The sequence below is a fragment of the Oenanthe melanoleuca genome, chromosome 14 (genome assembly GCF_029582105.1).
Source record: "Oenanthe melanoleuca isolate GR-GAL-2019-014 chromosome 14, OMel1.0, whole genome shotgun sequence".
NCBI lineage: Eukaryota > Metazoa > Chordata > Aves > Passeriformes > Muscicapidae > Oenanthe > Oenanthe melanoleuca.
Genome location: NC_079348.1, coordinates 6,258,298 through 6,397,601, shown reverse-complemented (window position 1 = coordinate 6,397,601; position 139,304 = coordinate 6,258,298). Strand labels below are relative to the sequence as shown.

General features: G+C 47.7%; 7 protein-coding genes across 11 annotated transcripts; 3 read left to right on the top strand and 4 right to left on the bottom strand.

Moving 5' to 3' along the window:
- The first annotated feature begins 48,406 nt into the window (after positions 1–48,406).
- ATP5MF (ATP synthase membrane subunit f) lies at positions 48,407–50,057 on the top strand. The gene is made up of 4 exons (XM_056502879.1): positions 48,407–48,476; positions 48,566–48,673; positions 49,475–49,591; positions 49,913–50,057. Exons 1-4 carry the CDS (start codon positions 48,461–48,463, stop codon positions 49,939–49,941), a joined length of 270 nt encoding a protein of 89 aa, XP_056358854.1. The 5' UTR covers positions 48,407–48,460; the 3' UTR covers positions 49,942–50,057.
- A 921-nt stretch (positions 50,058–50,978) lies between these two features.
- On the bottom strand, positions 50,979–57,738 carry CPSF4 (cleavage and polyadenylation specific factor 4). 3 transcript variants are annotated; one of them, XM_056502873.1, is made up of 8 exons: positions 57,413–57,724; positions 56,451–56,501; positions 55,825–55,977; positions 54,996–55,091; positions 54,775–54,868; positions 54,003–54,075; positions 53,354–53,446; positions 50,979–52,185 (listed from the first exon to the last, which is right to left on the bottom strand). In XM_056502873.1, the coding sequence occupies exons 1-8, from the start codon at positions 57,513–57,515 to the stop codon at positions 52,117–52,119; spliced, it is 732 nt and encodes a 243-aa protein (XP_056358848.1). In that variant the 5' UTR covers positions 57,516–57,724; the 3' UTR covers positions 50,979–52,116. The 3 variants fall into 3 exon arrangements, with proteins under 3 accessions (XP_056358848.1, XP_056358850.1, XP_056358849.1); XM_056502875.1 differs by lacking the exon at positions 54,775–54,868 and having other exon boundaries at positions 51,939–52,185; positions 57,413–57,738; XM_056502874.1 differs by lacking the exon at positions 54,003–54,075 and having other exon boundaries at positions 51,939–52,185; positions 57,413–57,736.
- A 79-nt stretch (positions 57,739–57,817) lies between these two features.
- PTCD1 (pentatricopeptide repeat domain 1) lies at positions 57,818–62,410 on the top strand. The gene is made up of 8 exons (XM_056502872.1): positions 57,818–58,439; positions 58,943–59,083; positions 59,271–59,489; positions 59,830–59,931; positions 60,244–60,996; positions 61,235–61,351; positions 61,673–61,855; positions 62,081–62,410. Exons 1-8 carry the CDS (start codon positions 57,972–57,974, stop codon positions 62,258–62,260), a joined length of 2,163 nt encoding a protein of 720 aa, XP_056358847.1. The 5' UTR covers positions 57,818–57,971; the 3' UTR covers positions 62,261–62,410.
- A 434-nt stretch (positions 62,411–62,844) lies between these two features.
- On the bottom strand, positions 62,845–64,993 carry BUD31 (BUD31 homolog). 2 transcript variants are annotated; one of them, XM_056502877.1, is made up of 5 exons: positions 64,910–64,993; positions 64,351–64,503; positions 63,778–63,900; positions 63,421–63,587; positions 62,845–63,116 (listed from the first exon to the last, which is right to left on the bottom strand). In XM_056502877.1, the coding sequence occupies exons 2-5, from the start codon at positions 64,442–64,444 to the stop codon at positions 63,066–63,068; spliced, it is 435 nt and encodes a 144-aa protein (XP_056358852.1). In that variant the 5' UTR covers positions 64,445–64,503; positions 64,910–64,993; the 3' UTR covers positions 62,845–63,065. The 2 variants fall into 2 exon arrangements, with proteins under 2 accessions (XP_056358852.1, XP_056358853.1); XM_056502878.1 differs by having other exon boundaries at positions 64,835–64,939.
- A 145-nt stretch (positions 64,994–65,138) lies between these two features.
- On the top strand, positions 65,139–73,217 carry PDAP1 (PDGFA associated protein 1). The gene is made up of 6 exons (XM_056502876.1): positions 65,139–65,231; positions 68,179–68,270; positions 70,122–70,229; positions 70,606–70,727; positions 71,580–71,731; positions 72,362–73,217. Exons 1-6 carry the CDS (start codon positions 65,222–65,224, stop codon positions 72,418–72,420), a joined length of 543 nt encoding a protein of 180 aa, XP_056358851.1. The 5' UTR covers positions 65,139–65,221; the 3' UTR covers positions 72,421–73,217.
- A 1,240-nt stretch (positions 73,218–74,457) lies between these two features.
- Positions 74,458–82,419, bottom strand: ARPC1B (actin related protein 2/3 complex subunit 1B). Its single transcript, XM_056503025.1, has 10 exons — positions 81,880–82,419; positions 79,427–79,500; positions 77,692–77,796; positions 77,168–77,390; positions 76,779–76,886; positions 76,295–76,501; positions 75,722–75,797; positions 75,443–75,639; positions 74,891–74,981; positions 74,458–74,757 (listed from the first exon to the last, which is right to left on the bottom strand). The coding sequence occupies exons 2-10, from the start codon at positions 79,488–79,490 to the stop codon at positions 74,719–74,721; spliced, it is 1,110 nt and encodes a 369-aa protein (XP_056359000.1). The 5' UTR covers positions 79,491–79,500; positions 81,880–82,419; the 3' UTR covers positions 74,458–74,718.
- Positions 82,420–84,659: 2,240 nt separating this feature from the next.
- Positions 84,660–101,033, bottom strand: ARPC1A (actin related protein 2/3 complex subunit 1A). 2 transcript variants are annotated; one of them, XM_056503024.1, is made up of 10 exons: positions 100,886–101,033; positions 97,593–97,697; positions 96,713–96,817; positions 94,068–94,290; positions 92,330–92,437; positions 89,291–89,503; positions 88,080–88,155; positions 87,706–87,899; positions 86,150–86,240; positions 84,660–85,065 (listed from the first exon to the last, which is right to left on the bottom strand). In XM_056503024.1, the coding sequence occupies exons 2-10, from the start codon at positions 97,654–97,656 to the stop codon at positions 85,027–85,029; spliced, it is 1,113 nt and encodes a 370-aa protein (XP_056358999.1). In that variant the 5' UTR covers positions 97,657–97,697; positions 100,886–101,033; the 3' UTR covers positions 84,660–85,026. The 2 variants fall into 2 exon arrangements, with proteins under 2 accessions (XP_056358999.1, XP_056358998.1); XM_056503023.1 differs by having other exon boundaries at positions 97,593–97,674.
- Positions 101,034–139,304: the final 38,271 nt, after the last annotated feature.

Below are 139,304 nucleotides of genomic sequence, written 5' to 3'. Positions count from 1 at the left end.
GGGAGCCCGGAGATGGGAAAATGTGTCTGGAACTCAGGCAGAACGAGCCCAGTCATCCAAAACCGACCCAACAAATCTTCCCAGAGCAACCTTGATCCCCTTGGGCCCTGCCAGGATCTATTTCCTACGGGCATTGCCTCCTGTGGGGACCTCAGGGGACATCACGCCGTGTCCAAGAGACACTTTAAATGTCATTAATGGTACTTCACGGCTGAAGGAGAGCTGAGACAGTGTGTGAGATGCTATTTACGGAGAGGTTAATGGCCTGGTGGACACTGAGCCCCTGGATTTGCCATCCTGGATTTTCCTCCTGGCTTTCACACCTGGCTGCCACAGGGAACGGGGCTCATGTACTGACACAACCTGGGGAAATTATCCCTCATCATTCCTCAGGCTGGGCACGGGGCTGAATCCAGTTCAGGTGACTGATTGCTTATAATTTCCACCCACCACTAATGATCTGTTGGGTCCCATCAGCCCCGTCCCTTTCACTGTAAGGAAGTTTTTTACTCATTAAAAAAAAATTCCTGCCAGCCACTCACTCTAATCATCACAGAGAGGGCTGGGGCTAAGCAAGATTTAAGAGGAAAGCCTGTTTAATTTAGCAAAGGGGGAGAGAGACTGAGAGGTGACTTGATTACAGCATTTGTCAAGGGGAGGATACACTGGTACAAAGAGGTAACTTAATCTAGCAGGGAGAGGCATAATAACCACCTCTTCCTGGAAGCTGAAGCCAGACAAATCTATCTTGGAAATAAGGAGCGATCTTTTAATAATGATTAGCTATTAGAACAAGCCACCAATCTCTGTCTCTTAATGCCTTTAAATCTGGACCAGATGCTTTTCTGGAAGCTTTTTTTTTTATGCTGAGGAGAGGAGCAGGGGGTTCTTGGGGACTGTAATGGCCTGTTACAGGCAGGCAGGAGAGGAGATGGGAAACACTCTGCTCCACAAAGCACGGGCTGATCTGGGGAAGGAGAATGCCAGGGAGGAGGCGGGGGATGCTGTGGCAGGCCCTGGCAGCATCTCTGCGGGGACACCAGGGCCCGTGCAGCAGCTTCCCACGGCTCCCGTGCCGCCGCCCGCGGGTTCGCTCTGCACAGCCTTGGCACTGCAAACCCCAGCGCAGCTTCTGTGGAAGCCTTTAGTGATTCAGGAGCCGGCAGCTCCCTGGGGACGGCTCCCACTGCCTCCAGAATCCCTCCCTCAGTGGCTGCTTGTACAGAAATCCCCAGGGAGCCGAGCTGATGCTGGCACCACGGGAAATGTGCTGCCGGGGTGTTTGCTCCTTGCTTTATTTCCCACCGTCCTCATCTTCCAGAGCTGAACTAAGGGGTGGGAGCAGCAGGGATGGGAAGGCAGCGGGTGGCTCTGAGGGAAATGAACTTGCTTACACCCCACAGGCCTGGCTGGGAACTTTTCAGCAGGGATGGGCAGCAGTGTAATGAGTCTGGGGCTGTTTCTTAGCTGGCAATCTCCACTTCCAATATTCAAGATACCTTTAATGGCTAACACCCTCTCTGAACTCACATTGCATCAGCCCTCACTGGATGCCCTCCTGCCTCTTTCTCTCTGGATTCAAGGGATCAGAGCATCTCTCTATGCCCTTGCAAAGGTTTTTGGCCTCCCCAAGAGCAGGAGCTTTTCATCAGCTTGGATGAGTTTTGCTCAAACTGGCTTAGCCAGTCTGTCAAAAAGAGGCAGAGAGTGGGCAGAGGGACTGGGAACACTGAATTCCCACCAGGACCTCATCTCAGAGGGATGAAGGCAAGGAACTCTGCCCTGGCCTCACTGGAGATGCTGCTTCTCCATCCAGCCTGGATTCACCCTCTCTCCAGGCTGCTCCAAGAGCCCCAGACCCAACAGAACCCCCCTAAATTTGCTCCTGTGCCCAACTGAGTTGCCCCAGTGCCATTCCAGGTGTCCAGGAGGAGCTCAGGGCGATACCCAGGGATGCTGGGTTGTCTCTGGGGGTAACCATAGTAACAGAGCAGCATCTCTGCTCTCCTGCTGGCAATTTGCTTCTTCATCCTACATTAAGGTGGACCCTCTCCAGCTCCTTTCTCCCCCTCCATAAGGACAATACCAAAAGCTCTCCCAGAGGGACCAGCTCTTCCACTCCATCCCACACCAGGTTTCATCCCACTGAAAAACAGGATCCTGCCAGGGAACCAGCCTCCAGCATGCTGCAGGGAGTCCAGGAAGGTGGCAGCTGGAATTACTCCTTAACACAGATTTATAATTGTGAGTGGGACAAAATTAGGGGTTTCCTTACACTTGTTGTTAACAGGTCACTGTCAAGGTTAAAAACCTCAAATACTTTAATTTTTTTTAATTGTAAAATGCCTCTACTAGCAATAACACTCTGGCTTATTAATATGGATTGATTTTTTTCAGTGCAGAATGTAATTATCACCCGTTAAGTACTTTGTTCACCTTTCACATTTCTCCTCACTCGGGAAGGCAAACACATGAGTCAGCGTCCCTTTTTCTGCCACTTTTAGGCAGTTTTTTTGTGACAAGCCATTGTGAATCAGCACAACACTGCAAAGTTCAGGTCACAAACGCTCCAGAGATGCTGCTCACAGGGAAAAACAGTGATTTTTCAGAAGGAGGTGAAGGACATATCCTGTCTTGACCCTGGGCTTTGGGAAGAAACCCCAAATGAATAAATCTGGAATCAAGCTGGGCTTGGTGGTGCCGATTCGAGGGGAGAAGTGAGAAGGGTGAGAAGGATGGAGAGGATGCGTGCAAGCTGACAGATCAGCACCCCTTCCCCACCCAGACACTCCCTCTCCTCTTCCCCTGCAGCTGGCACATTTATTTTGGAAACACCTCATTAGTATATAATTAAACCTTCCCCTCTTTGCCTGACGACGCCGAGCATCACTCCCATCCCCCGGGCCGGGGCGTTCTTGTCCCTTTGCGGGCTCCCCGCTCCAGGCTGGCGGTGCCGGACACTCGGGGGTGGCACTAGCGGGGGGGATGGCCCCAAAATCCCATTCCCCGTGGGTCGGCATCCCCGCCTCGGGGGTTTGCTGTCCGTTTGGGTTCGCGGCTGACTCAGCCCCAGATGGTTCCGTGAGCGCTTATATAACGCGTGTTTTGGCGGGGGCCGGGACGCGGAGCGCGGCGAGGAGGTGGGCGCGGGGGCGAGGGAGGGAACAGAGCTAAAGATAAGCCTGGCAGCTCTGCCGGAGCTCTGCCAGGCCCCGCGGGAGCCGCCAGGGGAAAGGCTGCTGGGGATCTGGGGATCGGGCTCCGAGCTCGCAGCCATCCCCGTGTCACCTCCCCGGGAACCGCAGCCCGCCCTTCCCAGGTTCACCTCTCACAGACAGACCTAAAATCACCCCTAGTGTTTCAGAACAGGTTTTTTTTTTTTCCCCTGGTGTTTTATAGGTGCAACAGGGAAGTGTTTTGGTTGAACCAAGCTGTGTAAAGGTTTCCAGACCCTTCATCCCCATCCCTCCTTCCCTCCCTCGTCTCTGCTTCACTGATGACTGCTGACCAGCACTGGAGCTCACAGCAGGAGCAGAAAACTGATGAGATTTTTCTTGAAGGGATATTTTGGGTGACCTTTGACCTCTGTAGAAGTCTTCCGCTTTTTCAGTTTCCAATTTCAATGTACACACAAAGATGACCCTTGTTTTATGGGAGTTTTATTTTAATGCTCTGGAGGTTTGCTAAATAAAAACCATTCTAACACACAGGATGTTCTGGATGTGGTGGCTCTTCTCAGGTGGGGCAGCTGCAGGGTTTGGGGCAGGTAATTCATTACCTGAGACATTGCTGTATGTCCCTCAGCAAAGGGTTAACCATGAGCCCCCAGACATGGCTTCTATTTGTCTGGAGCTGCCTTCAGAGGAGCCTTCCCCAGCAGAGCACAACACGGATTTCATTCCCAAATCCCTTCTTTCCCAGACCCATGGCTACAGGGCAACCCCAGAGGCTGCTTAAGAATCCTGGGGTGAGGCAGATCCCATAGCCCTGGAGGGATTCCTGGCTGGCAGGAGGGATGGAGAAGGGCCCTGGCCGTGTCCTGGTGAGCAGGATGTCATCTCTGAGAGCCCCACGCTGACACTGGGTGTGGGGGTGACAGCAGGAACAGGCTCTGTCAGAGGGAGCACTGAGGGCTGGGACCAGCCCTCAGATGGTGGCAGGAAGTCCACAGCTCCTGATAATTAGGAGAAAAACTAAATAAATCCCTCTGCAAAAGACAATGTTACAGGGAGAATCTCAGGCCTGGGCTCCTGCCAGGGGTGGATTTGCAGAGCCGCCCACGCGGGACGGGAGCAGAGGGGGAATTGTCCCCCCAAGGTCAGGGGACACGGCTGCGGTGGCAGCTGGTGGCTGCCAGCCCAGGTGGGGGGGTCTGGGTGCCCCCTCACATGCAGGTGTCTGAGGGCCCCTCTCAGGGCAGGTCTCCATCCCACAGCCCCCAGTGCAGAGCAGACTGGATTTACAGGAGCAGGAATCTGGGGATTACGCCGCCAGAGTCTGACCAGCCAAAAATTGTTAAAAATCAGAATATCCGTAGCTCAAATCCAGCTTAAAAGTCAAACCAATCATCCAAACCATCTGCCTCACCATTGAAGATAATACTACTTTTATTGTTTCCATAAGCTGCTAAGCAGCTTTTCAGCAAGAAAAACCCTCTCTGCTGGGACATTTGTGGCCGTGGGACAGCACGGTGGCCTGCCCAGTGGCAGCCAGGTCCTGCTAGGATGGGGAAGCAGGGGAGGATGTGGTGACCTGGGGGATGCAGAGCAGGGACTGGTGCTGGGGGTTAAATTCCACCACTGGCAGCCACCTGCTGCCATCTCCCTGGAAATCCACCAGTGGAGGAGGGGTGGCACTGCCAGCTCTCCTCTAAGACATCCCAAAATTTTCTGGAGGCTCTGGCAGCTGAGGGTGATGTGTGACAGCCTGTAATGGGAGCTGCCTGTGCTGCTGCCCACCTGACCTTCTCCCAGGGGTATTATTAGCCTGTCCAGAGCAGCCAGCCCCAGCCATGAGCTTTCCATCTGCAAGTCCCTCCCTGGCTGTGGGCCAGGGAGGGGAGATGGGCATGATCCTCCCTGTTTCCCTAGAGAGATTTGGGTTGGAAGGGACCTTAAAGATCATCTTATTCCAACCCCCTGCCATGGGCAGGGACACCTTCCACTTGACCAAGCTTCTCCAAGCTCCATCCAACCTGCACTTTTCCTACTTATAGGAAAAGGTGTCTGTGAGTCTGTACTGATGCAGAGAGAGCACAAGAACTCATTAATGAAATCACCCTGGAGTCACTGACCTTGTACATTCATGCTGCTCCTTCTGCCTTCACTCAGGGTGAGTTTGCTTGGAGAGATTATTATCCCATGGGAAGACACCTGAAACAAAACTTGTTTCCTCATGTGGAAATAAGGAAGGAGAAAGAGCTGATAGATCAGCAACCAACAAGCCAAGAGGAAACTGCACTTCTATAGATCACTCAGTTTTTATTTTGTCTGATTTTAAGAGCCTGGCAGCGAGTTGGCCCTTCCTGTCCCCTGGGAGAGGCAGAGTGTTGCCAGCTCACCAGAGTGTGCCGGGATTTGCTACCTCTGTGGCAAAGCCCCAGCTCCCAGTGCCATGTGGAGCCACCACTGCCACCTGGAAAAGGAGTCTGCAGCTGGCACAGGGCATTTCACTCCTGCTCAACAATAATTCAGGGCCCAGGACACCCTCGACTGCCCCACAGCTCTGGCAAGGTGGGCTCCGATTTTGTTCTTCCTCGGGAGGACTCTCCTGGATGTTTGGCTCCTCTGCAGCACCTGAGCACAGCAGGGAATGTACCAGGCTCCAGGGATGGCTCCATCCTTCTCCACCTCCCAACCTCAGCCCCAGGCTCGCCTGGGGGACCTGATTTGCAGCTGCCAAAGCCACATCACTGATTTTTAATTAGGGAGAGCTGCAATTAGTGAAACACAGCAGAGTGAGAGAAAAAGCCCTGGCCTGTCAGTCTTGGCTGTGAGGTCCCTGACACTTTCCCTAATCAGCCCAGAAGGACACGTTGCCTTGACCGTGACATTCCAGAGAGAGAGGGATGCATCAGACCTCACTACAAACCCCAGCTGGATTTAGCTCCTGTTGGCTAGTCAGCAGAATATCACCCAGCAGAGCAGTCTGGAAGTCTTCCCCCTCAGGAAAATAGAGGGGTGATATCCACAGCTTTACTCCTCTGCGTGTGTGTACTTTGTCCACACAGCAAGGTAAGGGTTGTGCTGAGAGTGAAGGAGAAGGAGGTGCTTTGTGCCTGCAGCCCTTCCATGGTGTGTTCCCAGTCCTGTGGACAAACACAGGCTCTTTGATCTCAACATCAGAGATGTCCAGACACAGGGATCCAAGGAGATGCACAGAAGGCACAGAAGGGCAGACCCTTGGAAGCTGAGTTAGGCTCAATGCATCCATTGCCAGATTTCCACATGGTCCCACATCACCCATCCCTATCCTCCTGCTGCAAGGGGGATTTGCTGCTCTGAGCTGCAGAGAGCAGCTCCTTGTCTGACAGTGCTGTGCTGGGGCTGCAGATCCCACCAGTGCCATTTCCGAGATGCTGGCAAACATCCCTCGAGAGGAAAGAAGCTCAGCCAAGCCTGAAATGACCTGCTGGACAGGGTAGGCTCCTTCCACTCTCACACCATGTGCTGGGATTTATATAAAAGGGGATTCTTTGCAGGACAGCCTGACCCATGGAGGGGAATGTTCACAGTGTGTGGCTCCCAGAGCACAGCTGGAACACCTCTGGGATCAGGGAGAGCCCCAGCCTCTGCCACAGAGCACTTAGCTCCTGTTAAGGTCAGGCTGGACTTGTGTGTTGAGTGGGCTGTGTGATGCTGCTCAGGCCTCTGAACAGTGATCCACACATCCCTGAACCCCAGCTGGGGCACAGCACCCTGGTCCCTCTTCCTCATCACATTCCTGAGAAATTAATGTTCTGCTCCTGTGTTCCCACAGGGCCACTCTCTGAACAGACCCCATCCCTCTGCACTCTGTGTCCCCAGGCCCCAGTGCAGCTCTGCTCCCTCTCCTGCACAGAGCTGGAGCTTTCTCCAGTCACGGCTGCTCCCAGACACTTCCCAGACTTTGATTCACTCTTGGCTCCTCTCTTTTCTCAGCCCCTTGGGAAATAAAACTCTCCAGTGCTGCAGATTGTTTTCAAGTGATGGAGAAAACAGGGGCTGAACCCTCTGGTAATGCCACACTCACCTCTGCTGAGGCTGGGGATGGATCCTCGATGGATTCTTGTAGGGAAGGTGCTCCTGGGTGGCCAAGGATGTTGGCAGATTTGACTAGCTTGCCAAATTAGGTCAACTCAAAGTTTATCACAGCCAAATCTGCCGGGCTGACTGTTCTTCTGGGACAGCACGGGGGCACCAGGAATGGACTGGGGTCTGTGGTATTGCTCAAACACAACCCAGTTTAGAAACCTTACTGAAAAAGAGAAAAGCTCAGAAATTGAAAGATTGCAGTGGTTCTTGGGAAGCTGGGCTTCCCTGGCTCCACCATGGTGCTTTCTGTGTCTCCTTGGTCACCTCCTGTATGCCCACAACCCAATTCTATCAGGAACTGGTTTCCAGCTCCTAATCCCAGTACCAAAACACAGTCACTGTTTCAATCCCCTAGACTGGACTGCAAAGCTCTAAGCCGGGTCAGGTGGGAGCATCATTGGTTTCCACACTGAGAGAGCATCCCCTCTCCCAGGTCTCCAGGGCATCCAAGAGAAGGGATCCCGTGCGGAGGAGCAGCCGCCCTGCCGCCCAGCCCCGCTCCCTGCTCCCTGCCTGCTCCCTGCTCCCGCCGACATGTGCACACGGTGGCAGGACAGGCGATGCCAAGCGCCCCTCGGGCACTGTCACCTGATCTCCGCCACCCCCGCTCCGAGCCCGGACAAAAATAAACCCGGGAGCGCTGCAGCGGAGCCGCCCTGGCACGGGGGCCGGGCTGAGCCCATTGTTCCAGTGATAATGCTGGTTCCAGTGAGTGATCCCAGAGAAATGCAGATATTCCCCTCGTGCCTCTCCAGCCTCCTGCTGCAGAGAAACCACGGCTCAGGAGCAGGTGGAAGAGCAAAGGACATGGGGTTTTTTGCCCATCATGTGAATTTTCTTGTTGATAGAAGATTCTATCTTAAAGCTTCCTCAGGCATTATTTTTTTCCTTAGACGTTTTAATTTGTTTAAGAAGAAGGGCAAAAAAACCCCCCTCACTTTATATCCTGAAAATATAAATCCTGAAGCTCCAGCTCCCCTGGTCTTGGCAGGGCCCAATGCTCCTGCTGGTCAGCAGCCTTTTGCTATGCAAAATTGGCATCTCTGTGCAGCTTCCATGGAGCTTCCAAGCTTGTGCAGAAATACCTGTGGAAGGGTTTGCTGAGGCCAGCCAAACTCATTTCAGTCGTGACCTAAGCAGGTGCTTGGTTGGAAAGGTCCAGAGCTGGGGCAGTGGCTTTGGAGCTGTGGTGACAGAGGGGACACCACAGTCAGCGATTTGGGGTCTTCTTCAGCACTCAGCCAAGACACAGCTGAGACAAACCAGGCCAACGGAGGGATTCAGCATTTCTCTGCTATGTCCTGGGCTTTCACATCCATTTGTGTGGCTGAAAAGTTGCCCTCACATCCCTGATTTGTCCTGTGGTGCAGAAATACCAGACACTCTGCCCCAGAGGATCTTCACTTGCAGCCACTTCAGCCCTGAGCCTGACCAAGATCAGGATGTGCCCCAGCTCTGCCTAAGCAGCCCCAGGAAGGTTTTGCCACAGGACAACCCACCAGCAGAACCAAAATTTGAGCACCAGCTGCATCTCCTTGTGCTCCAGGTGTCCAAGTGGCTTCCAGGGCCTCTGCCCTGAGCAGGAGACATCAAAGTCTCTCCCAGGCACGCTACTTCCAAGGAGCCAAGCGTGCTCTCAGCCTGGCAAGGCGAGCAAAAGGGAGGGAAAGACAGATCTGAGCAGAAAACTAAGAGAGAAGGCAGCAGCAATATGGTCCTGGAGAAAGCAGGAGCACAACCCCTTGGCTTCCACTGCCTGCTGCTTCCCCTTGCTCCCCACAGTGCCTCCAGCTCTGAATGCCTCAGCTTTGCACAGAGCTGATCTCCTGGTGTTCTCTGGGCTGCAGCCCCATCCACAGCAGCTTGAACTCTGGAGCATCCACCAAACAGGCTCCTGCTCCTTCCAGCAACATGCCAGGGAAATCACAAGACTCTGGGGTAACCAGCAGCTCTCTGGGGACAGACTCTGCCTGCCTGCATCATGCTGGATTTTGTCCCTGTCCCCAAAGCCTGTCTCCTCTCACCCCCTCTTCCCAGGCCATACCTGGTTCTTCCAAAGGCATCATGATTTCACTGTCTATTTATATCCAGCCCACTGCTAAGTAAAAGCAGAATTGACACTGGCTTTTGGGGAAAAAAAAAAAGAAAAAAGGAAAAAAAAAAAGAAAACAAGGCATTTTTCTTATTGTGTGGGAAAAGATCCATGGGCTGGGTTTTCTTTTTCTTCCCCCTTAACTTGGAGATCTCCCAAAGCAAACAAGTGCTGTTAACTGGAAAATAGGATGATTCACCAGTCCCCTGGGCAGATGGTACCCGGGCCCTCTATTCTCCAACTCCTGGCAAGGGAAAATGCCCCCTGTAAAACTTAAAATAAACAGATGATCCTGTATCCATCACGGGATCTGCCCTGCACAGCCGACACATCTTCAGCGACCTCCTGCATGTGCCCAGACCACTCGGGTCATCCCCTGTGGGTGTCCTGCCCCAGAGGGGCAGTTTGGGGCTTGCAGGATCAGATCAGGGGCACGGGAGGTTTCCAGAAATTGCAGCCTGCCTGTGGATGCTGGAAGCTGAGTGATGTGCTGGGTTACAGCCCCAAATGAAGGGATGGAGCAGCCCTGAGCCGCCCCAGGAGCTGCTGCTCTGTGACAAGGTGTCTGTCCCTCTCCGGAGCATCTGCCACACGATGCCCTTGCCTGGGGTCCTGAGGAGATGCTGACACATGGAAAAGCTGGCCAGGAGATCCCTGTGGGTGAACAAACAGTGGGGCCAGAGCAATGAAGCAACATTTTCTTCCCTGCAGCCTCTGACATGTGTCACGGGAGGGACCGTTCTCTTCATGAGGTGACTCAAATCCCATATGGATAATGCAGGAATCTGCTGTCCTTTCCAGGGACAGGGACATGCCTGTTTTTAAATGTCCCCAGATCCTTCCTTCTGTAGGCAATGGAACCTCTCATCCCTATTATATTCCTCTTCCAGACTCCCAAAATCCTGGCCACACCAGCAAGGAGTCCTCATTTCAGGGGTACAGCAAAGTGAGGGGCTCTTGAGGGATTTTGGGGCATCATGACCTCTGAGCACATCCCACATGGAAAGTGCCCATCACCAGTGTCCTTTCAAGGCAGGAGCTGTGATGGAGGTGCTGGAAAAGACTGGGGTGAAAGGAAGACCTTGAGAGGGGTGACCAGGAGTGAAGTGTTCCCTGATCCTGTTGAGATGAGGGTTCCTGGACCTCAGGAGCAGGGCTGTGTTCAGGGTCTGCCTTTCCCTGCCTGGGACATTGTAACAACACAAGGCTGAGAGGCCAAATTCCCAGCACTTTAAAATTCCCCCTTGGAAGCTTTTTGGCTGCTGGAGGCCTGGGTTATTTCTGGATGCACTCGGCAGGAGTGTTTTTCTCTTGCTTCGTAGCAGGGATGAACAAAGAGCTCAGCTCTCTGCCTGCTCACAGGCAGCCCCACTGCCCTGGCAGCTGTGTGCCCTCTCCTCTCCCTGCTCCCCAGGCCAGGGATGAGCTCCCAAGAGTGGGGATGAACTCATGAACTGCTCCCTGTATGAGCTAGAGACACAGGAAAGTCTCTTCCTTCCTCTCACCTCTAAATCAGACCCTTTTAGCCCAAATGGCCAGCAGCCCCCACTCCTCACAAGGGGTCTGTCCTGCTCCCTGGGCTTCCTCCTGCATCCCTTCTGGAAGCAGCTCAGAGACTTTTGGGCTGCACAAATGCCTCAGCTCCTCAGAGGGCTCTTGGGACAGAAAAACAAGGTTTCTTAAACAAGCCAGAGATGCTAAGCCTCAAAATAAGCGACAGCCAATTGTGGTGCCACCGCATTGCCCACATTGCCACAGCTGCTCTGGGCATTTTTATCAGCTTTGCCCTCCTCTGATGCTTTGGTGTTTTATTCTGAGGCACCCACTCACCCCTCACGCCTTGGGGTGGGCAGCAGCCTCTGCCTGGAACCCACTCCTCCACCTCTGCCTGAGTACAAGGCTGTGACAGCCCCCAGGTCCCCTCCAGGAGTGTCTGTAGAGGGATTAACAGGAGGAATCCCACTTTTTAAATGCCAAATATATCGAATAAATTGTGCTGTTACAGATTTAGAAAGGAAATACAGCCAGCACCCAGGAGTTCTGGTTTGGCAGCAATGTGGGCATCCTGCAGGCAGGAGGTGTTTGGGTTTGGAGGGTGAGGAATGGTTTTAGGGCTATGATTGCTGCTCTGAATTACCCTCTGCTCCCAGGGAGGGGGCTGGGAAAGGCTGGCTCTGATTTTGCACAGAGCTATTCAAGAGAGCCAGGCTTAACCTGGAAGGGTTAAATTCACCCAGTTCATGCAGCAGACTGGTCCCATTCCCCTCCCCATCACCCAGCCCTGTGGTGTCCAGCTGCAGCAGCAGGAAGAAGGGGTTGTAGCCCCTGCTCTGACCACCCACCAGCTGCCCTGCCTGCTCCTCCAGCCAGCTGAACAAGCACTCAGCTCTGGGGGATCGTGGGCTTAGTGGTCCTGAGGGGCAGGAGGGGTGAGGGAGGTGGGAAAGGCACTGGGTGAGGAGATGGGGATGAGAGATGAAGAAATGACCTTAACCCTGGCACCTGGAGTGGGGCAGGTGGCTGGGATGAGGTGGGTGGTCTCTGGTCCTCATCAGAGAGGTCCCTTCTAAGCCTCCATGTGTGGGGAGCTGGCAGAAGTACAAATATCCCAGAGCTGCGATTTGGGACTGCCAGGATTCATTTTGGCCACAGATTTTCCTGGCCTGGCTGCAGCTCAGAGAAAAGTGATCTGGCACCTGGGATCCCAAACTTCCCCAACACACCTCACACTCAGCCCTGGGGACTCTTCTCTTGGATCAGTCCCAGCTGAGCCACTGGGAGACACCTGTTTAGATCTTTCCAGAAGGCTCAGGGCAGCTGGAGGGTCCTTCTGGTCCCATCCCAGTCAGTGCACAGTGGCAGTTCCTGGGGACAGTGGGACAGGGAGCTGCTGTGATGTGGCTGCCGGGGTGGGAAGGCTGTGCCTCCTATGCAGAGGGGTCAGCATGGCACTGAGCAGCCCCAGGCACCCTCATGCCACTGCAAACACCCCATGGGCATTGCTCTTTCAGCCTTTCCTCTCCCAGACCTTGCTGAGGGAGAAGGAGAATGGGGAGTAGAAAGAACAGCCCATTTTAGACCATAATCCTGGTGCAGACACACCTGGAGGAGACCATTCCTGCCACAGGCTTCTCACAGACAAGGACCTTTTTCCTGTAACAGCCCTGAGAGTCTAAACTGGGAACCAGCACCAAGCCCCACGAGGTGAGGGAGACACCAGCACTGTCCCTGTGCCCCCACTCCCCCACACCTCCTGCCCCTGCCATCAGCTGCTGCTCTCCATGGAAATTTGCCCTTTTTCCCTCTGACAACAAGCCCTGCCCAGTGCTGGGTCTGACTCTGCTCCCCTCCAGGCTCCCAGCATCAATCCATCTGCCAGGCTGAGTGTCACAAGCACATCATGGAAAATGCTATCGATCCACCAAGGTGGGGACTTAATTTGAGGGCTCTAATGCTAATGAGGCAGTGATTTAACCTCATTACACAAAGGTAAGTGGAGCTGCTGGGTGTCCTGTGCTGGAGAGGACCTGGTGGTGCTGTTGCCCAGCTCCTCCTGTGGGAAGGTGCCTCCAAGGATGTGTTGGTGTTAGTGAAGGGCTGGGCTTGTGTCCAGAACTGAGTCAACACCTCGTGCTGAGGTGTACAGGCTCCTGGTCCTGCCCAAAGTCACAGGGGAGTTCAGATCCCAGATGAGCTCTGAGCTGCTTCTCTCAGCATCACTGTCTCTAGTGCTTCCCTCCATCTCCTGGCTCCTTCCCTCCATCTCCTGGCTCTTCCCCTCCATCTCCTGGCTCCTTCCTTCCCATCTCCTGGCTCCTTCCTTCCCATCTCCTGGCTCCTTCCCTCCATCTCCTGGCTCCTTCCTCTCCTACCTCTTGGAAGCTTCTTAGGGACTTGAGTTAATGTACTATTTCAAAACAGCTTGTCCTGGCTTCACAAAAGGGTAGAAAACTCAGGGGAGAACACTCATTAGCAGACTTCCAGCCTGCCACCAATTCACTTTACATCTCTGATGAAGTCCTTTATTCCAATTTCCTCATTAATGCACCACATTAACATGATCACTCCTTAACTCGGATGTATTTGCTCTCTCTTCCATTAGGCCATGCAGCTTAGCTGCCTGGACATCTTTGGCTCTCCAGGGCCTTTGGGACACAGCCAGGACAGAACTGTGTGTCTCCAGGACAAAATCACTGCTGGGGGATGGAGCAGAGAGCCCCAGCCATGCCCAAAGGCAGCCAGGAGGGTGATGGGGCAGCTGAGCACTGGCCAGGTGCTCCTCACCTGTGAGCAGGCAGGCACAGAGAGAGGAGGAGGGAAGCTACAGCCCACACTGATCCATGGGCTGGGGAACGTGTCCTCTGTAGCCTGGGGCAGCTCTCACTCACACCAGCAGCTCAGTTTTACAAACCATCAGGGTGATGGTTTAATGATGATTTTAATTCCGAGTCCTCTCCTGCGCACAGCAATGATTTTTCCAACCACCCTGACCACAAGCTCACAGTATCAACCTCTACTGTGCTGAGCCCAACAGAGCCCTGATCCTTCCTGGATTCCTGAGATACCACCACCATCCTCTGCTCCCTCCAGAAGTGTTTCCTCTCCTCTGCTGGAAGCAGGTGCAGGCTCCTGATAACTCTTCTTTCTGTCCACAAAGGAAATGGGGCGTGAGAACAGCTCTGTACAGGAGCAGGATGACAGCCCTGCTCCCACTGATCTCAGCCTGGGCTGCAGATGACTCTTCCCTGTTCTCTGCCAGGCCTGGGAAAGTGAGACACTGTGAATAGAAAACAAAGGCTTAAATGTCCCTAAGCCAGTGATCCCAGTGATGTCTCAGCACACCCTAACAACGAGGATCTCCTCCTCCTCACAGCTGGTGGAGGCAGGACACAAGCACATGATGGGGTGACTGTCCCTGCATGCAGGACTGCTGTTTTCAGCTAAAAGAGGGTCTAAGCACACAGAGAGGAGGGTATTAGATGGGGCTTGCAGCAACTGGTCTGGTGGAAAGTGTCCCTGCCCATGGCAGGGGGTTGGAATGAGAAGAGCTTTAGGGTCTTTCCAACCCAAACCACTCTATGATTCTGTTCCTCTGGCAGGCACAGGTATCTCTGCAGAGCTGAATTGTTCTGTGACCTCTTGGTCACAGGTAAAGGTATTGTCCTGATGGTCTCAGGAGCAGGTGGCTGGAAGTAACATCCTGAGGTATGAGCATCCAGCTGTGTATGAGCATCTTCCTCGTTCTCCCACTCCAGAAGGTCCAGGCAATTAGTGTGGATCCCCATAGAGAAGTGTGGAATGACCCACATGTGAAAAAAGCCATCAAAGCACAAAACAAGCCCAACAACAAACCAGAAAAGCTTTTGGTAAGTGGGAAAGAATCCCAGAGTGATGGGAAGGAGAGGAAAAAGCTCTTTGCCTTGTAGTTCTTCAGGCAGGCCTCAAGGCCAACAGATCCAGATCTCCTATAAAGCCATGGCAACTTCACCCCTTCCAACACAGGAAAAGCAGCACCATCCACCCCAAGGGGAGGGTCAGGGAAGGATTTCCCCCTGCACTCCTTCCTCCCACCCATCACCAGCTGGTGAGGACGAGGAGCAGGGTCAGTGGGCTTCCCCTGAGAGTGGGGACACGCTGTGCTCTCACCTGGTTCCCCGCCAAGCCCAGCTGTCTGTGCACATTCAGCAAACAGTGACTGTTCAGAGACACGTTCTCCCAAACACCCTCCCTCCCTCAACGCCTCCTGCACAGCCTCGTACGTCAGAGCCTGTGGGGGAGAACCTGGGGGCTGGGACCGAACTTTGGTCTGCGTGGGAGCTCCCGCACGCAGCAGCAAGGGCGAAGTTTAACGAGGATGTTCTACGGGATGCAGCAGCTCAAGAAGCCCCAGGATCTCTCCCATGGTGACTGGGTGCGTTAATGCAGTGATCACGCACTAGGAATGCCAAAAGGAAGGCTGGGGAGGGGGTGTGGGGAGAGGCAGAGGGACTAGGGGAGGATAAGGAATTGAGGACCTCTGTCCTTTCTCACTCTTTGACATGCAAATCAAATTTGCCTTTCTAAGAGCAATGAAAAACCTCTATGTCTTGGCAAGACAAGGCTGAGTAGATCCATGGAATAACTCCTGCAGCCAGCCTGAAATTGTACCCTACAGCATGTCACATACTCCTGCCCGTGCCCCCAGCAACCCCCATTTCAAACCCAGTCAGCACTGGGATTCCTCTGCAACCATGAGTCGCAAATAGGTTGCTGGGAGAGACAGATGCCAAGGGAGAAAGGTTAAACAGACATTGTGCTCCAAGAGGGGAAAAAGAAGGATCCAATTCAGCTTTGCAGTTTCTAAAACAGTCTCATGAGATCCTGAGTGAAGTGTGCGCAAGCAGTTTAGGCAAAGAGAAACAAAAGACCTGAGAGGAGCGAGAGGAAGGATGAATGAACAAAAGACAGGAAAGCTGCACAGGTTTTCAGTCCCTGAAGTTCACTCATCTCTCTTTTCATGCCCAAGCCCTCTTCTTCTTGAGGCACCTTTGGGAAAGGTAGGAAATGGGTGGTGGGAGATTTAGTACTACTGGGTTTAAAAGAACTAAAAAGAATGGGAGCAAGAAGAAATTCCCAAGGCGAGAAAAAACCCCATCATTAATTGACAAGTCCCTGGGGGGCTGAAGCGGAGATGTTGAGCTGAATTCAATTACAGACCTGGTCAGAATCAGGCAGGAAGATGTGGCTTCTTTCAGTGTGTCAATTAAAGAAGCGACTGGGAACGATAGACTTCTCTGACCCATGAGTCAAAACAAGCTTCCATCCGGCACTGCCTGATGGCCCCGTGGCTCCCACTGGGAACAGATGGGCTCATGGGCAGTGCAGGGATGCCAGAAGGCCTCCTTGCAGGCTGGGCACTTGACAAAACCAAGCCTTGTGCCCACTGCAGAAATTGCTGTTCTCTGCAGGAAGGTGGCATCGTTAACAGTAATTAATTTGCAGCCACTGTGCTACCTGAGCAGAACTGAGCATGGCATCACTGAGCCAGCAGCTCCCTCACCAGATTTCAGGTCTCTCTTTAGCATTTCTCTTAGGGAATGAGGAAATAACTGGCCATGTGAAGAGGGAAAGGACAGAAAAGCTTTCAAAAGGTATCTAGGCACTAAAAGCTCTGCATCAAATCACACTCCTTTCCCAGGTGATGGAAGCAGCTCCTTTCAGACCACCTGGTGCTGATCCCCCAGTTTTCAATCCCTGGTACACACAGCAAAAAGTAGATGTCAGTAGAATATCACATCCTTTTCCTTTCACTGTCCTTCTGTTAGGCTAGGTTTGGGTATCCCTAATTTTCAATTTTCCATCATTTCCCCTTCAGTGAGGCTCAGCTGGGCAGGACTCTGAGAATATGGCCCAGATAAGAGATGGGGCAGAGCATGGTCACATTCCCTGCAACCTGGTCTAATGGAAGGTGTCCCTGCTCATGGCAGGAGTTTGAAACGGATGAGCTTTAAGGTCACTTCCAACCTAAGCCATTCTAGGATTCCGTGCTTTGATTCCTGCTGGGTTCAGGTGGGCAGGAGTGTGTCCTTCCTTTGTAGGATCAGAAAACTTCAAAGGAATCTCCCTCAGCTCCAACACCACTTTCTGCTCTACTGGGGATAACCTGCACATCCTCCCATTTTCAGCTAACTGTTTTCTTCAAAGGAGTAACAGTACTGTGTTCCTACTGACACCATTTTACACCTTAAAAAGGATCTCTCTTTCTCCAGATTCCCCTTCAAGGGTTGAAAACATCCTTTCTTCTACTCGTTCCTGCTACTTTCCTTCTCCTTTGAAGATATTTATTTTATTGAACAGTCTCCTTTGCAACACATGCAGCCTATTTCTTACCATCCTGGATCCATCACGCCTGGCCTGATCACAGGATACCATGAGTGGCTTCAAAGTCTTCTGGGCATCCTCACACAACCCCTCAAAAAAAAAAAAAAAAAAAAAAAAAAAAAGGTAAGAAAACGGATGCCAGAAAGGTCTGATTCCACTCTGGGAGTACAGCCCATAATGCAGGACTCCAAGGAATAAACTGGATAAGGGCTGAGCCTGAGCTCTCTGTGGACCAGCTGAAACCAGGAGTACCACAAAGTTATGAAGAACAAAGAGGGCCTATACAAACATCTCTATATATTTATAGCTCTTGAATGTTTCTTTCCTGTTGGTGCTTAAGTGGCATTGCCAGCACTTGGGGAAAGAGATCTTCAGGAGATGGGCTAATTGATGGAATTATTCCTGGTCGGTTAATGGATAGCAGCTAATTGGTGGAAGAGGCTGAGCAGGGGGGCTGTGCTGTTGGAAGAACTTCTCTGAGGCCTTGGCAGGGAGAAAGAAGCCAAGAACAAAGGATCTGTGCAGTGTCAGGCAGGGCCTGGAACGGGAGGAATTTCTCTTTCTCGTGTTCTTGGCTTATTTACAAAGATTCCCAAAACTCCTGTAGGGAACGGATGAGCAGGATGAGCAATACTTCATTCCCGGCCCCAGAGCACAGTCCCAGCAGCAAAGGGAGAGGTTTATTACAGTCAACAAACCCAGCAGTGTGTAGGGAAAGCAGCTTTTCTGCTGCAGCTCCTCAGCAGACCCTCAGCTCGGGGGACCCTGAGGGTGTGGGGACCACAGGCTGTGGTCTGTGAATCCCCCTGACCCCCAGCACTGGTGGTGTGGAAGGAACAGGCTGTAAGTCAGAGCTCCAGGAAAGAGCAGGGAGGGAAAGTGTCGTGTCCTTCAGCCTTTGGGCTCATGCCTGAGCCACTTCTCCATCCAACAGAACATCTTCATGCTCCAAGACACTTCCAGCACCCCTCCCAGCCTTTCCCTGCCTTTCTTTGCTTCCTCAGAAGGTATTGAGAAGTCCTGGAGATGAAAGAAAAAGCAGCCTCCACTCAGGGTGGTAAGAAATGCTCTAGTGCCCCAGTGCTGAGGCTCATTCCTGAGGAGAGGCTCTCGAGCCCAGCAGACGCCACATGAGTTCGGGAGAGCTGTCAGCAGGAAAGGAAGGAGGGCAGAGAAGGAAAAGGCACGTGCTGTACCCGCCAGCGCTGACTAAACCCTGAGGCTTTGTTTGCTTGGTCTCTCCAGCCCTATAAAAGTCAGATGAGCCTTTTATCCAGGAGCCTGGGGAGGAACAGAGAGGCCTGGGATAAGTGCAGCAGCGTGGGCCATTCCCTCCTGCACTTCCCCATCTGGGGGGCCCATAGGAGCCATTTCAGGTCCTTTGGTCTTACAGGAATTCTTTGGTCTGGAGCTCCTTCTCCTGCAAATTTCTCCTTTTAGGAGCAGTTCTGTAAGGCCATAAAAAGTGCTGGACTTGTGAAGGGCTCAGCCTGAAGCTGAGCAGGGACTGAGGACAGAGAGAGGTTCAGCGACTCCTTCATCTCAGCCTGCCCTCCCCACAGAGACATAAGCCAGCACTAAAGGGCTCCCAAAGATGAGGGGAATTTGGGAGAAATGAGGCAAAGAGCACAAACACTCATAAACCCATTCCCCCAGCCTGAGAACTACCACGGCAGCAGCTGAAGCAGCAATTTTCCCTGTGAGGAGGAAGGGAAGGAGTGAGGAGCGCTTAGCAGGGAGGTGTAAAGGGAAATCCTACTTTACAAGGGCCCAGTCAGTCCTGCTTGTACCAAGTGACAGACCTGACAGGAACATGTGACAAAATACAAACAGTGTCTGGTGGGTACAAAACAGCAGCAGGGACTCATTGCTCTCTGCCCCAGCAGGTATCTGAGTGCTGAGAGACAGTTCCCAGGTAACACGTGGGGCTTCTTATTTGAAAACTGCTCCTTTTATTATTATATTTCCTCCCACTGCAAAAGGCAAAGAGAAAAGAGACAGGGAGAGGGAGAGTCGTTTGACAAGCTGAAAACTTCTCTGAGGTTGGGAAATGAATAAGTGGGGAAAAAATGAATAAGGGGAAGAAGAATAAAAGCGCAGGTGAAGAAGGAAATACAAAGTCAAAAGGCTCAGGGCTGACTCAGTGTGGTGCAGGGTTTGTGAGGGAGACTCTGCCTTTTGGAAATCAGTAATCCAAAGGGCTCTGCATGTGTGCATAAAGTTATTGACTGACTGCATTACATCCACTTATCCCCCATTAAGCAGCAGGCTTCAGCTTGATCCCCAACAGCAAGGAATTAGAGTAACTCTACCCTGCGTTTTTAGAAGGGTTTCCATCTCCCAGGAATCCAAAGTGCTTCAGCAGCCCTCCAGGGAATGCAGGACTGACATCCAGATCCTTCTGGGGTGGAGACTGGCAGTGGGACAGGCTGCTGTGTGCAGCGGAGATGGGAGGGAGCCCTGGTGCTTCTGTACAGAGCTATAGGATCTCTATTATGCAAGCAGAGGAGGAAAAGGTTGGCTTCCAAGGACACAGAATATAATTAGCCTATCTCAGAACAAGTAGCAATTCCTCCCCTGCTAAGCTGCTCTCAGTTCAGCTTCAAACAAATCATCTCTGCTCCCTGGCTGTGTCTCCACACATGAGCACCAGACAGCTCTTCACGTCTGGAGGGGACGAGAGGCCGTAGGTCTCCATATAGTTACTGAACATTTTCAAAGCTGACTTAGAAAGTTTTTGTTCTTTTCTGCCCCCACTTCAGTTTTCCACCCCCTCAGCTGTACTGATGCAACTGCTTGTGGATCCATGGGGAAATGAGACCACAGAAATTATCTATTTTTTTAATTATTCTTTTTTTGTTTTTTTTTTTTGTTTTTTTTTTAAGACATATTCACTTGCATCACTTCAGCAGAGCAGCCCCCAGACTCAGAGCAACACAAAGTTTGGTGAAGAGGTGGAAAGAAGCTCCCAGGGGGGAGGAGGAAAGTGAAGGAGCCTCAGGTGCCTCCATCAGCTCCTGCTATCCCGAGGGGCTCTGCTCTGGAGCCACCACGGCCATGCACAGCCCTGGTGACCCTGCAGCTCTGCCAAGCCAGCTCCATCCAGATGTCCCTGCAGCTGGCACGGGGGGACACTTACAACTCTCTTGTTTCAAAGATGCTTCTTTGCTTTGTGTCTCTGGCTTCACTGCCATGCCCCAGCTGACTTCCCATGTGGCAAAGCCGCTTTGTCACTGGACCTGCTGCTTCTCGTGGAGCTAAAGAAGAACTGGGAAGCTCTAAAGGAGGAGGAAACTGCAGCTCCCTCCAGGGGAAACAGAGACAAGTGAAAGTGCAGGGCTTCCAGATCATCCCAGGATGATCCCCATGCCCATCCCAGGGCAGAACAGGGGAAAGACCTTGAGGAAAGAGATGAAATCAGTGTTTCATCTGCCTGCCATGCCAGCAGCCATGGAGGGCCCAGAACCTCTGAGGCTGGGAGATGAGAAGATTCACTTCTGCTACAATAGAGAGCAGTGGTCCTCAACCACTCTGCCTCTGCACCACTTCCAAAAGTCCTCCAGATGGGAACTGGGCATGATTATGTTTGTTGCCTTGCAAATAGTGATGTCCCCGTGCAAAGTGGTCAAACAAGGAGCTGTCAAACTTCCCTTTGCCCCCTTTGCACCCTCTAGATAGTGCATGAGAGGCACCTTGTTTATGGGCTTGACACTGGGTATGACTTAACCAGCTTTGACAGGGGTGATCCTATTTATAGGAGGAGCTCCTAATGCCTCTCATTCAATGTCATGTTTGGGAAAAAGTGAGAAATGAAACAGAAATGACCCCTGAGTTTCTACTTTCAGTAATGGAAATTTCAGCTGCTGACCTGGGCAGGATGAGCAGCACTGAGCCAGTTTACTCAAGGTCACTGAGAAGTTCACATCACATTCCAATTTCCCCTCTTTGAATGTCCTTCCTGGCTTAGCTTGGCATTCCTGATCCATTTTCAAGTCTGGATCCCTTGCATTTTGGAACCTTCCAGAAATTCAACTGCAACTCAGCCCATTCTATAAGGATGGGAATGTGACAAGCTGAAGGAGAGGTTATTTCATAGATTGCCACTCAGAAGATGCACAAATGCTTTGCTAAACACCCCTGAACACAGGTCAAGCAAAGGAACATCCAACCAACCATCTTGATTGCTCCTTACACACAAAGGCTTCAGCAGAGGTCAGATTTCATCGGGGGTGCAGCTCCTCCCAAGGGGCAGCACAAGGGCAGCTCCAATCTCTGCTCTCTGGGAGCAGGGACAGGACCCAGGGAATGGATGGAGCTGTGTCAGGGAGGGTTAGGTTGGATATTAGGAAAAGGTTCCTCCCCCAGAGGGTGGTCAGGCACTGCCCAGGCTCCCCAGAGAATGGTCACAGCCCCAAGGCTGCCAGAGTTCCAGGAGTGTTTGGACATGCTCTCAGGGACAGGGTGGGATTGTTGGGGTGTCCATGCAGGCCCAGGAGTTGGACTGATGATACTTGTGAGTCCCTTCCAACTCGGTATATTCTATGATTCTACAAAAAAGTCTTTTTTTAAATCCTTGAGTTTTCCTCAAAGATGGCTGGTCAAGCAGTTGGCCACCAGTCCTGTCGTTTCTCAAGTCCTCTGGTCAACCCCTCCTCAGAGGGGAGCATCCAGAGGTGCATGGCTGTGTGAGCCGTGCCAGGAGACGGCACGTGTGCGAGGCATCCTGAGCTCCAGGCGGCTACGATGACTCAGAGCCAGTCGCCTTTTTCCCTGCAGTGCAATTGTACCAGGCCCTGACAGCATCAGCTGGCTTTTATCACTGCTCCACATCAGAGCTGTCAGTCCTGAAGACAATGGAAGGTGTGTGGAGGGGGAGGAATTGAGCATCTCTGCGCTCTGTTGGCTTCCCAGAATGATGCCAAAGTGGCGAGCAAAGAGGTTTTGATTAGCAGCAACAGCAGAGGTTTTGATTAGCAGCCTGCTGCCGCAAGAGGCTCAGCGAGGACGTCAGTGAGTGTGGCAGCACTGAAATAAAGAAATGATACTTCTGGAGCTTCCTCCACTGCTGTTTTGTCAGGAAGAGCTTGACTGATGGTGATGAGAGCTCTAGAGGGCACGTAGCCACTGGATGGTTCATCCCCACTCACAGCTCTGTGGATAGAGGGCACCTGTCCTCAGATCTACTGGCTCCAGTGGAGTCTGCGAAGGATTTGAGTCATTTATTTCCTCAGTGCAACTCATCTCCCCCACGTGTAACTTCTCAAACTCACCTGTTGCTGTGGCAGTGACAACAGAGAAGGAAGAGACTCGAAAAGCAAAGTCCAGGGGCATTTAGTGAACAAACAAAAGCCTCAAGCGAACAAAAAGATGGGATCTTGCCAGCTGAGTCCTTTACCAGGGAGGAGAGGGGTGTTTGTGCCTCCTTCAGACATATCCCGGAGTCTCCTGCCGCCCAGGTTTGCTGGGAAGATCACCCACGTGGATTCCAAAGCCGCCCCTGTCCCGTGCCTCTCCCTCGCGCTCGGGGGCCGCTTCCTGTGAACGCCCACGCAGCGATTCCTTCTCTCCCTGCACGTCCCTGATGAGATGCCAATGGAAAAGCTGACAGCAGCAATGCCCAGGGTCTATTTGCCTGTCAGCTCTGCCTTATTTCATTCCTTCTCAGCAGACTTGCACCTGCCTGTTGTCCTCATCTTGCACTTATGCACCAAAGTCCCCCAGCATGGAAATCAGCTTTTTATTCTGCTTCTACAGCACAGAACACAAGGGCTTTGATGCCATCTAAATACTGTGTTTATCCTAAAACCAGAGCTAAGGAAAGTGTTATATTGATTATTTTCCAGACTCAAAGGTTAGGTTCAAAGCAGGGTAAGTGATTTGAAAAAGCTTTAGGAAAATCCATGAATACTGTCAGAACAGGGTCTGTTTCTCTCAAAACTCAATCCAAAATCTGAAGCAGAAGTCCATCCTTCCCTCCAGGATGGACTTAAAACAAGATTGTTTCCTGAAGTGCTGAGGCATTATGTAAAATAAATTAGCTTGGTCTGTGCAGGCCCACATACAATGGGTTTCTAAATTAAGCCCTTGTAAATGGAAATGGTACGACAGGTGTGAGAGAAGATACCTACAGGCTGGAAAGCTTAATCAGAAATGAAAGTTGCTGAATGGACCAGCCAGTGATTTCAGCAACTATTATGTGGTCTTGCTGCAAAACAGCAACAAAATGGCTGTTGTTTTATTGATCCCACACAACCTGCTCTGCCCATGCTACTGATGTACTCAGGCACTGTGTCACTGTTTTCCTGAGAGCTGCTGCAGTGACAGAAGTCACCACTTGTCCCTGGGCCTTCTACGGCCCCAGCCTGTGAGTTTCCATCCAGCCCCCACAGGTGAAATGCCCTGCAATGACCAACTGGCATTTCATCTCCACAGTATTCCTCTGGAAGTGACACATGGGGAAAAGAACACATTCAGCACCAGGACAAAAGCTACCAAATAAGCAGAAAGGGAGGAAGTTTAAAAATTAATCAGAGCTTAAAGTGCTGTCAATTTTTTCCTCCTTTTGTCCTTTCTGGACACACAGCCATCACCAAAGATTAAAACTGATTGACTGACCAGGTCAGGGCAGAGCAGATGTGATAATAGGAAAAAAGAGAATGACTTCAAACTATCAGAGGGCAGGGTTAGATGGGATATTGTGAAGAAATTATTCCCTGTGAGGCTGGTGAGGCCCTGGCACAGGTTGGCCAGAGAAGCTGCAGCTTCCCTATCCCTGGAAGTGTCCCAGGCCAGGTTGGACACGGCTTGGAGCAACCTGGGATAGTGGGTGGTGTACCTGCCCATGGAAGGGAGATTGGAACAGAATGATCTTTAAGGTTCCTTCAATAAAAGCCATTTTAGGATTCAGAACATTGTGTTAGACTCTCCTGGAAAACAATTTACAGATCTCTTCCTCCACCCCCTTTCCTCTGTAGCTCGTTCCTGTTCCTTTGCTGTGAAAAGTTTGGTTGTCTTCTCCTTTTTCTGGCTGAGTCTTTCTACGGCAGTTAGCTGCCATGGTGATAGAAGTTAGAGAAATTAGTAAGAAGAAGAGTCATAATTAACAATTGACTGACAGTCCCATCTGACCTGAGACAGTAGCTGAAAGCTGCCTCCCACTTCAATCTGCTTGCCATGAAGCAGCCGGGAACAGGCAGATCCACTAGCCAAGGTGGTCTGGCTATTGGCTCCATTCCTGCAGTGGCTGCCCTCAGTGGATTTGGTGCTCAGAGCCTCGGGGAGGATGTGTCACCATTGCCCTCTTCTGGATCCACAGCCAAGCCTGCTCCAAAGTGTGGGAGATGTCACTGTTTAGTGATGGCAACATGTGGTGACTCCAAGGGAACTGTTCCAGAGGTGACCACTGGTACCTCATGCAGGTGCTTTGCACTATTTCACTTCAAGAGCTTCAAGTTCTTTTGTGTTTCTCCTTCCAGAATGGTGTCTACGTTGCAGGGCAGATTTAGAGCAGATGGTGGATTCAAAGGGAAGGAGATATTAGAAAACGAATTAACACTAAATATATGACTAATTCAGGATCTTTGGGAATGTGTACCACTGTGAAAGGTGGGTGGTTCAAAACCTCCCAGGAATGGGGGGATAGCAGGTTCAAAACAAAGGAGATGTGGTTAAGCTGAAGAACTCCTTGCCACAGGATGCTGAAAAGGCTAAAAATATATATGAACTTATAACCTGGAAAAGTTTGTGGAAGAGAAATCCAGTGAGAGTTACTAATCACACAGAACTTCTAACCATTTATATAAGTTATATTTCTACATTAAATACATATTTATGGAAGAAAAGGCTTCCTAGTCTATGCTAGGTACCTTCTTTTGGTGTCATAGGACATGATCCTGAATCAGCCCTTTGCTGACCCAGTGTAATTCACTCCTGTTTGTATGAATATGGAAAAGCAGGGGTCAGGTCCTCAGCTGCTCCCTCAAGGTTTTATTCAGCTTGAGACAGGTGAAGACTCAGTAATTGCTAAGTAACACACTTGGGGCCTGGCCTACCATGGAGCCCTTGAGATCTGGTGTTTTCGTAATGCACAAAATTATGCAGAAACCTCACTGTTTTGTACAGGGAGGGAAAATTAGCCCAGCTCAACAAGGCACATTACTTATGGACTGAGCAAGGCAATTTTTCACACTCAGCTGGAAAGAATTTCTGCACTTGTCTGCCTGCTGGAGTTCATGCAATATGGTAACACAGAGAACCAAACCTGACACTGGAAATTATGGGGCTGTTGTCAGCATCCAAGGACTGAAAATAGGCAGCAAATAGGAATCTGGTGAGGAGTTTCAACAGCTTGACCCGGCTCTGTAATGGACTTTAGAGTCAAGAGCAGGTTGATGACAGCTGTTAATCCCTTCTAGCACAACCCTCCCTCACAGCTCTGCCTGTGTTCCCTGCTGTTAAAAAATGTTATCTCCCAAACAGGGAAAAAATAGGACCGGGCATCTCCTGTTTCACCCAGCATGGGGGAAAGGAAAGATGGGGGAATGATGTGTCACTGACAGCAGAGAGAGTGATGGATGAGGGAGACAGGGATGTGTGGAGTGCCTGGCACATGGAGGGAGAATGGTGGGTCTAGGGTGAATTACAGAATACAGAGGACAAATATCCCTGAGACAAGGATTTAGTGGGGAAATTGCCACACACATGTCTTGAGTCCAGGGGTGGATCAGTGAGGTAGAGTGGGATGCAGGCTGGGATTACCCAGGAAAGTAAGAATGGAAAGCAAAGTGCTCCTAGTCCAGTGCAGTCAGTCCCAGCACAGGCTCTGAGTGTGAACAGTGTGACAGAAGGGACAAACCCACAGCTGAGGTGTCTCAGCATTGTCTCCAGTGGGTCTCTGCCAAATGAAGATCCTGACACTGAACTGCAGAGGTCTGGAGAGGAACCTGTGAGACAGAGGTGTCCAAGGGTGATAAATGGGACATAATGCAAGCAAACACACAACATGCATAAAAGAAGCTCCTCAGGGTCTGGGTGATAGAGTGCCTGGATGATAGATCAGGGACTAAAATTCAGGATTCCTGACCCATGATTAAACTCTGGCACATGTTAACTTACGCTGGACAAAAGAAACACTCTGCCCCAGTTCCCTGCTTTCCAGCAAGTGTAAGAATCATTGCCTGCCCTAGAAAGTGAGCATTCTCCATTCATGTTTGGGAAGCTCCTGGAGAGCAGGAGCTGTGCAAGTGCAGAGCACTATTTCCTCAGCATCCTGCAAGAACATGCCAGCAACATTCAACCTCCCCTCAAATCCAGTGGCAGGTCACAGCGATTGGCGGGTCTCGCATGTGTGTGACTGTGAGTCACCCAGGATTACTGATCTTCATATTAATCTATTGTTGTAAATGACTTGGAGCTGCCTACAGACAATCCTTCAGAGTATGGAACAATGGAGAACCTGCACATCTGAATAAAGCCTCCTCTGCATGGCAACTTATTGCCATCGTAACCAGCATAAACAAGAGCAATTAAGACAATTTCAGAGCATCACCTCCTCCCTCTGGGGTCTTAATGAGAGCACGCTCAGAAGGGGGTTGGAGCAGAAGCAGCAAGGGCTGGGAGTTAATTTGTGCAGGAAAAGAAGGGATGGGAGAGTGTTGGATCCAGAGGACTGCTCCTCTCCAGTCCATGCTGTAACACAGAGGGCAAGCAGGGGGAGAGATTCAATCAGCTCTGGGGTAGATAGAAAAGGCTCTGAGAAGCAGAGCTTTCCTGCTGCCTAACCCTCACAGCACCTGCAGATTTTGCTGACATATCCAGGTGATCAGAAGTAGCCAGAAGGGGTGAGAAAGGATAACAGGGTTCCAAGCCATAGTTCTTGGTAGAATCAGGGTTGGATTGGACTGATGGCCTTCTAGGAGCAAGGTGCTCAGGAAGAAGCTCTTCAAAAGATTATGATTATCCATCCCATAAAATAAATATGAGCCTCCACATGGTGCTGTTGAATTAGTGCATAGGTTGCACATGCTCCATAAATCTTTGTTGTATGGTACTGACCTATGAGCACTCAGATGACTGAGAAGCTGTTTCTGGGTGGCTGTGCAGTGAGGAGAGATGGAAAATTGGGAAGCTCTCCTTTGAGGAATCTGTCAGGAGATGAGAGGGACTGACCTGTACAAATACTCCAGGGAAAGAAGGGAGATAGCTTCTCTCAGCTTGATGATGGCATCTCTTTCTTTGGAAACCTGGCCCCTTGCAATGGAGAAGAAATGGATGGGGCTCTAGAGCAGAGCTTTTGTGAAGGTTTTCATAGGATTGAAGGAATTATGATTTTCGACTGAGTCTTTTCAAATTTAAGGCAGAAGTCAAAAACGAGGTTCCTGCACTGTCATAGTGTATAAATAGCCTGATGGAAGCATAGCAGCAGCTCAGTTTGGTATGTATCGTGCACTCAAATAATTTTATAAAAAACCCACAGAATTCTATCTAGCTACTCCTGCAAGAAGCTCACCAGTTTCTGTTTAATGTGTATGCAATAACAGCTACACGTACTTCAGGTGGATCACAAAACTCACCCTAGAACCAAAATGGTTCTTTCCACTCTCTGCAGAGACAATTTTTTCCTTTTAACTTGAAATTTGCTATCATAGACTTAATTGTCTACTAAAAAAAAAAAAAAAAAGAAGAAGAAGAAGAAGAAGAAAAGTGGCACATTAACTTGCAAAGAGAAGAAAGGAGCTAAATCTGAGACCTCTTATCTGAATCTTCCCAATGCCTAAGTGCTGGATAATTGGAATTGCTGTCTGAGCCATAAAAGGCAGTTTTGCTCAGATGTTCCTAACCCCAGATAGTCTTGTCTTTTCTGCTTCTCCTTCAGAAGCACCCTGGTTCTAAGATCTCAGGAGATATGTGAAATCTGACCTTCAATGGAGAAATATCCTAGTTACGCTTCCTAGAAGCCAGCAGGAGATAAGTGCTTTGCAAAATGAGCAACCCACTTTCTTTGGAGTCAGGAGTTTTTTGGAAGCACAGGGTCACTCAGCCAACCACATGGATGAGTTTTCCCTTAGCTAAAAGTTTTGACAACCAGAGTGCAAACCCTCCCAACCAAAGTACTTCTTATCATCAGGCAGGTTTTTAGGAGGGAAACAGCTGTGAAATAGTCACCTTTAGGAAATTGAGTCTATCTGCTGTGCTCACTGCCTTGTGTTTATTCTGTATGCATCACCTTGGATGAGTGTGTAGAGCTGAGGCCCCCTGAAAAACACAGATGACTCTTAAAGAGAAGTAACAATTAGTAGTTGCTGATATTCAAGACAAGACAGGTTTCCCCATGGATATCTTGTTTGGGTACTGCCTGGAGGGCAACTAGTGAGGACTCAGCAATTCTGAATACCAGACGACATATTTAGGAACCTCATGTCAAATCCTAAAATACAGCAAAAAAAAAAAAAAGAAAAAGAAAAAAAAAATAAAAAGGCCATTTGACAGAGAAAAATGAGGAGATGTGAACAGCTGAATCTGTTCTCTGCCACTGACTCACCAAGGGACATAGAGCAAATTACTTTCTTTTTCCATGATTCAAATACCCCCTTGCAAAATGAGGCCAACAGCAAAGCAGGTCCAGCACTTCCCATAACACTCAGGTTTGTATCTGGTGGGGTATGTGTGTCAACTGGGGAGCACCAGAGTTTTTAGTTCACAAGGAAGGTCTGTAGAGAGACATCAGTGTTTGTTAATCCATGCTTTATAATGTTCTGACATCTGGAAGGGCAGAGCAGAATCGTTATTGTTCGGATGATGACCACTGTGTCCCTTATTAAGAGGAAATTAAAAATAGGAAGTGGTTATAATTATCATTTTGGACACCATTCCAGTGGCATCGTTCTCAACACAGTGCCAGGATTATAAAGTAATAGCCAAGGGAATGTCAATTTACAATTCCTTTTTTCAGTGTGAGGCAGTACGATCCCTGCTATCTCCTTCTCTGACATCCAGCCGTGCATTTCCCCGTAGGGCTCATTCGGCTTTCTGAGGTCCATTGTAACATTAACAAAGGCAGCCCAGTGATATTGTTACATCCAAATGATGGACAGAGACAGAGAAAAAGCTCCCAGTACCTCTAGAGATGAAAACAATAATCTTGTACCATTCCATATGAGAAGAGAATTTCCCAGATACAGATTTACCTGTCTCCTGCTCTAAGGCACAGTGCTGTTGCTCGTTCCAAGCTCACTGGCTTTGCTCTCCACTCCACAGAAGGAAGCGAGAACCTGCCTTTGGAAACTGCTAACCTTTTCCTGCATGGAAAACCAAACGAGAGCACTTTGTTTGGGAAAGGCTTGCGCTGGGATTCATAATAAGCCATCATTGACGTGACAGACCTTGTTGTTGACTCGGAGCCAAATCTTGAGGTCCTTGCCTGAAGGATCAGAAGGATTTGACCCCAGGACTGTTATTAGCCTTGACATCACCAGCTCCTGACATGGGATAGTTTTCCAGTGAACTTGCTTGAGAATGTTTAGAAATGTCAAGTGGCCGAGCCACGAGGACACAAGAACGAGAAGGTATCAAATTCGCCCAATTGAACGGGAGAATTTCAGTCCTCCCCCTGCTCTCGCTGGCGATGGCAGCGCTGCTGACAACGTATGTCAGGGTCACACTGCCTCACCAGGCCCCCTCAGCCCAGCACCCTTCGTCAGCACAATCCATGTGCACGATCCCAGCTAAGCGAGAGCAACGGGATCCCGACATAGACCCATGAGAGAACTTTTCCAGCACTGATTGAGTTGTGCTGGACAGAGTGTGTACCAAACCATTTACACAGAGGATGGACACTGTGTGAGCTGGACAGGAGACTAGGAGTTCTGGCTGTGGTGAAGATAGCATCTTGCCAAAGGAATCCTGGTGTCACGTCATGCTGAGAGCTTTGACGGTGGGGAAGGAGAAGGGCAGAGGAGACTGAAGAAGCCACAGAGCTGTAGGCACTGATGAGCTTGAGAGCTGCAGCAACCTCATACATTTACTTTTACTCCATGTAGGCCAGAACTCCATGCTGAAGTCCAGCAGAGGAAAGGCCATGTGTTAGGTAAAACCTCTATCCAAACTTTTTCCATGAAGGGAATGGCTAAAGCACTCATTTCAGTACTTGCAGAGCAACTCATCTCACCATGACTTAAACCAAACTTCTCAATAACCTTTGTCATTCCCCATTGTATTCCCTGTGTTCAGTGCTGCCAGCTTTCCCTGCACACCTCCACAGCACAGTAAATCTTCCTCCTGTGCTCCTCGACTCAAGCCACCGTTCTGGTTGCCGACATTAGTCAAGGTCTAACAGGATCTATCATTCCATTCACGCCTCCAGAAGATTTGTGCAATCCATATGCCCTTACTGAGTGAAACTCCCATTGTTTCACACAGCTTATATCAGTTCCACTAACAAAAATGATAAGGTGTCAGAATCCTTATCGATCATATATCCACCCATCTCTCTTGCCATCTCTCCGCAATTTCCGCAATCCTTGAGAGCACCACTTGTTAGTGCACAGCAGGAACTCATCCAAAATGCTTTAAGATCCCTAAATTAATCATGGACGATTCACCTTCCCTTCCATCAGGGAAAACAAAAGCTTGAAATTCAAGGGGAGGGCTGGAATCTCCCAGGCTGATTGGCTGGAGGATGCCTTCTCACCCACACATCCCACTCAGCAACATTTCCAAATATTTTTGAGCAAGCTGAAAACAATTGTGTTGGAGGGGCAGGGGGGCTGCTAATACCCTATCGGTTTCACATTCCTAGGAGAGTTCCCAGCCCACCAATCTGCCATCCTATATCAGGCAATGAGCCCTCAGCTGGAAACTTTACCCTGGCTCTACCTATTGTCCAATGTTTTCCTTCCTGCCAGATGATTGGAATTGCACCAGTTGTTAATTTTACACCTGCTGTTTGTGAATATCCCTGAGTGACCTTTCCGACAACAGGCACCCCGGGGGATTTCTCGGTGGAGAGATGCACACACATGCATGCAGGAGCAGATAGAAAGGGAACAGGAAGGGGCCTCCTGATGAATGACGAGAGACTAAAATAGCTCTTGCTGGGGCCATAGTGGGATGTTGGACAGCAGGAATGATGAAGCAGATGTTTGAAACACAGCGAAGTGTCGATCTAAGCACAGAGGGCAAAACAGTGTTAGCAGATCCCTTCCTCTTTCCAGCTCTCTCCTTGTGCCCAGCTGGCTGAGCAATGCAACTCCCAGAGCCTCTTATGAAAGAAGAATGGCTCCCTGACACGCTGAAGCCAAGGTCTGGAGAGTCTGAAAACCCTTTTATTTGGGAATCTGAAAGGAATATTGGCCCTGTGGCCCCATTCATCACTTCTTAGCTTGGTGTAACTGACCCTAATGCCATCTCTGGAAGGTATCAATCACCCCAGAAGGAATGTGCCAGTACAGCATGGACAGGAAAAGCCATTGGCTTCTGAGTCCTGAATTCTAGCTGGTCTGAGGAAGTCACAGGTGCTCAGACATCACTGTGACCAGTTTTAATACTCAGATTAGGTTAAACAGATCTAGCCCACTTTAAAAGTGGATTAAGAGTACTCTGGTTATTAAAAATTATTTGTGGGGCCAGAGATGGATCAGAGGAGAAACTGTCTATGGGCTGTAGGCACAAAACCTCAACATTTCCTACAGCAAGCTGGTACTTGGCTGTAGAAACTGGAGTAGTATACAAATAGGAGCAGGAGATGGCAAATTTTCCTCTGAAAAAAGACTGAATATTGGATAAATAACACAGTGGTGAATGTCTGCTGAGTGGTAGCAGATGTTCAGGGACAGGCAAGCCTGACCCTTGTGGAGGAGAAATCACTGATGTGGATACCAACAGAATTCTGTGTGTACAGTGCTCAGTCACAGGCATCCATCCCCCTGGTACAGCAGGAATCCATGTGCCAAGCAATCCCTCTAGAGAGATCTCAGCTCAGGACAATTCACCCTTTAACTGGAGAATGGCTCTAGCTCAGCTGAATCCATTCAGAGATGATGGGGCAGATCTTGCCTCCATCCTTTAACCTGGCCAAGCAAGACCCAAATGGGAAAAGCCACCTCAGATCTGAACCCCAGGTCCAAACTGCCTCCAACTCCTATAACTTCTCACTACAGGATGAGGGGACCTCACGCTGTTCTAGAGGACCCCTTGCAAGTGAGACTCTCCCCACATTTCACCTAATGAGCATCCCACTGTGCAAAATGGGAGCTCCAAGGGTTGGCCACTTCCCAGTTTTGAAGAATTTGAACATTCTGACAATCTAAACTCCTGCTTTAACTCCAAAAGACATTCCTCCCATCTTCTCTGTTCAAGCGAAGAAGACAGAACCATTTCCGTAGAGAACCTGTATAAAAATGCCTAAAAATCCCATCTAAAAAAAGATTAATAATCTCAACACACAATTCTGTCTAAAAGCATCTAATGCATCATTTTGCTACAGTATTCTTGTGAGTCTTTCTTCTGAGACTTTCAAGACACCAAGCCACCACTTTCTAAATACTCTTGGCCCAAAACTCACTCAAATGGATGGACAGCTGCAGTCACTACAACGTGACTTGGGCATCATTGGAAAAGGTCTGTGTGTCAGGTATCTTCAAACTCCTGGGAATCAGGGGAACAATACTTGTAATCTCCAAAAAAAGAATTCCTTAGCTGAGTGAAACCCATGGTGGAAGAATGGGGATGGCAGATGAGCTTCCCTCTGCAGCCTCATCAACATGCTAATGGCCATCTGCATCTCTGGATTCAGCTCCATCCTTGGCCAACTCAGTTTAGAAAAGATTTTGTTTTTCTTGGGCTGGTTTTGTTTACAGCTGCTTGACCGAGGCAGAGAGTTCACCAGCAGCTGAGTGCAACCCAGGCTCTCCCAAGTGAACGTTCTCCAGTGAAACATCTGGTTACAAGGCAAGGTCAAACAGGCCTGAAATGGGAGAGGGCCACAGATTCTGCCCGCTGAGATGCAGCCAGCTGGGAAAAGAACAGGCTTTTCTGGGTATGTTGGAGGATTTGGCTGGGAAAAGGAAGGAGAAAAAGAAATATACTGCAGAAAAACTGAGGATCAAGAGGCTGGTTCTTTTATTGGTTAAAAATCAATACCACCCTAGCTGTCACAGAAATTGCTGAGTCTTATTTAGCAGGAATTTTAGTTGCTCCCAAACAGACAGAAGGTCTCTTCAAATCCCTCATTTATACATATTTCCAGTGTGTGTACATGAATTCCTCCATTCCCCACTATCCTGGGATTACCTCCGACACACATCTCAGACATTCTCACTCTGTTCTTTCTAATTTTTACCTCTTACAAGGCATTGGAGTCAGAAGGATGAAGACAGGTCTGACTTGCAAGCACACTGCAAACCTTGATTTCCTAAGTTCCTTGGGACAAGGACCACCCAGCTGCTTGGTGTTTATCCAGCACCTGCACCACTGGTGCCCAAGCCAATATCTGGATGCAATAATGACACAAATAACAACATTGTTCAGGACTGGTGTGCTTCTGCAAACCAAAGAAACCATACAGGAAGCCTAAAGAACAAATCCTTCCAATCCAGCCCCAGGGAATGCTAGCAGCAAACGTTCAGGGTTTCTTTGTTTTTAAAACAAGGCTTGTTCCTCTGAACAGGAATCAGGAAAAAAAAAAAAAATCCATGTGAATTGGATGAACCAAGTGCACAGAACACCAAGAGAGGAAGCTCATCATGCAGACACAGCAGGAGCTGCTTGGTGAACCGGGACTGGTTCATGGACAACCAAAAAACAGCGGAAAACACTAAATTCACATTATGGCGTTTATGCAGCATAAGCTGACCAGCCTTAATAACACTAATGCTTAGTACATGACTTTCAGAGAGAAACAAGTGAAGAATAATTGTCTGAGCATGGCACCAAGCACTATTTCTGAGCTGTGATACTTCCTTCTTTGGGACTTTCACTAAATATCCCGACCTGTTTGTGCTTGAGCATCCTTCTCTAAAAGGATAAGGACAACAGCAGTCACTCACCTACTCTGGTGGGTAATAAATGACTCAGATAGCTTGCACCGACCTCTTCAAGTCCTACACACAATACCCGATGTGTCATGCAGCACCTCACAGCAGCCAGAAAGCTGTCACCTCTTAATGGGCCTGCCTTGCCAGCGTGATGGGCAGGGCAAAGCCTGTGCAAGATCCTTTGGCACCTCTATCCAAGCTGGGAACGGTTTGCAGAAGGATCCACTGTCCCATGGAAGGAGTAGAGAGGGAAGTGGAACAGCTTGAGGGGTGTGTGTTGCCATTTCATCGGGTCCTGCTGGAATCCAGACACTGTGGGCAGAGGCATCTCTTGAGGCTCAGCACATCAGCTGCTGCCTTCGTGCACCAGAAATAAAGGACTCCAAATCCCAACCTGGAAGCCAACCAAAATACCAGAAGATCGTTGTGCTTCTCATGTGCATAATCTGATGCCTAATTTGCATGCACCACTTGTGTATCCTAATCCCAGCTTTCCAGAGGATGCTGTCCCATCCCTGATCCCATCAACAGATGGACTCCATCTGCCCAAACTAAAGCTACAGTTTCACCCTGCTCAGAGTTTTCCCACCAAAGTGCTGGATGCAGCTGTTGCCCAGGCCCCTGCCTTATGCAGCCCTTGGTCTGAATGCAGAGGTTTTCCTACACAAGATCGTTACCATTGGCATCACTCTTCAAGCTGCCTGGACATGAGCAAGCTCTGGTCTGCAGTCACTGTGCTCCAATAAACTCCATCAGCACTTCCAGCTCACAGCACTGGCTGGAAAAGCAGACACTGCTTGCTTGAATACAAACATCACCTTTAAAAACTTCCTTAAAATCCTTTTAAAAGCCAATCATGTGATTTTGGCAACTTCACGCACCCCTCATGCTGTAGGTAATATTCAGTGAAAAGACATGTTTGTTCTGACCCCTTTGTATCTGTAAATAGTGTTGGAGGGATAAAATGGAACCTGGCCCCATGCTTTTCCCAGAAAAGGGAAAACCCAAGACATATATGAGGCCATGGCACAGGCTGCCAAGAGAAGCTGTGGCTGCTCCATACCTGGAAGTGTCCAAGATCAGGCTGGAGAAGTCTGGGATAGTGGAAGGTATCCAATCCCAGGGATTGGAACTTCATTGGAAGATGAGCTTAAAGGAGCCTTCCAGTCCACACCACTCCACAATTCTATCATTCTGTATTTCCTTCCCCAAATAATAAGCTACAACAAGAACACAAAGTCACATCCTTATTCCTGTCTCCTAAAACTGAGGCAGGGGCATTAGGAAAAGGTGCATTTGCAAACCCACAGAATTAGATTTGCTAGGACACCTTGAAGAGTCAAAAGGGTAAAAAAGCCAACTGAGAGCACTAAGGATGTACATGTGGGAAAACACTATAAAAACTTGAGAAGCCACACAGTTAAATGTTGATTCATCTCATCCTTTTCCTTCTTTTCTGTCTTTTCTCTCATAATGGGAGCAGTCTCTCTAGAAAAACCTCACCATATCTTTCTGTTGTGATAAAAGAACCTTGCTGCCCACCCTAAACCTATGTCTGAGAGCTTTAAGAGCAAAGTTTTGTCATAATGTAAAGGGTCAGATAGTTCCCCTCTCCCTTTACTCATTTACCCCATGGTAAATTTGGGTCATTCCCAACCTCTGACAGGCACGAGGGCTTCTTTGCCTATTGAGGCTGTACCAAAACAGCCAGTAAAATTTGTCAAGGCCTCCCCTCTCTCTGCTGGGAGGGAGGGAACCACACTGACTGAGAATCTGTCTGGGATTTGGGCACTTCCCTTCCTCTTCCTTTCAGAAGTGTTTTGATTAAACTAGTAAAACCATTCATTCTCTCTATCACTCTTTAACTTTATTTTTGTTACTTCTAGACAGCTTGGAACACCCTTTCCTAGGTAACATTCACTAAATCTGTCTCAGAAGCCAAACCTGCTGCTTCCCTGCACCCAAGTGACAGAGACACTCCTGTGCAGTCAGATTTGGCATCCCCGGGGGAGCACCAAAGAACTCACCCACCTCCTTCCTCTGCCCCTGGTTGTGAAAGGTGCAATGCTCCAGCTGGGAATGATCCCTGCCTTGCTCCCCGCGGCTCTCAGTCAGGAAGAGCCATCCTGAGCCCCTGAGCTGGGGGCAGGGAATGCTGTGGGGACTCTGTGGCCTCCCCATAGCAGTGGTTTAAGGGTGCTGACTGAAAGCATCCGCTGTGGCCGGGCAGCTGTCCAAGCACGTTGGATGCAAGCTCAGTTGCACTTCCACAGGGATCACCAGCTCCTGGATCGCCAGCCCTGATTGCAGCGGGCAAAATCCTAAAGCAGAGAAACTGCCCTTAAAGCTTGTTCCCTCTCTAGTTGTTCACAGCAGGGATAAGCAAGGCTTCATCTATAATCACCTAAAACCATCACATGATTCCTGCTCTGGCAGTACAACAGCTGAGCACGCTGCAGGATACACAGCAACACACATTGGTGATGCACCATTACACACTTCCCCAGTGCAAGCCCTGTTGAAATGCTGCCATCAAATTATTTCAACTGATCAAAGTCGGGAAAAAAATAGAATATTAAAGCCCCAGATAACAAATTAATAAGAATAAAAGCATGTAGGTGAGAATTAAGAAGGCATTAACATTCTGATGGCATCTGCTGCCTAAATTAAACTACAGGGAGAAAAAAAAAAAAAGAGTTCAGCTGACGCTCAGGATCAGGACAAATAGTTCTCAAATGGAAATTACAGTTTTGAAAATTATGTACCAAAAAAGGATCCAAATTAGGACATTTCTGATTTGTGAAGTTCTTTCTCCAGGTGGGGATCTCAGGCTTGACTGGAGGGCTGGCAACATGATTGGCAAGACGCTGGAGTCGCTCAGTTCCTGTATCCCACAGCAGGACCAAACTGGCCCAGAGCCCAGCTGGGACAGTGTCTTATCACTTCTCTGATCCCTCTGGGGCTCTGTCCCTTTTCGACTTGGACCATATGGATATGGGGCGTAAAGTGTGTTTCATTTGTGCAGACACCATCTTGGAAAAAGAGGAGGAATTAGGCCTGGATTTCCAAAGAAGCTCAGTGCTAAATTATGTGAATAACTGCACCAGTAATTTACATGAGCAGTTACTGTGACAACTAATAGTGAACAACTTAAGTAGCCAGTTGAGCATGTAATGACCTGAGTTATATGCACCATCATGTCTCTTTGGCACACCAAATTAGGTGTGCATACACATTTTGCATGCCCTGAAGGACTTCTACCTCAGCAACAAGCCTTAATTTCACAGCACAAGCCTGATCTCAGCAGCCTAGCACAGCACAGCCAGTTTATGCAATGCAAAGAACTGGCACAAACTCCACCACCCAGGTCAGAACGGATCCTCAGACAGCTAATTAATTTTTACTGCTCCTTTGTGAACTGTAAATTACCCTTCATTTCCTAGATTTCTGTCCCATTTTTTGCCTGCCTTTCTCTAGTGAAGCAGTAAAAAGGGAAAAGTGCCAATAATGGGCTCTCGTTGTGATAAAAGCAGCCACGATTCACTCACACTTTGAACAATGCTCTGCTTATGACCAGAATATAAAGGCAATTTGGTTTCAAGAAACTGTCCAGAGATAATGACTTTTCCTGTAGATGGGAGGATAGGAGGAATATTTTATAAAAAGAGGGGCGGGAGAAGTGTCTGGTTTCGCAGGACAAACACAGCCAAGTTCCTCTCCTGCAGAGGGTTAAAAACAAGATAAATATTCTTCACTTAGAGACCAATTTCATCAGTATTTTCTGCACAAAAGAGAAGGGAAACTGCTTACAAGGCTGAACTGCCAACAGCCTCCCCTTCTCATTCAGACAGGAAAGAAGAGCCTCTTCCCAAGAAAGAGTGACCTTCAGACCACACACACACACCCTCGGTGTCTTCCGAGAGCAGCCCCTGAGCGAATGGTGCTGAAGCAAGGACGGGCGGGGTTTTTTCAGTACTGCTGTGACCCTGTGCAAAGAGTAAAGCTGCTGATTCCACTGAATGCAGAAAGCAAAACCCTGCCAAGAAGAGATCTACCAGTGTATACAATCCTGCAAGCCGTGATTCTAGTCTATGTTCTCTGCTGATGTCACTGGTCACAGAATCATAGAATGGTTTGGGTTGGGAGGGACCTTAAGCTCACCTCATTCCAGCCCCTGCCATGGGTGAGGACACCTTCCCCTATCCCAGGCTGCTCCAAGCCTCATTCAACCTGGCGTTGAACACTTCAAGCACTGGGCAGCCACAGCTTCTCTGGGCAACAAAATTAATCTAAACCTTTTACTGCAGCCACACACTGATCAGAGGCAGAAGCAGCTGTAGGGAAGAGATCACAACGCACCTGAGATGAACTTTGCACTGCTGAAATTCAGGACAGATTCAGCATTGTGAGACTCACTTCACCCTTGTGTCAGGACACCAGCATTTGCATTAAACCCATAAATAACAAAAAGGTATTACTGGAATTTTCATGTGGTTGCATCTACCAAATGCCCCTTGAAAGGCCACGGCCACAAGAACATACGGAAGATCTCCGGGTCCCAGCTGTTGGGATGCTGCAGGGATGAGAACACAGCACTGCTGGGATGCATTTATGGGGCCTTCAGCATATGAGATACTTTTATTGCAAAACACGGCATTCCTCAGCTCTGACAGAGCCTCTTTTATCTCCGTGGCAGATTCCTGAGTCGCAGTTGCTGCCAGAGGAGGGTGCACAGTGAGTTAACGGCCCCGGACCCTGAGCTCCTCTTGCCTCAAGTCATTTACCCGGAGCACCAGTGACGTTATCATGTTCAGCCCATATTTACTACAGCTACAAACTGATTCAGAGAAACCTGGAGTACAGGATTAATCATTACTCTTGGGATGTTGAAAATGGATACCAGAACGGACTTCCAAATTAGGTATCTAAAAGTCCTGCATCTCCCAGGAGAGCCCCATTACATCTCCCTACTCCTTCTAATGGAATCTATAGTATGTGAGCACGGCTTTGCCTCCCACAAGCCCTCCCTGCATAATTATCCCCAGCTCAGATTGCTGCTTTCTGTAATGGCTGGAGAACCACTTTCTTCAGGCTGCTGAGATGTAAAGAGGAAATGTTTATTGCGAAATGCAAGTCAACCACAGCCAGTGGGTCTGGGCCATGGTGGAGGGATACAGAAATGGCTTCTTCTTCTTTTTTTGGCCTCAGAAATAGAACTCACTAAAAATAGCAGTTCCACAGGAACAAGACTGCCTGAAAATAGCTGTTTCTCAGGAGCAGGGCTGGCTGCTTCTGAAAGAAGTAGCTATTAATGTATAATTGTCCCTGAGGCTGGTTTCTGAGAAAATGCTGTACATACAGAGGGCTGTAAAGAGATATGTTCACAGCAGGGAACACAGGCACCCCTCTCTTGTCAGAGGTCCAGCGAACTCCAGTAGCTCATATCAGTGTATTTGGTTCACTAATCATAGGCACAGTTAGATCCATCACAGCACTGGGAAGTATTTCCATCTGTTCTGATTAAAGCAGCAGTCTAGGATGCTCTTATTAGCTAGACCAGTAAATAAGAAAGCCTCCATCAGCTTTAATCAAACATGTACTGGTTCCTCTCCCAGGACTGAACAAGCCCTATGAGCTAGAGCCAGCTCTGAAATCCCAGCACTTTCTTTCCACAGAAGATCCAAGAACTTTGTTGAATTGCAAGTTGTGCAATCTACTTCCAATTTCCTGCTCTACTCAGCACTTAGAGTTTTCTTGCGCAGATGCTACAGGGCAATAAATCTTCTGAAGAATGGCTCTACATTTCTCCCACTATGGTGTTGCCTTTTAATGAGGAAAGACAAATTGCTTGTTAGATTGGCTGATTGGTTGGTTATTCCCTAAAATGTCTCACTCATCCCTCTCATAACACCATGGGTTCAACAGCTCATTTCTTCTGTCTTCGTTTTCCTTCCCAGCACAGCCAGACAATATCTATATCAAGGCCATTCTCCTCCTGTTCTTTTCCCCTTAAGGAAAAATCCATCTGGTCAAAAGCAGCAGAGATTATAAAAGGTCCAGAAAAGGCAAATTTCAGAAAGCAGCAGCTTTAAGGAAACTGCAGTGAGGATGAAGTACAGAGGGCCTAGCTGCTGCCATGACTTCAGTCCCACAACACCAGTGCCAGAAGCCATAATAACCTCTGCTGGGAGCATCCCTGGATCCCAAAGGCTGTGGGACTGGACTGGTCATCACAGGATGGAAATCTTAGATTGCTCCTTCCAGGCTGCGCTCTAAGTGCTGCTTCAAGTCATATCTCCTCTGTTCACTGGTGATCTGACACTTCAGGATTCTAGTAAAGGAGAAGGCCCTTTCCTCAAGAAGTTCTGGCTGAAGTTCTACCCACTGAGTGGCCCAAGGCTGTTTTTTTTTAGCTTGAGAAATTATTCTTTCTTTTCCTGACTGAATTCCAGAAAAAGAAATGGCACCCTTCTTGTCCTTACACCAGGCTGCAGTTTCCAGCATGGGAACTACTGGCTCCCTGGGAAGGTTTACACTGCGTGTGCAGTGAAGACCAACATTGCCAGGCTTCATTTTATCCTGGTTTGCTTAGGACAGAGAACCAGAGATGCTGCAGCCTGGATGATCTCACACGACTACAACTGGAAAACATCTAAAACACAAAATATACAGTGCCAGAAGTGTGGAGCCTGATGTGGTCCAGCAATACTGGAGCAGGTACACACACCCTGTCACACAGCCATGACATCCAACCACACCATTCTGATCTTTCCCTTCCCTGTTGCCAAGTGCTTTGTTATGTAATCTAAACTGCACACATAGAGGGAAGGATCTATAAAATGTAGAGACACAAATACGCTCCTTGCCTTTTTTATTTTGCTAAAGTTTTGAAAAACGCCTTGGGATCCTCAAAACCAATAGCCCATGAAAGACAGAGTACTTGATTCCTGTTTGATAGCAGCAGGGTGAGGATTTTTTTTGCAGCTCAGATCAGTTTGATTAAACAAGCATTTTGTTGCAGCCGTCATACAGTGCTCATTAAAAAATACTCTACATTTGTGCAGCATTTATCATCCAAGAATCTCATCATGTTTTACAAAATGTAATTAATTAAACTTTACAACTCCCCCCAGAGAGGGATAAGAAAATGGAGAGTTGCTTTAATCCATCACTGAAATGCAGCAGGCGCTGGGTTAGAGGAAAGCAGCTTTTCAACAGCACACAGCAGCACTGGATCAAGAAGAGAACATCTCCAGGCAAAGTCACCTAGGGAATATATCACACACCTTGTGTTTGCCTGAGCTGTGCACTTCCACTAAAGGTTAAATGCCAATTCTTGCAGAGAAGAGGGGATTTTTCACTCCCACCCCTCTCTCCAGCTTTGTATCTGAGGCACCTGGCAGCGTAATGCCTTCCACTGAATCCCCAGCAGTTCTAAAGCCCAGGGGCAGCCACGACCCTGCCCGGAACCCAGGAGGCAGAAGATATAAAGCCACACAGCCACAAATTGCATCTCATAGTCCTGGAATGTTGTGCAAGCTGGGGCTTAAAGTGGAGGGAGGGTAAAGTCCCTTTAATCCCTTGCTTACTTCCCTCTCCCCTCCCCATCCGCAAATCCACACCTGTTAAAGGTCACCCTGAAATGAAATACATTTAAATGCTTCCTGCTGCTGCTTGGCTCCCCTGTCCTGGTCCCCTGTGATCCCTCCCAGTCCACACTGCAGAACAGAGGGAAGGGGGGTGCCCACATGCCCTGCTTGAATGTCAGAGTCTCATGGCTGAAATCCCACCCGACTCCTAGGTGATCTTTAGAGAGGAATCTCCCTCTCACCCAAGCTATAGGAGCATATAGGAAACATGGCCATGGGGCAAGCTTGATTCGACAAATCTGTTATGCCACTTTCATTACCTAATAAACTAGAATTTTACCTGGTGCAGGTTGGGGAGGGAATGCAAAGGATTGCTTTTGTGAGAAAGTGTGACAACAAAACCACAGGGAGATGTGCCAGGAGAGAATGATGCAAACAAACACATGGGGGGAATAGATGGAGCAGCACCAGCTCATTCACCTGTGACCAACACAGCCATGAATCCAATGGAAACTTCATTTATGGATTAGAGAAAGAGCCTTCATCTAACCCTCCAGATGTGCAAGTACCACACTGGAAGGCCTGGGCTACATGTGGTGAGACACAACTGGCCAGTGCGGGCTGAGCTCTGGCTCTCCCACTGCAGCCCTACAAACCTTCTGATTCCTTTGTGTCTTCCAAGAAGATGCTCAGCTCACCCACTGGTACAAGCCTGAGGTCTCACTGGCACAGCTGCTCTTGGCTCCTTGGCACTTCCTCAGCCTCATGTCTCCTTGCTGTCCCAAGGGAAGCGACTGCAGCTTTCAGGAAGAGAAAGCCCAGGATACAAACCCTTCTAGTTCTCAATGGGAAGATGTGCTGGGTTGAAACAGGCTGTGGTCAGGGATCTGCAGGAAACAACATCAACAGGTTGTTTCAACAGGAGGTGACAATGTCCCAAAGCCACCAGTGTCTTGGGTCTGAGTAAGGCTCAATGTCAGCAGCTGAGCTTCTTCCAAGAAACAAGGTAGGAGGGAAAGAACAGCCATCAGCTGCTTCAGTTGGGAAGGTCAGAGATTCAATTTCCACATTTATTTTCATCAGACATAAATGTGAGAAGAGAGAAGTACAAAGATTGTGCTGGAGGACCTGACAGTGGATTTAGAGATGGTAACAAGGTGATTCATTTTAAGCCTCTGTCACATCATTTAATTAGTCTCCAAATCCTCCCCTGATAATATGAGGCCCATTTGTACATCCCTCCTGCTGGGCCACTCACACTTAGCCAAACAGACACATGGATAAGATGGAAATTATCACACCAATCTTCCCCCACTAATGAAGGCAGATCACCCTGCCCTTCTGGAGTGATACCATCATGTCATTCCCAGTGGGTACATGTCTTTCCTCTTTTTAGCATGAGGAAACTGGGTCTCACTGGTCCCTGGTTTTATTTTCATGTTTGTCTCTGGGAAGCAGCCTCAAATACAGCTGTTGCTGCAGCAGATTTATCTCTGTGAAAATTCCTGCTTTGGTTTTGCAAGTGTTTTAATTAACGTACATTATTTTAGTACACTTTACTACTGATAGCATGTAATTATCTCCCCACAGGTATATATTTAGCTAACCACCAGGCTGATCAAAGACTTATAAAATAAGGTACTTTTGCAACTGACACCAGATACAAGCAAAGGCCAGCAAAATGAGACAAAAGGAGGAGGGAGGAATCTCCCCTCCCCACTCCTAAACCCAGTGCTCAAATTTCACCACTTAAAAAGACAATCACAACATTAACGTATACATTTTATCAGAGGAGCATGAAGATGCATCAACACTCAAGTGCTGCAAAGGAGAAAAGAACTATGTACATGCTAAACTATTAATCATTGGTAAGTGATCTCCTCTGCAAAGTGTTTTGAGGTTGATGAAGGAAAATGGCTCTGTAATAACACAGAGCAAGCAATCTGCTTGTAATCACAGGTTCATTCTCTCAACTGCTTTTGCCATGTCAGTCCCTAGGTATTACTATCTCTGCAAGGCAATTCACCATTTTCCTGAGGAAGTCTGGCCATGGAAGAGATTTCAAACTCCACACCCTTTTCTTATCCTATTCAACGCTGGAGTCTGGTTTCCACTGCAGGCACAATTTTAGATGAACGATGCTGAGACTTCAGCAGCTGCTCTGCTCTCACCACACCAGACTGTTCATACAATTAAAAAATAACTGACTTGATGAAGCAACCTGGTGCCATAACTTTTCTCTAAATTACTGGCTGATAGAATGTGCATTTCTCTGTTGAGCTTCTGCAAGAGCTGGTAGCCTGTGATTTCTCTTTCTCCTTGATGGCTGCAGCTCCTTAACCTGTGCTGGTGGGAATTCATCAGATTGAAATGAGTGTTTTGGAGCCAAGAGGCATCTTGTGCCAAGCCACATGTTTCAGAACCATATCTGGTCCACAAACCACTGAAGGTTTGATCCTTTATTAAAAGCACTGGGTGCTTTGTCATCAGTTTCAGTGGGCACGGGATCATTTAGGTAAATCCTCATTTCTTGACCTTCTTGAAGGCCACTCTGTGCTACCTCACACACCTGCAGACACTGTGTTTGTATATTCCTACAGGACCCCTGACCACCCAGGTGAGACCCTGAGTCTTCAAAGGGTGGCACACAGAACGGGAAAAATGATCCCAACTTCTGAGGGAGGCTGTTCTGCTTTTTACTTCTCCTTTTCAGCAGCTCAGATGAAGTGTGAGCTTAACTTTTTGGGCCACAACTGAATCTTTGGACTAAAAGCTATAATATTATGTGTTACCCTTGTTAGTGGAGAAAGGAAATCTCTTTTGTATCCACTGACGTATTTTGCAAAATACTCTGTGTTTTTTGAATTTATTTCTATTTCTACTTCTATTATTTCTATGCCATTATTTACAAACTTCACAGCATTTTCTAGAGAGGTCTTCACTAAGATGAAAACCTCAGGGCAACACTCCATTAGGATTTTATTTTTAGAGGCTGAGCTAAACCTTCTTGAAATTGGTAGGTTTAACTGCATTCCTTTATTTAGGGTAGCTGAAGGAGACATTAAGTCTATTGCCACCCACAATACAAGATTGCTCAAGAACCTGAAGGCTCTGGGAGGACAGCTTGGAGTAGGATATTAAAAGGAAAAAAGGTTATGTGTGGATACTATGGTTCAGGTGAAGGAAGAGACAGAAAGGCAGAGTATGGAAAAAATCAGAGAACAGAAACTTCAAAGAGCCTGAACAATCACTGATATAAGACCTGGACTGAATACAAGGATTTGGGGTCACATTGCTGCCTGGAGCAGGTCTGAAGCTTTAAGCAAGGCAACTGGCTCTCAGTGTGTGAGTTCTTCTGTGGTCAGGAAAGAAGGGCTGCAAGAATTCTTGTAAGCTAACAGAAACACATCAGAAACATCTTTGTCACAGATATCATCTGGATCAACCAACAAGACCCTGAGTTTTGGCCAGCAGCACAGGCCAAAAGCAGGAAATGTGCAGCAAAACCTCCTGCACATCTGTACCATTCCACTCTTCCTGCTGGGTCAGGTTAAGGTGGCATAAAGAGAACAGCCCTGTTCCTCTCACCCTGCCAGCATAGGCAGCTCAGGCCAAGGCTTGAGTCACTGCTGCCTCTAATTGCATTGGAGATGGATCCTCATTAAGGATTTCCATCCCTACCCTAACAATCCAAATTTCCCCAGATCTTGCTATAAGCAGTTGGAGCAGCTTTATGTACTCTTCTACTCTGCAGGGAACTCCTTAAAACGAGGCCCCCGCCACTGGCTTTCTTCCTGTAGGTGAATTAATCTGCCTTGCATGAGTAATCCTATTTAAAACAATAGGTTGCCGTGCAAGAATGAGGGAAGCAAGTTTGGAGCATGATTTTCTGCAAGTACAGTAAAAAGGGCACATAGTAGTTCATCAGGGGACACTTCAGCCATAAAATGACAGTTACCGGTAAAGTCCAATAATAAAATAAAGGATAATTTAATAAGAGGATTTTAAACTCATTTAGCAGGGTCTAAATTTGGAACCCTTTCTTCAGGTGATCAGACACACTATACTTTCCTAATTTTGCTTTCTTTTAATAAGGAAAAAAAATTAAAAATCAGGCAGCAATGTATTCCTTCTGCTTTTTTTTTTTAATATTATATACTATTATGTTATGATATGTTATGTTATGTTGTTATGTTATGTTATGTTATGTTATGTTATGTTATGTTATGTTATGTTATGTTATGTTATGTTATGTTGATGTTATGTTATGTTGATGTTATGTTAACGTTATGTTTGTTATATTATGTTGATGTTATGTTAGCGTTATGTTAATGTTATGTTAATGTTATGTTAGTGTTATTATCTTACACTATGCTATAGAAGTACTCAGTGTAAATAAATTAATTTTAATACATAAATTTATGTAAAATAGAAGGTGAAGCTAGACATGAAGACCAGCCTCTGATGTGTGACACAGTTCCATCTTCAGACAGCACCAGTCCCTCGCCTCATTTAATACAGGTAACACAACCCTGCAGACTCCAAGAATCCTGCAGTGGCAGGAGGGAGGAGTATGGAATAAGACTCTGCGAGCTAAGAGAAGTAAAAGCTGCAGAGATTAGTGTTTCTGTAGGAGCCCTGTGGGCTCCTTTCAGCATCCTTAATTTAGTTTTCATCTCTGATCCGCTCTACCAGTCCTCTGTGGGATGGAGATCTCATATCCAGGAATCCCGGGGTGCTGTTTGACCTGTCAGGAGCAGCGGGGGATCGGCTGCTCCCTGTTTAGCGCTGCAGCACTTTGCTTTTCAGCTTCAGCACAATAAACAACAACAAACCCTGACACTGCTATGAACCTGCACGAGAGGATTTGAAGCCTCTAGAGGTCACTACACCGGGACCATCAGCCGCAGCCGCTGCCTGCGAGTGACACCTGCTGGAGTCACACCTGGTGCCACCACCCAGCGCTGCAGGGGTGCTCAGCATGGGCCAAAGCCCCCAGAAAGGCTCTGGGGAAAAGGAAATAAATCTGGGTGGCTCTTTCCTATTTTACTCGGAGCTGGTGCAGTCTCACCTCAAGTTCTGGATGCAGTTTTGGGCACCACAGTACAAGATATAAAGCAATTAAAAGGAGGGCTACAAAGATGGGGAAAGATTTAGGGGAGAAGCAAAGCAAGGAGTGGTTGAGGTCACTTGGTTTGTTCTGCTGGAGGAGACTGAGGAGAGATTCACTGGGGGCTGCAGCTCCCACCTCTGCACTCTGTAACCAGAGGCAGGACTCAAGGGAATGGCTGGAATGTCAGAGGGAATATTAGTAAAAGGTTCTTCCCCCAGAGGGTGGTGGGGCACTGACCAGGCTCCCCAGGAACAGGATCTCAGCCCCAAGGCTGCCAGAGCTCCAGGAGAGTTTGGACAGGGATACACAGGCTGCTCCGTGCAGGGCCAGGAGTTCAACTCTGATCCCTTCCAGCTTGGAATGTTCTGCAATTCCTGTTTCAGGAAGATAAAATTTATCTTTATCTGCACATGAACTGCTCCACCACTCTGGTTTTGCGGGTTTATTTACACCGTATACCCCAACCCAGCCTCTTCTTCTGCATTTGACACCGTTCCAGAGAAACTGGAATAGAACACAGAGTATTCCCACAGGGAAAAGTCCTCGGTGGGCATTGAAAAGGGACTTCTTACAGTACAATAAGTGACAATTTCAATGTATGTTGCAGCATATATTGTCTGTGAGCACATATTTACCTTGTTAGAGCTGCAACTTAGGAACACACTGGAAAAGGTTCATTTGTGGGACATCAGCAAGATTGCTGATGGAGATGTGTGAAGATGCTGATGACAAGTTGTGAATTTTTCTATATTTTCTCACCATCTGAAGCACAGCAAGGAGGGCACCTGACACCCCGTAACGTGGGACGGTGCGAGGCACTGCCCTGGGGGATTGCAGGACATGCTCAGGAGTTGTTTACCATCCCCTGAGGAAAGGCACAGCTGATGAAGGGACCTGCTGGACTGGAAATGAAGGGAAAATCCCTCAGGTGGCCCAGCCCTCTGCCAGGCTGGCAGTGCCTGTGGCACCTGGGGCAGCATGTGCAGCCCCCACTGGGGAATTGGCCCCTAGAGAGGAGAGCACAGAACCATGGAATGTTAAGGGATTGGGAAGAACTTAAAGATTATCTCTGCCATGGGTAAGGCCACTTTCCACTAGATTATGTTGCTCCAATCGCTGTCCAACCTCGCCTTGGACAGTCCCTGGGATAGAGCAGCTACAGCTTCTTTGCACAGTCTGTGCCAGGGCCTCATCACCCTCACAGGGAGGAATTATTTTTGTATATCTAATCAAAATTTCCTCCACTTCCAATTAGTACCCATTACTCCTTGTTCTGTCCCTAGGACAGGCTGGACGGGCTCAAGGCGACATCGGGACCGCTCTGGTCCCGCCTTATGGGGCCGTGACACACCCAACATGGCGCCGTGACAAACCCAACACGGCGCCGTGACACACCCAACATGGCGCCGGCCCCGCCCCGCTCGGATTCCCGCCCTTCCCTCCTCCCATGAGCCCCCGCGGCCCGTCCCTTCCGGCACACCAAGATGGCGCAGCCGCCGGGTAAGTGTGGGGGGATCAAGGTGACCGCGGTGCCCCCCTCCCTTCCTCAGCCCCGCGCTGACCGGGCTCTCTCCCTCTCCCTGCCGCAGTTCTCCTCAAGGACACGAAGCTGATGGACGTGAAGCTGGGCCAGCTGGGCACCTGGCTGTCCATGAGAGACTTCACCCCCGGCGGCATCTTGGGGGCCTTGCAAAGAGGTGAGGGGGCTGCGGGTCCCTGATTGCTTCTCCTGACGGAGCCTGGGAGAGCAGGACACAAAAACCCCTGGCTGCCGGAGTCGATGTTGCTTGTGGGGGGTGCCTGGCAGTGCAGGGGCTGCTCCATGGCAAGATTTGCTTTCCCAGAGCAGTTTCTCCTGGAATATCTCGTTTTTCCATCTGTAAATTTATTTTTCATGTGAGCTTTATCCAGCTGATGTTTGTTCTCAGTATTCTTTCTTTCATAAAGGGGTAGTGGGGTGCCCTTAGTCCTGAACCCGTTGGCTGAAAATCTTGGAGTTTCACAACATCATAAGTAAACAAAAAATTATTAAAAGGGAGTTGATTCCTACAGATGGTAAAGAGGTGACAGAGCTCTTATGGATCACTTGGGACCAATGTCGTTTGCTGTAGATACAAATATCATTCAGGTAGATTTAAACACAAAATGTGAAATGCAAGTGTCTGCCTTTGATAATATGTGTGCATGTATATAATGTATGGAAGAGTCAGATAATTCTAAAGCAGCTTGAGCTCATGAAAGTCACAATAATATTTAGGAAAAAAAAATGAAAAATAGGGTTTCCCCCCCTTTTTTTTTTTAAGGCTTAGGTCTGTTAACTTGGGATCACCTTGCTCAAGTACCACACAGGTTGCCTCCTCTCAGATTTGCTTCTGAGACCTTCAGATGTTTCATTAGAACCAATTTACTGAAGTTTTTGTGAATCCAGGCTGCTTCCTTCTCTCACAGGGTAACACACAATTCATCTGGCTGCTCTGAAAAAATTTCCTCCTCCACAGGTTACACCAGATACTACAACAAATACATCAATGTGAGGAAGGGGGGCCTCGGGGGTATCTCCATGGTGCTGGCTGGGTATATTGTCCTCAGCTACATGTGGAGCTACAGTCACATCAGTAAGTAAAAACCATGGCTCAGTGTGTGCAGGCAGCTTGGAAGGTTGCCTGGGGAATAAAAGTAATTACTTGCTGCTTTTAGAAATAAAATGAAAGATTGGTAGCAAACAAACTTCTTTTAGCTGTAGAAAACTTGAATGCTTACTGAGTATTTTCTTGGCAATGAAGGAAGTTTAGACCTTGGTGCCTGTCTGACCTGACAGCACTTAGAAAATACATGCTCATGGGTTTTTCAGAGGGCTTTCTTGCCTGTAATTTCAGGTGTGGTGGGGTTTTTTTCTTGTGAGTTCAGCAGAATTAACTTGCTGTGCTTTGCTGCAGAGCACGACCGCAGGAGGAAGTACCACTGAAACACCATCAGAAGGTGAAGGTGCAGCTCCTGGCACAGCTACCCTGACAGAAGACATCAGAACTATGAATGTTAAATCTGTACTCTTGTGACCAATAATAAAGTGCATACACTTTACTTTTCCTGAGCTGACATTCTCTTAATTGAGTTGTTAATTGTACTGTGCAAATAAATTTGTCTTCTGAGAGTTTCATCCCTCAGGGTAATTTCAGAGGGAAAGCAGCTGCTCCTTGGGTTATATTATGAACTGGGGTAACTGCTGGCAGCTGATTCCTGTTTGATAAAAATGATAGCACTGCATTGCTTCTTCTGGCCATTATGGACAAGCTGGACAAGGGGCAGAGAGGATGTGTTTTGATTCGAAAGAATATCTGAGCTTTGCGTGCCCTCTTGGTGTTTCTGGTTCTCAATCAGGCTGTCAGGGACTGGAGGTGTTTTGGGCAGTTTTCCATCATTGCAGAGCACTTGTCTGAAATGAGACAGGTCTGCAACTCTCCTGTCACTGCCTCAGATGACCCAAAATTTCCACCAAAGCTACCTCCTTTAGCTGCCAAAGCTGGGAAGTCATTCTGAGTGGGGATAGCTTCAGACTTTTAATCCATCAAAATAAAGGAAAACTTTCCTTCTTGACTTAAATGCAGCTTAAAGGAGCATCTGTGAGTTTGACCCCAGCTCTGAGCTTCCTCATGCCCCACAGTCACACCAGCACCTGCAGGCACTGCTGCCCACCTGAACCATCCTTGTCTGAGCAGCAGGGAGAGTGAAAACCAGTTCTTGAGGGACATGAAGAATCTCCCAAGAGCTTTGGTGGTTACAGGAAGGGTTTCAGTGTTGGAAAACTGGCACTGAAGTCCAAAAACTCCTGAACTTGATGGGGAAGGTGATCAGACATGAGTGTTTTAGTTCCCTTTTCTACATGCCCAGTTACATACAGATCACACAGCTCAGTCTGAGGGGGGCACAGAGTTTTCTGGTCTGTGACTTCAGACTTGAAACTTCCACAGTGAAATAACTGCAGTCATTGACACCAAGACAGGCTCTGGTCACTTCTCTTAATCCAGCCACATTTACCTTGCTCTTAAAGAAATTCACAGTCAGCTTTTGCCATCAGTACATTTCAATAAAAACAAAGTATAAAGGCAGGCAGCAAATGAAGAGATGGGGTAGAATCAATAAGGCTCACATTGTGGGTAATTTTTTTCTTTTAATTCACATTTTGTCATTGGCCCTTTTGAAATAGTCATCTCAAAATAAATGGGGTTTGGGTTGGAAAAAAACCAAACTGCTCTCAGAAGGAATCTCTACCAACACTTTAAAAGCAGTGTTCCATAGGAATATACAGCTTCACTTCCTGGTCTCTAGAGTGTGGGAATACCTGTTCAGTGTGAGCTGCATGATGGGGGCTGAGACAAGGCTCTTCTATTCCTACTCCAAGCTGTGCTCATTTCCCTCCTTTCTGCAAGTGGGAACTGAGCACAGATGCAGCTTTCCTATAATCATTGTTCCTTACTGTGGCTAACCAGAGAGATGCCAATTTATTCTCCCCTTGATCAGTTCTCTCCCAGAATATTGATTTCTAACCTTCAGTACAGCAAGAAGCACAGAAACAAAGCAAGTGGACATGGGTTTTACTGCCTGATGTACGTGAGGGGTTTTGTCAGCCACCAGGACAAGCTCACCAGGCTGACCTGGAAACAGGACTTGGCTTTTGAAGAGCTACAGGACAGCAGAAACCCTGCTTCCTCACTGAGGAGAAGGCATTGCAAGTGTTTTAAGTTTTCCCAGTCAGTCTTCCTGCTTCCACAGGGAGGGCTGAAACGCTGCAGATTCTCCAGAGAGAAGTAGCAGAAGGAAAATACTTGAAAGAAACACTGGCCTAAGATGTGTTTACGTGGAGTGCTGCACCAGTAAGGGCTTGGTTTATCTACTGGCTTTTAGACCTACCTTTCATAAGGGCTCAATGAAAACAGGCGGAGGCCAAAATCGATTTTAAAAAGGTTAAAACTTAAAAAAGTTGGGGACAATTACAAAAATGTTGCTTAGCAGCAGCCAGCCTCTGACCAGTTCTTTCAGTAATGGCATTAAAAAAACAACCTGATTAATAGCTCCAGACATTGTGCTAGGCAGAAACCTTTCCTCAGTGGTAACAGCTCCCTTGCGCCCTCCTGCTGCTCCTTCACTGTCCACTGAGAAAGGCCAGGTGTCCTTTGGTGCATCTGTTGGCATAATGACCTTTTTCACCACACTGAAAGGGAAAGAGAGACAGGAATTATTGCAGAGTTCCAGCCTTTTCCTCCTAGCTGCCTTTGTTAAGGCACCCAGCAACTGCTGCAATTTGGAAGCTTTTCCACACACATGGAAGATGAAGGTAAAGTCAAACGGGGTGTCAGGACGGACAGGATTTATGGGCTGCTACCACTCCTTGGAGCAAAAGCTGCTTCTATGCTGGGAGTAACCTGATGCCATGTTACTCTAAGGCATTTCAAAGGAGAGAACCCTCAGCATACAAGTAGGATTTCAGCCTCTCAGACTACTCCATCTGATATGCACCATATCCATGGGGACTCTCCTGATCTTCATGAATACACAGAGAAAAGCACCTCTGAACTTGAGAAAGTCACAGATTCGGGACTTTGCATCTTAAAGCTACTCAAACACAGATAAATGCCAGTATCTGGTGCAACAGCCTTCTCCAGATCTGCAATTTACTTGCAGATAAAATAGGCAGCTATTAAAGGTTTACAGTGAGATGGATTCAGCTATTTAATATCCCTTTCTAAACACAGTGATTTTCACCCAAACAACCACCAAAGGCTCAGAGCTGACATGTAAAATGTTGTAACTGTCAGGGCGACAGGAAGATTCTTTGTCCTTTTCTAGTGACTGGGGCTTCTGTGGAAAAATAAGGAGATGGAAACTTGATTGTGTCCAGATTTTCCTGGTGCTCCTCAATGAGCAACCAAGGTGAACAACTCATTCCTTGGTTTGATACCACAGGGCACATTTACAGCTCAAATACTGAGCAAGCTTTGCAAACTTAATTTCTGTTACTTTCAGTGACCTTCCAGGAAACAAGGGAGAAGAGAATCTACACTCACCAGTCTAAGCAAATCAGCTTATGAGACAAAAAATTACTATTAATCTTATTTTGAAATGTGCAGCTTGGCAGTCTCCTTTCTGTCTTTGGGGCAGGGTTTTCCTGTTTATTAACAGACAGCAAAGTCCTACAGATTTTGTCATTGTCCCAGCAAGTCCAGGACTGGCAAGGCAGTGACCTCAGAACTCAAGGCCAATTCCCACAGCTGTATCCAGGCATCACACAATATCTTCTGAGCAGAGCTCAGGATTCATGAACCTTTTCACACTGTGAAAAAGCCTTTTGCTTTCCCTCCTCAGCCCTCCCCCTGCATTACCTTGTAGCAGGTGACCTGCTCCAATGGCCGGGGTCCTCTGTTCCCACTGTTGTTATTTTGAGACTGCATGACTCCAATGACTTGGGGTGTCCTCTGTTGGGTAGGAGAAGAGTTCTGACTCGTTAAGTGCATCCAGGATAAAGATCTTTGTGGTTGTTGTTTTGTTAAGAAGGGGAAAGAGCACCCCATATGTCAAATGATCAATTTTCCTCCAAATCTGTGTGTGGGTGCTCTGCCAGCTGGAGCACCAGAGAGAAGAAATCAAGCACTGAGCTTTACAAAGCCCAGTGATCCTGTTTTTCTCTGGAAAGCAGATTTGGAGAGTAGGTTTAGGCTGCTAAAATATCATTGTCATCATGGAGGGATGTCACCCTGATTACAAAACCTGGCAGACTGCTGCACAACCACATATGATGTGCCTCTGCGTAGCGTGGGAGTGTTCTGTGACATGATCTCCATGTGAAACTGGAACAATTGTGGGGTTTTCATCACTATAATGGCACTAAGAGTTGCTCACTGCTTAATTCTCCCTTCCAGATCCAAGAGCTTAGGTACCCAATTTTGACCACTTGACAATCTATTCTATTTTAAAGCATTGTGGGAGAGGTTTGAGGGTGGCTGTGGTGGGGGGGGCAGGGGATCTGGGTACCTTTTGCTGTGTTTGTGTTGGCTGAGGCAGTGGTGGTTGCTCTGTGGTTCCCATTGGCAGTTCAAACCGAGGGCTGGTTTAGATGGAAACAAGAAAATTGATTCTCAAATCATATGCCAACATTTTATCATCAACTCAGTCAAGTAACTCCAAACAACAAAACATTCAGCCAGTTAAATCTGGCTCATAGGAAACCTCCCCCTCCCCACTTCACTTTACATATGTGTAGCACATCCCTTTGCCTTCTGGAATATAAATCCATGTGATTCCACTGCACTGATGGCACTTAATCACCTATGCCAGTCTTACTGGGAACTCCCTAGAGAGGCCCTGCCCCATATCATACACTGGTTTGGGTTGGAAGGGATCTCAAAGCTCATCCAGTTCCAACCCCCCTGCCACAGGCAGGAACACTTTGCACTATGTCAGGTTGCTCCAAGCTCCATCCAACCTGGCCTTGGACACTTCCAGGGATGGGGCAGCCACAGCTTCTCTGGGCACCCTGTGTTAGGGCCTCCCCACCCTCACAGGGAAGAATTTTTTTCTAATGCTTAATCTAAACCTACTCACTTCAGCTTGAAACCATTCCCCCTTGTCCTGTCACTACATACTCTCGTAAATACTTTCTCCAACCTCAAATCAGTAAAAATTTGGCCCAACTAAACACTGGCAAATCTCCAAACCATTGGGAAGCACGGGACCACCCTCATTTGACATGTACCAGACCACAAGGAAAACACAAGGCTGCAGGGCAGGCCTGGGGCATACTCACTGCATGAATTTACAGGCAGGCCCCTCTGGACAGAATCCTACCAGGTAATTCACACAAATGACTCTCCGAGTGTGCCGGTGTCTGCAGAGGGGACCTGCAACACAAAGCTCAGCAGTTCACATCCAATATATCCACATCCCAGCAGATCATGCAAGGATGGAACAGCAACACTCCCCCCTTGATCTGCAGCCATAGGAACAGCAGTTATTGGAGGCACATACCGTGTTTACAGAAGCCTCTGTCATACCAGGGACAGTCTTTGATCTTCGACTCCGGGTCAATGTGCAAGAATGGACATTCCTTGTTACTGCATTCCCCTGTACCAAAGGCAAACACACTTCTCAGTTAATTATGCAGGTTTGAGATCAAAATTACTCTCAAAACATTACCTGGATCATGTTACCCACAGAGCTGTTACCAACATTTGTAAGTTCAGGCACAACACCATAACCTGCCTTAACCTCCATGAAGAGCTCCAAGGACTCACCTCTGCTGAGCCAACTTCTACCAGACTGGATTATTCGTTTTTAAAAACAATGGGGGAAGTAAATTTGAAAGAGCAGTCACGGTAACAAAATCCAAATACTTAGTGCACCAGAAATGTGGAGAAACTACAAATTGCACACTAATCTCAATCCAAGGAAACCTACAAGACTGTAAGTTTCTGGCACCAAGTTGCCTCATTATGTCCAGATGTCCAGAGCTGGAAAGCAAGTGCACAAAAGTTTTGCACCCCTATGCCCTCTGTTGCTTATCAGCTCCCCAAAATCAGTGATGCAAAGACCAGTTGCTCAGCCTACTCATCTCACACCCCAAAAAAATGAACTTAAGGCAAAAAAAAAGCAGTAAAACCAGCAGTCTCTTCCTGCAAGAGATGAGCAGTCAAGTGAAGACATCTACAATACATCACAAATTTATGTGGATAATAAGGTGAAATAGATCTGGAAAAACATCAATCTAACATCAGACACAGAGGAATGTAATGCTCTGGAGGAGGGATCTTCTTCAGACTCCCACACCTGTAAAGTAGGCTAAGCAGGAGCTGCTTACCAAATTTGGAGTAGAAGTAACACTCAGGCATCTTGGTCATGTCATACTCGTGCAGGAATTCGCACTGGTCTCCCTTTTTGCAAAGTCCTCGTAGCCAGTGTTTACAAACAACTGTCTTTTCCCCACTGATGTGTCTGAACGGGCACATGCCTCCTGTGGAGGGGTGGGTGGGGCAAAGAGAAGGGAAAAAAGAACAATTAAAACGTGTCACACAGGGCAACAGCAACCCATCTGCAAGAGGTGTTTCAGAAGACATCACCTATGATTTCAGCCTTAAGTGATAACAGCAAAACAGGGAGTTCCAAGATAGTCTTGTGGTACTCTCTAATGAGCTTCAAAGCTCTTAATCCTGGCAACTACAAACCACAGCAACTAAGATCCACAGCAAAGTCTGCTTGTGGAGAGTTCAAACCTTCCTTTAACAGTAGCTTGGCTTATTTACTTCTCAGCTCTCTTAAAGAATAACATTATTTCCCAACTGCTGCAGATATTCCAACACCCTTCAGTTTTCTCTTCTATCTTTCAGCCTTACAAAACATAGCACTATAAACAGTGCTGGAAAATCTGTTTTCACCCCCCCCATCCTTTGAGAATAATTGCCTTTTCCAATATTCCCCACAACTTGCCTTTTCCACATGCCGCCTTTAAAAAAAACTCACAGACAGCTGCGCCCGATTCTGTGGAGAGAACAAGGAAACATTACTTATTTTAACAAGGCTTCATGGCAACTCTTACAATATTTCCTGCCCTGGAAAGAAATCTGATCCCCAGCATCAAGAGGAAAGTAACACTTTGGTCTGGGGAATTTGCTTTCCTGCAGTTCTCTGTTAAAGCTTGGCGCTCAAAAATATCTATTTTCCTCTTGAGTGACAGCAAGGGAAATTTGCAGATTTGGAGCTGCTTATTTTGCTTTTCAGCTATTTAAGTTTTCGACTGGGTTCTCCTCTGCTGTTAAGTCAGTGATATCACAGAATATCCTGAGCTGGATGGGATCCACAGGGATCATCTAAGTCCAACTCCTGAACCCTGTATTTGTAACCATGGCATTTAAAGTCTTCTATTTCTTTACCAGAACTGCCTGAAACACGCATTAGCATGTTATACCCTGCTTATTCTGACAAAGAGGGACATTCAAGGGAGTTAAACAAGTTTAGTAGCCCAGCCAGAAAAATTCAGCAAACTGTAAATCTCCTGAGTCTGTGTCAGAATGAAGGAAAAGATTTAGAGAGTCAGTCAAGGATAGACCTAAAGATGATGTCTCTTCCCATTGAAATGCCTCATTTACAAAATGGGAATGAAAATGGAAATATAAAGTACTGTGCAGGAGAGTGTTTATTCACGGCAACATCTCAACTTTAATTTTCCAGGCTGGCCGGCAGTAACTACGGATTTCACTAAGTAGAAAAGAAAAACATCTGGGTTATGACAGAAACCTCACGGGGAAAGCGGAAGTTGGGTGGATCTACGGACAAGACCTGAGGAAGAGGCTCAGATCCCTGGAAACCTCTCAGGCACCCGGCCCAGCCCCCCCTCCTCGGCCCCACGGCCCCGGCCCGAGCACCCCGCGGAGGAGAGAGCCCACACGCACTGTCCATGCCAGGGAAGGGGAGCGGCTGTGCCCCCAGCTGCTGCTCCACGGCCAGCTCCAGGTCGAACGTGATGTGGTCCACGCTGGCGATGAGCTCTTGCATGGTGGCAGCTGGGGGCCGCCGGCAACGGGAAGGTAGGGGCGGAATGGTGGCGGTGTTGGTGGCGGCGGCCGGGCGGGCCCGGGCGGGCCCGGCCCGGCCCGCTCCGCTCCGCGCCGGCAGTGCCTGCAGTGAGGGGAGGCGGCGGCGGCAGCCCCGTGGCCGCCCCGCGCCGCCCGCCCGCGGAATGACGGGAGCCACGGCGGGCACGACCGCCCGGCGGGCAGCGCGCGCGCTCCGCCCAATCAGCGGCCGGGAAACCGCCGCCCGGCGGGCAGCGCGCGCGCTCCGCCCAATCAGAGCCCGCCCAGGACACGCCCCTTCCGTGCGCGCAGGCGCCGCGGGCCCGGGGCGGCGTGAGGTGGGACGGTGCGAGCGGGGCCGGGTCCCGGTTCTTATCTTGATCTCCATTCCGACCCCGCTCCGCCCCCGCTCGCTTCCGGGGACAGCGGGTACATCATGGGCTCCCTGCGGCTCCTTGTCCCCCGCTGGTGTCGCTACGCCTCCCCTGCTCTGCTGCGGGCGCGGTGCGCAGCCCCCGGGGTTGGATCCGGGCAGGCGCCGCTCCTGTCTCGGCCCCCAGGCCAGGGCCCGCTGCCCGCCTGGAGAACGTGCAGCTCCTCCCAGGCCTCCTGCAAACTGCCCGGCAGCGAGCCCAGAGAGATCAGTGCTGGCAGCTCCGCTGGAGCTACCGAGGAGCAGAAGGATGATGATGAAGATGATGATGATGATGAAGGTGTGGAGTTCGGGACGCTGTCTGATAAATTTTCTTCTAGAAAATATTATCACAAAACAAGAGCACGCTTTCGGGATTTAAAGCTTCAGGAAGAAGGAGAAGAAGAGCCAGAAAGAAAACCTCGACGTGGCCCTAAGAACACTCCATACTGGTACTTCCTACGGTGCAAGGCGCTCATCAAAGAGGACAAGGTTTGAGCCCAGCTCTTCTCTTGTTTCTAATAGCACTGGTGAAAGATACAGCTCTGACCAGTCTCTATCACTTGGTATCTTTACAGAAAAAATTAAAGAATCATAATAAAACAGTTTGGGTTGGAAGTTTGGGTTCCATCCTCTACCATGAGCAGGAACACCTTCCCCTGCCCCAGGTTGCTCCAAGCCCTGTCCAACCTGGCCTTGAACACTTCCAGGGATGGGACAGCCACAGCTTCTCTGGACAACCTGTGTTAATGCCTCACTTCCCTGACAGTAAAGGATTTCTTCCCAATATCCAGCCTAAATCTCCTCTCTGTCAGCTTAAAACCATCTCCCCCATCCTGTTGCCACCCCCTCATCTAAAGAACCTCTCCAGCCTTTTTGTGAGGAACCCCACACTTTGTAGGACTTGCACTACAATCTCCCCACAGCTGCATATATTAATATCTGTTGTAGTTTATTCTCTTGCTGCCTCATGATGATTTTTCTCACCCTTGCAGCTGGCAGAGGCTCTGGAGCTGTTTGAGGTGCAGATGCTGAAGGAGGAGCGTGTCCAGCCAGAAGAAAGCAATTACACTGTTCTCATTGGTGGCTGTGGCAGGGTTGGCTACGTGAAAAAGGCATTCAGGCTCTACAATGATGTAGGTTTGACTTCTCCCTCAAAGAATTTTCTAAGCTAAAAGCATTTCAAGCATTCAGTCATGTTACTTTGTCTCCAAAACACCTTTGTGTTAGTGTTGATACCTTCTTAGCCTGAAACTCTTAAGAAACAGTTAAAAAATTATTTTTGCAAAAAGACCAGTTCAGATCTTTCTTCTTTTCCTATAGATGAAAAAACGAGGGTTAATCCCCACAGAGGCCACTTACACAGCCCTGTTCAACGCCTGTGCTGAGTCTCCATGGAAGGACTCAGGGCTGCAGAATGCCCTGAAACTGCGACAGCAGCTGCAGAGCAAAAACGAGGAGCTGAACCTCATCACCTACCACGCCCTGCTGAAGGTCTGTGCCCTCTGCTCAGACCTCAGGATGTGCTTGGATGTACTCAAGGTAAATGGGCTGTTTTTCTCCTGTTAAACCTATTCTGTGCTGTGGTTAAATCTCCTGGAAGTTGTCATGTCGCATCAGGCTTTAATTTCATTTCCAGCAGAGATAATTACAGATCATGTGTTTATATTTCATTGATCCTTATTGTTATATAGAAAAATTGTATGTGCCAAACTCCAGGCTTGATTATCTGAAAGATTATCTGAAAGAAGGCAGCTTTGGCTTTAAAACTGGCTGAGTGTGTCCAAAACTTATTACAACTATACCCAGATGATGACAGTGATATTTGAGCTTCACCACACAGGGTAACCAGGAAGTTTAATGCTCTCTCTGCTCTTTTCAGGAAATTGTGCAGAGGGGCCATGTTCTCACAGCTGAGACCTTCAGCTTCCTTCTCATGAGCTGCATAAAAGACAGCGAAAACGGCTTCCGGTTTGCCTTGCAGGTTTGTCCTGTGTTCTGAGAGGGGGGAAAGTGCTGCTGCATTGTAACTCATCACCTTGTTACACATGGAAAGCAGTGGGGTGGTGAAATGGGAGGAGTTCAGCTTCTCCTAGCACAAGTTCTGAAAACCAGGCTTTGCTCAGGACATCTCATGCTGCTAAATAACCCTGGATCATCTTACAGGGCTCTCCAGCTCAAGGTCACTGTCCTTGTCATGCTGTAAATTCTCTCCTCACGGAGATCCCATTAACATATGTACTTAGAGGCTGCTGGAGATGCTCCTGTTATTTAATATCCATGTTCCCCTCTTCAGGTTTGGCAACAAATGAACAAACTGGGAATAAAGGCCGACAGCCACACCTACAACCTGATGCTGCGTGCAGCCAGAGACTGTGGGATTGGCAACCCTGCTGTGGCCTCTCAGCTCCTGCTCAATCCTCCTGAGACCTCACCTCAGCTAAAGCTGCCACCTGGCAGGCGGAAGGAAAAGGTGAAAAATCGGAGGAAGAAGGGATCAGAGAGTGCTGCTGTCCAGCTGGATGTGGAAGCTATGGAGAAGCAATTATTTCAGGAGAGTTTGCTGCAGCCCGAAGAACAGATCCAGCAACAAAACAAACATGTGGCTCAGGCTGAGGCAGAACCAACTGCTCCTGACAGCCCCAGTGTCACTCCCAACAGGGCTGGAGGCTTGATGAGGAGAGCCCAGAGTGAGATGGAATGGAAACAGCCACACCTAAGCCAAAAGCTGCCTTTCTGCAACCTGCCCAACTTGTTGGATTCCAGGATGGCTGACACAGCCGTGGTTTCCCTGGGGACAGTGGCCACACCATCCCACAGACTGGCTCTGATGGGGGATGTGGAGGGATTCTTGAACAAAATGAAAGAGGACAATGCAGAGCCCAACATTAAAACATTTACATTACTGGCTGAGCTGGTGGAACCCCAAAGCCCCTCAGAGTCCTCTTTGCTGGCACTGCTGGATGATCATAAAGTAAAAGTAGATGTGACCTTCTTTAACACTTTAATGAGGAAGAGAAGTAAACAGGGAAACCTGGAGGGAGCAAAGGTGAGAGAAAAACATCAGAACCAGCCCTATCACCACCTTCTTGTTCTCAGGCCTCTCTTTTGCTGAGACCCATTTCTCTGTCCGCAGTAGAAACTGGGATCTCACACTGTTTCCCACAAGGCAGTGCTTGGGTAAATTTCTAAGTATTTACTGATTCTGTTCTAGCACTTCCAGCTCCCTATCTGAAAAGCTACAGTAAGATTTTTTGGGAAGTGATGCCAACACTTGTATCTTGCAGAGCATCCTGCCAGCTCTGGTGAAGAGGGGACTGTCACCTAACCTCCAGACATTTTGTAACTTGGCAATTGCCTGCCACAAACAGCAGGATGGACTGCAGCTGCTCTCAGATTTGAAGGTAATCAAAGAAAAATCCTCTGCTGCTTGGGTCTGAGCTGCAGGAAGAGACAAAGTGAAGTGTTAATGCTTTTAAAAGACCTGCTGAGGTTTTTGTGATGAGTGGTTTTGTTCTTTTCCCAAAAACATGCAGTTCCAGAGTAGCTGGAGCTCAGGTGGTTTGTCCTGTACCTGCAAAGCTTGTGCACTGCACAAGCTGCTTCACAGGTCCTGTGATGAGAGCTGTGCTCCTTGCGTAAAAAGCACCTCTGCCTTTTCCTTCTGCAAGTCCTGCACTAGTCAGCAAATAAACTTGTTTAACTGTAGCATTTGTTCTTTCCAGAGGTCTGGAATAACTCCCAACAAGTACATCTACAGCACCCTGATTGCTGCTGCTGTGAGGCAGCTGGATTACAGTTACCTCACGGAGATCCTGCGGGACATGAGGAATAACCAGGTGCCTCCCAATGAAGTGATCATCCGGCAGCTGGAGTTTGCAGCACGGTACCCGCCCAAATTCGACAGGGTGAGGAGCCAGGGCTGCCAGGCTGGGAAGGCATCACAAAGGACACCAACAAGGGAGGGGGATCATAAATATGATGATTTAATGTCTGCCTGACTTTCCTTTGGGTTTGTCTGGTCTGGCTGATGATTACTTGATCACTGTTTCTTCTCTTGTAGCTCCTACAGGCCGGTGCTGAAGTGAGCTCTCATCTAATAGAAACTTGTTCTGTTGCTTTTCTCTTTGCAGTATAAGTACAAAAACCCATACCTGGAGAAGATTGATGGTTTCCGTGGCTACTACTACCGGTGGTTAAAAGTTATGGCTGGAGAGGAGACCCCCCACCCCTGGGCCAAGTACAGGACAGCAAAGCCTCAGGGGCAGGAGAGTGAGGCAGAGGCTGTGCAGGAAAAGGGAGCAGGATGCTGAAGTTTCAAGTTCTTCCAGCACAAGGAAGCTGCATGACTTGCTTCTTTAAACTGGCTTGAAGTAAAGCTGCTTTGTGTATCCCCAACCCGCAGTTCTTGGAATAGTTACATAATAAAATATTTCCTTTTGTTTTAAGGAGGAGAAAATACATTTTCAGTGAATTTCCTTCAACTGCCAAGGATTAGATGGGCTGTAGTTTAGCAAACCCTGTGCAAAACAAGGAAGAAGCAAAATCAGATTTAGCAGGGGTTTAGCTCAGTGCTGGTTTTGTTCGTGTCCTGTCACTTCACATGTGACCTCCAAGTCTCTAGACTGCTGGCATTCCTGAAGGGATCTGTGCATTAATTCCAGGTTACAAACCTGGAATTCCAGTGAAATGCAGCTTCCATCTGCACACAGTCAGGGAAGAACTAAGACTGGACACTTGGGAACTGTATTTCCTTTCTACACAGCCTTTTAAACAGACTTAGTTGAGAAAAAAACCCAGAACAGCTCACAATGTGCAGAACAACCTTCAAGCACCCAGAACACATCCAACAGAAAAGGGGCACAGGAATGTTTCACCAGAAGATCACATCACTCTCTCAGGCAGTCAAGCTTTATTTTAAAATAAATGGCTACACAAAACCCTACTCCAAAGCCCCCCCCACTTATGCACAATCTGGGTGATTGTGCTGCTGCTTTAACTATTATACAGAAATATCCCATCAAAAAAAGTGGCTGTAATTGCACTCATAGTCCATTGAGGAGGAGGAGGAGGAGGATATCCTCAGAGTTCAAAAAACAAGTTTGATGGCAAAAGGCTTCACCCAGAGCAACCTCTGCATCCACAGTGAGTGCACTCAATGATTCTGCCCTGAAAAACAAACATGAGGAGGGTGTTACAGCCAAGCCACAGCCAGAGCAGCAGGCTCAGACCTCAAGGCAGGGAATGGCTCTGGGTGGGAAGGGTTTCCACAGTTTGGTGTTATTTCCCATGCTTTTAACAGCCTTAAATGAATGCCAAAGCTGACAGTAACTTTAGCACCAACTTGACACCAATTCTACCAGCAAAGGCAGAGGAAATTACCAGGAAGAACAGCACTACCCCCTCTGCTGTCCATGAGCTGGGAGAAGTCAGATCAGCTACTGCAGAGCAGAGGAACAAGCTGGAGACTCACCACTTCCAGCTTGCTTTTGGGGACCCTGCAGATGCAGTTGGTGCCAAAGTTGGTGTCCCGAGTCTGGATGCAGCGCAGGCAGCAGAGGTTCTCATAGCCCTGCTTCTTCCACTTGGCAATCAGGTTTTTGTCAGCATAGCCCTCCTTGATGCAGTACTCATAGAGCTCTGGGGAGGAGCAGACACTGTCACAAGTCTCACTAGCAGGAGTTACCAGCTGTAGTAACCAGCAGGCAAAGCCAGGCAGCTGCCAAGCCTTCCCTCATCCTCCTTCCCCAGAAACCTGATCCCACCAACTCCCAGCTCAGTGGCATCCACAAGTGAATGCCTCACTCCAGTTCTCCCCTGCCCTCCTCACCTCTGCTGATTGCTTTCCTCTTGTAGAAGAGATCAAAGATATATCGTGTTTTCTGATGGTGGATCCTGAAGATGGGCCAGAGCGACTCCACTTTCCTCTTCCCCTCGTGTGGCTCTGTCTCCGCTGGGAGGGAACACAAACACTAGGTGACCAAGTGCTTCCCTCAATCACTTTGCAATGAACTGTTCCAAGAACATTCCTAACTTTAGTATGTGATAGGGATAAGACTGAGATTAATGAAGAGACTCAAATGAGAAGACCCGACCTGGAGCAGCTACTTTAGGATATAAAACCAGTGCTAATGGGATGACATGACCCACACTGGGACCAGGGGTGACTTCATGCACACAGCAACAACATGGACAGGAACTACCAGTACTTCCATGAGCTTCATCCCTGAACTAGTTATAACCAAAGCTCTGTACTCCATAACCCCAAAATTAGGGATGAGCATGGCCCAGGATCAACCTGCAGCACCACTGGAGGCACAGACACAAAAAAGGTCCACCTGTATTCGTGAAGCATCTCTTGTGAGCTTGTTTTGGGGTCCCACCCCTGAGAACACCCACTCACCTTCTCTCATCTTCTGATCCAGCTCGTCCAGTGTGGGCTCAATCAGCTCCCAGCCATCCGGGGGAGGTTTCCTGCTCCTCTTCACCTTGGGCATTGCTTTGGGAAAGAGAGGGGCAAAAGGCCAAGGGAACTGCCAGCACTTCCTCAGAATCACTGGGAAAAACGAAAGGAAAACAGCTGTCAGATATATTCCTCCTAAGGTTTCTGTGTCCCCTTCCCGTTTTCCACTTCAAGGATAAAAATGAGCTATACGGAGCTCGTGAAAGAGGTGACAGCTCTGTGACTGCTGTACGGTAAGTCAGTTTTTTTCCTCAGCAAAGCACGGCAGCCACTCCTTCTCCGAGGTGACAACTCCAGTCAGATCCAGCTGACACAGAGACCGCCCGGCCCGGCCCCAACAGCCCCACAGCGGAAGCCGGGGCTGGCGGGGTGAGGGGAGGCCGCAGGTCCTGGTTCCGATTCCTGTCCTGATCCTGACACTGACCCTGATCCCGATTCAGGTCCCGACCCTGATCCTGATCCCGATCCCGATCCCGGTCCCGGTCCCGGCCCCGCTCACCGCCCGCTCCCGTCGCGCCGCCGCCGCCGTCACCCGGGGGCCTCTCGCAGCCGCGCCGCCTGTGGCCCCGCCCTCCGGGCTGCCCATTGTGCTGCCTGACCAAGACGGTGCCCGCCGCCCGCTCCGCCGCCCCGAGAGAGCAGAGAAACCCCCCGGGAGAACCGGCTCCGCTCCCGCTGTCCTCGCTGCCCCGCGGGAGCACCGGGAGCGGCGCGCTGCGGGCAGCCCAGCGGCGGGGCCTGGCGCGGGGGCGGTCCCGGTTCCGGTTCCGGGCGCCGCTCGGGCCGGGGGGGCCGTGCCGCCATCGCCGCGATGCCGAAAGGTGGTGGGGGCCGGGCCGGGCCGAGGGTCCCCCCGCGGGGAGCGGCGGCGGGGGGAAACGGGGGGCAGAGAGGAGGGGGCCGAGGGGGTGTGTGGGCCGCCCGGCCCCGGCGCGGGCAGGGCTCGTGCTCGCCGCCGGCCGTGAAGATGCCGCGGCGGGTCCGCTCTCCCCGCTCTGCGCGGCCGCGCGGGAGCCTGCGGGGATCCCTTTCCCCTCACCGGCGGCCCCGCGGCTGTGTTTGGGCTCTGGGGGGGTCTCGGGTTCCGGGGGTGCCTCGCCCCCTCCCGCCCCCCGAGAACGGCGCGTTCCCCGCGCCCTGCACCGAGCCGGGGCCGGTTCTGTGCCCCCGGGGTGCCGGGGCCGCCGCGGGACCGGGCTGGGCTCCACGTGCTCCCGCTGGAACGGGACCGCGGCGGGTTCCCCAGGGACGGGGCGTGGGGGAGCCGAGCGGGCGCGGGGGCCCGGCCCGGTGTGGGGGCTCAGGGGCTCCAAACGCGGCTCCTTTGATGTGGCCGCGTTTGGGTGTTCCGGAGCGGGCACCGACTTGCTCCTCGTGTGATTCAGGAGCGGGGATGAGGCGCTGCCGGGCTGTCACGGCTCTGCAGGATCCACCCAGAACCTTCTCCACATGCACCATCTGCATAATTGGCTCTTGCAAACCCCGGTCACAAACCAGCCCTCCTCATTTCTCTTCCCTGCAGTGTGCTCTGCTTTATTTCATCAGCGTTTCCCAGCCTTTAGCACAAAACTGATTCCTTGCTTAGATTTTATTTAACTACTTCATTTTGGGTCCATTTGCACAGTGATAGGGAGATGTGGCTGAAGCTTTTATGTGTTTTTTGTGAAGGCAAAGAACCGTGGTGGGTTATCACCCCATTTTTCATATTTAAATGCTGTGTAACTTCAGGATTTCCTGCTCTTTATTTCATTGTACAGATTTAAATGTTTAATTCAAACCGTTTGTTTTTTGAAAGAAGAGGGGTCTTTGGTCGTTTTCCCCCAAGTCAGTTGGAGTTGCTGGATTGCTGGCAGAGGAGTGGATTTTGGCACTCACTATTAATATAGAAGGGAGGGGCATTAACCAGCTACTAATAAATTTTTTACAGGATTATTTCCGATTAATTTCCTTTTTTCCCCCCTAATACTTTGATTTTAAAAAGAAGAGGTTCCATCAGTATCATTCCATTCTCTTTCATCTGAACTCCTTAGTTAGGCTGTTTAAAGCTGAAGATGTGTGAATGTGGGCCTGCCTGGGCACAACTGGGCTTGGCTGCAGGTGAAAAATCTGCAGGTGATTCTTTTTTAAAGAGGTGGAAAAGAAGTGCTATCCCTGTTTTCAGATGGGGAAACTGAGGCACAGAGCTGCTCAGTAGCAGGTGTTGGACCAACTCCCTGTGTCTGATGTGAGGTTTGATCTCCCTGAGGAAGCAGAGCCCCATTCCTGCACTGTGCTGAGCTCCCATGGGCTTCATTCTTCCATTTGCTTCTTTTTAGACTTTTAATGTAAAATAATTTCTCCTTAGTTGCTTCTCCCCCCTTATCACCACTGTTTATTTGCAGTAATGAGCAGTTTGTTTGTCTTGGTCCTGAGCCCAGTGTGGAATTCTGGAGCAGCTGGATGAGGAGCCTGGCCCTGGCCAGGCTGGGAGCACAGTTTGGTTATTTGGGGCTTGGTGTGTCACAGATATCAGTGTTGTTCCCTTTGGGGTGATGTCATGTGCTGGGCAGTGAGGTAATGTCTTCCCAGGAGCATTCCTGAGGCAGATGTTCCAGAGGGTGTCAGTGTTCCCATGCCTGGAAACAGACAAACAGCAAACACCTGTCTGGCTGCACCAAAGCTTTTGGTTGTGCTTAGTGTTTGAGAGCCCATCAGCTTCCCCAGCTGAATCCAGAGAGAAGAATTTAATCTCTGCACTTCCCCATTTCGTATGGAAAATATCTCTAGGGTTTCTATAAAGCTTCACAGTGGAGTTTTGGGACAGAACTAAGGCATTGTGAGAGTTTGTCTGTGCTGAGCCAGGAGAATTGGTCAGAAATGTTGGCTCTCTACAGCTCCCAGTGCCTCCCAGTCCAACAGCACACAGTGAGAGAGCAGTGGCAGATCCCCTGTGGATCCCACACCATGCCAAGGAGGGAAGGATGATCCCTCCCCATCACTGTGAGGTTCCCATTGTCCTTGGCAGGTGAAGTGGGGAGGATGAGAGAGATCCAGTGTTTCCTGCTCCTTCCATGGGACTTCCAGGACTCCTGCAGTGGCACAGAGCTGCCTTGCCAGAGTTGTTTGCTTTTTGCCAGTCTTCCTCACTTAGGGCTGTGGATTGGCTCGATCCAACTTGCTTCCCAATTCTTTGGGCTGGAAGAGCAGAACAGTGGCTTGGAGGCAGCATTAATGGCTTCAGCAGTTCATTAATCAACAGAATTTGGAACTTGGGGCAGTGCCAGCCAAGTGACTCCCCTTCTTGGTTCCTGGAGCTCGTTTTTATTTTTCCTCATAAAGCAGTAAAACATGGAGGCTCCTTTTAGTACTTCTTCAGCTCCCATTGTAATTCCCAAAGCTTTTTTCCAATTAGCTTCTTATTTTCTCTTGGCACAGTGGGAGGGGTTAAGGAGCCAAGCTAGTTGGAATGTTGGTTGTAACCACAGGAGCACACTGTGATTCTCCTGTGCAGGAAACTGGGATCTGCTGTGGGATTGAGTGTCCCTTGCCAGCCTGGGAAGGGAATTGGAGAGGCCACGAGCACAGGCAGGGAAGGGTGATATCAATAATCCCAATTCTCTCTTGGAGCATTTAACCCAGTTCAATGGGGGGTTTTGTTGTTTAGGGTCTATCAGAGAAGCTATTTTGGTTTGTCTAATCTACACCTAAAATCCAGAGAGTGCTGCAGGAGAAACAGGCCTTTCTGGAAGTTACCACTAAACCATTTGTTATTTTTATTATTTTGTGCAGGTAGAAAAGGAGGCCACAAAGGCCGAGCAAGGCAGTACACGAGTCCTGAGGAGATTGATGCCCAGCTCCAAGCAGAAAAGCAAAAGGCAAGGGTATGTGTTTGCTCCTTTGTGTACTTTCTGTCCTGATTCCTGCCTTATCCAGGCTGACTCTTCACTGTTCAGGAGCAAAGGAGCACTTAGCCAAGTGCTGCAGATCATTCCAGCAGCAATCACAGTATGGATTCCAAATAGCTCCAGCTGGGGAGACTCCAGGTTGTCCCCCAGTCCGGTTCCTGATGCTTGGGAGACCACCCAGAGCAGCATTTGAAGGTTAAAGGATGGAGGAGCTGATTACACAGCAGCTCTGGAGATCTTTTCTCCCTGTATTTCATCATTCCAGTCTTCAGTGTCAGCTCATTTGTTCTGCAGCTTGGCTTTGGAGAGCAAGAGCCACATCTTGACATGTTACTGTATGTTGAAATCACTGTATTTGCCCTCTTTCTATTGTAGATTTATGGACCAGACTCCTTTGGCTTCTTCCTGCACACATAATTTTCTTGTTTGCCTCTGACTTGTAGGGAGAGGTAACAGAGTTTTCTGGTGTGGGGCCTCTTTTGAGTGTATTTCTGTGCCCTAGCACTGGACTGTAACGGCTCCCCCCACTTCCACCACGACCTGACTGCTGCCATAAAAGCCTTGGCTGCTTTTTGGGGCTCTTGCTCTCTTTATTCCAAACTTATCACAGCTCTGGTGACACTCTTAATATTTTTCTGTGACTCTGAAAGTGCTGCCTCAGCCCAAATACACAATTCCAGCTGAGGCCTCACAGACTGACCACAGGAGGATAATTACACCCCATGTAGGAAATCCTGGTGAATACCTCTGAGATTACTCTCTCAAGCAGTTCTGAGCCATAGTGTTGAGTCCTTTTTAATGTTTTGCCCAGCTGGAACTCAAGATGATTGTTTGTTTTGCTGCTTAGCCACATATTCCAGCTTTGTGTTGGATTTCTTCTTCCAAAGTGTAACTCCTCTTGGATAGTTTCTGATTCCACCTTCTTGGTTTCATGCCATATTTCCACATTCTGAAACCACTTATGAGTCTCATCCTGTTTTCCAAAATAATTCCAACTCCTACTGGTGTGATGTCATTCACAAACTGTGTGTTCTCTGCTTCCATGTTTGTAATAAAAATACTGGAAATGGAACAGAAAAGCAGGACCCACATGAAAGTGTTTTGTTTCACAGCAAACCAGGGAACTGCTCTTTGAGAAGGATTACTTTTTTTGTGGTAGCCCATATCACTTAGTAATGGTTACATCTAACACTGATTTATTAAGGAAAGCTTAAAAAAGCCCCCCACAATTAACAAAATTACTCCTCTTACTGTTCCTTGCTCATCCACTTTGTGGGTTGCTTGATGAGAGATCTTGGTAGTGTAAAACAAGCTGTTCACACCTATGCTGGCTCTTCTTATGATTCAGAAATTAATTCCCAGGTTTCTGACTGGTGGAAGCTGTGCTTAAAAGGCTGTAATTCCTTGGATAAGAATGTTCTGGTTGATGGTTGTCAATTTTCTCCTTTAGGTGTTTTTATTTATCCAGACTCAGGATGGGATCCAGCTCTAAGCTGCATCCATGTAGTTTCCAGTGTCTGAGGTAGTGTGCACTGGAAACCCAGGCTAAAATTCTTCTGGAGAGCTTTCATTTGGGGAAAGTGAAGTGCAGTGGTGTCTTTTACAATCATTTTCCTGTTAGAGGGAGCAGCAGAGTTGTTTGGAGGTGATGCTGTTGCTGAGGAGGAGCTCTCATTCTGTGACAGCCAGACCCCCTTGGTGGCACAAGGCCACGTCAGGAACACCAGTGCTCAGAGTTGTCTCTCATCCCTCCAAAATCTCTTTTAAGAGCTGGGTTTGGGATTTTTAGTGACATGCCTTTCCTCTAATTTCCTCTGATTTTTGTAGGAAGAGGAGGAGCAAGAAGAAGGAGGTGAAGGAGCAACAGGGGACCCTAAAAAGGAGAAGAAATCTCTAGATTCAGATGAGAGTGATGAAGATGATGAGGATTATCAGGTACTGCATTCTCAGGGCACTTAATGCACCTAACCCTTGGGCTGGGGGGAAGATGCACACTCTGGATTCTGAGCAGAGAGAGCTACCTAGAGTGCATTTTTATAGAACTATATAGAAGCCAAAAAATGCTCACTTGACAGCATTTTGCCCTCAGAATGAAAACTTGTGAATATTTACAAATGAAATACAAAGGCAACAAGATTTTTAAAAAGGCTGAGGGTACCTTGATTCATAAATGATTTTACTGGCTAGTAGTAAAATCTTGGCTTGTGCTTTTGGGGTGCTTTGCAGTGTGTTTGGGGAGCTCTGGTACCCCCAGAGCTGGGTATGAGAGTCCTTAACCCCTGAGGTTCCTCCTCTTGTTCCTGACCCACAGCAAAAGCGCAAGGGAGTGGAGGGGTTGATAGACATAGAGAACCCCAACCGTGTCATTCAGACAACCAAAAAAGTCACTCAGCTGGACCTGGATGGACCCAAGGAGCTCTCACGAAGAGAGAGGTGAGTTCCCTGCTGCACCCCTGCAATTCCAGCCTTGGTGCAGGGAGGTGTTTCCCCTGCTCTGTGTCAGTGTTTCAGGGAGGTCCTTAAAAGAGTGTTGGCTGCCTAAAGCAGGCACTGAGCAGCAGCAAACTGGGCTGACTGTGCTTCAAAATGTGGTTCCTTAGAAACTTCACAGGAGCTGTCTGTCCTCTGGGAGCAGCTGTGGCTATCCTACTCTGAGAGAAAGGGATTTAGACCATTCCTAAGTTTTTATGCCAAAAGTTAGACCTAACTGAAACTTGAAATCATACTACTATGAAGGGGATTTAGGCCATTCCTTTCCTGAAGTTTTATAACAAAAATCAGAACAGAAATCCATTAACCAGAGCTCACCTTGGATCTGCTTTAATCTCACTGCAGAAAATGCCCTGGTGACAGATAGCAGTTTCCCAGATTCCAGATATTGTAGTGAAATATTTATCTGGGCAGATGAATAACCTGAAAACCAAAGTTTAATCTTCAAGGTTTCATTTAGCAATGGTGAGGTTTGGAAGGGAAGGTTTAATCTTTCTTTTGGGATAGATTGCTTCAGCAGAAGGACACCTTTGAGGGTAAGGCAGGGAAAAAGATGTCACATTCTTGTGGTGTGGGACTAATTCATTTGACCTCCCTGTGTGTCTGTGTCCTTACTTAGCTGAAGGAAGGTAGAAACAATCTCAGCTCACCCCTGTTCAAACCCTGCAAATAGACAGAAGCTGTGCTTGAAAGGCATCCCAGTTTTGGGGTTTTTCCTGTTTGGAAAGCCCCACTGTGCCTGTTCCTGTGGGCTTGCCTGGATGCTCTGGTGACTGGTGTGTTTCATTTGGGCAGAGAGGAAATAGAGAAGCAAAAGGCAAAAGAAAGATACATGAAAATGCACCTAGCTGGGAAAACAGAGCAAGCCAAGGCAGACCTTGCCCGATTAGCCATCATTCGGAAGCAAAGGGAAGAAGCTGCCAGAAAGAAGGAAGAAGAAAGAAAAGGTTAGAAAATAATTTATCATATTCTCCTACCTCTCCATGTTGTGGTTGCAGTCACACATCCCTCATCTGAGCCTTTGTGGCGTTGCTGAGTGTCATCAACACCCCTCAGCAAAGCCAGGCTCAGCTGTTTCCCTCTCATAAAGTTCTTGCTTTATAAACAAGAGCTTGGATGCCAGAGCAGGAAAAGAGGATGAGAGAATTGTCCTTGATATCCATTTTGTCCCCTGCTTCTCAGGCAATGCTGCCTCCAGTTTGGGGGCTTAGCAGGCTCCATGTGTTGGGTGATTTATCTGCTTTGCATGTGGGGATCTGGACTGCCCAGGGAGTTCACAGCACTCCTTCCCTTCCTGGCCTTTCTCTGGGAGATATGAACCAGAAGTCTGAGCACAGCTCCTTGGTGGCTTCCACAAAGAAATTTGGGTATCAGGGTGATTTGTGGACACCTGGAGAGAGGCCAGGGATAGAAGGGAGCATACAAGAGGAGCTGTGCCTCTTACCTCTGAGAAACTGGTGGGAAGGGTGGGATTTTTTTCCCTTACCCAACTGGCAGGATTCTGATCCCCAGGGCTGCCAATCCACCCCCAGTCCCTGATCTGATGGTGATGATGAAATTGTTGTTTTCCTCCCCAGCAAAAGACGAAGCGGCCATGGCAGGTAAAAGACTGCAGTCACTATCCCTTAACAAGTAAGCACAGGCCATGCAAGAGGAGGAAACACCAGGGAACTGTGCCTGGTCCTGTGGGAGCTCTGCAGTGTCACCTTCCATCGACGCCACGCAGGGCGTCCTGCAGCATTGACCTCACCTCCACCTCCAAGAGACACTGACGATGTGTTTGTCCTCATCCTGGCACAGATTTCCATTTGGGGTTAGGGGCAGCTGCTCTCTGCAGTGCAGAGCTGTGCTGGACAGCAATTCCCTGTAACAGTTCGGAAACATTAATGTTTTTGCTGTTTTTAGGATCAAGAACTCGTAGAGGGTGGGAGGGGGGCAGGGTGGGAGGGGAGGTGCTTCAAGTACTAGATTGCAAGAAGATAGATTGTGGGGTCATTGTGGGGTGGGGCATGGGGTGGGGAACTGACTTGGTTTGAAATCCCAAAGGATAATGTATCTGAGGAATCCAGTTGGCAAAGAGCCCATTAAATTTTGCTGCAGGGCATTGCAGTATAAGCTGGGAGCCTGACTTCATGGACATCTGGAGTGCCGTTCCTTCCCAGATTCATCCCTCCTTTCTTGCAGCCAGTCTCCCCTTTTCCCTCCTCTTCATTTTCTTTTTCTCCTCCTTATTAGGGATAGTGCCAGTTTTTAACCACATCATCCTTTGTTTAAAGGAGAAAAACAAACAACATTTATTGTGTCAGATCCAGATGGAAAAAAAAAAACCAAAAAGCAAAAAAAAACAAAACAAAAAAAAAAAAAACTTGATCAAGTTTAAAAACCATCAAGAGAACTTGTATATTTGGCTGATTAAACTGTAAGTTATCAGAACTGCTGTGGCCTGATGTGTGTGGGAAGGGCACAGCTGGGGGAGGCACAGCTGCAGCTGGGGACTGCTGGTTGTGGTGTGGAGTTTGGCTTTGGGTTCAGGAGCTCCATCAGCATACACAGCCTGGAGGGAGAAAGCTTTTCCTGCTGATTTTGATGGATGTCTTGCACAATCTGTTTACCACGGTGGAGGAAACAATTACCCTGAGGCCACTGTCTGGCCTAGTCCCCTGTCAAAAGGGCAGTCACCGCACTGTCACCTCCCTGTCACCTCTCTGATGGCTCTGGAGGGGAGATGCCAAAGCCTGCTGTGCCTCAGGGGGCTGGGAGTTCTGTTCAGGGACACCAGTGCTTCCCAGACTTGATTCCCAGAGGTTGGAGGAGATCCAGCCCCAGGGCTTGGGGCACTGGAAGCCGCTGGGAGAGGGGTTGCAGCTGTGGAGAAGCAGGGTGACAAATGGGAATTGTTCCATGTCACCCTGGCCATGCCTGGCTGCAGGAACTTGGGCACAAGTGGGGTGTGACACAGGACTGTGCCCCCAGGGAGCTGCTGGCTCAAACCACAGCTCAGACCAAGCCAAGGTTTGGGTAGGAAATATCCTCAGGGAGCTGTGGAAGATGAGCAAGTGCTGCCAGGAGAGGTGCCTGTGCTGTCAGCTCCTAGAGGGAGGGACTGATGGGGGGACAGCCTGCCACAGGATATTTGGGTGATCCTTGGAGCACAGGGAGGTGGATGGGGCAGGACAGGGGAGTTTTTGGGTGGATGCCTGGGATGGAGCAGGGCAGGAGCTACAGGGGGAGGAGGTTGAGGTTTGTGAATGCGTGGAAATGGGTGGAAAAATCTCCACAAAACACCTCCCTCTAACTGAGGGCTGGAGCAGAACTCCAATGTCACTGTCCCTCTGCCAGCCAGTGCTCCCTTCCCAGGCCATGGGAAGGCCCAGGATTAGTTGGGCAGCCCAAGGTCTCTGAGCTGGCTCCAGGTTTGGGAATTGCCCACCTGATGGGACTTTTACCAGGGCACTCAGAGAACTGGAAACCTGTGCTCCCTGGCTGCTTCCACCCTCTGCCCTCCCTTTCCCTAACACCAATCCTGTTTTGAAATGGTGCTGAAGCAGGGACTGCACTGGTGGCAGAAAGGACATGACCACCTGTGGTGAGATGTGGCACAGCACTGTGATCTGCCCTGATCACACCTGTGTTTGCACTGAACTTGTTCTAAAAAAGTGCAAAAAAAAACCCATTTTGATTTAACCAGGAAAATCCTTTATTTGCAATTTTTCCAAGCAATGTATGACCAGCATCAGGAAGCATGGTAACAAAAATAGTAAGAAAAATGGTTTTCTTTGTTTGGAAACAGCCACCAGGGCTGGCTGGCAGCGGGGACAGGCACTGGTGGCATCTTGGCCAGGTTGTGTGGCACAGGGTGGGGGTGGCAGAGGCAGCAGGCAGGGGGCAGAGCAGGGGCAGCTGGAAGCTGGGATGCACTTCCCAGATGGCTCCTTCATTTAATCTTGAGATCCTTCAGTGCTGACTCCAGGCTCTGAAATGAAACATGAGGGTGTTCATCAGCTCGTTGCTTCCCAGAGAAACTGGGGGTGGTTGGGGAGTGAGAGGAGGGAAGATGGTTCAATGCTGGGTACTCCCAGCCTGAGGGATCCATGGGGGTTCCTTACCTTGACATCCCAGATGCTCATGCCCCCGTCCATCCCCGTGGTACAGAACTGGGAGCACTTGTCCTTCCCGCCTGTCAGCACTGAGATCTGGCTGTGGGTGCAAAGAGGGAGCAGGAATCAGTCCCAGTGCTGAGCTCTTGGAACTGCCTGGCAGCCAGGGTTGGGAGTGGGGCTGGACCCTTCATCTGCCCCACCAGTACAGGAAGGCACTGGGATCAATAGGGATGCTCCAAGGATGCTCCAGGACCATCCCAGCTTTTGGGACTAGACATCTCTATCTCCCCTTCCCACATGCAAGGATGCTCTAGGGATACCCAGGAATGCTTAGGAATACTCTGGAAAATTCAGGGATAGCCAGGGCTGTTGCAGCTCATGGTGCTGGAGCCTCAGTCTCTCCCTCTCACTTGCAGGGATGCTCAGGGACATTTTGAGGACATCCAAGGATTCTCCAGAGCTGTCCCAGCTCCTGGGCAGGACAGCAGCACACCCAGGGGATGCTCAGGGATCAGCAGCCCCCGAGGTGACCCCAGGCCTGTCCCTCCCAGCCCACACCTGATGCTGTTCTTGTGCAGGGTGTCCAGGCTGGCGTTGGCCGTGTCCGAGCTCGCTTTCTTGTCCAGGTTCTGGAAGCGCTCGCGGGCGGTGAGGCCGCGCTGGGAGCTCTGCTTGGGCACATCCAGCTTCCCCCCAAAGGTCAGGCTGCCCTGGCTCTCCTCGTAGGTGAACAGCATGGGGCAGCAGTCGTGGCCCTGGGGAACAAACCTGGCCTGCTCAGCACCCTCCAGGCTGCTCCAGGCACAGCCCCCAGCCCGTGCCCCTGCCCGGACTCACCGCGGCCACCAGGCTGTTCTCGGTGATGAAGGTGACAGCCAGCAGGGGCAGCGTCTCGGTGCACAGGGAGGCCACACTGCCAGGTGAGAACAGCGAGCTGAGCTTCAGCCTCAGTGCTGAGACTGGCACAGCTCCTCCAGCCCTGGTGATCTGGGAATGTTCCAGGGGTGTCCCAGCTCCTGGGGCTGAGCCCTCTATGTCCCATATCCATATACAAGGCTGCTCAGGGATACCCAGGGATGGGCAGAGATGCTCCAGGGATACCCAGGGATGGGCAGAGATGCTCCAGGGATGCTCCAGGGCTATTTCAGCTCCTGAGGCTGAACCCCTCTTACCTCCCCCACCCAAGTACAAGGATGCTCAGGGAATACTCACAGATGCTCAGGGGTGATGCTCCAGGGCTCAACCCCTCCATCTCCCCCACCCACATGAAGGGACACTCTGGGATTGCTTTTGGCCCAACCCAACCCAGATACCTCCATCCCCGTGTTGTTTTGGGGGTCAACCCCTGCTGCCACCCCCAGCACAGCCCCCCCAGTCCCCCAGCCCCCTCCTGTCCCCAGCCCTGCTTACGCCATCTTCTTGCCAGCATCAGCGAGGCACAGGGTGCTGTCATGGCTCACCCAGGCCACACGGGAGCCGCTGGCCGAGAAGCAGATGCTGTGCACCCACCCACAGCTGCTGCTGGACTCAAACATCAGCTCCCCAAAGGGCATCTTGGAGCCCCAGGGCGTGGGGCTGGGCCGCTCCTCCACCTCCTTGATGTAGGCTGAGAAGATCCTGGGAAGGGGAGAGCCATGCCATGTGTCCCTGGATGCAGGACCTGTGCCACCTTCATCCCTGCCCCTTGCCTCAGTTGTGGGACTCCGTTTCCCTGGCAGAGTCTGTGGGGTGTCCCCCCACCTCCCATGGATGCTGTGTTTCTGGGATGGTCCCCACATCTCCCTATATGTCCCTGGTGCTCCATTCCCTGCTCCAAACAGCACCTGGGGTGAAGCCTGCCCCCCCCCACCCATCCTTCATCAGGCCCCCCAGTCACCCAATCCCTGCTCCTCACCTGCACTTGAAGTCACAGGAGCCAGCAGCCAGGAGGACATTGTTGGGGTGCCAGTCGAGGCTGAGCACTGTTGAGCGGATGGGCTTCTTGATGTGCTTGCAAACCCACCTGTGTGGAGAGGGGGTGGCACCAGAGGGGCAGCACAACCATCCCCAGAGCCCCCCAGGAATTTTGGGGAGCTGGTCAGGGCTCCAAGTGCCCCAGGAGCTGCCCTGAGCCACTGTCCTGCAGTAGCAGCCTGGGCATGAGGAGTCCATCCCATCTGTCTCCACCTCCAGCTCCTCCAGTTTTTATTTCCCCATCCATCCATCCATCCATCCATCCATCCATCCATCCATCCATCCATCCATCCATCCATCCATCCCACCGGGGCTGTGCCAGAGCCTCACCAGTCGTTCTCCTGCTCGAAGTAGCAGATGGAGATGAGGCGGGAGCCGCTGCCCACAGCGAATTTGTTCTCCTTTGGGGACCACTTGACGCAGCGGGCGGCGCGGTTGATGCGCAGGATGACCAGCGTGGGCTTCCACACGTTGCCCTTGAGCGTCCACACGTAGGCGTTGCGGTCGGTGCCGCACGTCACCAGCCGGTTGCTCTCAGGGGCCCAGTCGATGCCTGGAAGGCAGAGGGGGATGGTGGTGGCCCAGGGAGCCACAGGAATGGGAATGGGGAGGTGGCACTTGGGGCTGGGGGATGTCTGAATATTGTTCTGGGTGGTCTGTGCTCCGCAGTTCCTCTTTGCCCCGCCCCATCCCATCCCATCCCACCCCACTCCTGGCTCCCTTCCTTCCTCCTTCACCCATGCACAGCCCCCATCCACTGGTGCCAGTGCCACGAGCAGGACTGGGAGCAGCTCTGGGAGAGGCCCGCCCACCCACCCTCCATGTCCCTGTCCCCTCTGCCAGCCAGCACTCACCTGTCACCTGCCCGTTGTGCTCCTTCAGCTCGTGGACTTTGCTCCACTTGGCCCCATCCTTGCGGTAGATGTGAACCTCGTGGTTGTTGGGGCACAGGGCGATCTCTGGGGGTGACAGTGGCCAGGGCAAAGCCCTCCCCTGGGTCACAACCAGCACCAACCCATCCCTTCCCAGCACCAGGTCCCCCCCAACCCCCCCAGCCCTGGTCCTGCACTGCCCTGATGCTGCAGATCGTCCTATGGGAAGGGAGATCCCTGCACCTTACAGCCCAGTGTCCTCCCTTCCCTGCAGTGTGGTCCCATGGGGCTGGTGGGATGAGGCAGGATGGGATTGGACGGGATGGAACGGGATGGCTGCGGCTGCACAGCTCCAAACGCAGCCTCATCCCGCCCCGCCCGCCGGCCCCAGCACAGAAAGCGCTTTTTGTTCTCCCACATCCCCCGGCCGCGGTCGGGAAATGCCATCGGCCGTGAATCACCCGGCTCTGCTCCGTGCCCGCCCTCCCCTGCCGGTGCCCCGGGGCCGGGACCTGCTCTGGCACCGCTGTGCCGAGCTCTGTCCTGTGCTGGCACCGCTGTGCCTGGCTCTGTCCCTGCTCTGGCACCGCTGTGCCGGGCTCTGTCCTGCTCTGGTACCGCTGTGCCGGGCTCTGTCCTGTGCTGGCACCGCTGTGCCAGGCTCTGTCCCTGTGCTGGCACCGCTGTGCCAGGATCTGTCCTGTGCTGGCACCGCTGTGCCGGGCTCTGTCCTGCTCTGGTACCGCTGTGCCAGGCTCTGTCCTGTGCTGGCACCGCTGTGCCGGGCTCTGTCCCTGCTCTGGTACCGCTGTGCCAGGCTCTGTCCCTGTGCTGGCACTGCTGTGCCAGGCTCTGTCCTGCCCTGGCACCGCTGTGCCCGGCTCTGTCCCTGCTCTGGTACCGCTGTGCCTGGCTCTGTCCCTGCTCTGGCACCGCTGTGCCAGGCTCTGTCCTGTGCTGGCACCGCTGTGCCCGGCTCTGTCCTGCTCTGGTACCGCTGTACCAGGCTCTGTCCTGTGCTGGCACCGCTGTGCCAGGCTCTGTCCTGCTCTGGCACTGCTGTGCCAGGCTCTGTCCCTGCTCTGGCACTGCTGTGCCGAGCTCTGTCCTGTGCTGGCACCACTGTGCCCGGCTCTGTCCCTGTGCTGGCACCGCTGTGCCGGGCTCTGTCCTGCTCTGGCACTGCTGTGCCTGGCTCTGTCCTGCTCTGGCACCGCTGTGCCAGGCTCTGTCCTGCTCTGGCACCGCTGTGCCGGGCTCTGTCCCTGTGCTGGCACCGCTGTGCCTGGCTCTGTCCTGCTCTGGCACTGCTGTGCCAGGCTCTGTCCTGCTCTGGCACCGCTGTGCCAGGCTCTGTCCTGTGCTGGCACCGCTGTGCCTGGCTCTGTCCTGCTCTGGTACCGCTGTGCCAGGCTCTGTCCCTGCTCTGGCACCGCTGTGCCCGGCTCTGTCCTGTGCTGGCACCGCTGTGCCAGGCTCTGTCCTGCTCTGGCACCGCTGTGCCAGGCTCTGTCCCTGTGCTGGCACCGCTGTGCCAGGCTCTGTGTGGCAATGGGACCCGGGGACACCAAGAATGTGCTGTCCCAGCCCCCAGGTCTGCTCCCCCAAACACAGCCCAGCTCTGCCCTGTCCCAGAGCATCGCCCACCACGAGGATGTTCAGCCAGGACAGTGCCTGGGATATCCTTGGGAATTTCGGGTGTCCCAGGCGTACTCACGGGTGCGGTCCTTGTTCCAGGCGTGGCAGCTGATGGGCTCCAGCAGGAAGCTGTGGTAGGCCATGGCTCACGGGCTGGGGACAGGGAGAGACCCCCAGGCTGTCAGGGCAGTCTGCTGCAGCCACAGGACAAGATCCCAGCTCCCAGCCCCTCAGAAGGATCCCTCCCCCTGGGATCAGTCCTGTGTTGCAGCCCATCATGTCTCTCCTCTGCCGGGGAGAGGGTTTTCCTGATGATTTCCAAGCTTAAAAACTGTCCATTTGCAGGAACTTCTAAACCCTGCTGGCTGGACCTTGCTGGGCAGGAGCTGGCTGGGCACACAGGGACTCTGGTGCCAGCACCCCCCTGTGCACCCCTGGGTTCCCAGCACAGGCAGCACCTCCTCTTTTCACCCCAACAGGGCCAGATCCACTCACTCCTTCCACACCTCTCCTTTAGGAAGAGCCAAAAACCCCATGGAGGCCCTTCCATCCCATCAGTGCTCAGCCCCCAGGACCAATCCCTTCTCCTGGCTGAACTCCCACCATTCCTGCTGGTCCCTAATTGTCATAGGATGGAGCAGTTTGCCCCAAAGGCCCCTCCAGGTGCCACGGGACTGGGAAGGGCTCTAGCAGCGTCACAGCCCCTTGGCCATCCTGCAGGGATGTAGGGAAACACCTCGCAGGGCGTGGCAGACCGGGGAATTACTCACAGCCTGCTCTCGGCTATTTTGGGAACTCCCTGAACACGTCCCGTTTTCTTTGGCAGCTAAAAACGTTACAGGGGAAGGGGAAAAAATTCCTCTTAGCAAAGCTCCATCTCTGGGCCGGGGAAAAGAAAATCTGAGGAGCTCCATCACCTGCCTTCTGCATGTGGAGAAATTCCAGGGCTGCTGTCACACAGCCCCTGGCCAAGGACATGGATGAGGAGGCAGCTGCCCTCCCCAGCCCCACCGATCCCCCCGGGATGCAGCACGGCGTGTCCCAAGGACGGGACAAAGCTGCTGCCACCACGAGCCTCTCCCTCGAGCCCTGGGGATGGAGCAGCACCACGAGGGATGGACAGAATCACCAGAGACGGGGACACCGCTGTCGGCATTGCAAGAGACCAGGAGAAGGAAAATGTGTGCAAAAGGGATTTGGATGGAATGGGCACTGGGCTGAAAGGGCTCGCTGGAGGAGGGACGGGAGGGAGGAAGGACACAGCGAGGTGCTTTCTGGCTTCAACACTAAGAAAACAGTAATAATTTTTCGTTTTCCAGGTAGTTTGGGAGCTCAGAGGCATAAACTCCCCTTCCTGGGGTCCCTTGCTGAGTGCCATCCCGAAGGGATGAGTTCAGCTGCCGTGCCAGGGACAGCAGCCTCTGCCAGACACGGCAAGGAGTGAGGGCTGCGATGCCTTGGCCGCTCCCAGCAGCGGGTGGGGTTTTACTTCCCCCAGAGCCCCTTTCCAGCCCGTTCCCTGCTGGTGCCCCTCTGGCTGAGCCCTGCTCCCACCCAGAGTGACCCACGGGGGCTCGGCAGCCCCTTCCCCAGCTGGGCACAGCATCACAGGAGCTGTGGTTACACCCCTCCAACCCCTCCCACAACCCAGGGGCTCTCTAGGGAGGAAAATGGGAATTTTCCGAAGGCCAGACAGGGCGGGATTGGGAGCTGGAACAGCTCCGTTATCTTCCCGGCCAGTCCGAGCAGTTCGGAAACATCCTCGGAGGAGATAACCAAACCTTGGCAGGGCCGAGCGCCGGCGGCTCCTCCCAGTCCCGGGAGGAAGCCGCACACCAGAGGAGACGGAGTTCGGGTTTTTACGAGCCTGGCGGGGTGGCGGAGGAGGGTTTGCACCCAGTGAGGATCCTGCTGGGAGCTGCGACCCCCTGAAACTCTCCCCTGCGCCACCAAGACCCCAAAACCGACCCCCGGGGCCCCTCTGCTCCCTGCGGCAGCTGAAGGTGTCACCCCCTGTGCTCCTGCCAGCCAGGCTGGGGACACCCGTCCTCAGACCCCAGCGCTGGTGGGGCTGCCCCATGAGCCAGCCTGGCCCTGAGGGGACACCCACAGTCCCAGGGCAGAGGAAGGCGGCTCTGACCCTCCTCTTCCTCGCCCCGGGCAAAGCGGGAAGCAGCTGATCCCGAGGAGGAGAGGGCAGATTGCGGCAGCTCTGCCTCTGCCGGCGCCAACCCCGACCGGACCTCCACAGGAGAACTCTTTCCATCCCCCCCAGAGCTGTCAGACCACGGGCAAGAGGAAAAAAACCCCTTCAAACTTGCTGACAAAACTGGGAGAAAATCCCAAAACACCCGAAATGCAGCGACAGCGAAACTCGGAGGGGCAAGGGGCTGCCTGCACCCCCCTGACCCAGCCCGGGGGGACCCCCCGAACCCTGGAGCAGGGTGTGAGCCCCAGCAGCGCTGACAGCCCCAGCCCCACGGGACAGCCCCAGGTCCCGGCAGGGTGCCAGAGCTGCCTGCCCGTGCTTACCTTGCCGTGCAGGGCGGGCTGGGCTCGGTTCCTGGACGGCGGGGCTCGTTCATGGACTCTGGGCAGTCGACACGAACGGAGCCCGGAGCGAGCGGCTGGAGCTGTGCCTGCCCCGCCGAGGCTGCCTGACTTCCCTTTTCCTCTCCGAGAAATGCAACCACTTCCTTACGTGGGCGTTGGGGGAGCGCGGAGCGGCTCTGCAGCCGCCCTGCCCCTGTGCCTGCGGGCCGGGCCGGGCCAGCACCGCCGCACTGCACGGCCCCGGCCCGGGATGCTCACGCTGCTCGGGGGAACGTGGGCAACTCACCCTGCGTGCTCCAGAAAGGACACAGCCAGGGGAACAGAAGGGAAGGATCCCCGCCTCTCCCTGTGGTAGCGGAAGGGCTGCTCACCCCCGGCCCCCGATGCGTTTTGGAGGGATGGGGACTCCCCTACCAGGGAACAGCCGTGCCTGGAGCCCACCCGGGGCAAAGCACCCGCAGGCATCGCCTCCCACGGCCGGGGAGATCCGCGGGACCTCGCGGAGCCTGGATCCGGCCGCCCTCGGCAGCAGCTGCTGCCGGTTCCTGCATCCCACAGAGCCCAGAGGGACCCGGGCCCAGGCTGGCTGCGGGCACCGTGCCTGGATCCCCACGCACCAGACATCAGCCCTCTGCTTTTATCACCTCCTGCTGCAGAACAGCTAATTTTTATCCCATTCCCGCCTGGATGCCCTCACCCCTTCCCTCTCTGAGTGATGTCGCAGCACGCTGGGGTCCCGTGCATCGAGGGCAGGAGCGCTTCTCAGCCGCAGGATTTGGATACAATATCCTGGAATTCAGGGATACAATAACCTGGTATTGGCTGCGCTGCAGAATCGATCCCCACGGGAGGGGTCAGCTGCAGGTAAAAGGGGAGCACAGAGGGGGCAGCCCCTCGCTCCTGATCCTCATCCTGAGCTGGAGTTAATTTCACGTGTGTTGCCATGATCCCTGCAGACACGGGGAGACCCTGAGATGTCTCCCAGGCAGGGATGGGATTGAACTGTGGGTCAGTTTTAACTTCTGCAGGAGCATTTGGGGTACATTACTAAGGGGAGAGGACAGTGTGACCCCTGTTCTGTGCCTGCCATGCCCTTTCCTCCTTGCTCTCATCGCCAGGCTGCTCCTGCTTGGAGTACCATGAGTTGCCTCCATTGCCTGTGAACCCTGCTTGGGGCTCTCCAAGGCTCCATGGGGGGAAATCTGGCACTGTGGAAGTCTGCTTCCCTACTGGGCCTCTGCCAGACCCCATTCATGTTTGCTCAAACCCTTTACCTGCTTTTTCTTCCGTTTCTGAAGAGGGAAGATCCTCCTGCCCCCACAGCACGTCACGTCCTCAAAAATGTTGTAGAGGAACTGTCCCACTGCAGACACTGGGGACATGGGGACACTTCTGGTAGGGTTTTCTCTGGGGTTGGGGCAGTGCAAATGATGAACAGCAGCAATTCTGAGTTTGGGGAGTGTTGCAGGCAGGCTCCAGTGAGTATTCCCTGCTTCCCAGACCATCCATCCCAGCCATGCTACCCCCCAGATCCCCTGACTGCAAGAAATGAAACACTCATTATTTTATGTTTAGAAGGGAGAGGAAATTGCAAAGCCAAGCCTGACTGCCAGGGGAGAAGGTGGGAGACACAAGGAAACCAGAGAAAGATCCAGCTCTGTGATGGAGAGCAGTGGCTGCTGCTCAGAGCTGATCTTCCACCCTCCCCTTTCAGCTCCCCCAGCTGAGAAACGAGCAGGGTATGAAACAACTCAGGTTTCAGAGGAAGTGGTAAATTTAGTCACTGAGGTTTTTTTAAGACACTTCTGCATTTTCTGAAGAAATGACCATCTTAACCTTTGCAAAGCAATGCCATGAGCCAGCTAATCCCCTCAGAGCACAGCAGCGCAGCAACCCAGGGAGGAGGAGCTGCACCCTGTGAATAAATTTTGAGCAAATGCCTCCATGAGCTCCTGAGGCTGGAGCTGAACTGCAAAAGGTACCTGGGGACAAAGGATCAGCACAGCAGCCAGACCATGCTGACACCTCTGGCTGGAGCTTCATTTGTCCACCAGTTGTTATAAATACAGGATTTTACAGGCTGAGAGCTCAGCTCTAACAGGACACAGAACCCCAGAACCACTGAGGGTAGAAAAGACCACCAAGTTCATCAAGTCCATCCTGTGCTCAATCCCCACCTTGCCAACCAGCTCAGAGCATTGAATGCCACATCCAGTTGTTCCTTGAACACCTCCAGGGGTGGTGATTCCCCAGCCTTCAAGTTTCATGGACTTACCAAGTGATTTGCTTTTAATTTGTCTTCCCCAGACAAGGCTCAGCAGATTTTTTTCTCACCTTCCACACAAAGCTTTCCATCCTGTCCCCTGGGCACTGCCCTGGGACCAGTCCCAAAGGCAACTACAAATAATTCTGGTCACTTTGGAAAAATGTGACCCACTGAGCAGACAACAAAAAAGACATTCAGGTTAATTTGCTGTTGTTATGGATTAAATGCAAGGCAGACAGAATGAAAAGAAGCAGGATAAATTCATTCATCCTCCAAAATCATCACCTTAAGGGGAGAATTCCCCTGGAAGAAGCTCATCTGAATCTTCACATCCAAATTATCAGAGCTCCAGGTCTGTCAATTTTAGAACCTTTCAGTTAAGATGAATTTCTCCTGTTTTAAGGCCATAAAATATCAGTGCAGGGATTTTCCCATTCTCTCTCCCAATTTCCTTAATAGCCCTTTTAAAATCAATAAGCATCAAAACAAAGAATCAGTTTTTCTCTTTTTTATTATTATTATTATTATTATTTCTAGCAGACAATTTACATAAAATTCCCCTTTTAAGTTAGTGATTCATAACTTCCTGCAATAAACTACTTAAAGAGCAGCTTTGGTAAAGAATGGAATGAAACAACCAACCAAAAAAAAAAAAAAAAAAAAAAAAGAACAATCACAGCTGATTTTGAAACCAACACAATTCACCAAATTTAGATTCAAAAGAAAATCTGCCAAGCTGTATTTTCTCAGTGTTTCCAAATATTTCACCTTCCTCCTCCTCCTCCCTTTTCAGGTTTGTGCAGATGTGGGAGCTGCATTCTGTCAAGCAGTTTGTCCTGCTAGATCTTGGAAATCCATCTTTACATGATTCGTAGCCCTTGGATGGAGGACTCTAAAGTCTTGAAGGAGAGAAAAAAAATTATAATTACAATCTGCTGCAGTAGCTTGGGTTGAATAATTCAGTGTAAATGCTAACAAAACCAAGTAAAAAACATGAATATTTGAAATTAGATGGAGTCATAGAATCCCAGAATGGTTTGGGTTGGAAGGGACCTTAAAGATCATCTCATTCCAGCTCCTGCCATGGGCAGGGACACCTTCCACTATCCCAGGTTGCTCCAAGCCCCATCCAGCCTGGCCTTGGGCACCTCCAGGGATGGGGCAGCCACAGCTTCTCTGGGCAACCTGTGCCAGGGCCTCACCACCCTCACAGGGAAGAATTTTTCCTGTAGGTAAAGGATTTCCTCCTAATGCAAGAGCCAGAGACCACAACAGTCACACCTTTCAAACTCAGGCATGTACAGACATGAAACTGCACTAAAACAGCTTAGAAATCACCTCAACTTCTTCTTTGACTCTAGTCCCCACCAGAGCACTCTGACACCACAGAATACAGATAATCTCTTCTTTCCCTAATTCAGAGCCCGTATCTCAGTTTTGGGAAGGCCAACAGGGACCTCTGCTGGCCAGGCCTGAGCAAAGCAAGCATGGACATTACATCCTTTTAGGATTTTCATGATTCTATTTTCCAGCTGTTAGAGACAACTTCTTCCTCCTTGGGTAAGTTAATTCTGAGAGGACAGGACCATGTTCTGCAGCAGGACAATGAACAAAGTCCATTGGGATAGGAGAAGGAAAAGGCAGGGGTTGTGTTATATGAATAGTTCCAGCCCAGCTATAGCTGAGGCTGAAGAATGAAAGAATTAATGGGATTCCTACAGGGACATTTAGTAATCCTATTAAAAAAAATGTCTGTATTAGCACCATCTGCTTAACAAACTGCATCTGCTTTTATGCAGATTCTTGGATCGGTTTTTTTATGGACTTCATTAATGGTTTTGCATATTCCAGTCTGGATTTCCTGCTGCTACTAAAACCTGGCTTGAGGCTGAGCTCCAGGAGTTGATACTAAAGATTAAAAAAATAAAAAACCCATCACTCCAGCTAGTTCACATAAACATGGTAGTGAAAGCACATTTTTACCTTGAAATCCCAGATGGTCATTGCTCCATCGATGCCGGTGGTGCAGAATTTCCGACAATCCCGTTTGTCTATCTCATAAATAGACACTTGGCTGCAAACAGAGAGTGAGAGCTCCAACACCCATTCCAGAGAGCCAGAAAACTGGGAAATTTGGGTTGAATTCTACTCCTACTCTTTCAGATGGAGACATGACTATACCAGAGCCTACACTAGATTCTTGGTAGAATGCCTCAGAGAAATAAGCCAAGAAAAAGATGCTGAAAGCCTTTTAATGGCTTGGTGAGACTAAATGTTTTCCTTGAACAAAGAGAAATTGCTCTACATCCTCTGGGATCACCGAATTTATTTTTTTTTAATGCGAAGATATTTTACCCAATTAACCTGAATGAATCCTTTTGATTAACAGAATCATGGATTTGGGTAGAAGGGACCTTAAAGCTCATCCAGTCCAACTCCCTGCTATGGGCAGGGATGCCTTCCACTACCCCAGGTTGCTCCAGCCTGGCCTTAAAAGATTCCAGAGATGGAGCAACCACAGCTTCTCTGGGCAATCTGTGCCAGGGCCTCCCCACTCCCACAGGGAAGGCTTTTTCTGTATGTTTAACTTAAATTTCCCCTCTTTCAGTTTGAAAACAGTGACACATAATAAATAAATACACATGGCAGTAACATCCAGAATAGGGATGTGAATTTCAGGTGGATTTTTCTGACTGAATTTTGCACAGTGCCACCAGCCTCTTGGGAACAACCCACATATTTGATAAGATAAGCTGTGGCCAAGGTACATAAGACATTAACCACTAGCAAACGGCTGTAGCCATGTCAATGATTAACTTCACCAGCACATAAATTCCAGAAACAGAGAACTACTAGGGAAAGACCACAGGGAAAAAGGGACACCAGCTACACCCTTCTGCTACAGCAAACCTGGGGGTTTGCAGAAACCCACTGGGCATTGTTCTGGATGGGTAATCCAGAAAGATGGAGAAACCCATTGTGTACCACAGGGAAACCTAATTTTAAGTGAGAACTGTGTGTAAGGTTTTTTCATAATGCAGATGGTAATAGAATAAGGGGTGGATAATGTGTTGGGTTGATGTGGCCAGAAATGTGTATTCTATCACCATCTGTTGAAGCTGGGTGGGGCAGTGACCCTTATCTCCGTGGCACATATTATCTGCTAATGGGCCATCTTTAAGACAAGCTGGGGCAATCATCTTTATCTTTTCCACAACCCATCCTCCCTCCAGGAAGATATCATCTGCTGCTGGGCCATTCAGTCCCACTGTGTGACTGATAAAATTACATCATCCCACTGGGAGATGCTCCAGCCAGTGGGAGGAGCCAAGCCTTTCCTACCTAGATTAAAACTGAGATTTTTGACAGCAAGTTACTTCTTTCCACTGGATTCCAGTGGAAAGCCAGACCTTTCCACATCATCAATGGATCTTCAGAGGAAAACTGCACCTTCTACAGGAGCACTGCTTCAGCTGAACCACACTGCCACTGGGCATGGAGAACACTCCCTGCCCTGCTGCTGGCAGCAGGACACTCACGTTATACTGTTTTGGTGCAGGGTCTCCAGGGTGGTGTTGCGATCTTCCGTGGTGGCTCTTTTATCCATGTTCCGGAAGCGCTCCATGGCCGAGATGTTGCGCTGGATGCTCTGTTTGGGAATGTCGAGTTTGGAAACGAAGCTCAGCAAGCCACGGTCGTCACAGTTGAAGAGCATTGGGCAGCAGTCATGGCCCTGCAAGCAAAAATCCATTAGGAAACACCATCTCAGCATTCCCACCCTGCCCTGGGCATTCCCAAACATTGACACCAGGGCAGAGATTGTTTATTATTATTATTAACTGTGCAAAATTTGGGGTTTCCTCCCCCTCCAAAACACGACAGAGCTCTACAAGGAGGAATAGCATTCACTTACAGCTGCCACCACGCTGTTCTCAGAGACAAAGGACACGCTCAGGAGTGGGAGGAACTCTGTTTTCAGCTGCGAAACCCTGTGCACAAGGACATTTGTTAGAGGGATTCACTGAAACCTCTCATTTTCGGCTCTAAAAAAAATAGGCACCGTTCCCACACAAGGATGCTTGGAAAAGTCGGGGTAGCTCAGCTGTCCTGTGGTGACAACAGAAGGTTGTAATTTGTAATGAAAAGTTACAGCCTAATGAAAGTGTGCTGGAAGACTTATAAAAAAATCAAGTATTCCAGGTGAAAGGCTACCAAATTTGTGTGTAAACAGGGCCAAGAGTTTAAAAGGAATACCCCCAAAAATGTCTGTATTGATGAAGATATTAATTTCATTTGAATATAAAAAACACTTGAAGTTTGGACGCTTGACATCTTTGCAGAGGGAAAAAGCCTTGGTGTTCATTTAAATTTTTGCCATTTAATGACAAATAAAGATAATTCTTAAACACTTGATAATGATTGATGTTTCCTGCCAGGTACTTGTACAACTGTAGTGATCAGAACCACAATTCAAAATTAATCCCAGCAATACCTGGATGACCCCAGAGACTTCTGCTACCAAAACATATGGAGAATCTCATCCTTCCTGGCTGGAATGCCAAGGACACTGCAAAGTTATGCAGATCAAGAGGAGAAGCAGAAGGAGCAATTGTCAGTAAAACATTTTGTTGGATTGGAAGGTGCAAGCTCAAACCTTGCATCAGCATTATCTTAAGGACAGAGGTTGGAATTAATATTTCATGAACAACTTATTTTCCAGATCCTGGTTGGGGAAAGGGGTCTTAGTTATGGAGTAAGCACATTTATGCATTCTCTTTGAATTTGGAATATTGTCTGGAATATTGTTTGGAATATTTCATATTGCAAGTATTGTTTTGGAAAAGGAAGTATTGTTTCTCTGGTTACTCAGTGGAGCATTCCTTTTTTTCACAAATACCTCTTTCCCCCACTCAAAAAAATGGGCTACACCCTCACCAAAGGACTCAGAAACAACCTTATTTATAAAATATTTATACCAGCCTCGAAGAGACTCCTGGAATCCACAGTAAAACAGGCAACAGAGGCACAAGCTTGCCAGCCCAACATTCCACACAGAATCATGGGATCATTAAGGCTGGAAAACACCTTTTAGCATTATCAGGCTGATAACACCAGGATACTCACATCATGTTTTTGGAGGCATCAGCCACTGACACGGTGCTGTCATGGCTGACCCAGGCCAGGCGGTTGCCGCTGGCGGAGAAGCTCACGCTGTGCACCCACCCTCCGCTGCCTGCGCCCCCAAATTCTGACATCAGCTGCCCAAAAGGCATCTTGGAGCCCCAGGGTGTGCTGGCTGGCTTTTCATCCACTTCCTTAATGTAAGCAGAGAACACCCTGCAAATAAAAAGATTTTGGTGTGAACAAAGAGAGGACAAAGCTTCTGGGAGGATGGGATGCGTTTCATGTTGGAAGCAGACACGTGTCCCAGTTCTCCCAAAATAAAATATTTTGGTGTCTTTAAACAAGCCTGGAAGCAGCAGTGTGCAGGGAGAAAACAGCAGTACAAAGGATGTGAAGCACACAGGATTCTCATAAATGCTGTTCTTGCAGCCCTCTCCCTTTTTTCCAGAAGATGGCACAAAAATACACGTTGTCAGTGCATTTTTCCCTGTGCCAAAATTTCCCTTTCATCCTTTCGTGGTGCTAACAGCTCTCCTGAGTCAATCCTTCAGTTAGAGAAAACCTAGGAATGGCACTGTATAATTAGAAGCTAATACAAACACCTACAAAATTACCCACTTTTTAAGAACATTCCTGTTTTAGCAGGGTTTCAAAGAAAGAAATGTGATGTTCTAATGCCAGCAAAAGAGCTCTGAGCCACCTTCTTCCGGCTCATTGCAACAATGCCTTGAAAACCTGAAATACTGCAATGTTGTTATAGGTTGCTTTTTTTTTCTTCTCCCAGCACTACAATTTTCAAGATATGTTTAAATAGAAAGCCTCCCCCTTTCATCAAATTCCTTCTGCATGATTCAGACATGCCACAATATGGTGCTCTTGACTGTTACCATGGAATTTAATGGGACGTCACAACCATAGGATTTGAGTCCATTGAACAGGAGGGGCAAGGCAGCTACACCATGCTACTACCAGAGGGAAAAAAAAATCAGCATAAATGAAAAACTATGATCAAATATTCATGGTTGCAGTCACACACAAACAGGAATTCTTTTATAGTGAGTTTAAGGAAATGTAGCTCTCCCTTCCCTGTTTTTTATATCTTTTGTATGTGTGGGGTAAGCACTTCCAAAGGTACCTATATTCAGCTTGTTTCAATAAGGCTGCTCATTTGGAATGAGAAGGGTTTAACTGCAGCTATATTAGGTACAGATTTTCAGGGAATTAAGTATGGATATATATTTGGCTCTACCAGTTTAAATATAATCTAATGATAATCCTTTAAAATTTTATAGAGCCACCTAAAAGGATGGATACTTTGTAATGTATGGAAGTAGGACAAGATGTTTAAAGCAACAGCCTTTTGACACAAGGCAGGAAAATTATACCTAAGCAGGGAAGACCTTGAATTTAACTGATAGTTAAAAATATAAGAAGTCTTTACCGTTATTAAAATCTCCCTGTCTTTTAAAACCAAAATCACCTCAGCTTAAAGCCCCAACCTTCAAAGATTCTTGGGAAATGACTTTCATTCCCTCAGCAAGAACATAAAATCATACTAATGTGGTGCTTGTAGCTACAGATACATCTATCTTTCAGATAAATATAAGGGGAGCTCATTTACCCTGGCCAAGCACCACAATACTCTGTCGAATACCCAGCAATTTGCAGCCTTCTGCCCTCCATTCCTTCTCCAAAATGTTTCCCACTTAGCTGCTTATTATGTGGCAGTGGCTCTGGCAGATCTCTTTCCTAATTTCCATCAGAACAAGTGCACACTTCAGTTATCTTTACTTTTTTTTTAATATGGAACTGAAGGGAGAACTGGAATTGTAGAGATCTGTACTCATCATTTACAAAAGAGAATAATTTTCAATGGTCTTGGGGAAGGAACAGAATCCTAGAATCCCAGAATGGTTTGGGTTGGACACATATACACAAAAACTTCAGGTGACCTATGTCAAAGTCCTGAGGTCCTTTATGATACCAAATTTTAAAAATTCCACATGCTTCTGTTCCACATCACTTGTTTTGTGACAGGAAGTGAATACATACAGTTTATCTAATTAAAACTGGAAATAAGGCAGGAAAGGGGAGACAACTCTCCCCTCTCTTTCCCAGCTTCCATTTAACATCTCTTAAAAGCTCTCAAAGGATGGGGTTTAGATGCAAGGGTTTCATTCTGAAATAAGGAATGTAATAGTCAGTCCCACCTCCCCCTCCCACTCCTTAGTCATTTTTAGTACACACTTTGAAGCTTAAAAATTGCCCTATTACATAAAGAATTTAAGAAAAGAAGCTTTCATTATCATTCAAGGTACAAGTGATTAAGTCAATGTGGATTCAAGTCAGGCCCTGCAGACTTCCCTGCAGTGACCCCAATCACTCAGCACAGAGCAGTTTGCAGGGCCCATCCCTCACCCTGTAATTTCACAATCACTTGCAAAGCCTCTCCCATCCATCTCTCGGCCAATCTGCCTTTAACAGCCTTTTTTTTTTTTTTTTTTTTTTTTTTAAATGGTCTTCAAAAAATCTCTTTTATTGTGTTGAGCTGCAGGTGGATCAATTCCTTGACACTGCTACCCACAGGTAAGGAGAGAAAACAAGGAACTCAGGGAACAAAAAGATGGGACAACATCTTTGGAAATGGCCAGTTACTTTAAATTTTGGAACTGCACCATTAGGATATTGCTTTCTAAACTCTATCTAGCAGTGCTTGCTTCTACAAGACAACATCTGCTAATCCAACTTCAGCCTAATGACAAGCTCTCAGCCTAAATGCTGTGTAACGCTGGGAAGGAACACACCAATTCCCCAAATTCAGGTGTGTCCCTCAGCACATCCATGCTGCCTGTCCAAAGCCAGGACACAGCAGCACCAAAGCCAACGTTTCTCAAGCTGGATGTTTTATTTTGGTACCAATGACAGCACACAATGAGCCACCTTTTATTCTAATAGCAAGTGCAAATACCTGATCAACATGCTCAAGCTACTGATTTGATCCAGTAATCCAAACTGTAGATAGATGTTTTAGTTTCTCACCTGCACTTGAAGTCACAGGATCCTGCAGCCAGCAGGACATTGTTGGGGTGCCAGTCCAGGCTGAGGACAGTGGAACGAATGGGCTTTTTAATGTGTTTGCTCACCCACCTAAAACAAAACCAAACTAAAATAAGACATACAATTTACATGAACATCTTTTACCTGATACCCACAAATCCACGAAACACTCCTCAAAAAGATCACTCCTTGTCAATGACTGAACACATCAGTTTTGGAAAAAACTTCATGTCCTAATCTTTCACATTCTCTTGTGCAACCTGTGAACTTTATGGTTAGCTTAATTAAACTTTCAAATATTATGAACAAACTCATTAAATATGTATCTCCTCAGCTAAGTCTTACTCCCCTTCAAACCAATTTTTATAATGCATTAGATGCAGCTCCTTGATGTGAATTTTGCACAGGAATTGCCAGGTCTCTTCCCCCAGTGAACACGAGGTCAGCTGTGACTGTGACACTGAGCTAAGCAGCACTGCTTTCATGATCACCAAATACAAGTCCTTCTGCAGTCCTTCCAATGAGTTTTATAGTCACATCTCTTGCCTATTGACTTTTCTACTGTTTAAAAATACAATAACTATAAAACACAACAAGAAAATGGGGGGGACTGTCAATGACCCAACTAGTGCATTCATCTCAATTATCTGCAGTGCAAAGTGGTCCTGCTGCTGAAAGCATCAATAGTGGCCTAAATATATCTCAGCAGATTTGGTTTATCTGAACTATTTACAAACTAGTAATGAAATCTATTATTCACTTGATGGCCTTTCAGATGATGGTGCTTTTTCTTTGATTTTACTTCTATCAGGCACAAGTTTTAAGGTTCACAATTTACAAATTATATTTCTTTAGCATATGGAGTCTTGATTCTTTTGCAGACAAATGAGGCAGAGAAAAAATATTGATAAGTGAACATGCTGGAAAGCATAGAAGTCCAAAACAATCTTTAAAATGTATTTTGCAGATGGTGTCATTGTTTTTCATCTCCACATGGCAGACTGCACACAGGACACCTGTGTTTTTGTGTCTGTTTATGCAAACCAAAGCAAGAGATACTCCACACACTGATTTCAGCTACAGATGATACAGCACATGTAGCTCCAACATGTGCAGCTACAAAGGGACAAGATCAGCAGCATTAAGTTTAGATGATAAAATGAGAAAAATGTTAATGGTGAAATATCTTTGTAATATTCCTATGTGAAATCTATAAACTGTGATAAAAGTACTTGAGAAAATGCAGAACAGGTTGATGACAACTCAAACATCTTCTAACAGGTGACGCTGGAGATGTGACAGACTCAAACCTCCAATGACAAGAAATGGCCCAAAATGATGAACATGGAAAAAAGACTTGAGTGAAGATTTTTTCATTCATTCTGGCATGAAGAGGGGGAAGGAAATATTTATCTTTTTTGAACCATATAGTTGTAGTAACGAAACCCTTACTCTGCAGAAAGTCTTGCACTTTTAGAAAAGCAACATATGTTTATGGCAGTCAGGCAGAACACATCCACGCCAACTTGTACTGTCTAAAAATAGGCAAAGTCAAAGGCCTTTAGGTGCTACAGCAGAGCGAAAAAGAGAGAACCTTTTTCCCAAATGTTGAAGTCCACAAAATGAATATTTTAGGAATTAGTAAAACAGTAACCCAGCTACCAGCACCAAACAGCTTCAGCTTTCCCATGCAGACCTCAAAGCCACAAAACCAGCTCACCAGTCATTTTCAGACTCAAAGTAGCACACAGATATGAGTCGAGCTCCACTTCCCACAGCAAATTTGTTCTCCAAGGGAGACCACTTGACGAAGGTGGCGGCGCGGTTGATCCTGAGGATGACGAGGGTGGGTTTCCACACGCCGTCCTTCTGGCTCCACACGTACGCGTTGCGGTCGGCGCCGCACGTCACGATGCGGTCGCTTTTGGGAGCCCAGTCAATTCCTGCAAGTGAAGAGGTCACGGGAATTCATTTCCCCCTCATGCTGTTTGCTTTACAAGGCAAAACAGAGATCATCTCACAGAATCTCAGAATGGTTTGGGGTGGAAAGGACCTTAGAGAATATCCAGTTCCAACTCTGCCAACTCTCATTCACTATCCCAGGTTGCTCCAAGCCCTGTCCAACCTGGCTTTGGACACTTCCAGGGACCCAGGGCAGCCCAGGATCTAATCCAGGACCTCACCACCCTCACAAGGAAGAATTTTGCCATATATCTAACCTAAATTTCCCCTCTCTCAGTCTGAAGCCATTCCTCCTTGCCCTGTCACTGCAGCTCCTGATGAACTGATCACCGAGACAGTTACTGCGGTTCTGTCATTCTCCTTCATCTCGTTCTCCAGGAGCTATTTCAAGCTGTTAGGAATACTTGTATCTCCCTCCAGCTTTCACCAAAACTGCAGATCCCAAATTCCCAGATGCCAGGGATTTGCTGGCCAAGGAAGCTCCAAGGGCTGGCCAACAGGTGGAGCTCTGCAGACCTACTGTCCACCAGCACCCTCCAATCCTCTGACTTCTGCAGGATCCCTCTCAACAGCTGAAACCCAGCAATTCTAAAACTGCACAACCTCTAACAACATGTTGTGCTTGCTGCCAGACTTCAGCAATGATCTAAAGTTTAGATAACAGGGTTTTTCAGTTAGACATTATCAATTTTTATGTACTGACACAATCCTTACATTTTTTTCCATGCCTATTTAAGCTGTGCCACAAGAAAGGTTTACCAATAAAAAAAAAAAAGAAATTAAAAGAATAAAATAAAACCTTTGGTAAGGCTGCCATTGCTTCTTTCCCCTCCTAGGCAATGAAGGATGTACTTAACTGGAAAGTCCTTTGGAATCATTATTTTTCATCTTTTCTATAGCATCCTTTGGGATGCAGTCCTCAACTCTCTTGTCACAAATTATGTCAGTGGTTTTCCATTATTACATTCAGTATTAAAAACATCTCTTAAGCTCACAAACTGAAAGTGGGATAAAAGCTGTGGAAAGAATTTGTACTAATGTTACCATATTATTCATAAATTGTTTATTTCAAAATAGGCTTATGCTTAAAAAGTGAAGAGCTTGATAGTCTGAAACTACAGTTACAGGAGCTCCGGCATTGCCTTTGACAGAGGGACCATCCTGCCTCTTTTTCCTTCTCCTGCCCACCACCTCCTCTCACCAGCCCTGGTGCTGTTCTGACTTATGTCAAGCTCAGATTTTTAGCTTGGCAGAAAACTAAGCCAAGAGAGTGAAGAAAGCTCTTCCTGTGAGTGAGTAGAGGCAGCTCATCACAAACCTGAGTCACGAGAAGGACCTTGTCCCCTGTGATCAGGAGCTGACTCACTCTGTCAGGGGTTACAAGCAGTTTGATCAGTGGATCTCCTGTGTGTAACCACAGCTTAACTCCACTCTTTACCACCACCACAGCACTTTGTATTCCAAAGGTACACACTGTGCAGGAAAGCAGGGAGAGCTCTTTTCCCAAGTCATGAATATTTGGCTTCTAACACTAACAGATACAAGTAAAATGTCTTGGGGGGGACACAGCTCATTTGGAAATGCAGCCCAAGTGACTCTTCACAAAGAAACAAATACAGTTGAGCTCTTGGACAGCAAGAATTGGAAAAACTGAATAAAGTTCCTGCAAAATGCTGTTGGACCAATACTTCTGCCCATTAGTGTGCTGAGAACAGAATGTGCTGCTTTGGGCAAGTGCTTGTATAAATTATTTTCATTTCCTTAAGAGAATAATGCCCTTTTAAAAATATCACCATGGAAAAAAAACCTCCAGTAATATAAAAGACTGCCACAGGATAATCACATTTTTTAAAATAACACCCTGTGACTCAATGTGGTAGCTCTTCTTAATTTTCATTGGGGATGTACAGATACTCTGGGCCTGAAATAAATATGCTCACTGACGGTCTAAATCCAGGACTGACCACTTCAAATATTTATATAGTCCCTAAAAAAGGTATTTATTGTTGTTGGAAACTACAAAGCAATGCTACAGTCGTATACTTGATGAAATTTTAGTACTTGCACTTGAAAAGGAGCAGCATGCATCACTGTGACACAGTCAGATTACTTCAGTAGACTAAGAATGTGTTCTCATTATGTCATTAGGGATGAAAAATAAGCCATAGATAAGAACAAATGGCTCAGTAACTCCACTGAAATGTCTGGAAATAAGATAGAGCTTTTCTTCCTAACATTCACTGCATGCAGCTCAGAAAACTGCTGCAAGGCTCTCTCTAAGTGGGAATGCCAACCTATAAAAAGATCTATTTACTCAACACTTGCAGATCTCCTGTTCAGAATCTCAACTGGGGAAAACAGGAGGGGTTGGTAAACTTCATGTCTGGCTCAGGCCAATCTCACCTGTAATGTGTCCATTGTGTTCCTTCAGCTCATGAGCCTTCACCCACTGGTTCCCACTCTTCTTGTAGATGTGCACTTCATGGTTATTAGGGCTAATGGCAATCTCTTGAAAGAAGAAATAAAATAATCCAATTGTACAGAAGGCTTTTTAATAGCAAATGCTATATTTGGAAAGAATTTTCCCATCTAAAACCTCTATTCACAAATTTGAGAGCATTACATGGGCTTTGTAAATGAAGGGCCAAAATCACTGGAAAATCTCCAATAATCATGGACAGAGAATCATGGAATGGTTTGGGTTGGAAGGCATCTTTAAGATCATTCAGCTCCAACCCCCTGCCATGGGCAGGGACATCTTCCAGTACCCCAGGGTGCTCCAAGCCCCATCCAACCTGGCCTTGGACACTTCCAGGGATCCAGGAGCAGCCACAGCTTCTCTGGGAATTCTGTGCCAGGGTCTCCCCACCCTCACAGGGAAGAATTTCTCCCCAAAATGCCATCTAACCCTGCCCTCTGGCAGTTTGATAGTGGTACACATACCATGAGTACTTTGCACAGGAACATAACACATTTGGAACACAACAATCCACATTATGTAGAAAACTTGGCTAAGAGGCAAAGCTTTGTGGAACACCAGGAAGACTCAGTTACCTCCCATGCCAGAGTTCCAGCAATAAGTTTAAAAAAGCTCAGATTTGGAAGACATGTGCTTTTCAGATCATAAGTAGAACATTTAACAGGTAGAACTATGTATGTGATCACCCCTTCCCTAAATGTGACCCAGAACATCAAAAGATCAAAAACTGACAGCAGATAGAAAACAGCAATTAAAAAAAAAAAAAAAAAAAGAAATAAAAAAGGAAATGAACTTATTACTTACGGGTACGGTCTCTGTTCCAGGCATGGCAGGTGATTGGCTCCAGCAGGAACTGATGCAGAGACATTCCGAGTTAGAGAGATTCCTATGTTGTAAAAAGTGAAAAGGCTGAAAAGTGTAAAATTGAAAACAAAATGCTTCAAAATGAGAGAATTAATAAAGTTAAACCTCAACATATACCGAGCATCTTTCAGTGCAGTGTTAAAATTTATTTACAGATCACAACTTAATAAATATAATTAATAAATATGATAAGGCTGCTCAAGAGCTGCCTCTGTCACATCCCCAGATATTTTCAGTAGGATGATGGATTTTCATTGTCCTGCTCATGTTAGCTAATAGCAATTGCCCTAAAAGCCAGATACACTTGCTTCTTTGTAGATCCTTACAGACAAGAAAGCAGGTTCTCAAGAAATCTAATAAACCTATTAATTTTATTATGGAAATAGAGTAACTAAAAAAAATAAATATCTAGGACAAAGCTCAGTGAACTGTTCTAAAGCTTGACTTGTATCCAGGCTCACAGGCAGCACCACAACAAAATCTTTTTTTTAGGAAGCCAAACTGATGTGTAACTGATCTGCTGATATATTATTTGATAAAACCGTTTTTATGTAGCCTAGGGAAAAATTACTATGATTAGTAATTAACTAATCAGTAATTTCTTCAAATTAATTCTAGCATTGAACTGTTTGATAATCGGGCTTCTGCCCCATGAAACTCAAACATTAAACCAAGCTGAATCTTTGTAGTTTGTGAGTATTTTGTTTAAAAAAGGCTAAATACCTACTTTTCTCTTTTAACTTATGGCTGTTACAAGAGACAGTGCTGAAAATCTGCAATTGGAAGCAAATCCATCCACACACACAAAGTTGTTTAAAATGTTTTCATTATATTCCATCCATTTATGCTGCCTTTGGTTAACACAGGACATGGAATAGTATACTTTTGTAATTAAAATATTTTAGACATTTAATTATTTTAGATATCAAAATATTTTAAGTATTAAAACATAGTATTCTATGTACTGTATTAACCAGAGCAGCATAAATGGATGGCAGATAACACCATAAAAACTCAAGGTCACCTGTAATAATAAAAATATTCACAGTTCAATCCATCCAACTTGGATTTGTCCATTCCTTTCATATATTCCACTAATTTTCACACCAATTTATCACTGCCTGATGGATCAAAGCATTTTTACCCCCATATATCCATCTCAAAAGAACTATCTCCGTGATGTCATTCCAAGACATCCACACCCATTAGAGCCTGGAATTACAACATACCCAAGTATGGCCATGTTAGCAGAGGGTGGAGACTTCAGGACAAGGTAGGAATTTGGAAGCAAACAGGAAATGAATGGCAATCCAACAGAAACTTAGGAGTGAAAGAAGAATGAGTATGCTCTTACAGAGCCTCAGGAATTACTATCACACCATCAGTTTAACAAATAACTTGAAAGTGCTGGGTCTTGGGGCAGAGGTCAGATAGTGTTTCACCAATGCAAGTAACTGGAGAGGCTTTTTATTTTATTTAGTTTCTTGTTTAAGGAAATCGAGCACTGTTATTCTGAAAATATGCAAATTATGGGTGCATTTCAAATGTACTTGAAGTACAACTTTTAACAATACGAACTTTTTGTCCAGCTCACAATTTTAACCAGCATGATTTTCACAGTTCTTACAAAAATCACATTCTACCAACCAAATGAAGTTTTAAATACACACAATCCTAGGCAAAATAATTAATTATTTTTTGTTAATGTGAAAATGTTGACATAATCTGGGTTACTTCTACCCTTGGACATCCATCATTTGAGATTCCATGTGTGAATATAAGCAAAACACAACTGCAAAGTGCTTTTTCCAGGATCTTGCTTTAGCTCCTGCCAACATTCAGTAGCAGCACATTTCCATATACAGAAAAAGTTCAAGAGCCGTTCCACCAACAAAGAATGCTCAGCCTTTGCTACTCTTTCTGAAATAAAATGTAAAAATATCCAGTCTCCTCTCCCCAAGGAATGCAGCTATTTTGAAATACTTTCTAACACAATTGTTGTATTTTATTCACAGATTGACATTACATATAAAATATGGGCCAACCCTACCTCCTAGTTCAGATATTTTTACTTAATTGTTACCAAAACCAACCCAAAGTTGTATGGTCCATTCCTTCCCATTGATTGAGTTACTTGAGCTCCATAACTGGCTACAAGTGACCTTTTTCCATTTTGGTTTGGTTACAAACCCATAAAACACAACAATGATGATAACCTCAAAAAGCAGTGCTATTTCTGTCTCCTGATAGGTACAGTGATATTTTCTTTGGGAAGACAAATCTTAAAGAAGTTTTCAAGTTATATTTATTCCTTACTAATACACGGACAAAATCCAACTCATAATTCACTAGGGAAAATGCTGCTGGCTTATAATGATTCTTGACAAATTAACAACCTCAATGCCTTCCTGCCATCCAACCTCAGAATCTCACATGGGGAAGATGCTCCTATGACTTTGTTACCAAGTATTTAATGCAGCTCTCCCTGAGGTTTATTTCAAAAGGAAAGCAACTGACTTTGAATTTCAATACAATATTTTAAAACGGAGAAAAAACCGGAAATCTTGCACCTTCGTAGAGCGGTTCTTTCAGTATAAGGCCTGAAAGGATCGAGGTTGGGATGAACAGGACTCAGCTGCTGTCACCTCTCAGTGGGATGAGAAATACCTGGTGAAAGCCCATCCCTGGACAAGCAACCAGCCAGGATACAGACTCAGAAGTGGAGATGGAATATGTGCGTGTGTGACAGTGAGAAAAGCACCTTTTGAATCCTTGTCTGATGTCGCAGCACCTACACCACTTCCAAACACCTGGAAGCGAACACCTGCGCTGAAGGACAAGCCTCCAGCACTGTCACTCCCTCCCGAGTCACTCAGCGCGGATTTCCCAGGGGGGTGGCTCCCCTGGGGCGCCTCCTGACACAAGACACCATTAACAGGATAAAGCCTCGGGATGGGCACGGATTGTGGGCTGCGGCCCTGCCAACACAGGGGCACGGCTGGAGGATACAGCGGGGGAAATTGAGGGGCAAGCGGGGGAAACAGGAGCACCTCCACAACCCCACCTCTCCCGGCCCCTCAGGGCGAAGGCGTGAGCGGCGCCCATCGACTCACCCTCGGCAGGGCGTCCCCAGCCCCTCAGGGCAGCGATGCTGCGGTGCCACCCCCCGCCCTCCCCTCACAGCAGCGAGCCCACACCGCTCATTCCTCATGGCTGCCGCGGCCGGGACTCACCTGAGGCGGCGGGGGCGGAGCGGGACTCGCGGACTCTGGGCAGTCAACGCGACTCCGCTCCGGCGGCGGCAGAGGCCGAGCGGGCCCGGCTCGGACACGGGCGGCAGGAAACGCGCACGGCGCATGCGCCGCCGCCCGACCCACACAAAGGGCGGGGCGGCGCCTGCGCGGCGCCTCAGGGCGGGGTGGCCCGGCTGAGGGCGGAGGAGGCGAGGTGAGGAAAGAGCTTTAAGGTCATAAAATCGGACTGTCGGTGCATCCCCCGTGCTGCTGTCAACCTTAAAGCACGTCGCACAAGCTCTCTTAAACGCCTCCAGTGTGAGTCCACCACTTAGCTGGAGCTGTTCTGACCACCCAAACACTGAAAAAACCTCTCTAACCTGACTCTCCAGTGCCTCAAGGCCATTTCCTTCACTCCCCTCACGGCAGGCACAGCGGAAGAGGTTGGATCCCATCTCAATACACCCTCCTTTAAGATCTACTATAATCAGCCCGGAACACAAAGAAAGAAAACGGGGAAAAAAAGGAAGGTATGACTCCCCTTCTGGTTGTTTCTCTGAGGAGAAAAAAAACAAACGTGTGATTATTAATTATTCCCACAGATGGCTCCCAAAATGAAGAGGTGCCAGAGTGCTGGACACGTACATGAGATTGTCCCAAATAATAACAATCATAACCCATCCCACAGAAAACATCACAGAGAATCTATACTGCAAGTGAGGTATCACTGGTGTAATGCAGACAAAATTCCACAAATATGAGAGCAAATAAATCCTCATTGAGTCTCCTCGGGACTGACCAAACCCAGCTCCCTCAGCCATGGCTCATAGGGTTTTCCAGACCAAAACTATTCCATTATTCTATGATTGAGAGTTGGAATATCAAAATAAGTTCACAAGCAATAATAATTTGCCCTACTCTTAATCCTCTTGAGGAATTGCCTCCTCCTTGGGGTTTCATGATTTGTCTCCTTCAAACTTGTGTGATTTTGTGAGCTCAAGTACAACAACAATGAACAAAAAAGTGAGAGAATGGAGAGAGATAAGTGACTCCCAAATATACTGAGGAGCAATAGAGTAGTGAGTTTAATTTTGAGTCTGAGAGAAAATAAACAATTTATAAGCATCTCAAAGGAAAAAAAAAGAGGTGAATGCTGGCCAGTATGGCTTTGTCAGGAATGAATTGAGCCAATCTAATTTCCTCTTCGGGCAGCATAACAAGGATTGCAGATAAGGGCGAAGCAATGTATGTCATATATCTTGATTTTTAGTAGAGTTTCTGACACTGGCTTGCAGGATATTCTAATAATAAACTGGGAAACCAGTCTAGATGATACTGCTCTAAAGGAGTTGCAAAACTGGTTGAGGGAAGAAGTGCTTAATATCAGTGCTTGTACAGGGAATTACCTGTGCATTACTCATCTGTGATGCAATAATGCAATTTCTGCATCTGAAGCTGAGATCAAGTTTAGAATAAACACAGTGGCAGAGCCAGGATTTGAAATGGGAACTCTGTGGTAAGAAATGGGATGTGGTTGAGCAGCAGGTGCACTGCTGTTCACTCAACACCATCAGCTTCAGATTTACACCACTGGGAATAGGGCTGTGCTGCAGAGGAGGGTGGAGGTGCTGCTGAGAGTTGAAAGCTGAACAGGAACAAAAAATATCTTTTTGCAGATGAGGTAAACACCACACAGGCCTATGTGGGTAAGAAAATCCAAGTAACACACACGGAGGAGTCCTAAAGCTGCTTTAGAAGAGCATTAGAGTCCTGTGCACCAGAGAAATGTGGATGATTTGGGGGAAAAAGTGGCAATAATGATCAGGATCTGTGAACACATAGCTTCAGCTGAGCCTGTTGAGAGCACAGAAAACTGAGGGAAGATGTGCGTAGTGTTTGAATAGATGAAAGGCTGCTGCTCTGAGGAAAGGAACAATTTGTTCTCTTATGTCCACAGGGTAGGGCCAGAAGTCATAAGCTAAGATAACAACAAGGCAGATATGGGTAAAAGATTGCCAGCAGCTGCTTTGAAGTAGTGAAGCCCTGTGTTAGGAACTGATTTGGCAGGATGTAGGGCTGCTCTGAGAGGTTTTTAGGAATGGATCTGAAATATTTGTCAGGATGGCAAAAGTGCAATACAAGGTCTTGTGTTCAGGAAGGAGGTGAGTGTCCATGGCCTCTGTCAGTGGTCCTGTGGCTCTGTGGCTGTGAGATGTATAATCAGTGCAGCCCTTACTGGTTTCACAATAAAATTGCCTCAGCTGCAGGGATTAAAGACACACAACTAGGCCGAGTAGAGTTACATAACAGCAACAAAATTACATTTTAAGTACGGTTTTATGTTTACAAAATTACTTCTACCAGATGGAGGGAGGGCATCTAAATGAGGAGCTCTGCAGAGGTTTTAAGCATTAAAAGCTAAGACCCTGTTTTCAGTGAAGCTTCCCCAAGAATTTTCCACCACTGCTCCTGCTCTAGTGCTGGTACAATTGCGCTGTGCTAATCCAGGAATGATGCCGATGTTTTGGAGATTAAAGCCTCACAAGCAAGGCTGAACTGATCTTAGTGAAAGTGGTTTAGATGCAATCTGACCCAAAAATATGAAAAAATATCTAAGCTGGGACATCCTCATTCAGCTACAGGGTAGCAGCTAGTCAAAAAGTGATCTTCTGGAAGCAGGTTGTTAGATACACAAACAGGTAATTGCTGATGAAGTCATGCTTTGAGTGCATTCTAGGTGTGCATTGCCACAGGAGCTATTTTTGCCTCTCAGCTAATTTGAATTTGTTCTTTCTGTGCTCTCTACCCTCCTGTAGCGATGCCTTCCATCATGAGTTTGAGCAGAATACAATGTTCTGCTTTCTCACTGTGAAAAATACAAGTTTTTCCCCATACAATAAACCTTAAGTAAAATATGAATAATGGCTATTCATGAGAGGAATTATTTACATGACTTGGATCCTTTACTTGAAAAATCTTAAATCTCTGTTAGCACAGATCCTTCACGTAGTGTTGGATGTGTTCCATCATTCCATATATACCAGGGATGTATTATTTGCAAAGTTTTGAGTCTGATACACAGATAATTCTTTTGTCTGCAGACTCTTTCACTTTTTCTGTCTTCTACATTATTCTTTTAAGAAAAGATTTAGCCTTTACTGTGCATCCATTTGGGGAGTAGAAGGATTTTCCCTTTCTGTTTTACCATTAGTGAAAACATCCATTAGCTGTTCCAGGAGTACTTCTGTGCCTAGAGAGACTCGTGGAATATCTGTATTCCCTTTTGCAGGGAACTGTATGAGTCAGCTGGTGTTGAGAACACACCTATGTTTTCCTCATCTCCATCCCACACCCTTTTCTGCTCTAATAAATTCATGGCAGGTGGATTCAAACACGCAAGCTCCAGCTTCCCTGAGCCACTGGCAGGGAGGAAGAGGATGGAGGCCTTGGATAACCTCCCCAGGAAGCAAAGGTTGAGACACAGTGTCTGCTGTGCAGTTTGTTCAGAGCAATTGGAGCCATCCCATCTCTCTCTCTCCTCCACATCTTCCACTTCATGTATGGACTTCCTTTAATTGGCCAGGCTCTGTTCCTGTACCAGAAATGGTTTGGTTTAGCAAGAGAAATCTTTGCACTAGGAAAAATTGACCTGGAACAAGTCTGATAGTTGTGCACAGTGACATCAAGGTGAGGAGAACGGGCATGACCCTGAAGAGTGGTAGTTAATAAGTATTTTATAAATTGTGTGTTCATGTCTGTGCACACATCAGAGACTGTGCTTGAGAGCAGGAAGTGGCTGCACAGAAGGCAGAGGAGAACAATCCTTTTTAGAGAGTGATGCACACATTCCAGTGACTGTCTGAAAAGGTGCATCAAAGTCTACAAAGATCCACGTCTAGGAATGCTGTAAATATGAATGGAATGTGACCTTCTTGCAGCACATTTTGGACAGGGAAAATACCCTTGGTGTAATCACAGAACACATCAAGCTGGAAGGGACCTGCAAGAATCATCCAATCAAACTCCCAAGTGATGAAATAGTGAGCTGAGTCAGAGAAGACCTACAGCATCCTCATTTACAGTTTGTTGTGCAGCTATCCCATCTGGTTGGTTTTACAGCCATTTTTTGTGGAAGACCAGGTTCTTTAGAGACCTCTTCTTGTTGTGCAGAATTTTCAGTCTCCACACAGTGTTTCTGTTTGGTGTCTGGCTGTTTCCAGTTCCTTCATCTGAAGAGGAGCAGGAGCAAAATTGATGTGCCACTTTGAGGGTCAGAAATAGGACAATGGTATCTACCCCAGGAATTTGAAGTTATTTGTGCTCTAGAGTTGTGTTGCAGTTGAAAAATAAAAGTCATGCTGCTGATGATAGCACACTTTCCAAATTCTCCTTTGTGGGTGTAGATCAGCTGCTGAGACCAGTGGCTTGTTACTGCTGCATTCAGGCACCATAAAGATTCTGATGGATGATTTCTGCACGGGGTGCAAAGTGCTGAAATTCCCTTGCACTCCAGTGGGTTCACAGTATCCCACATGCAGCTTTTCTGCCTAGCCTGGATTTCCTTGAATTAGTGCATTCCCTTTGGGACATATGGGTTGTTAAATGAAAATGTTCCTTTTCAGGAATTAGTGCTGAATGTGGAAGCTCAGGTGCAGGAAAGGGTTTCATAGCTGCTCTGTTGAAATAATCTTTCTAATATATTTGTACATGTTTTTCTTACCCTGGAGTTTCATAATGGTGGTTTTTTTCCCCCCTCCTCTCAGGGCTAACCGTTCTGCCTATTCCATCTTGACTTATAGGTCTTTTATTGCAATTTAATAGTTGTTCTTAATCTTTTCCAGGTGCACATAATGATCCTGCTCTTGACACAGATCTTTTGCCACACAGGAAGCCTGTGAGGAAAGTATGAAACAGATTGAGAGCACAGCTATTTATACAGATCATGGAAAGCCAGGATATGTAGATTTGAAATGTGTGTTACTTTCTGAGAAATTTTGCCATATCTTTAATTTTATTGTGTATCACAGGCTGCCTTTCTGAAGGCTGGATCCAGAGTTCACTGAAGTCATTGGAAGTAATCCCTGACATTTTGGATGACTCTAGATCAGACCATAAACCAGGTGGTGGGGTGCTTGTTTTGAACCACTGGACTAGTAAAAGTTGTTATCCCCACCTGTTATTAAATCAGTAGTTTTGATTCTAATGACACTTCAGGCTTTTATTTCCACCCTCCAGTGGAAGGAAGGTGGCTGAGCGTGTGCTGTAGGTGGAGGGTGAAGACATTGTCTGAGCGTGCAGTAGCAGAAAGCACAAAGGTGGCAGAAGGCTCAGTGTCAGTCTGGGAGGAAATGCTGTGCATTAAATCCCCAGCTAGCTGTGATATTTGGGAAGTGCCAGTTGTCAGCACAGTGCCAAAGGAGCAATCTGCTCAGTGCTGGCAGCTCTGCTCCCCTCTGCCAATTCCAAATGCCACTGACTCGCTGGAGAGGGAACCCAGCCTACTCTTTGTTGGAGGGCTGATAGGTGTGAGGAGTGGAGTTGTGTAATAAGTGAAAGAAAGGACAAATCAAGAGGAAATGGAGGAATTCCTCAGGGTGCCATCTGTGATGCAGATTACCAGGGAGGCAGAGTGAAAGTGAATTTCTTCTTTTGTGGATTAATTCTGCTAGGCTGCAATCAGTGAGCTAACATGCATCCTGCCTCTCAGGATCATAAAAAACAGAGCAAGTGCTGACATCTATTATTAACACTGCTTTCAAATCACCACTGGAGAGAAATAATGGAATGTATACCTGAAAGTTTCCAGCTACCACCATAAAGGGCAGAAAGGTGGGGAGGTGACTTACATCAGCCACAGCTTTCTTTGCTCCCTCATCACGTCCTCAGTGCTCACTGATGATTTCCTTGTGCTCGTTAGTAATGTGTTGAAGGTCAAGCCCCAGCTTTCATTTAATAGTAAACAAACTGATTTTAGAGGGCAGAAAGAAGTCTTAGAGACCCAAAACATTATCCTTATCTGCTCCTCTCTTCCATTCAGCTGCCAGAGATAATTTGTGAGTGATGCAATGATACACCTCTGAGGCAGAAACAGACCCTGTTGTTTACCAAGGCCTGAAATCCACATCCATTTTTCTGAATTTCTGTTGGATTTGAGTTTATATACCAATATTATTTATTTCAAAGCTCTGCTGCAGTAGCAGCAGCTGGTTTTAGACCTGACTGAAGCTGTATTTGATTGCTTTCTCAACAAACATAGTCTCACAGTTTATGATATGGATGTGTCTTTTTATCTCATGGAAAATATGAGCCCCACAGCTCATTTAGTGCTTACTGTTTACTGATATGAATCATTGGAGGACTGTTGTTGTTGCTGCTGTAAAAAAAAAAAAAAAAAAAAAAAAAAAAAATTTAAAAAAAAAAAATAATAACAACAGTCTATGGAAGGAGTGCTCCAAAGGCTTTAATAGAAAAATGGCATTCTAGTAACAAAGGCTGCTCTTCAGCCAAACAACATCATGTAAATGTGCCACAGTGTTCCAGAATGCTGCACAGCTTCAGTGCTATGTGTGTTTTATATAACAAATAAGTTTTAAAACCCCAATTTAGTATGGAGATAGCAGCTCACCTGTTTAAAATGTATCCTTTCATTATCGGTCAATTGGAGGGGAATGTATTGCTTGTTATATTTTTTATCCTATTTGAATAAAAGCCACATTTATGACTCAGTTTTTATAACCAATGTCCCATAATTGCAGCTGAGAAGTGCTTCTTGGATTATCAGTCCTTTCCAGAAGTTACACTCTTCTCCTTGGAAATGTTATCATGGGTGGTCTTGATGGAAAAGCACTGCAGACTCTAATGGTGAATGTTAAAGTGGCTTCATAAATCTGTGCACAAGCTGTAGTGGCAGGTATGTTATTTCATTCTGCAGTCTGTAATGCAAGGAGGCTTCAAATTTCACTACAATCTCACTGGGGGGCTACAGTCCGTGGAAGAAATCCGAGCACCATGGAAACAACTGTAAAACTCTGATTTCAGTGGCGGCAGAATTTTATGCTGTCCATTTTAGGGCGGCTTTTCCCTCAGCAGTGTCTTAACTGCTCCACCAAATTTGTTAAAAGTCTCTTCATAAGCCTTGCTAGGAGTAAAGCTGGGGCAAAGACAGTGCTTTTGTGAAAATCCTGCTGTGAGTGTAATATTTTTAAAAACTGAGCTACCAGTTATCAGACTGATAGAGTTATCAGACTTGCCTTATAGACCACTGATATTTATCCATCATTTGTCTAATCCTACATTTCTTACTTAGAGTTAAGATTTCATGTTAAACCACGTACACACAAACTCTCTGATGAGGTAGCTGTTGCATGAATAGTTCTATTTTCTCTGTGCTTGGACTCTGAGTTCATCATGCCTTCTCCATGACCTCTGTCTGCTCCTAGAGTTTTCCAGAGTGCTCACTGGCCTCCAGGTCAGCCTACACTTCTTCCAGTTCTCTCTGAGGTGGGCAGAGGCAGCATTTACAGCTCCTGCAGCTCTTCATGCTGGGAGCATCCTCATCCCTTTGGATCCAAAGGTCCTGAAAGCAGGTGAAAGATTAATGTAAATAATGAAGGGAGAGGATGCTGAAAGTTGTAGGAGGTCTCTCTGCAAAGCTCTTTAAGGTGATGCCAGATTTTTTTTTTAAGAAAAGCAAAACTTAAACCCAAACTCTATGAAAACCCCAGCTCTCTCAGATTCATGTTTGCCTCTCATTGTAGCCACACTGACTTTAAGAGAATTGTTTCTGATTGAGGCTGATGTAATTGAGCACAAGTTAGGTTTGAGTCTGTGTATGTGTATAGGGAGATAGAATCTTTGTTGTTAGTCTTTAAGTTACTAGAATTGGATTTTTGGCAGCAGTTCTATCACTTTATTCCAACAAAGAGATAGCTTTTTACTAATTTGCTTGCTTAGTTTTATTTTAGCAATGAAGAGCTGAAGGAAGCTCTCTAGTTTTACATCTCTTTTAGTTTGCAGTCCATTTCTTGGCTATCCTATTCAAACAGCAATCACAACTTCTCTTAAACACAGAACTTTTTTGGTTTAATTACATATAAATAGTTCTTGGGTTTTCAGTTTGACAAAAACTGATAGTAATGCTTGTCTTGTATAAGATTTGTTGAAACTACTGCAGATTGAAATTGGTGTGAGTGGGAGAACCAGGGTTTTTGAATATAAATTCTCAGTGTGTTCAAGATTTCTGTCTAAACAAGAGTACATAATCTTCTGCTTTGTTGCTTAAGTATAAAATAGAATTGGAGTTATTTTCCAGGAGCTGCATCCAGCCTCTCCAGTTGGCCTGGCCATGCTGTTGCAGTTTGTTCAGGTCTGGACAAGCTCAGTGTTTCTGCTAGCACAATCCAGCTGCATTTCCATTCTGGTCAGGTCAGTGTCCATCATTTCCAGGCAGAGATCTTCAGCACCCCCTCCACTTCAGTCTCCAGACTCGCCTGCAGAGACTCAATTGCATGCTGGTGAGTGTTTCTGTGGACTCCAGTGAAGCATATGGTACAGCAGTCTGTTATCTTGAGTCTGATCCAGCCCTTGTATCAAATTATTGCCCACCAAGTAATAAAAATATAGTAACTTTTCGAATCTGTTAAAACTGAGATACCAGGACTTTGTACCCAGCCATTCACAAATACCTTATTTTAAAGCAGGGCTGGAGAGATTTCAAGAGGTCATCCTAAAAATGTGCTGCCTAAAATCTGGATCACCTCCTGCCTCACCAGTCCCACTTGATGTGAGACCAGACTGCATTTAACTTCCAGTAACAGAGACTGTAACCTCCAGACAATCTGGTCTGAGCAGTAATTTCCCTTAATGATTATCAAACTTTCCTGATGTCTAACTTAAACCCTCCATGTTGTAGCCTTATTCTGTACATAATGTAATTATGGCCAACGTGATTATACATACAAAATCTATCCAGTTATACGTGCAAAATCCATCTGGTGGTATGTGGGCAGCAGGCACCAGGCTGGCAGGAATCTCTCACATCTGCAGCACTGATACCTCCAAGGAAGACTCTGCTTCCTCCAGTGCCACCTGCAGTTTGTCCTTCTCAATCTCCAGCCTCACTGTTTGCAGCTCCTGACTGTTCTTCCCTCCCTTCCTCAGCTGATTGATTAGATCCTTAATTTCCTCTAGGGAAGAAAACAGATATTTCATGTGATAGGTTTATTTCAGGACTATGAGCTTTACCAAGTGCATCAGACAGATCCTTTGACTGGAAATAGCATGAAATGGTTTCAGTCACTTTATGTCACCTGCCTTTTACTTTCATTGCTAAATATTATCCTGGATTTCTGAATGAGCCCTGCTAGCTATGTCTGTTCACAGAGGTGGAAGAAAGAAATGCACTAAATAAAGAGAATTTTTTTCCCAGTTTTCATCCAGCCTTCCCCTTCCCCTCTTTCAGATGGTTGCTTTCACAAAATGGGAGCAGGACACCACATCATCTCCCTGCAGCAGAGAGGGGCTCTCTGCCAGCTGATGAAGGCTGGGGCAAAGGGTTGGGGGGAGAGCCCAGGAAACCCTGGTTGTGTGCCAGAGTGTCCATCACTGTTTGCTCTTGGCCACAAACACAGCAGACTGTAGCATCTTCTAAATGTTTACAGTCTTCCAGCCTCCTGTAAGAGATCAATTTCTGTAATTTACAGAAGTGTAAAAAAAAAAAAAAAAGAGGAGGAAGTGGGGGTTGAACTGGTATCACTGAAGAGCCGATAGGGAGAAGGGATGCAAAGAGGGAGATTGAGAGGAGTCTGACTGACTTGCTCTGAACTGATTGCTGGAGCTGCTGAATCCTCTCCACAGAGGTTAAAGGGAATGCCATCTTCCCCGGGTAAAGCTGACTGTTGTTAACAGCCCCCTAAGTGAATTGCTCAGAATTAGAGGATGCTGGTAGCCAGAACTGGCACTGCAGCCTCTTTTGTAGTCTCAATTAATGTCCTCAGAGTCTGAAAGCACTGCTAGGAATGAGGAAAGTGGAATTGGTGCTGGAAGACATCCCAAGAAATCAAGGGGCTTATGATGTGCAGAATTTTTGTACATCAAATGAGTACTTAATCTTAATGGCCTTGTTCTCTTTCTTCATAAATTCCAGGTGCTCCAAGGATTCTTCATAGGCAGCCTTAAGCTCTATATTTTCAGTTGTGTACAGTCCTTCTGTGAATTCACTTCAACCTGCAGCTCTTTGCCATTTTTTTTGCCATTTCTTTAGCATTGTACCAAAGGCTCTGTGCCTCTTGTCCAGAGCAACACAAGCAGAATTGGCCTGGAAAAATAAAGCCAAGCATTCACTGGACACAAGTTTTCTTCACACTTCACTTCTCTGCATGTCCTGCCAGGCAGTCACAGTTAAATTGGCAGCCATTCTAAAGGCTGGCAGCATTTCTCTTGGTCACTCTGAATGGATGATTAAAATGTTTATGAGGCTGTCTTTCCTCACCATTAGGAATTTAACAAGATCACCCAGTTCCCATCAGTGTGATAGTCATCCTTGCTCCTGTGGTTATAATGATGCTGCTGTGGAGCAAATGTTTTCCACTTCAGATGTTCCTTGTGCAGATGTGCTGTTGAAAATTGCCTGGGTTGATCAGTGTGACTTTTTCTATTTCAAAGAAGATTCAGTTACAAACAAGATGTTATTCAAGACTATTTTAGACTGTTTAACTGCTTGTCATGAAGGGGAAGAATAAAGGTACGTTTTTCTTTCCTAGAAGCTTTTAATCACAAATATTCTACATATCCTTATGATCCACACATGTGTTCAGATACCATGGTGACAAGCACACCACAGGAACCATAGAATAAAGAGCTGCTTCATTAAAGAAAGGGATGGGGAAACAGATTTTTTCAGCCCAGTAATGCAATGCTGTATGTGGGATTTTCGGCTCTTGGGATCTGTTCTAAAGCCAACTGCAGGAATTGGCAGGTACCCAAGGACTTCAGTGGATTTGGAGCAGCCTTTGTGCCTATTTTAAGTAACATTTTTGTTCAAATATCCCACAGTTGCACTACTATTCATGCTTATGAGCAAGAGTAGAAATACTAATTTAATGAAGGAGCTGCTGTTTAAATTGTGTTGTTTAGGTCTGCTTTGAGTTTGGTTGTTAATAACCAGTGGCCAACCCACCAGTACTGCAACACTGAAAAGTTCAAAGCAGGATATCATTATCCTTTAAAGGAAGATGAATACCTTGCCTTGCAGTAAAGGAGGGTTTTTGCTTTAGCTGTACTCTTGTTTCTGGAAGTCAGCTAATGAGCTTATGAGAAGCATGCTGTGTGCTCCCAGGAATTAGCTGTGGCTCTCATCTGGGTTTTCTCTTGATGTGAGAAGTCTTAGCCTTGCTTCTCATGGCCATACAGATTGCTTGACATCTAATAGAGAGACCTTAAGAAATAAGGGTCTAGACCAAAGCCAACCTGAGTTAACAGAAAGACTCCCAGAGCCTCTGGGGCTAGGTCTTCAATCCTGGTGGTCAGGCTGAGTACACTCCTGGCTGGATTTCTGCCCTTCTCAAGTCAATGGTGAGTTCCTCCACTTCATTCTGAAGCCTCTGCTTAGTTTTCTTCATGCTAGCAGCCCAGGCTTGGACTGATCCCACTGTCTCCTCTGCTTCCAGAGCCTCCCAGCCAACTTTGTCCATAAGGAAAGATGGCAGAAATATCCTGGTGAGTAGCTCATGGAATTGAAGAGTGGTGGAATCAGCAGCCCTCACTGTCTGAGCACTATCACTGTTTTCACCAGGGAAAAGATGGTAACTTGGCAGCAGTCTCAGAAAACAGATTGTAAAAACTTTGGTGTTTGCTTTATCCTTAGGAAATTATAGTGGCTTTTGTAGGGCTAATGGAAGAGTAAAATCCTGTTGAAATTAAAAAAGCCTACCCAAATTCAAGCCTTAATCAGAAAGGTTTCTTTTCTGTTGTCAGTGTACCAATGTTAGGTCTCAATAGTCTCTGTTATTGCAAGTATTATTTTCCTTCTCTTGGCTGGAGCCTTTTCCTTTCTCTCTTACCAAATTACATCCAAACAGATCACATCCATAAGCTGTGACTCAGCAGCCAAACTAAATAATGAGACTGCCCTAAGCCCCAGACTCCCTGAAAGCTGAGTGCTCGCTTGGTTTCTTCCAGCTTTTGCTTCCATCAATGTCATCAATTCTCTATATGGTCCTCCAGACTGTGGCTTTAGTGTTGAGTTTAGAGAGCTGAGCTGCAGTTCAGCTTTGCTTTTCTCCTCTTCCTCCGGCTGCTCTTTCATCAGGTCCAAACCTTGCTCAGTGTTGTCTGGGCTCCCACAGCAGCCATGCAGCACTCAAGGTAGCACAAGTTCCACTTGAACTACTCAGTTCTGGACCACCTAGAAATATCTCAGCCTTCAAAATATCTTCCTGTTCAGGAGCCAAGATTTTAGTTTTTCCTTACCTGTTTTTTGCTTTATTGCAGTGAATTGAATTGAGCTCATACAACTGAAAACAGAACTTGGCTTGTCAGCATCACTGTTTGCTCTCAAACAGTGTTTCAAAGAATTATGACAGTAAACCCATTTGGTGATTGTTCTGAACACAGAATCCTTGCCAGACTGGTGATATACAGGTGCAGCACTAGAATAACTCTTTGGAGATAAGCAGAAATTTCCAACACACTGGTGTCAGACAGGGAGATGAAATGTTGATATATTTTGAGCCAGACTTTTGTGATCTCTGCAAATAAACTGCTGCACAATCCACTGAATGGACAGTGGACGGATAATCAGGAGCTGTCTGTGTTCTGCTCTGCTGCCAGCTCATGGGAGACTGCAATCTTATTTCTGTATCCATACAAGGCTCATGTCCCCCACATCCCCTCCAAGCCCAGACATTAACTTGGATGAGAAAGTTCTCCTTTGTGAGGGCTAGCACAACAGATCTGTTACTCTGAAGTGGACAATGTTCAAAAGAGCAGGCAGTGCATGACCTGTGACAGCAGCAGCCTCTGCAGGCAGCTGGTGCTCCCCAGCACCTTGGACTCCTCATCCAGCTGCCTCCTCAAGTCATCTGCATGCAAGGTGAGAGAAATCTTGAGTGGACAGTCTGGTTAAGCCTGCTCTGAGCTTCCTGGAGCTCCCAACTCAGCTGGCTGGTTTTGGCTGTGCAATAACTGTACAAAGAAGCAGGAGAGGAGCTAATTCAATGTGACTGGAGTGAGAGAGAAGGATTGGGCAGATCTGTGAGAGGAGACAGGGCAGGGCTGCCAGAGCTGGATGAAATGTAGGGGAAGAGAAGGATCCAAGGGAGGTAACATTGCACAAAGCTGTCAAGGAGTTTACCTTGGAGCCTGATGGCTTTATTTTCAGCTTGGCTCTCCTCCACCGCAGGCAGCTGGGCATTGGGCTCAGCCAGGTTATCTTCCAGCTGTGAACATGAGCATGGGAGCTCAGCTGGAAGAGAGAGGTCAGTCATATGATGCTGAGTAAGGCTTCAAGGGCCAAGATATCCTCCCTGCCTGGCAAACTCAGTTTATTCCAGTTGGTAATTGCACTGGGATGGCTGTAGTAGCTGTAGTAGCCTGAGGGAGTGCAGAGTGTCCTGACCTTTGTGAGGGGGATGCCTGCTCCATTAGCCAGGATGGGCAGTGCTCAGTATCAGCTGCCAACAGCTGCTTCCTGGCATCAGCAGCTCCCACTGGAGAGCTGGATTCTGCTTTGCACTCGTGGCTGCACCTGTGGCTGCATTGGTTTGGTGAGGAATTCCCTGGACTTTTGCAGAGGTTCCATTCTTACACTGGGCTTACCCATTTCTGCCTTCGTGGGCTGTTCGTCCATCTCCAGCTTCGCTTTCACTCTGGGGCATCTCTGTGAGTTCTGCCATCCCAGCTATGACAACTGTGTTCATGTGGCCCTGCCCTGCTTGAACTGACCTTGCTGCTTTCTGGACAAGCTCCTCTACCTGTTTTCCCCCTTGCAAGGTGCCTGACAACACGGACCTGTCTCCTAATATGGATGAGAATTAATCAGCTTACATTTCTAAAGTGAATTGAAATGGAAATATTCCTAATTATTGATGCTATCAATTTGTATTAGTCATTAGAACATGATCAGAGCATTCTATTCAAATACAGCCTCAGCTTCCAGCTCTTCTTCCAGCTCTTCACTGTCTGTGAGTACACATACGAGCACAGCAGTGTCTGTGAGCAGGAGATGTGAGAGAAATTTGTGGGAATATGAACAAGAATCTTCTCTATATGTTTGTCAGCTCAACTGGATTTTATTTCCTGGGGGAGATCTATGGCTGGGAATACTGAGCCAAGAAAGCAGGAATGCCTGGCCAGGTGTCTCAGCAGACAGCTGATGTTATCTGCAGCATGGTTGGCTTCCTGTATGATGTTGGAATTTGGCCTTCAGGAATCTAATCAAGCTGATTTGGTTACTTGAGGGAAATAGAGGCTTGTTCATAGAAATAGCTGCAATCTAGGTCTGTGTGTCATGTTTTTGTTGAAATGCTGAGTGTTTAGTTAAATATTTGAATACTGAAATACTTGGATGAAATAAATATTTAAATTCAGAATGGTAGCTGCACATCCTGTGAACTGTGGCCTCATTTCTTGTTTGATTTACCACCTTTCCTTCCAGAGTGAGAGGGACAGTGCCTTGGAGGGCAGTAGAGTCCATGGAAAGGTCGATCAGACATCTTTGCTGACTGCCTGAGGATGATCCTGGAACACATCACCTTTCTCCTGGTCAGAGCAGCATGGCAGGAGATCTGCAGTGAGCACACAGTTCCTCAGACTTCACAGTGCAGTTTCCAGTGAGTGGATAATACCCAAGACAAGCTGGATTCAGATCTGGCTGAAATGTTCAGTCACTGGAAACTAAAAGGCAAATGTTTCGAAGCCCAGGGGTTTCACAAGATCATGGAGAAGTCAGAATCTACTGTAGAAAAAACATCAGCCTCTGTCTGGGAAAAATAAATACTATATTTCAGCTGGTTTTGTTATTTAAGGGTTTAAAGAGTGATAGACTCCATTTTAACAGGGTAGGTTTAAAGGGCTGTATTAATCTTTTATGCCAACTCAATCTTATCAAAAAGTCAAAGCTGCACAAGCTGCCTGTTGTGGGGTGGCAAAGGTACGATGTTACAGCAAATGAGTTAAGCCAAATGAGTGCTTCTGCTCTGTAGTGAACAGCTGAGATTTGGTGTCCTGTCTCCCTAGAGGGAGTTGCAGAGCACTTAAGTCCCTTTTTCCTCTGTGGAAGCTCCTCTTACCCCATCATTAACTGGTCTGTACAGAAAGGCTCAAGCAGGCTGGGAAGCTGAACCTGTTTGCAGCTCTGAAGGACTAAAACACTTAATTTTTCTTCTGCCACTTAAGTGTCCTGGTGGCCTTGCTCTGAAGCACAAGGATCTTGTACTCCCTGTGGAGAATTCGAATTAGCAAATATTGCAGTATGCATTAATGATTGTACACATTGCCTTTGCTACTTAGCTCATTAACTAGGTAAATTAGTGGTTTGGATAATATAGAGTTGGATATTGTATTCCAGGAAGTTAATTTCTAAGGGGAGGTTTCTCAGAGCAGTGCTGGCAGACCCATCACTGAAGTAGTCAATAGTGACACTAAAATAAAGTTCTAATTTGTGATAATATTTTGCAATTCTAAAACAGTTTTTATCTGAGGATCAGAAGGCCTTACATAAACATGAATCATTTAAGCCTCATAACTTCCCAGTGATTATACACATTTTATATGTGGGTGAGCATGGAAATGAATTACAAATATCAGACAATGAGTCAGAGAAAGACTTAGGAAACAAAATCTTGTCTTTCTGATTCTGCCTGCCTGAATTACTGAACTGTACTTGTGCTTGTTATTGGGTTAGTGCTGAAGAGATCTGGGATGACTCTGGATTTTCCCAGTGAATTTTTGGTCAAGGGACTTTTCAGCTGTAGTTGATGTTGACAGAGCTGTGACGTAGCACAACTGCACCCAGTAGTATTTTGTACCCTGGGAAATTCCACTCCAACTGACACATTAAACCATGACAATTCCTTAGAACATCTTCCAAGTTTTGCTTATTTCATCTCGTTGAGGTTGGCAATTGTCATTTTGAGGTCACGCTCTGCTTTAGAGTGAGCCTTTTTCATGGATTTTCTTCTTCAGAATTGTCCTTCAGCTAGTTGAAAAATGGGAAATAAGTATGAAAAAAGACTTTGTAACAAGCATAAAATCATAGGATTGTGGAATGATTGGGTTGGAAGGGACTTAAAGACCATCCCATTCCGTCCTCCTGCCATGGGCAGGGACACATTCTGCTGTCCCAGGTTGCTCCAAGCCCTGTCCAACCTGGTCTTGAACATTTCAGGGATGGGGCAGCCACAGCAAACATACAGATTATGTTTATCAGCAGGGCCCAACATGTTGAAACCAGAGCAAAGAGGGTCATCTAAAACAGAGATCGTGGCAACTGCACCTCATCTCAGGTATCCAAGTGCAGGTTGGCTGCTCTTCCTGGGCAGGTAGTTCACCTTGTTCTCTTCACCTCATTCTCTTCACCTTCTTCTCCTCACCTTGTTCTCCCTAACCTTGCAGTTTTCCAGGGAGGGACAGGCCAAGATTAGTGCACAGAGTTGACAGAGAAGCTAAACCCTGCTCTGGCAACAGACTGAAAACCCAAAGAATTCATCTGAGGTGCTTCTGGACAACAGCCTGAGCTCTGTGTGTGGTTTCAGTGGTCCCATGGGAGCTCAGCCCAGCAGTGACTCTTCCCAAGCATCCTGCTCACCCTCAGAATTCACACACTCTTTTGGGCATTGGCACAAGTTGGCAACACTTCAGTGTGCTGCCATGAGTTAATACCTAGAAAAACACGGCCCCTTCCTGTTTGTGCAGCATGCTGGAGTCTCAGAACATTGAACCAAGTAGACAATGGGGTTTTTTGTCCCTTTCCCCAGACTAGAAGAATGAGAATGGGAGAGAATAAAGAAAAATGAAATTGTTATTTCTGCCTGGTGAACTTGCTCCAAAGCCCTCTTCTCCTTTTGGCATTTAGTGACTGAGTCATTCTGAGCAGAGAGATCTAAGTTTGAACCCTGTGGTCTAATGCCTGCAGACAGGAAAAGGTTTTTGTGGATCACACAAGCCGTTAGCAGCAGCAGGACAAAATGTCACTGGAAACTTGTGCTTCTTTAGATGGAATCTGAGATTCAGTTAATAAATTCTGAGGCATATGAGGCATCTGTGAGTTTAACATCCTGTGGAAGTTAACACTGACTTCAGAAGAAGCAGCAGACAGCCACATGGCTGCTCTGGTGCAGATTTAAAACTTCTCCAATTACATTAAATAAAAAACAATTCAGGTGCAGGAGAGGGAGAAGCATTCCCCAAGGCTGGTTGGAATGGAGTTACTTGGCTGCAGAGGGAGACCTGTTATAAGCAAAGGCCTATCAGTATTGTTATGTAAAAGTGGGTCTAATTAATAAAGAATGTCAAGGAAATACAATGTCTTTATGTAGAGAGATCCCTGAAATTCCTGTGAAATGACTATTGCTATCAGGTGGGAGGGTGAAGTGAATAATTAAATCCATCCCAGGTTGTATGAGATGCTAGAAGACAATATAAGAAACCGTGGGGGAGATGAGCTGAATAAATCTGAGCATCCCAAAAGGTGCTCTGAGTGGAAGAGCTGTAATGGTTAGCTGGGTTCATTTCCCTGAAGAATAAGGTAGAAAAAACCTCTTGTTATGCTTCATACCCACTTCTCCTTCTTGCTTTTAGCCAGGGTACTCTCCAACCCTTCCAAGTGCCATTTCAATTGGCTGAGCTAATCCTCCAGTATCCACTTGCTGGCCCTCCTGTGAGCTTCTTCACATCCAGGAGCTGCCTCAGGAGGCCCATCCTTTCATTTCATCATTTGGGCAAGGAATTCCTTAGCATCCAAAGTTTTCTTTTTCCTAATGAAGGGGTTGGAATTCAGTGATCATCCTATGAAAGGCTGCTAATAAGATTCCTTTAACATGCTTGTGTTACAGTTGATCTCTGTGACTCAGACCACAGCCTCTTAAAGTTAAGCATCAAAAAATCTGTTTGTGCACACACAGGTTCCCAAAGAAGAGTTTGCACTTCAAAAAGATGCCACCCCAACTTGCTGTGGCTCATATTGAATCTTTGGTGGACCAGGGACAGAGCTTGGTTGGGACTTGTGACAGCAGCTCCTTTGCTTTAACCAGGAGCTTTTCAGTCTCCTTTGTTATCTAAGGACTTTATTTGAGTCACAGTCAAGCTGCTTGTGAAGCTCATGCATCATCCCCATGTGCTCTTTATTCATTCCATATTCTGAAAAGGAGCCTCTTCTGAGTCACCTGAGGGAGGTGATGCCCTGCCTCGATGAATCCTGAGCCTTTAACCATTCCCTATGGATAACAGCCTGCAGTTGGATGGGGGGGTCATCCTCCTCCTGGCTGAGGGTGGCTTGTCAGCTGCTCTGATCTTTTGTGTTTTCTCTGAGCTCCCAAATCTTTGACATGATTCTTTTCACCTCCCATTCCTTCAGTTACATTTCTTCCCCTTGCTGGGCCACATTCAGCAGCAGAAGCTTCACCTGGAATTAGGGAATTCAAGCAATGAGGTTCCTAAAACAAGCCATTTCTATTGTAATGGTTCCTGAAAGCCCTGAGGTGGTCATTTTATTATCAGATCCTAGAGGGTTTTGCATACCAGTGGGAGCCCTGGTGTTTCCTGAAATGCCTGTTTAGTGCAGAGTTTCATATCTCTGTGAGTAATACAGCTCCTAGAAAAGGTTGTTATGGAGCACAGGAGCAGATCTGTGTGCCAGTACAGAAATCAGGACTGTATGCCAAATTCTGAATGGATATAAATGAGCATGATTCTTATCATGATCTAGATTCACACCAGTCCAAATGGGACCAGAACCCTTTGAAAGCTTTTACTTTCTAAGGCTGTGGATGTTCATTTGGCTCACACTGGAGCTGGGAAGGGATGTACCCAGATAAAAAAGCAGATTTTGATTCAACCCTTTGCTTTAAATATTTTTGTTTCACTTGTATATCTTAGTCAGCACTTTCTTTCCCCTCTTACCAGAAATCAAACTGACTTGTCCATCCTGGGCCTGAGTGAAGATGCTCTGAGCTGGAACTGCCCCTTTGTGATGGCTGTGTGGTCCTGCTTAAGAGAAGTGAACCAAACATCTTTGTTTCAGCTTTTAGATGTTAATGAATAGTGAAATCTTATATTCCCATGTTCATATCCTCACCCCTCCTCTCTGTGCTGGTTTGGGAAGTGGGAAATCCAGGCCTTGAATTTTGAAGACATCTCTTTCCACTCCTTCGAGGCAGCAGGCATAGACCCAGATTTCAGGATTTTCTCCATTTACTAACTTTTCTGGCATTGATTTGGAAAGAAATTATTCAGGCCCTTTGCCCTATCAATAATTAACAAGAAAGTCACTGACTTTCTCAGTGTCTCTAAGTGAACATGGCTGTTATTTTTTCTCCCAGCCCTTATCTTTCCTGCCCAGACATCCCAAGGTTCTCAGTGCCTGTAATTGCCACTGTTTAATTCTGCAGAACAGGACAACCTCAGTTTATTTTCCTCACCCTAATGTTTAATTTCTCCCAGAAAAGCAGCTTCAGAAACTTGTGGCCATTCTGTGGCAAACAGAACATGTGGGGCTTAGAAAAAACTGCAGGGGTGGAGTTTTTGTCCTTGATAAAACCAAAATACACCTTGTGCTGTCCTGTGACAGGAAATGCACTAAATAGTTTTAGTAGTAATGAAAAATAATAGTAGTGATCTTGCAGCTTTAAAGTAATATTGAGGCAGCGATCTCCATCCATAAGTTGAAATCTAAGGATAGAGTAGGTTGGAGGAGTGATGACTATTGTGTAATTATTATAAATGTTAGGAAATGCAGATTTTAGGTTCTTGGAAAGAACAGAATGCTCCCTTCTGCGTGGCTGTTACAATAGCTACTTTCATTATGTTATGACAAAAACATATGTGCAAAATTAATGATGCATGCTGCTAATATTAGATGACTACAACAATCTCTCTACATTTTACTTTCCAGTCTTAAATTGGATAAATGATCAGTTAGTAGGATTTTTGCCTGACTAAGGAATAGTAAAGAGCAAGTGAGATTTATCACATAGCTGAAGGTGCACTTCATTTGCATTTTATTAACTGAACTGTCTGATTAAAAGTCAGTTTCAGGAGCGTGTGTAAGAGAGAATATTATATGCATGAGGAAGTGGGTTGCTGTAGAAACTCAGACTCTGCAGCTCTATCTACACCAAAGGCATCCTGAGTCATAACTGCCATCAGTTTAGTCAGCCCAGTTTGCTTGGAGTAAACGACCAAATTTTATATCCAGTTCTGCACTCCCTTTCCCTCAGGTCAGGAGTGCCAAGCAGCAACTCTGGTGCTTTCTTATTGTCCACAAACCCTGGAGAGATCAAGCTGGGATTCAGGTTTTGGTATCTAACATGGAAAGACAGGTTTAATGATAGCAGAACTCAGCAGCACTGCAGAATCCCCATCACTGCCTCAGATTTCTCTGGTGGATCTTCCCAGCCCCACAGGCACTGAAATATTGCTGTAAGGAAGCCTGTGGGTATTCCTACCTGGGAAAGTTCTTGGAAGAAGCAGAAGCAATGGAAACAGTAATTTCTAGCCACTCCCTCTGTGATTTCCCTTCAGGGACAGGATCCCTGCACAGGATGCAGACCTCTGACATGTGCAAGTGGAAGATGTGCATTCAGTAATGGTGTTGGAATTCAAACAACATGAGTAACTGCCTATTCATAGCACATTTGTTTGCTGCTCACTGCTTTCCATTACTTGCCCTTCCACTTTATTATATATGTCATAGGTGAAAACTCATGTTGCTCTTCCTCCAACTCCCATTTCTGTGGTTATCCTGTAAAAAAACCCCAGAGGGTCGCAGGAGGCAATACAGCCCAATAAAAATTGGTGCCAATTTGTCTAGTTCCAGGTCATGCATTTCCTAATTCTGTGTGCTTCTCTTACAAAATGAGAGGCTTATTAGACATCCTGTCTCTGGCCCTGGCACTTGGAAGTGTCTCTCAGCCTGACATTCCCTTGGGCACGAGGCAACTTGTGAAGGATTGACCCAGACTCTTATTGCTGAATGAGGATGTGCTCAGCCAGCCCCAGCTTGTGCAAAGGCACTGTGTGCTTTGCCTGAGGATGGCTATACCAGACTGTTTGAATCCATTTGGAGCAGTGCAATGGGTGAAATGCAGGGATGTGCTGTGCAAAGCAACCCTCAGTCCAGCTGCTCCTGAAATGAGACAAAGAAGAGTAGAGTGAAAGAATGAATTGGAGTTACCAAGGCTGAAGAGAGAAAACCTTCTGGTTTATAAAGTAATTTGCATTTCCCAGCTGGAATCATAGCCCCATATCAACTGGCATTAGCTTTGGATACACAGAAAAGTAACACAAACCTTTCCCTCTCATGTATTTCCCATCTTAATTTGTGACTTTCAAGGCAAAATACTAACAGGATTCTTTGGAGCTTTCCTGTCTCTTTTCTAGCACTCCTGAGAGTTACTGGAAGTGCTGTGACAGTGGCCTCAGAAAGAAACATCACATCCTCCAGGTGCTGGACTGCATCTCAAGAGTTAGTCTCCCCTTTTATGTTGCTTTATCAGCTTAGGAAAGCCCAAGATGGAATTCCACAAGCAGGGAATAGATGTAAGATGCATCCCTGTCCATTTGATAGCTCAAAATCTGAAAAGCAGTTTCCCCATCTCTCCCATTCACCTCTCAACAGCGAAGTGCTGCCTGAGCTGCTGACAGTCCTGGTAGGCAGCGGGTTTTTCTGGTTGATGGAAACCTGACATTTGTCTGGGCAGCAGAAGGCCACTGACTGCCAGGGGGAGATTATGTAGGCTGTCATTAATCCAGGGCTGCACTCACGCTTCCATCTGTGCAGGAATGTTTCTGGAGCAGTGCTCGTGGTGCCTTCCCGGAGCGCACGAACGCGGCACGCACCGTCTGCCTCGCGTGCTGGAGGGGCAGAAATCTCAAGGTCAGAGCAAGATTGTCTTTTAGCACGGAAGGGAAGGACCCAGGGGCAGACACAGGCTGTTACCTGGATGAAGGGAGTGTTACACTAACAGGTTTTATCCTTTCCACCAAAGAACAGTGGGGAAGCACTGGGCACCAGAAGCGGTGACATTTGTGCACTGACATCCAGCTGACAGAATTGATTGTACCCTGATTTTCACTCTACCTGCAGCCTCCTCTGCTTTAAGGAGGATCCAGAGCAGGACATGCTAGATTTCTGAAGCAAATCCACCACTGTTTGGTGGGATCCTTGTTCCTCTGGTACCACCCTAAAATGCTGTGTCACACCTGGAAAGGAGCAGGGGAGGAAAGGCATGACCAGTTCAGATACAGCGAGTGAACAGCCTGGTAGTGCATGAGAAAGCAGATTTATGAATGGCAACCTGTGCAGAGAGAGGGAGAAATCCTCCCTGTGGGTACAGGGAAAGGAAATGAGTTAATGCTAGCGTGGGAATAGCATTAAAGCAATCCTTAGAGTCTCAGTCCTCACAGGGGGTCCTTTCCATGGAAAACCCATTTGCCCTGAATAAATTATTCTGCAGCACTGCCAAAGGAAAGCATGTTGTGGAGAGATTATATTTTTACCTTTTGGGCTTGTACTTTGATACACTGACAGAGAGGACAATGTGGCTTATAGGCTGCTATAAGCAAGCACAATCAGAACATATTTTGGCACAGTCAAATGTCACCTTCAGAAACCTGCTTGGTAGCAAAGAAAGGAGATAGTTGCTGAGTGTAAAAAAGATAGACCAAAGGACCTGTGATTCTCGCTCTGATCATGTTCTGTCAGTGTGTCTGTGCAGTGGAGTATATGAATAACTGGTGGAGTTTGATAATATGCTTAAATACTGTTCCTGCTGCTAAGCATTAGCATGGCTGTGTGACAGCACAGCAGAGAGGCGAGGCACAGCCACCAGGAAAGGCAAGACAGGCTGCAGTGAGCTGCAGGGCTCTGGCTCTTCAGCAACACGCAAGCAAGGGAAGCAAAACTTGATTTAATCTTTGGTTGATGTGCCTTTTAGGTAGCTTTCCTATAGCTCTGTGTTACTAGAAACAAGCCACGAGTTTTTGGGGTTTGTTCCTTTTCAGAATATCTGTAAGGATTATATTTTAAATCAAAGCCAGTGGCAAGATGTTGGGGCGTTGTGGAACAGCCTTGCTGCTCTTTGTGTGTTCAAATGTCCAACTGTGGCATTACAGGTCAGACATTTGCATAATCAGTGTTTTCAACTAATTGTCACTGGAAAGGATGCACATTTCTGTATGGCAGAGCCACCTCTGCCTTTATGGCATTAGACACATGTTAATTTGAGATAAGCTTGTACTTTCCCCGGTGTCACTGTACATGAAAAACCCATGGAAGTTTGGGGTGATCTATTCATGCAGAGGGCTTGGGCTTATATCTGACTTTGCTAAGAGCATGCTCCAGCTTACACAGGGTAAGAGAGGGGCATGGCAGAAACAGAACTGCTCTGCACTGGCGGTGCTGATGTTTTCCTTCTCCTCCCTTGGCCTTGAGGAGGTTGGGTGGTTTGTCCAGAAGCTGTTACAGTGGCAGCCTTTGATGGCCATCAGTGACCTGCTGGCCAAATCCTCCATTCTGGCACTATGATGCTGGGAGGATGCTCTTCACTCCAGCTTGTTCCCTGCTTTTCCCCTGGGCCTGGTGGTGACCCCACTGGAAGTCTCCAGACTGCAGCTGAGTAACTTTGTCAGCCACTGTTGGAGGGCAGATGAACATGTTAATCTAAATAACAGGGAGGAAATCCCGCATTGTCCCCATTCCCTTGCTGCACACTCAGCAAAATACTTGCAGACCAGACCTGCTGGGAACAAACTGGGAAGGATAGAAGGGAAGCAACTCTCAGCTCCATCCCTTCACACACACACACACACACACACACACACACACACACACACACACACTGTTCAGCAGGGCCGCTGGCTGGAGCAGAGCAATAACACCTCAGACAAGGTGCTGCTGCCCCTGGGCTCCTGTAAGCTCTGGAGGGTCTGTGCCTGTGCAGGGCTGTTGGACAAAGCAGGATCAGGTCCTTAGCTGACAGCTCTGCCATCTGCTAGACCCTGTGGCAGCTGTGCATGCCAGCTCTGACTCTCAACAGCACATCTGTTCATAAAAAAAAAAAAAAAAAAAAAAAAAAAAATCAGTGTGTTGTTTAAGGTCATTCTATATTCCCCAGAAACAAGAGTCTGGTTTTAGCAGCTTTTCCAATCTCAATGAGCTGGCTGAGCTCGTAGGACACTAGCTTTGTCCTGATTTGTGTCACCAGGCATGAGATCTCAACCAGGTCCATGTTGTGCACCTCTGCCTGCTCCTCCTTGGCTTCTGCATGAATTTCTCCATGACATCCCAAGTCAGAAGTCTCTTCATCTGGACCAGAGCCCAGGACATCAAAGGACAGAAGGGACACAAGACCCCCACAAGGGAATCCTTAATCTGCACCATAAGCTGGAAGCCAGGCCATGGTGTCAAACATCTAAAATAATTTTCCATCCCACTGAGATTTGAGCAGCCAGGTCCCATCAGACCAGCACCATGCTTTGCTCTCCCATCCTGCCCAGAGCAGGGATAGGGCATAGCTCCAAACACACCAGAGAATCTTTCAGTGTGTTACTTGGGAGCCATGATTTGAGACTGTCTGTCTTTGTGGCCTATGAAAAATCATATCTGCTTTGTACAAAAGGCTTGTTTGCAATGTATAAATCCTGGGAGCTGTAAAATACCAACAGCTGCTGGAAAGGGCACTGGAAGTTCAGCAGCTGGAGACTGTTTGATCTCTCTGTAGCTCAAGTCCTGCTTATAATAATAGTCTCAGAAGACAGCAGATATTTCCAATAAGCTCTGCTCAGCAACAGATACTCTTCAAAATGATATTAAAAAGGAAAATCTGTGTCAAAACTAGACAAAGGGTCAAGTCTTCTCACAAAAGCTGCTCCTTGAGATTACACACGTATGTGAAATGAGCAGGTTTGAACCTGTGGTCTCTGCCACAGCTTTCAGATCTGACAGTTTTCAGGCTTCAAACAAACCCTGTTAGAGCTCCTCTGAAGTCCTGCAAACCCTGGGCCACTGAATGCTAACCAGGCACTCCTACATCACGCTCATTTGCTCTGGAGCAGATATTTTATCTTCAGGCCTCAGCTCATAGACAATTGAACAAATCTTAAGGCTGTCCCAGCTGCTCCTCAGTTGCTTATTTATCCTCAGGTTGAAGAAGCTGAATTTTATTCCTACAGGAAGCTCAGGCTGGGGGGGAGCATCCTGTTTGCTGTATTTCTACTTTCACTGATGTTCCTCCAGGCTCCCAGTGAGAAGTGGCTCTTCCCCACCATCTGTTTTTTTGCTGTGATCACACCTTGATGCACCCAGTGCTAAAAATTAGGATTGAGTACAGCAGAAGTTCCTGCAGCAAGAGGCAGACCAAGAGGTAATTACACAACTGCCATCAGTCCAAACAAGGCATAACAAGCAGGTTTTGGACTGGAGACTGAATGTTCTTCTGGGTTTCAATTCCTGAGTACGTTTTGAGTGTTTCACAAAAAAAGCTCTCAGTGGAACGAGTTGCTCAGGCTGCCCATGAGATTTTGACATAGCAGCCACGTTGAAGTAAGTGGGATTGAGCACCCAAACCTTTTGAAGAGTATTGAAAAACTTGTCCTGGCTGTCTTCCCTGTCCTGAGGAGATTCAAGCAAATAGCATGAAGCAGTTCAACACTTCAGTTTGAAAATTATCATTTCTACCTTCATGGCAGCCCTGCCAGATCAAGAGGTACCTCACCATGCATTGATCAAGATAAGGGAAGACAGCTTTCCTTTCTCACTCTGGCCTGCCTAAGGAAAAGTCACTTGCAATCCTCTTCTTCCTGGATAATTAATAACAACCCCCCACTGCAGAGAACTGATTTCAATCTTTGACCGAACACAGTTCTGGTGAGTAGGCTTTTTATCCTAGAAACAGAGGATTGAGCAGGGATGTGAGCATTACAGGCAGTGAATAACACACACAAAGTGCTGTACCAGTAAGTTCAAGGAAGAAATTATGATATCTCTTGGCTCATTCCTGAAAAATGACACGTGACTTCTCCAGACATGGAACACAGAGGGGAGCATATCCAGATGTATCCAGCAGCCAGAGATTGAGAAGTCACAGCCCTATGGATGCCAGTGACAATTTTGCTTTTGATATCAGTGAAAGCAATATTTCACCAATACCCTTTGGCAGTCCTGTGAGTGCAGCAAGAACCACAGCACCCTTCAGTGATGCTCCCAGAACATGCCTTTAACTTTCACAATGTTCCGACTGACACAAGTTTTAGTACAGATACTTTAGCAGCAAGTGAAAGAGAGGCAGAAAATGCCATTGCTTGTCCAGATATGTCATTGCTGGGTTCAGAAACAGCTTTCCAGAATAACTCATCCTGCTTCTGAGCACCCTCTGAATTGCCAGTGCATGGTGTGTAAGGTTGTCCTGTGAATTGTGTCTTTACACTCCCCTTTGTTTCAGTGAAGAGCTCTGGAGAAGGTGGTTTGTACCCTGTAATCACTCTGTCCATGCCCTCTGCCAGGCTCTAACACAGTTTGGCTTTTGGTCTCCACAAAACCCATCCTCCTCCAGACCTCACTGCATCAATTCACTCAAAAATCCCCACAGGGATACCAAATCACCAGGGGGTCCTGCCTGGGCATTTCCATCCTTCCCTCTCAGCTGGAGTCTTCTGTCCATGTGAGTCTGCTGTGAGCAGCATCGTGTGAACTCTTCAGGTGAGTCTATGTTAACTCACCTTTATTGCCAATTTTGGTTAGTCCAAGTGACTTTGGGGAGAAGTCACAGTCTTTTCTCTCCACAGAGCTGCAGCCAAGGTGCAGAGGACCTTGGCCAGTGCTGCTGCCTTGCCCACCAAAGGTCTGGCCATGCCAGGCAGGAGGAGGCTGAAACCTGCCAGGAAACAACCTCAACTTGCCTTGGCCTTGAACTGTCCACAGAGGCAAATCCAACATATGGTTGCTGGGTGTGATGCAAATCTGGGATGAGTTGAAAGTCGGAGGGATGCAGACAATCCCACATTAAAGAATGACTGGTCCATATGTTTCCTCTCTCCTTTTTCTGTGTGTTGAAGGGCTTTAGTCAGGAAACATGGTGTGGTCTTTTCACCTTGAGAGCTGAAATTTGTGGCTCTCAATTTAGTGTGGGATGCACGTGTGCAAGCACAGAACAATGCACCTTCCCTGCAGAGCTATTTTTAGGGTCTTAGTTGCAAGACAATTACAGTGCTGTGCTGATGAGTGTTAGTAATGGTTGCAATATAATGGTGGAGTGAAAAATGTACAGCTTTGGGGGAGACATCATGTCCTTTTTGTGTGCACAGAGTCTCACAGGCAACTAAAGAAAGAGGAAATAAATTTGTCATCATCTAAAACATGTAACTTCACTGTAGAGGAGGAGACAGAGTTTGGTTTAATTTACAGCAGTACAGATCCCTCCAGTTCACAGAATTCATTTCAGATTTGCTTGTGTCTGATTTAATCAAAACAGGGCCCATTCAACACAAGAAAAAATCTAAAGTGAAGTTAATATAGAGAATTATCTGCTTACTTACAACTCCCAGTGTTACCCCCAGTCAGTCTCCCTGTGCCACCACAGTGAATTCAGATAAATTTGCCCTGGATGAGAAAATAAAAGATGAGTCTGTTAATCAAGATTGCAATATCTGTAGGAAAACAGAAAGTAGCTGAGAGGTTCTGAGTGTTCATCAGGGACAGACAGAGTTGCCTGTAGGGGCAAATTTGCAAGTCAGTGAGAGGAAATTTAATCTTTTCAAAGATCAGATCTATAAAAAACCCTCTTTCTTCTTGGATTCTGTATTAGAGCTTAAAGAAATCTTCCTTTCTCTGCAGCATATGGCAGAAGTATGTAGCATACAGAAACAGGAGTGAGGCTTCAGTTGAAGCTCCCCATGTTTTACATGTTCACTAAGAACTCCAAAATTAAAAATAAACTGCAGAAAATCTGCAAAATTATCTGAAAAACCTGTAAAATTAAAAATAATCTGTATTTTGAATCTTTGCAGCAGTGATCAGTTGAAAGGGCATTGATTTGAGGGGCTGTTAAAAATTATTTTTTATTCGACATCTAAAAATAGGAAGGCAAAATGAAAGTGACAAACTCAGTTCAAGAAAATAGGAACAAATACTGCTCAGTGGGAAGTCTTAGTAAATATAAATTAACTTTACTGCTTGAGGAAGCATTTTAAGATAGCTTTGGTTTTATTTTTATCTGAGGGAAGATCTTTGTATGATCTGCAGTGACCTACCAGTGAAGGGCTGCTACTTACAAATGGAAGGAATTGTTCTTCCTCCTATTTTTAGCATTATTAAGAGTCTCCAGAAGAGGATTCATCTGATGACTTGATCTTCCAGGGATTCCTGCAAAACCCAGCAGGATGCTCAATGCAGAAGCCTTGGGCTTTGAGCACAATGACCTCTCACCATCCAAAGCAACCTGAGGAATAAATTTTCTGTCAGTCAGCTCCCAGGAAAAGCTGGATTAGCCCTGTGAGCAGGAATTCCACTCAGGTTCTGCCCTGCCAGGGGCTCCCCAGAGGGGTCCAGCCGTGGGGATTTGGGGCAGGCAGAGTCTGGCTAATCCCAGCTCCAAGAAGGAATACCAAATGCTAAATGCACTGCAGGGTTTAGTACTTCAGTGCTCTAGGGAAGAGAGTTTGGGGTATTCCAGGATTGAAACACCCACAGGAATGATTGGGCAATGCTGGGATCTGCAAGCAGAAAGCTGGGAAAGAGAAATGAGGTTTGTTGTTGGAGTAGGAGGAAGGTTATTCCAAGGATAGAGGGCAGCATAAGACAGGCTAGGAATGCGTGTGGGATAGGGAGAGCCTGGGGGGAGAAGTTGTGGAGGAGGAAACAGGCACGCAGGGACAAGCTGGGACTTGACAATCCAGAGGTCTGGCGGTGAGGAAGCTGGAAGGGGGAATAGGAAACCACCAAAGGAATCCCACAAGGCTTGAATAACAGGATTTCTGCTGCGTGACCAAATGTAGCTGCTATCCGTGTATTTAAATTCAGAATTGTTTTACTGACCCCCACAGCTGAGTCTGAGGGGAGATGAAAAAGGAATACAGGAACAAAGAAAGAGGAAAGAAGAAAATGGAAAATGGAAAATGGAAGATGGAAGAGGAGAGGAGAGGAGAGGAGAGGAGAGGAGAGGAGAGGAGAGGAGAGGAGAGGAGAGGAGAGGAGAGGAGAGGAGAGGAGAGGAGAGGAGAGGAGAGGAGAGGAGAGGAGAGGAGAGGAGAGGAGAGGAGAGGAGAGGAGAGGAGAGGAGAGGAGAGGAGAGGAGAGGAGAGGAGAGGAGAGGAGAGGAGAGGAGAGGAGAGGAGAGGAGAGGAGAGGAGAGGAGAGGAGAGGAGCTGCTATCAGTATGATGGAATTCTTTCTATTTGATGCCAAAAAACTTTCCTCATTGCTCTCACAACAAAACGACTGGGTCTCCCTCCCTGATTATTGATGCTTATGTCTCCTTCATTATAACACTTTTTACTTTTTTTTACACTTTTTTTTTTATGCTTTGGTTGTGCAGGTGGCAGGAAATAAAGTGCTGGAAAATCCCACCTGGCTGAGGATCCCCGAGGCTGCTCTACAGCACTGTTCTCTCAGGAATCTCCCTGCTCTCTGCAAACACTGTTATTATTCCTCCCACTGATATTTATTCCCATTTCTAGACCACCTGGGAACCCCCAGAACTCTGTGTGAATGTGGATTCATTGCAGCTACAGATAAAGATTCCCCCCGTGTTATGAATGGGCAAAAAGAAGGACAGGAAATTAATTTGTAGAGAGGGCAAAGGAATGTAAAGAATTCAAACATTCTGGTGCTTTGCCCCTTGCTTTTAACAAGGAAACCCTTTCTCTGCACCCAGAAGGAAAAATCTGTCCCAGGGCTTGTTCATGGCCCCAGGTTTCTCTTTCTCAGGCAAGCCAGGAGCTTCATGGGGTCAGTGTCATCTGCACCCTCTTCCTTATAACCATCAGTCATCTTGGCTTTTCTTTTGGATAGAAAGTAAAACTAGAAGGAAAAGAGAAGGACAAGAGTGTTTCCTACATTGTTGAGAAGTAGATTGAAGAAACATGGAATTTCCTGTGGTGGCATCTTCTTTACATCAGTGATACCTTCCAGTTCAGTAGGAACCTGCAGCAGAAGGAAGATCCCAAATATTGGAGAGTAGCTCCTAAGAGGAGTCAGAAAACAAGATTTTGACTGGGTAAAAATAGAGGGAATATTCCCACTTTCTCTTCAGCCTTCCACACTCTGGCCAGGCCACTGGGAATCTGCCCATGAGAACAGGAAACTTTTCTTCCATCTGCTTTATTCCTGAAAACTGTTAGACCAATTCTGGTGAGGGCAGTTTTTGGATGAGGGTTCAGAGGATAATGGAAGAGAGGACCTGGTTCCTCAGCTCCTGGCCTCAGCCATCAAAAACTACCAGGAGAGTCCCCAGCACAACCATTTCCCATGGCCCATGGTGGTTTTCACTCTTGTCACAACCTGAGTTGTGGCAAAGCCATTCCAGAGGAGGGAGCAGGGGAGTTCAGGGCGTGACTCGTGTCCCAAGGCTTTGCATTTTTTGGGCCCCATTCTGTGCTGGGAGCAGAGTGTGTCCCACACTCCAGGCAGTTTTCCTTCCCCCACCCACACATCTGCACCAGCTTTAGAGCTGCCAAGGCAGCAGCTGGTGGTGAACACTGCTGTGTCCATGTCCAGCATCCAAAGATGTGCCCCCAGGGACCAGCCCTACCTGCTCAGCTCGCTGCTCCCTGATTTCATCATTCCTGTGATTAAAGGGAGCAGGGGCTGTGCTGTGGCTTTCTTTGGCAGCAGGGACACGCTGCCCAGGCCCAGGGCTGCTCACCATCCCACCTCTGCAGCCCCAAGCAATGCTGGGCGCCAGCCTGGTGACTCAGCTGGCTCAGGAGTCAGGATGGGCACAGTGGGAGAAGCCCCTGGGCTGGGGAGGGGAATTCTGGCCACCAAGGTCTGGGTTTAGAGGCCACTGCAGTCAGGACAGCTTGGCACTGGTTGGAGGCAGCAATGGCCCTGGCTGTCCTGGTGATCTCATTTCCCCAACATCCTCCTGAAAACCTTGATGGGCTAAAAATATACGTGTGCAAGGACTCTGAGGCAGCAGGGCTGTGCCCTTGGAAACCAGTTTCCTGGCTCCAAAAGATCCTGGTGTGACACCTCAGCTGCAATCTGCTGCTCTGGCGTGAATCTCACCCGCCAAGCAGGAAGGAGAAATTTCCTCTGTCCGTTTCCGCTTTGATCAGGCAGAGATAAGGAATGTACCAGCTCAGCAATCATTTCCCCTCTCAATCTACACAGCTAAATCTGTGGGCTGGCTGGGCTGAGATGCCTGGATTTGCAATGTATATTTGAGCCCTGGCTCAGGTCTGCACTTAATCCATCACGTCCCTGAAACACGGGGACTAACGTGGTCCCTGAAACAGATCAATGGAATGTTAAAGCAAATGCCTACAGAAAATAAGCCTATGACACAAAATAGCTCATACTTGCATCAAGCAGTGTTTCTTGGGTGTAGGGCTCAGACTCTTCTAGAACTTTATATTCTTTATACCTCATGATCCTTTCACAGCTGGTGAATCTGAGGCAGGACATGAAAACAACTAAGACCTTCAGAGTTGTCCTCCCAGTGTCAACCCATTTTTTGGCAAACAATCTACCTACAAAAAGTCTCTTTTGTTCTGACCTTTCACTCTGAAGCCAGAAGGAGTGACCTTTTTAAAAGCTTAGGTGTAAAGTCAAGGAAGGGGTAAGGCCATGCCAACAGCTTGGGGTGAGTTAAAACTCTGAGATTTCATTTCCTCAGAGTCACATGAAATTTAATAAGCTTTTGGTTAAAACACCTATGAATTCAAGTCTACCTGATATAAAGCAGTGAATATAAATCCAGATGGGTTCCACACACACCTGCAGGCACCATCCTTTTCTCTCTCTGTCTCTTCCCTCAACTGCTGCCCCATGGCCCTTCCTTCTTTCCATTCCACACCTCTTCCCAGCCAGCACACACAGCAGGTACCTACCAGGTTAAAGGTCCTGGAAGGTGTGTGTTTGAAAGGGCTGGCCAGGCTCTTTCAGAGCTGTCCAAAGGGCCTGAATCAGCAATTAAATTTTGAAAGAGACAACATATTCCTTATCCATAAGTCTGGGGGGGTGGTAATGCTGGGAGCCTGATTGGGAAACTTTAATCCCTCAGGAGACATCAGATAATGTTTTGTTTTGTGGCAATTTCTTCCTGTCTTGCCTTGGCTGTTCTATAAACTCAGCTGCTGGGGGGAAGGGGACAAGAGGTTGAAATAGAAAGTCCATCTAAAGAAACTTCTGTGCAAAGTCACATCCTTGGCTGTATTTTCTTGCCAAGGTGGGAGAACAGATTTCATCAGACCTGGTCTGATGCCCTTGGCAGGTGCAGCCACGCTGGTGTTGGAAGTGAAGTTTCATTTTGAAATCATTTCTGTTCCCCATGTTTATGATGAATAAGCCCTGTGTGTTTGCTGCAAGCAGAGAGGATAAAGCTGTTGTTGTGTTACCATCCTGCATGTTTCAGTCACTCAGTGGGCATGAGCTGCCCTGAAAGACATGAAAGACAACAGCTCCTGTATCAGCCCCAAGTATTTCTCTGCTATATTTGCCTCAGCTGGAGCATTTGGGATGTGGTTACCCTGCCAGGATTGCCATTGTGGGTGTTGTGGGTGAACACGCTTGGGATTGAGTTTCCAAGCAGGAAGATTCAGATAAACAACTGCTTTGAGGTGAAAATTAGAGAGTTCATGTTACACCCACCTCTTGAATTTGTAACTGACTATTCACCCTGAAAATCTGATTCTAGGAACTCAGCATGTCCCGTCAGGAGCAGAATAATACCACAGAAACCATGACCAGCCAGAGTCCTGAATGCTGAGAACTGTGATTAACTCCTCAGGAATCTCTCTGGAGCAAGTCATATTTTCTGGGCTTTTTTTTAGGTAATTATTTCAAACCTTGAATCTGTGAATGGAGATTGTAAACAGTTCTCAGCCCAACATCTTAGAGAAGAACATGAAATGCATCAAATAAATAATGGGTTCTGACCTGTTTGCTCATGTGTAAAGAGGAAAAATAAATGTTTTAACCACACAGGAGGAGAGAGCTGCAGAGGCAGCTATTGGATCTCTCCATGCAGTGATCCAAAGCAGAGTGGTAAACCTGAAATAGCTGCTGCCCCACTCATCTCATAGACACACCAACAAGGGCCAGGACTCAGCCAAGCTGCTTTCTGCTTCCAAGGGTGCCTCTTGCTGAGTTTAATGATGCTGTAGCCATGTCCATAGCTCAGGCCTGTCCTGTATTTCACTGGCCATGTTCTGCTCCTGCACATCACCACACTCAAGCCTGCTGGGACAGCAGGCTGGGCTGCAGCTGCTTCACCCAGCCATGTCCCCTAAATAATGATTACATTATCGGGGAAGGGGGGGCTGGAAGGTTCCCTCAGAGAATAGAGCAGAGATTGGGGAGTGACGTGTCCTGATAGCAGAGCACAGCAAACCCTGCAGACCACGGCTGTGCAGGGAGGTGTCTGCTAAGCAGGATGTTTGCCTTTGGTGTGGGCTCAGTTTCTTGCCCTGACACAGATTCCTTCATCATGTTAAAGTGAGACTGAGAGTCCAGCCCTCTTGCCTGAAGGGATGTGGAGCATAATTCTGTTTCAAGCTGGAAAATGGCCTTCAGATAAAGGCAGGTCAGCCCATGTAGAGGCTCAGAATGATTTGGGTTGGAAGGACCTTAAAGTTCATCTTGTTCCACCCCCTGCCATGGGCAGGAACACCTCCCACTAGCCCAGGTTGGTCCAAGCCCCATCCAACCCGGCCTGGGACACTCCAGGGATCCAGGGGCAGCCACTGCTTCTCTGGGCAACCTGTGCCAGGGCCTCACCACCCTCACAGGGAAGAATTTCCTGCATATATCTTACCTGCATTCCACCTATCCAATACAAACCACACATAAGGAAGGTCCTTGCCTCTTCCTCAGTGCTGCAAGGGATCCCAGGCTAAACACAGCAGCCCAAGTGTCCATAATGCCGTTCCCAATTAGAATGAAGATGTAAATGGAGAAGAACAAGGTGAGGAACAGAGAGTACAAAACCATTTATGACTGCTTGTTATAGAACCTCTGCCTTTGTGCTGTTGTGAGAAGCCTTGGAATACCAAGGAACTCAGCTTGGATGCAGCATTTTGGGGTTGCATTTCAGCAGCAGAAGCAAACTGATCTCTGGTGGTTTGGGGAGGAATGGAATCTGGATCAGAAAGCCCTGCTGAAGGACCACAGGGTTATATAAAGATCTGCCTCAGGAGACTGCAAGATGTTTTTGCATTTATTAGTCATTTAGAAAATAATGAAAGCTGCATCCTCATTCTCAGCTGTTGTCTGTGTTTGCTTGGGGAGGATCAGTGTATTCCTGTCAGGGCTGCAGGGATGTTGTCTCCACAGAGACACGACCAGGCTCTCACCAAACAAGGGCAGATTGCTGCTCGTGGGGCACACAGGGGCTGATGGGGACAATGCCAAGGCCTTTCAAACCCCACCAGGTGCTCAGGGAGTCACAGATCTGCAGGAGACAGTCTGTGCATTGTGATCTTCTGGGGAGGATACACAGAGGAAAGAAAACTTCCAGTCAGTCTTCCTAGTATCCAACTTTTCAGTGTTACATGTTCAACGGTAGCACTCAATGCAAGGAATTATAGAATCAGAGAATCGTGGAATGGTTTGGTTGGAAGGACACCTGAAGTTCATCTCTTTTTACCCCCTGCCATGGGCAGGGACACCTTCCACTATCCCAGGTTACTCCAAGCCCTGTCCAAGCTGGTCTTGGACACTTCCAGGGATCCAGGGGCAACCTGTGCCAGGCCCTGCCCATCCTCACAGGGAAAAATTCCTTCCTAATATCTCAGGTAACCTTGCCCTCTGGCAGTGTGAAGCTATTCCCCCTTGTCCTGTCCCTCCATCTCATGTCCAATCCCTCTCTTGGAGCACTTTTAGGCACTGGAAGGGTTTCTCAGGTCTCCCTGGAGTCTTCTTCTGTGGAAGTACTGTCCCAGGTGAGGTCCCAGAAAGTGAAGTTGAGGTACAGAATCCCCCCTCTGCTGCCCACGCTGTGGGATCAGCCCAGGGCATGAGTGGGTGGTGCAGGATTTGGCTTACATTTTTACATTAAATTTATGACACTGTCACATTTCCAGGACAGGCCTTGGAGCAGTGGAGTGGCAGGAAGGAGGTGGCACAAAGAGATGGAATTACCAGAGGAGCTCCTCAAAAGCTCATTCCCAAATCAGTGTGTGTGAGACGTGAAGCAGTTGCAACAGAGAAGAACGTCACCTCTGGGCTCAGCAGAAATTATCTGCAGCTCTTGGATCAGGTGAAATATGCATGTCCAATCCTCTTTTTAGCATTTCCTAAGCATGGCTTTCAAAGGAAGGCCCCTAAATACACATTTTAAACAAAGACACTAATTTCTGTTGAAGTGCTGTCCTCACTGGGATAATGGGAGGCGCTGGAGCAAGGTGAGCTGTGTCTGGCAGCAGGAAAGCTCATCCCCTCCTCTAATTAAGCTGCACATGGACTTCTGACAGCAAAGAGGCATCCAGAGCCTCAAACCCCCATGATTTATATGGATTTCCTAGGGTTTTCATAGAGTTTCTCTTTCCTGCATGATTTACAAGGCACCCACTCCTTCAGAGAGCACCCTAGCCTTTCTCCTGGTAGGTGCTGTGGAGCAAGGCATGGTTATATGATTTATACAAAATTATGTGGAGTTTTGATTAATTCCAAGGTTTCTTCATCACTCCTTTGTGCCTCATCTCCAAATGCACCATAGATTTCTCTGTTTCAGTTCCTTGAGTTACAGAGTGAGGGACTAAATGAATAATTATTGCTGGGCCCTCCTAAGGAGAAAAAAAAAAAAAGTAAGATTTTGACCATAGGTGATTATAGTTTCTACAGCTGAATCAGTGTCCCATAACTGACAGAGGATAATGGATTTAATAAATAACTCTGATTAAGTCTGATGTTATTTTTAAATAATTTCAAAAACTGTTACTCTAATCCCTCCGTGGCTGGCAGAAAGGAGGATGCTCAGAAGTTAAAATTAGTTCCTTAACGTTCAGCCTGGTGTGGAGTTACAGAAGCTCCAGGGCTGTCCTGGTTTCCTGGGGCATCTGCTTACAGTGGAGCTGAATGGACACAAACAGCTGCCTTTGGGAAGTGGGAATGAGCTCCCACAACTCACACAGCCCTGCTGCTGTTCTCCTTCCAATGCTCTGACAGCTCAGCAGGAGCTCCCAGCCCAGCTGATGGGATAATCAGTTGGTGTTACACTCCACAAGCTGTCTTCCTCCACACAAATCCCCTTTCCCTTGATTCCCAGGGAATTCACAACTCTCCTAGGCCTTTTTATCAATAAATACAGATCTCTTCTGTATAATGTCAATATGATTATTTTCCTTTTTGTTTTTCAGTGTCTACATTTCAGAGTGATCCCATTTCTTGGCTGGAAAAAGAACCTGAAGAACACTTTGCTTTGAAAAGCACCACAGAATCCCACAGCCACAGCAGGAACTGTTTCAGCTGAAATGATGGAAAACCATACTTCTTTCCTCATCCTCTTTTCCCTCCTCCTTCTTTTCTCTCCTAAGGAGATGGGCTGACAGAGCTGCTCAGCCTGGAGAAAATGAGACTCCAGGGAGACCTGAGAAACACTTCCAGTGCCTAAAGGAGCTTGAAGAGAGCTGGAGGACTTGGGACAAGGGATGGAAGAACAGGAGAAGAGGGAATGGATTCCCACTGCCAGAGGGCAGGGTTAGATGGGGTACTGAGAAGAAATTTTTCCCTGTGAGGTTGGTGAGTCCCTGGCACAGGTTGCTCAGAGGTGTGGCTGCCCCTGGATCCCTGGAAGTGCCCCAGAGGACAGGTTGGACAAGGCTTGGAGCACCCTGGGATAGTGGAAGGTGTTTGGAATGTGATGAGCTTTAAGGTCCTTTCCAACCCAATCAATCTCATGATTCTCTAAACTGACACATCCCCATGGCTCTTTAGCTGCAGAGGAACAGGGGCAGAAAAGCAGGACCATGTTTTTGAGGCTGCTCCACTAAATTAAAGAAAATCACAAACTGAACATTCAGCCTCAGAAAATCCAGCTGCAGTGCTGGGCTTTGCCTCTGGCTCAGCAGTAAGGCAGAGATAACAATAAGTCCCTTCTCCCACCTTGTGCCTGTCCTGATTAGACAGGCTGTGGCAGATGGGGGCTGTCATTATTCCGTGCCTGTTCCGTGCCTGGCACAAGGCGGCTCCGATCCCATCCCGCCCGTGGCTGCAACAACAACAGCTCTGACAAGAGGCTGCTGCTGGGGAGGCCACAACTGCCCAATCCAGCCCAGGAGGGACCAGTGCAGCCTGTGGAGTTAGCACTGCCTCTCTTGCAGGTTGTGTGCCAGGAGGATGGATCCCAATTGGAAAAGGAGGAATTTCCAGGCTCCATCCACACTTAGGAATGCCACGCATCCATGAAGGCATGGAGCTGTGTCAGGGAGATTTAGGCTGGGTATTAGGGAAAGGTTTGTCACCCAGAGAGTGGTCAGGCACTGCCCAGGCTCCACAGGGAATGGGCACAGCCCCAAGGCTGCCAGAGCTCCAGGAGTGTTTGTACAACACCAGGCACAGGGTGGGATTTTTGGGGTGTCTGTGTGTTGGAGTTGGACTCTGATCCTTGTGTGTCCCTTCCAGTTCAGGACATATCATGATTCTATAATCCACCAGCAGATACATCATCAGCTGTTTCAGGAGTCCACATGGATATTTCCTTGGTGTTAGTGTAAGTAATAAGCAAAATTAATTTGTTGATGTTCACTTAATGGAACTACACTGTTGCTGACAGAGAGGACACAGTGTGAGAGCAGCCATTCAGGGGCTGGCAGGGACCCCTCCCTCTGCTCCCTTGCACCAGCTGAGGCTCTCCTCTCACACAGGGGTTGCTCCAAGCAGCTGCTGTGCCTGTGCAGCACCCCAGGATGGATCCCAGGGTGCTCCTGCCTTGTCTCTCCCCACCACAGAGATGCCACACACTGACACCTTCCCTATCCCATACCTTTCTCCACATGCAGTGAGGGTAAATCCATGGAAGAAATTTGAAAAACCCAGGAGAGGAAATCA

Bases quoted from the DNA above. Each gene is read 5' to 3' on its own strand.
- ATP5MF (XM_056502879.1), top strand. The intron at 48,674-49,474 runs GTGAGGGGGCTG...CCTCCTCCACAG, and splicing joins CTTGGGGGCCTTGCAAAGAG to GTTACACCAGATACTACAAC. The intron at 49,592-49,912 runs GTAAGTAAAAAC...GCTTTGCTGCAG, and splicing joins GTGGAGCTACAGTCACATCA to AGCACGACCGCAGGAGGAAG.
- CPSF4 (XM_056502874.1), bottom strand. From the start codon at position 57,515: ATGCAAGAGCTCATCGCCAGCGTGGACCACATCACGTTCGACCTGGAG. The intron at 56,502-57,412 runs GTGCGTGTGGGC...TTCTCTCCACAG, and splicing joins CCCCTTCCCTGGCATGGACA to AATCGGGCGCAGCTGTCTGT. The intron at 52,186-53,353 runs GTAATGCAGGGG...TTTCCCTTTCAG, and splicing joins AGCAGGTCACCTGCTACAAG to TGTGGTGAAAAAGGTCATTA.
- PTCD1 (XM_056502872.1), top strand. From the start codon at position 57,972: ATGGGCTCCCTGCGGCTCCTTGTCCCCCGCTGGTGTCGCTACGCCTCC. The intron at 59,490-59,829 runs GTAAATGGGCTG...TGCTCTTTTCAG, and splicing joins TGTGCTTGGATGTACTCAAG to GAAATTGTGCAGAGGGGCCA. The intron at 61,352-61,672 runs GTAATCAAAGAA...TGTTCTTTCCAG, and splicing joins AGCTGCTCTCAGATTTGAAG to AGGTCTGGAATAACTCCCAA.
- BUD31 (XM_056502877.1), bottom strand. From the start codon at position 64,444: ATGCCCAAGGTGAAGAGGAGCAGGAAACCTCCCCCGGATGGCTGGGAG. The intron at 63,901-64,350 runs GTGAGTGGGTGT...GTTCCCTCCCAG, and splicing joins GGATCAGAAGATGAGAGAAG to CGGAGACAGAGCCACACGAG. The intron at 63,588-63,777 runs GTGAGGAGGGCA...GCTCCTCCCCAG, and splicing joins GAGGAAAGCAATCAGCAGAG to AGCTCTATGAGTACTGCATC.
- PDAP1 (XM_056502876.1), top strand. The intron at 70,728-71,579 runs GTGAGTTCCCTG...TCATTTGGGCAG, and splicing joins GAGCTCTCACGAAGAGAGAG to AGAGGAAATAGAGAAGCAAA. The intron at 71,732-72,361 runs GTTAGAAAATAA...TTTCCTCCCCAG, and splicing joins GAAGGAAGAAGAAAGAAAAG to CAAAAGACGAAGCGGCCATG.
- ARPC1B (XM_056503025.1), bottom strand. From the start codon at position 79,490: ATGGCCTACCACAGCTTCCTGCTGGAGCCCATCAGCTGCCACGCCTGG. The intron at 76,887-77,167 runs GTGAGGCTCTGG...CTCTCCACACAG, and splicing joins TTCGAGCAGGAGAACGACTG to GTGGGTTTGCAAGCACATCA. The intron at 75,798-76,294 runs GTAAGCAGGGCT...CTCACCTGGCAG, and splicing joins GATGCTGGCAAGAAGATGGC to TGTGGCCTCCCTGTGCACCG.
- ARPC1A (XM_056503024.1), bottom strand. From the start codon at position 97,656: ATGTCTCTGCATCAGTTCCTGCTGGAGCCAATCACCTGCCATGCCTGG. The intron at 96,818-97,592 runs GTAAGTAATAAG...TCTTCTTTCAAG, and splicing joins CTGGAACAGAGACCGTACCC to AGATTGCCATTAGCCCTAAT. The intron at 89,504-92,329 runs GTGAGAAACTAA...TTTTATTTGCAG, and splicing joins TCCTGTGACTTCAAGTGCAG to GGTGTTCTCTGCTTACATTA.